This window comes from Toxotes jaculatrix, chromosome 2, assembly GCF_017976425.1.
Source record: "Toxotes jaculatrix isolate fToxJac2 chromosome 2, fToxJac2.pri, whole genome shotgun sequence".
NCBI classification, from domain to species: domain Eukaryota; kingdom Metazoa; phylum Chordata; class Actinopteri; family Toxotidae; genus Toxotes; species Toxotes jaculatrix.
In genome coordinates, this window is record NC_054395.1 from 20,792,796 (window position 1) to 20,936,974 (window position 144,179).

General features: G+C 42.0%; 4 protein-coding genes across 7 annotated transcripts; 2 read left to right on the plus strand and 2 right to left on the minus strand.

The window, feature by feature from the left end:
* Window positions 1–3,334: 3,334 nt before the first annotated feature.
* Window positions 3,335–40,170, minus strand: LOC121197968. 3 transcript variants are annotated; one of them, XM_041061780.1, is made up of 9 exons: window positions 39,861–40,170; window positions 17,147–17,340; window positions 13,917–13,971; window positions 13,650–13,737; window positions 13,129–13,535; window positions 11,999–12,187; window positions 11,058–11,219; window positions 8,625–8,759; window positions 3,335–5,383 (listed from the first exon to the last, which is right to left on the minus strand). In XM_041061780.1, the coding sequence occupies exons 2-9, from the start codon at window positions 17,272–17,274 to the stop codon at window positions 4,859–4,861; spliced, it is 1,689 nt and encodes a 562-aa protein (XP_040917714.1). In that variant the 5' UTR covers window positions 17,275–17,340; window positions 39,861–40,170; the 3' UTR covers window positions 3,335–4,858. The 3 variants fall into 3 exon arrangements, with proteins under 3 accessions (XP_040917714.1, XP_040917697.1, XP_040917706.1); XM_041061763.1 differs by having other exon boundaries at window positions 13,650–13,740; XM_041061772.1 differs by lacking the exon at window positions 39,861–40,170 and adding an exon at window positions 21,470–21,669 and having other exon boundaries at window positions 13,650–13,740.
* A 4,773-nt stretch (window positions 40,171–44,943) lies between these two features.
* On the plus strand, window positions 44,944–89,810 carry nkain4 (sodium/potassium transporting ATPase interacting 4). Its single transcript, XM_041061784.1, has 7 exons — window positions 44,944–45,233; window positions 62,529–62,666; window positions 63,919–63,999; window positions 69,380–69,580; window positions 78,390–78,450; window positions 86,270–86,354; window positions 87,266–89,810. Exons 1-7 carry the CDS (start codon window positions 45,180–45,182, stop codon window positions 87,273–87,275), a joined length of 630 nt encoding a protein of 209 aa, XP_040917718.1. The 5' UTR covers window positions 44,944–45,179; the 3' UTR covers window positions 87,276–89,810.
* A 225-nt stretch (window positions 89,811–90,035) lies between these two features.
* On the minus strand, window positions 90,036–93,665 carry birc7 (baculoviral IAP repeat containing 7). Its single transcript, XM_041060146.1, has 7 exons — window positions 92,960–93,665; window positions 92,286–92,385; window positions 92,020–92,101; window positions 91,843–91,888; window positions 90,850–91,059; window positions 90,369–90,434; window positions 90,036–90,235 (listed from the first exon to the last, which is right to left on the minus strand). The coding sequence occupies exons 1-7, from the start codon at window positions 93,495–93,497 to the stop codon at window positions 90,036–90,038; spliced, it is 1,242 nt and encodes a 413-aa protein (XP_040916080.1). The 5' UTR covers window positions 93,498–93,665.
* A 1,663-nt stretch (window positions 93,666–95,328) lies between these two features.
* LOC121195276 (YTH domain-containing family protein 1-like) lies at window positions 95,329–104,728 on the plus strand. 2 transcript variants are annotated; one of them, XR_005895455.1, is made up of 7 exons: window positions 95,329–95,733; window positions 96,576–96,600; window positions 98,886–98,965; window positions 99,279–100,931; window positions 101,136–101,180; window positions 101,460–103,896; window positions 104,600–104,728. XR_005895455.1 is itself a non-coding variant. In XM_041058635.1 (6 exons), the coding sequence occupies exons 1-6, from the start codon at window positions 95,707–95,709 to the stop codon at window positions 101,484–101,486; spliced, it is 1,857 nt and encodes a 618-aa protein (XP_040914569.1). In that variant the 5' UTR covers window positions 95,329–95,706; the 3' UTR covers window positions 101,487–104,518. The 2 variants fall into 2 exon arrangements, 1 of the variants encoding a protein (XP_040914569.1); XM_041058635.1 differs by lacking the exon at window positions 104,600–104,728 and having other exon boundaries at window positions 101,460–104,518.
* Window positions 104,729–144,179: the final 39,451 nt, after the last annotated feature.

Here is a 144,179-nt window from a genome sequence, read left to right on the forward strand (position 1 = left end):
GGGGGGAGGCGAGGGGGGGGGGCGGGGTGGCGGCAGAGGGAAAACAGCCAGCAGGCCTCAGCAGCAAACTGCGCATTTACGTTTTTTTTGCAAATCAGATCTTGATTTAGCGGATCATGTCTTGCCGGCATGAACCACACGTCATAAGCGTGTTATTATCGATGATGTGAAGCTGTTTGGTCAGATCGTTCATCCCACCACAAGTTTAAAAACCTAAGTTATTATTCTAAGCGTAAGCTGTTTATCTTTTAACCATAGTTATTATGTAAAACTTGCAGAATAGTGTCTGGAAACTATAACCAGTAGTGGAAGAAGCACTGAAAGTAGCAGTGTCATATAAAAATACTCCACTGCAAGTAAGAGTCACTTACTCAAGTATTAGCATCAATATTTATTTATAATATCAAAAGTATGAATACTCCTTATGCGAAATGGTCCTACTGGGGGAGTTACATGCATTCTATATAAATCTGACCACTCCCTCTACCCGGTCTCCCGGTTGCTGGCCGATCCGCCCCTGCACACACCTGCTCCCATGAACCTAAACGTCCCTCTGTACATATATCTCCCTGTTTCCACTCGCCAGTTGTCAGATCGTCTTCGTGCTCATTGCCAGACTCCCCAGACCTTAGTTTGCATACCTGCCTCTTTCCTGTTCCTGACTGCTTGACAACTATTCTGGCTGCCACCCCTTCATACCGTTGCCTGACTGATTTGTTTGCCTCCTTTTGAACATTTCACTAAAGACTCTCACTGACTCTTGCGATTTTGAATCTTGAATTTCTCAGAATATAATAATATTACTGGAATTTTATTAGTGATGCATTTACATGTTAGCAGCATTATAATACTGTCAAGGCAGAGCACATTTTGAGTACTTAACAGTAGTAGTTTACCTTATAAGATTGCATCCTATTTTTTAAACTGATCACATGGCTGATATGCAAAATCTTGAAATGAAAGATAACTAAGTACCTAAGGACAGTACTTGACCAAATGTACTTTGTTAGATTCCACTAGGCACAAGAACATGAATCCCTGTGCAAAATAATACACACCAACACAATAGCAGTGCAGAGGTTTTCTGCAGCATGGTTCAGTTTTATGACTGTCCCACAAATGAGCTTGATTTACATAGATGCCAATTTTGAGCTCCGGTTTGTGACATGATTGCATTATAAGGTGGACAAAATAACAGAGACACTTTGCTTTTGTATTGCATGGTATTGTTAGGGAAATTGCATTGCTTCACAAAAGCAATTTTTCACATTTCTCTATTTTTGTATGGTGTTCATATGTCCACTTCCTGTAGCTACACTGTGAAGAGTGTAGACACACTGCAAAATATTTGGCTGATTAAGCTGTTCCTGCCTCTCTATTTAGTAATATCTTTCTTCAACAACTTTCTTTATCTAGAATTAGTGACTGGCTGTAGCATGGAATTCATGAACATTATCAAACAACTGTTATTGTTAAAAGATGTAGTATCTTGGCATTTGTTTTCTTTTATTCCAGTGTTTGGAGACGTTCCAATGTCTCTTTATCTAACCTATTTCTAAAAGGCCTGCAGAGCCAATTCTGTTTTATTGGTTAATTTTACACAAATGCATTTTACTGCACACTGCATTTTTTTGCACGCTAGTTATTACTGCAAGGCTCCTACAGAGCTCTAACAACTGACACTGTAATGTTGTACCAAGCAATAAGACTACAGGCAAAAGACAAACACACCTTATAATGTGCCACTTTATTAGAAAAGTAAAAACTCACTTTAATATTTTATGAAGGTTAATATAAAACATTACAATCTTTTGCATATCTGCACTGTCACTATATTTTATTATATTTAATATTTTTAAACTAAACCCTGTGCTGTAAGAACATACAACATTGGCTACAGCTGTCACAGCAGTACTGGCCCATAGTTATATCTGAAGACAATTAACAAACAGCATCTGTATCTGCATGGAAAGCATGGAACATTTTGCATCCACAAAGTACAATGTGTCTGTGATAACCATCTTTTTTTTTCAACAAATATACTGTATACTGTATGTTACATTGGAACAACATCAGAACAGCAACAGAGTATTTTACACATTTACATCATCATACTGTATTTGTTTGTGCAAGGAACATCTGTCTCGATCAGTGTATTACAGTGTTCAACAAAATATATCAGATCAGTGCTTTCTCTCAGGGTAAAGAAAATGTGACACAAAAAGTGACAGCCAGAGAAAAGGATTAAGTGTGATAGCGATTTCCAGCCAGCATTGTCTAAAGGTAGCCTCAACAGAGCTTGTTAAGCATCTCAGCTGTTAGCCATTTCTCATATCAGACAGTAGTTGAGCCGTTGGTGCATCGCTGATATCAGACTAGGGTTGGCCTGACCCACAGCCTCTAACCCCCCCCCAACCCCCATATCACTCCCTGAGTCCCTCAGAACTGGACATCAAAGGCCCCTCCCCTGCACAGCGAGGGAGCAAGGTGAAGCAGAGAAAAGAGAGGTCTGTGTCGGTTACTGGAGGATGAACACAGCTGGGGGAGGGAGTGTGTGCAAGGGCTGACCAAGTGGAAGCAAAATGTGCTTCCTCCCCTAAACTGGAAACGCACATGGCTCAATGTTGCAGTGTGTGTGTGTGCCTGCCAGTGTGTGAGTGTGCACGCACACAAACATAAATCAGAAGGAGGAGGAGGGTCCTTTGGATCCATGTCCATTTGCAGTGATCCTCATCTAGCTTTATACTAGCTGTTCCTCGTCTCCCTCCCCCACCTCTATCACTCTTCCCTGCTCCCCCAGAAGGGAGGATAAACAACGCTCTGCCCTAAACTCTCAGTGGTTTCTCTCTCATCTTTCTGTTTCTCTAACTTCCTCCTCTAAGTTGCTTTGGAAAAACTGAATGCTGCTTTGCATCACATGGCAAAAAAGTACAACAGAAAAGATCAACAAACAAGAGATCAATTAAGTACCACAATATTTGTTTTCATCTCCATATATCAAAGCATGCACTTTTTTGATCAAGCAGGAAAAAACTGCACCAACAACATAAACATACTGTTTTCATGGCAGTGGCATGAGCTATTTAACCAATGGTATTGTCAGTAGGTAAGAAAAAATAAACAGTGCATTAAAATACAGAGTGCATTTATTTTTACATACTTTCTGACACAGTAGCATTTATGAACGTATGTCATTAACCTTTCTAAACCCGTTTTCTTTTTGCATGGTTGTCTCACAGTGAGCTCATTTTACTGCATCCTTCATTTCTCAGCCTGTGAGCAGTTTGTATCCCTCTTCAGCTCTTATCTTTATGCCCATTTATTAAGACTGTAATGTTTTGATTTCTTCTTCTGTTTTTTTTTTTTCTCTTTTTAATGTTCCCCAAAGCTACATGGGAAAGACATTGTTCATAATGGAAGAGAACTCTTCCACCAGTGGGGAGAGGGCAAGGGGCAACCTTCCAAAGGACACTTGCTAGTCATTTTTATGCCCAGCTCTTTGTTTTTCTTGGAGTCTTGTGTTGCTATTTCAACCACCAGACTTAGGTTTGGTGAGCTATGGGGAGCTCTGGCTTTAACTTGATACCAGAGAGCGAATCAGAACTGTGTTTGGAAATGCCCTTTACAGCATGTTAATGCGCAATTAAGCCAAGCAGCTGTCCAGCTGTCCAGTGCAAAATTACAGTGGTCATAAAATCTGATTTTTACAAAGCCCAAAAGTCATGACATATTAACTGCACAGGATGAAGCATCCTGTGTTATTCTGGACACTCTTTCACTTCCTTATTTTTCTGAAAATATTTTTCTCTCATCCCAGTAATACAGTAAAGGTCTCACATTGTGAAATCTGTCACCATATCAAATTCTTGCACAACCCTGCCCCTGACCTGATCACTTTAGCCTGCATGACTCTGCCAAGTATGTGTATATCTGCGTGGGGGTATGTTGGTTTGAGTCATCATGCCTCTGGCTGCAGATGTTTGTCAAATCTGAGCGTGAACTGTTAACTAATCTCATAATTTATGTGAAGGTAACGTTGTTGAGCAAAAGTTACTTTTTATAGTCATCGAGATGGCTGTTACTGGCAACTGCTAGTATGTTAAGGGTACATTGATGGGAATTTGTGAAACAGGGACCCTTCACATAGCCTTCACATACATCTGTGCTTACGAAGGCCTACAAATTATAGGCCTGCGTTTGAACAAAGCACAACAATGCGAACCTGTTTCAGATGTCTGCTTAGTGCAAGCTAAGCACCACAAATCTCTGTGACATCCATCTGGTTATATTACACAAGTCCCCCCAAGATGAGGCATATGTGTGAGTGTGTCTGTGTGTGGGTGACAATAGTGTGCCTCATAGCCTGCTTCCTTGCTACTAATGTCGATTTCCAGGTGTGAGTTTGAGTTTGCACAATGCATGCACATTTCTTTTGTTAGATATATATTAAAGTGTGTTTTTCTCAGGTTGTGAGTTACACCACATACTCTTTAAAGAGTACAGTGTTCATATAAAAATAAAGATATTATGGAAAATGATGCACAAACAGGTGAGTATGTTCAGTAACACAGTAGGTTGAAGATTTATATTCCGGTTTTCTTTTCTTAGTTTTTTTTTTCTTTGTTAAAATGTATTTGGTCCATTATGTGGGCTGGACTAGGCTTAGGCTGGTTCTGAAGTACAGACCAATCAAGGGAAATCTGAACCTGGATTAAGACCCTGTTTGTACCTGATGTCAACATAAAATGGATCCTCATGTTGTTTGTCTATGTACAGCATCTTGCTGGCCGGTGAACAGGAGGGTCCCTTTCATGACTCTGTATCAGAGGGTTCTGGTCCCTTTCTGCCTGTCCGCCAGCTACAGGCCGGTGACATACATTTCCATCCCATCATTGAAGGTGAAGATGGTGGTGGTGCTGGAGCTGTTGCCTCCTTGTTTCACATCACTGATGGTCTCATAGAAGTTTTCCCCACCAGGCAGGCCTCTAACAGGCAGGGCGGTGGGTCCTGAGCCCTGAGATGCTGCTGGTGGTGCCTGCTGTTGCTGCTGCGGCGGCGTTTGCTTCTTTCTCTTCAGAGTGGCATTACCCCCAGCTGTGCTGTTATTCGTTCCCCCCTGCTCACGTTTCCGGTGGGTGTCGATAGTAGCGTACGCAGGGTCAGACTCGGCCATTACACATGTGGGCCAGGACCTGTCTCCTACCGGCTCATAGCAGGGCTCCTCCTGAGAGCGTGCCTGGCCCTGGACTCCTCTGCCTCGGCCTCGGGAACCCGCATTTCCTCTCTCCCCACCAAAGGAGCGTGGGAGGGTCTTTGCTCCGTTGTTTTCCATAGGAGGTTTCTTCTTCTGGGTTTTACACACGATAGAGTAAGTGTCTGCAATCTGAGAACACACACAGGAGGAGAGCAGGGTATGGTGTCAGTTAAAGGCGCTGAACTACAGTACAAATCTATCCTACAGTCTATGGGTGACAGCACATGAAATAGTAGGTGACTCTGCTTCATTCATAGCCTTGTTTCTATAAGGGAATGTCTATAACCACAACTGATACAGGCCACACATGCTATTCTATGTTGGGATTTAAATTAACAGAGTATCATTATTTCCCATCTTTAAGTCTCATGTTTTTGAGTTAGGTATGAGTATGTGCAGACTTTCTACATTTATGTATGTGAGCTTTTCTGTCTGTATGTATGGCAGACATAAAGGCACTATATGTGAACATGAGAGTAAACATATGATGTTGCTAATTTGATGTGTGAGCATGGATTGTGTGGGTGTGCACAGTAGTTTGAGTATGTGTTGACAGAGCTTGCTCTATGCTGTAACCTGACCTATTTTGACGGGGTAGGATAAGACAGAGTAAACTGTGTTATCAGTCTGTTGAGGTCTAGGCAGAGTTAGCTTTGCAGTGGATGGACCTGTTAAAATTTCACCACAACTGCTTTGGCAACAGAACAGCAGGGTATGGTGTGAAAGATATGGATGACAGCCAACTCGCTGAAAAAAAAAAAAAAAACTGCTCAGTATTGTTCAGTCATGGACTTTGCTCACATCTCACTTGCTTTGAATGAGGCTTATGTACATGTTTTTTTTTGTGACTGCGTTTCCTGCAGTTTAGTGCATGTGTCTGTAAATACAGTATCTGAATGTGAAGCGTGTCCATTTTGATATCTAGGACTCCTAACCAAAAGGCATGTGTGCAGCCTTGTGGGGAATTTGGATAAACCAGTGCTGTGACCTCTAGCATTTCTGTGTCAAAATTCCACAAAGGGAGCATAAGAGCAGGGGATTGTGGGACATGGTCATGTTTACCTTCCATGTTCACACCCAGACCAGCAGCTCTGCTCTAGTGGCCCTGAGAAACACTGGCTATGCAAACTCTCTCTCCCTCCCACACATACACACACACTCACAGATTAAGCTTGTTTTTGTTCTGCTCCCAAAAAACTGAAACCTGAGAGCACACAGACAATGGACAAGACTATTTCTGTGTTTGTGTGCTCACCTTGCCTTTGCTTTCATGGTGCCTTTACATTATGTGTCTTATATAAGGAAAAGTATAACATTAGTCAAGCTGAGGAAATATGATTAAAGTTCAAACTACTGCTACTTTAATTGTGATTCTCTCTCTCTCTCTCTCTTTCTGTCTCTGACAAATCTCAAGCGACACAGATACCCTGCCCCCACAAATCTCTTGTGTGACCTTTTTGGATAAACAAAGACCCTGGTGTATGCTACAAGTGTGTGCACACAATGTGCAGTGTGTGTGTGTGTGTGTGTGTATGTGTGTGTGTGTGTGTGTGTGTGCATTTGTGCACACAGAATTTGCAGCTCTGTGCAGCAGAGGAAGGAAGTCACAAGATGATGGGGATTTCAAAACTGGGCTGCAGCTGTTGAGGAAGCCTGTGCATTGTATGTTTTCTTTTCTCCTCCCCTCAGCCTGTGCTTCTCTCTGTTATGTCTCTTCTGATACTGCTTTAGCTCTCTGCTCCGACCGAGGCTTTGAGAAGCCATATTTAATTTCTGCATACAGTGATTATCCATGGAAACACAACAGTATGCATGACTGATGCATCTGTGTGTGATCAGCTTTATGAATAGCAAATATGGCACAAGTTTCCAAACGGTCTGCTAGCAGTTGATATTCATCTGGTAAGACATGCTTTGCGCAACGTGATTGGTTGGGGAAGGCAGCGCCTCCTAATAGCCACAAAGGGAGTGGAGCAGAAGGAGAGAGCACCAGAGGAGAGGAGGAGATTTAGGTGGGAGTGGAAACTCAACACCTTTTGACGGCTGCAACTGACAGTCTCCAGAGGATACAAAGTATATGGGCATGTTAGGGCAACAACAAACTATCCAATGGAAAAACACAGCAACTAAGGGAGAGAAAAAGTTTGAAACATGACAGAAAGTTAGGTTAGTTAAATTGAGAGAGATTGCAGACTGCAGTCAAGGCCAGCTGCTCTGTGTACCGGTCTGATTTGCAGAGGAGGAGTTTAACTCTTGAGCCAAACAGCAGAGACTTAACCCCTTAATCTCCACATAATAGCAGCTTCCAAACTTTTTAGCTCACCACTGGCTTAGACAAGAAACTTACCAGCAGCTTAAAATTGATCATGGCTGCTTTTTACTTAACTCTCACATGCCTCCCCAAATACATAAAACTATCTATTCATTTTCCATTCATCTAGATTATCTTTTACGTGACTTAAAAATCACAAGTTATTTTTATGAAGTTATTTTTTCTGTGTCAAAATTCAAGCTCAGGGTTCAGCTGTAAATATACCAACAAGGTTACTGACATGAACTTCCCTGAGCTGATGAAAATAATAATGGAAAAGAAGAGCTAAGTCAACCACAAACTAATAATAGACAGCGGTCTATCTAGGGACACCCCTCCATCTACTCAGAATAACTCCCCCAGCACCCCAGGCATGACAAAAGTTCACAAACTGCTTGTAACTCTCTCAGTATGTTATCCTGTGTCCAGCAGAGAGTGAAGAAAGGGGGATTGAGAGTGATACTGAGCGGAGTTGCTGCATGTGGAAGAACATGTGGTGGGGTCTGTGACATGATTGGCGAGGGCAGACCTCCCCCTGTCACCACCAGACATACTCTACCATATATATACATTTGGGTCAGTTTGTAGGCCACATCCCAGTCTGGACTGATCACATTCTGTCTGCATGGGCTGATGAGACAAAACAGCTAACCTTTAACAAACATCTCTTTGAAAGCAAAGTGAGGATTAATTATTCAAATTATTTGGCAGCAGGTGATACGGATGTCCGCTCTGTCTGGTGAGTCACGCGTTGGAGATGGATAGATTGGGTGGTGGGGCTGGGAGATTGGGGTCAGGGTTCAGGCAGGGGGTCGGGTGTGCTGATCCATGATCCTGTAAGCAGAAACCTCGTATGACAGGCAGGTCACAGGGCAGCGGTGTTATGACGGTGTGCCCAATCAAATGGGCAAACCACTCAGTAAACACAGCAGTCACAAATCAGAGACCTGTCCGTTTATCCGTCTGCCTGTAGTCCTTCCGGTCTCCTGTGGAGTGGTCCTTCCCCAAACTACTACCACCCCACATAAACACACACACTCACACACACACATAAGCTACCTCCTTTGCAGTTGGGGGAGATGGGTGCCCCTGTCCATTCTCGCCACGGCGTGGAGGTGGGTGCAAGGTGATGATGTCATCATCCTCTGGGGGCTTCCAGATGTACTGCTCCCCGTTGCCCATGAACACCGCCTCCTGGTAAACAAAAGCAATTGAAGAGCTAAGGCAAGTATTGCAATTACAATCTGGAAGTATTTGTGCAATGGTGTAGAAAGGTTTAAAACATGTAATTACATGTAATAACATTGTGCAATGCTTGACTTTGTGTGTGTGGGGTTTTTTTTGTTTGTTTCTTAGTGTTTTTGTTTTTTTCAGTTTATGTTTGTCTGAAGACCTGCGAGTTACGGAAGTTTTCATTTGCCATGTTTGCTCAATGGGTAAACAGTGACCATGTTGCAGCATGGGCGGAGGACGGACTGTGCATGTGTGTGTGTGTGAAAGAGAGAGAGAGAGAGAGAAAGAGAGAGAGAGAGAGAGAGAGAGAGAGAGGGAGAGTGCATTTGCTTTGAAGGTCAGAGGTCATGACTGCATGAACGATGACACACTTGCACTGTGGGAATAATGTGGGCTGTTTTTATCAAATTTGGTCAGTACTGCTATAATCAAACTTATTGACCAAACAAGGTTATGCTCATAAAAGTGTCGCTTGTTGAGATTTTGATGATAGATGCCTCTACTTCTGTATTTACCAATATTAAATGATCTGTCTTTTTACTTCTTTTAAAGCTCTCCAAGGCTAGCTTTCATGTCAAGATCCAAACAAATCACAGAGTGGCAGTGTCAAAAAGAGAGTGGGCGTTGGAAATGGTCTCTTCAGCTGGCAGCGGCTCTGAAACCAGTTCCTAACTGTAATCAGATGCACCCACATCACCTATCCTTTGTTTTCACAGTTTTATGCTTCTGTTACTATTAAGTTCAGTGTTAGTGAACTCTGCATCTTTGTCAAAAAAACACCACAACAAATTACTAGATGGCTAATAATTCAATTATCAAGGAATGTCTGCTCAGTTGTTGAATTTTCATTAAGAGTTTATTGTTCCTCCTCACTCTGCTTAAATGTTTTTACACAAATCCATTCAGTGAAAGAACTCCTACAGACAGACAGGCAGACAGACAGACAGACAGACCCACAGCCAATGCTCCAAAAGCATAACTCCAATTTAACACTACTTGCAGAGGTAATTTTAGCAAGATTTTAGGGAAGATAATAGAATGAAGAGTTACAGTTTAATAAATTCTTTTTATTGTATCTGCATTTTCTATCTGCTTAATACTAGTTCTACGTGATCCTTTGCTGAGAAACTAAAGAAACCTGGCTGCCTAATACAATAATGAACTTAATAAAACAATAACCAAACAAGTAACTGCTCTTGTTAAATTTTTATCACTGCTGGTGATAAAAACCAATTAGAAACCAATTAGAAAGCATGTAGTGGTATGTGCACATGCGACCAAGGATGATTAAACTTTTATATGCTCCTCCTGTGCAGTGTGAGTGAGTAATAGAAGCCGGGGCAGAGTAAATGGCTTCAGTATGTGAACATTATTTATCCCAACACTGGCTGCTGGCTACCTGTTAGCTGTTTCTAGATAGACTTGCTGATAGATTCAACAGGAACACACACACACACACACACACACACACACACACACACACACACACACACACACACACACACACACACACAAGCAGCTTGGCAGCCTGCCAAGCTCTTACATAATCCATCCTTCCACTCTTTACTCCGGCCACTCTAATACTGTGCCGTGCAGCACAGTGCAAAAGGGTGGAAGAAACACACACGCGCAAACATGCACTTACACAGACACACTCTTTCAAGGATTTAACATACGCAGATTAAAAGAGCAGGTCAACAATGGGCCTGACATCGACAGCTAAAGTAAAATTGTTTAAACAACCATATCAGTCTCCTTAAATCATTAACACAAAAGACAAAGTCACCTGGTGTGCGCTCTGCCAAACACACACATACATGAAAAATAGATATAGTGTGCCAGCAAACCCACAGGAAAGACTGATCACCATCCGATCATTGTCCCTCCATTTCCCTCTCAGAACTGTGCTACACTGTGGCCTTGACTGTTTGTAAACACATCCCAGCTAATGAAAGCATTCAAATAAAAGACATCATAAAAGAGGAGTTATTAGAGTTGGTCAGTTAGCAAACTAAGAATATTTTCACATATACATACACTGACAATAAATGATAATAATAGAGTATATGTATGGTAAACTCTGATAAGAAGCGACTAAAATAATATTCTTTAAATCTGAACATTAAGAGCTGTTTCTTTGTGGACAGTGCCCTCTGGTGTTAAAGAGGTGGACTTGCAGTTTTGAAAGGTGGAAGGTTTGTTAACCCTGTACAAAGCCTTTGGTTGATAGGGAGCATACTTAACCAGAGATTCATGTACCTTTGGGAAGGAGTGCAGGTGAAACGGCTCCAGCGGCTTGCGTGGAAACTCCTGACTGCGATGTAGTGGAGGAGGGGCAGCAGAGGGTGAATCACTCACGCTCGACTGGCTGTCTGACTGGCTGTCGGCACCGTTATTTTCCTTCCTGTTTGTCTTGTCAGCCTTTAAGTATTGAGTCAGCGATGAAAACATAAAGCTTTCAGTCAAAGAACGCAGGAAAAGTCCACATAATCGAGTATTTTTGGATTCCTCATGCATGTCAGTATTTTAGTATTTTAGACCTATGTAGGAAACTGCAAGTTGGTACTACTGTATCAATAGAAGTTGACATTTTTTTAAATATTAATGTAATATAAATCAAGGGATCATTTCATTTTGGGTGTCTTTTTTAAGTTTCTGTGTGCTGTTTAAAAAGTATATACGAAATCCAATAGCATAATTACATTAGCTTTTAGTTTAGTGTGATGTCTCTACCTCCCTCTATCACTTTAAAAACTATGATGCAGTACCTGGTGCTTTAACCACCGCTGATAATATCATTCAGAACCCACTGTTCTTCTTGAGACTGATTACAATCACAGAAACCGGTCACATGGCATGGGCCATAAACATCACCTATCACAACTATCAGAAATATAAAAACTCCAGCTTGACAATGTCATGTGACTGTATACCTGCAGAGTACACCTCTGTGTCAGTATTAGAAAGATGGACTCACTGGAAATGCTACATTACTGTTGCAATGCTGCAACACAATTTTTCAGACTGTGTTGCAGAGGCATCACAAGGGTTTTCCAAGTTCAGTCTGGCTTTGTAGGAAAAATAGTAACATTTCGATAAAAATCAAACTACTAATTTAACAGAATCAACAAGGGGCGCATCACCTTATTCATTCTAAGTTACCACATAAATAACTGATGAAAATGTATGTTTAAAATTACCTTTCTGAATTTCCGTATGGAAGCGTACTCTGCTGCAGTTGGGTCTTGAATGGCCAGGGAGTTAACAGAAGACAGAGGGGACCTATTGACCCCACTCGCCCCATTACCTCTACCTGTCATCGAATTGTTAATGGTGCCATTCCCTCTTCCATTCCCCCTGCCATTGCCTCTGCCATTCCCTCTGCCACCCTGTGAGGGAAAAAAAACAACGAAACACAGGTTTTTTTTTATTACTGAAGATGTATATTACAAATTCCTGTTAACTAATATTCTCAAGTAAGGAAACAGAACCATTCATGCAATACACCCAAAACAAGGTCCAGCCAATTTCACCCAACCGCAGAGCTGCAGCTCCTACACTTTAGACCTATGTAAACAGCTTATGCATGCCATCTACAAGAAAATGCAAAAATACCCGTTATAGCTGTGACATTAATTTCATGCAAGTAATGTGTTAAGCTAATATTTTCCTTTTCTGTAGGCAGTACAGGTTAGCATATGTTGTCATAGTCAGGAAATAATGCCCAGTTATGTTTTGTCTTGTGTTCATGTTGTCTTGTGGGTTTTGCTTTTATTTTGAAATGTGATCTCCTCTTGTTTCAGGTTGCTTACCCTTCCTCTCGTTTCCCGCCAGTGTGATTGTTTTCCCCGCCCTAATTGTTTCCACCTGTCCCCCTTACCTGGTGTCTATATATTGTCTGTGTCTCCCTTTGTCTTGTGCCAGTTCGTCTTGTCCTACGTCAAGTGAACCAGCGTTCTTATCAAGTCCTTATATCTCATGTCAGGTTTTGTTATTCTTTTGCACTTTCACCGTTCTCGTTTTGATCAATAGTTTTGGCTTGTTGTTTTACATTTTTCCTCGTAAGAGTGATTTTTTGTTTCCTCGCAAGAGTGATTTTTCGTTTGTTGTATTCTTTTGTTTTCGTACCTTTTTCCCTGGTTGGGTGATCCTTGTTTTGTTACTTTGTTTATTAAAGACTTTGCTATTTGACCCTTCGTTTTGGAGTCGTGCATTTGGGTTCAGTCCTAGTTCAGTCGTGACAATATGTAACATGTGGCAATAATGTTCCATGGCGTGCACTGCATTTAAAAGCATAATGTAAGCTTTGGATCTGTGTGTGTATACATACGTTGCCGTGCCCGTTTCCATTGCGGGCTCCGTTGGTGTGAGCTGGGGGGCTCTGGGCAGCTCTGATCATAGCTGGAGTGTTGGCTGATGTGGGTGGTGGGGCAGAGGGTGCCTTGGGGCCCATATCACTTTCCCGGACACCTACACTTTCGTACAAGCCATCGTCCAGGCAGTGGGTGGGTGTGGGGTTGTTGCGCAGGCCCACCTCGGTGTACGTGTGGTCTCTGGCATCCCCTCCTCCTCCTCCCCCATCCCCTCCTGCTTCCCCTCCCTCCCCCTGGCCGGATCCCTGGGGACTGGTGGGAATCTGGGGAAGCTGGCGCCCATGGGAGGGCCTCAGGTCTGTCTGGGAGCATCGACTGTGGAGGAGCAGGAGGTCCATACTGGCTGGACGGCTCTTACTAACAGCTGCACAGAGAGGAGGAAGAGAAAGAAAGAGATGGAAATAGAGACTGAAATAGTGTAACAGCTCAGGGTTGTATATCATATATTGTCACATACAAAGTGTGAGTTATCACTTACAGTTTCCATTGCAGGGAAAACGATTGATCTCATGCAGCCTGGTGTCAGATTTGCTCATGGAGTTCAGTTTTGGATGCCGAAGTGTACCCTGCTGTCACACACATATGGACAGTTAATAGAGGAATAAAACAAATGCAAACACGTGTATGTGCATTTGTATACGCAATCAGCTATTGAGGGAGGAAGCTTATAGGGAAAAGAACAGAAGGAGATGGAGGGGGGGGAGGGAGGAGGGGAACAAGAAAGTAAAACAAAAGCATGTCTCACCATATTTACAGATGTCCCTTTCTCTCCAGCTGGGGGGTGCTTGCTCTTGCTTTTTCTGACACAACATCAAAGTGAGGAAGGTCAACAGGAGCCGGTGGACAGAGAGAGAACATACACACACTCAGAGCACATAGATACTATCAGCATCCAACTCTGGTTAGGGCATAAAAGTCCTTGGTTGATAACAAGAGCCCAGTCAAACATTGAGTGGAGCGTGACTCGGATATTTGCCAAAGCGGAGGATGTCCTTCACTGAGAAACTTTTCTTTTCTTCTTTTTTTTTCTAGTTATTTTCATGATAAGACCAAACAGACTCACAATTCCTTCTTTGTAGTTTCCTTCATGTTAATCCCCTCTGCCGTTTTACCTTACAATGTTCTGGTATTAGTCTTGTGCAACAAATGTATTTAGAGTAGTGTTGCACATCATTGTGGATCCCTAGAGGATACTGTAGCCATAGGGAACTGTTGATATGGTGAGAGAGTGACGAGATGAAGTAAGAAGACAAAAAACTCCTTGTTGCAGGTGTGAATGTGAGAACCGTTCTACCAAGGTCTCTTTTCTCTCACTTTGGAGGGTGAAGATCTGCAACACATTACATGTGAGATTTTACTGCTGCACTGCAAAACACAATGCTGCAATAAATAGCATTTTGGGTTTGCTAGCAGGTGCAAGGGTCATACAAATACTGTATCCTCTCATCATACATGCGTGTTGAATTATATCTGAACATGAAAAGTACCACGGTCAGTTGTGTGAGCTCCATGTTATTGCAGCTAGCTATTGTCTCCTCTACACTGAAAAAAACATTTTGTTGAATTTACTCAATTTTAATATTGAAAGTGGTTGCATGCAATGCACTCATCTAAATCTAGATTCCATTTTTAAGTTGACTGTACTTAATATTTCTGAGTAATTTCAAATTAATTATATAAGCAGTTTCAGCACAAAAATTCTTAGTAGTTGTTACTCTGATTTCCTTAGTAATTCTAACTGAACCCATGTTTAATTTACTCCTTATGTAATTCATATATTGTGGTTACCTAATTTTATTATACTTTAAATTAAAATAAATGGGCAGACCCCATGCACTAAAGCAAGGCACATTGTTTCTCAGGTAGATTTTATCAGAATGTTGATCCTGGTGTGAACTGCTGGTGGTGATGTGTGTGGTATGAACATTTGGAGGAGGGGGTGAAGGAGAGAAGACACACTGTGATTGTGTATTTGATTTATTGAATTTAAATTGTGTTCACCTGTCTCCTTTGTTGCACTTGTTCCTCTGTCAGACCAGGAACAGCCAAACCTGGGCTGGAGGAGTCCATTTGGTTAAATAGGGGGCTTCACAGGGGAAGAAACCAAGTGTGGTAGAGTGGGAGGGGTGTTTTGTCTTTTGGGGTGAAATGACCTCCTTAAGTATCTTGTTTAAAAAGAAATATGTGTTTTTAAAGTAAGTTTAACTGAACTTCTATTTAATAATATGTTATTTAATATTGGGATTATTGTAAGTGTGCTGGAAGAGATAATTGATATTGATTTCTTGAGAAGGTGCAGTCCACCAGTATAAAAGTGAGGAGGCTGTGGTGGCCGGAGGCTAAAGGAGAGAAGCACAGCTCCTGAACACAGCTCCAGATTGTAGCTCCTGCCATGGGCCCAAACTTTAAGGGTATAGCCAGAAAGGCAGTTTAGAGCAAATTCTTTTGTTGTGTATTATTTTGATTCTTCTTGAGAAGTGCTCTTGAGAATTTTTTTTCCCCCTTCTTTGCTTACTTTTGTCTTTCTGGTTGGCCCAATGTGCATTTTTTTACTGTGAAGTTTTTGAACAAGGCTCTAATTTTGTCAAATAAAATGGAATTGGGAATTTCTCCAGACTGCCACAACTCATTGTATACCGGGATTCTCCGCTACCCCTACATCTACATATGCATTATGATTGCTTTAAATAAAATTGTGAATTGAATTAACATATTTTACATATGTAGAATAAAACAATTTAATTTAAAACACAATAACAAATTAGGTAACCACAATATATGAATTACATAATGAATTTAAGTAAATTAAACATGGGTTTAGTTAGAATTACTAAGAAAATCAGAGTAACAACTACTCAGAATTTTTGTGCTGAAACTGTTTACATAATTTCTTTGAAATTACTCAAACATATTAAGTACAGTCAACTTAAAAAATATGCCTAGATTTAGATGAGTGTATTGCGTGCAACCACTTTCAACATTAAAATTGAGTAAATTCAACTAAACATTTTTTTCAGTGTAGTGAGCTAGAACTCCATCCCATTCTTATAAACATATGGCCATCATACCCCTGTGGGACCATGGGAAGGTGAAGAGAGCTTGCCTTGGAGATGTTAATAATAGCATGGCACAGTATAGGGTTTCAGGTAAGAGTGACATGAAGGCATGAAGACGTGTAAAGAAAAGGGCAACAATTATTTTGTGATTTTTAGAGTAAAATCTACCATGAGCCTTGGCTTCGAGAAGAAGGGCAGGGTTTATTTTAAATCAATAGTGGGAAATCAATAGTAGCGGGTCTCTCTTTCCAGAATCTATGGTATTTGTACATGACAAAGTGAATTTGAACTCAACATTACCGACATCCAGTGGGGAGCATATATTTCATTCTTTAGATCTTAACAATGGTGTGGTTTTATTTCCACGACATGAGCTGGTTTGACATTTCTCTGCATCCTTATCTGTGTATCCCATGGCAACAAAGCCACAGTGTAGCCTCTGATTGGTCCCTGAGGGTTGTGAAAAAAAAGAAAAAAGGCTGTTCCATTGCTCCTGCCTGGCTCAGAGTCTGATCCTCTTTAAACCGCAGGGTGTTCCACTGCTTTTGCCTGCTGAGGAGTCTGCTTGAGAGGGGTGACGTGAGGCTGCTCTGACTCTGGCCTGTCTCCTCAGTGTCCTGTAAACATCATTTCATCTGATCTGACACTCGTAGCCATTAATATTCATTACTGCCACTCTGCTCAGAGCGGGGGATAAAAGAGACGGAGAGGACGGACGGAGGGAAGAGAAAGAAGGGAGGAGAAGAGTTCAGAAGAAGTAAAGACACATAAAAGAAGGAGTGGTTGATGAGAGTGATCTGAGAGGGCACAGAGAGCTGGCAGCACAGACAAAATTCTGGCTGTTCTCTTTTTTAAAAATATATATTTCAGTCTGCCCCCTACTCTTTTCACATTTTGAGTCATGTGACCATCCTCTTACCTTTGGCAGCCAACGCAGACAAGGACAATAAGGATGGTGACCACAAAGGCAGATGCTGCTGCAATGGCTCCCAGGAGCAGCAAGTTCTGGTAGGGAGGGTCCTCGACATTTGCTTCGCTGTCATCCATGACACCCACTCACTCACTTCCACTTGGGCTAAAACTCTGCCACACAGACCGTCTGCTCAGGAAAACCTGCCCAGATAAGGGAAGAGGAAGAAAGAAAAGAAAAAAATACAACATATGAGTGACATGAGAGATAAGAACAAACTGCAGGAATACTGCAGAAAGCGAGGTGAGAAATGGTGTGTGTGTGTGTGTGTGTGCTTGGTTTGCCACTGGCTTTTTGTCACTGTCTCTTTCTGACATATCAGTTTCTATTTTTGACTCACTAGGAGAATAATGCACAGAAAATAGAACACCTTACAAGGCAGCCAGTATGAGCACACCAAAAAAGGTTTCATCACACCCTTTCTTTTTGTTATAAAAAGATCAAATGATACCGTAACATGCATTTGACTAGCCAAAGAGATTCATCTGTTAGTTTAACAGGAAAAAAATCAACTGAGCTCCCCAGAGTAGTCTCTCACTGATGGCAAGACCAGATCCACTGCTGTTACACTTCGTTTCCTGGCAGAACGCTTTCTTTTTTTCTCCAGTCAACAGTGGCTCAAACATTCACAACAAGATCTTTTAAACAGTGGTGCATATTGTAGTAACTGTAGTGCTACAAACAAGGCAGCACTTTCACCTCTCTTATATCTCAAGTCCTTCTACCTCTCTGACACACCAGGGCAAACAAACTCTCCACAGCTACCTACTACACACACACACACACACACATTCCATTTATGTCAGTCAAAATTATCTCTGAGGAGATTTCCACACAGTCCCTGCACTGCTGGATGAGTTTAGACAGATGTGTACACTACTTCAAAAGCACCTTCTAAAAATGCTTTCAAAGCATCGTGAGGGTAAAAACTTTGCAGTGTTCTACATAAACTGTGTAGGTGGTTAAGTTGAGTTAGTACAAAATGTATAAGCTCAAGTATCTTTACTTAAGCACTGTACTTAAACGTAAATATTGTACTTTTTGCTCCACTTGATTTAAATGATAGTTACAGGTAACATTCAGTATAATTTGCAGAATAAGGTTTTGTGTGCAAAACATAAAATGTGCTTGAATAATATAATGTGCTGCCACAGTTTAAAGGAAGAGTTTTGGGCAATAACCTTTTCGCTTTCTTCCTGAAAATGGGATTTGAAGTTGAACACCAACCTCATGTCTGCATATTAAGGAAGCAGGGAGAAGCAGCATGACTGGCTCTGTCCAAAAAATATTCCTACCAACACACCTAGTGTCTTAGTCATGCTTTTTTTTTCAAATTGGCTTCTTGAAAGTAACAATCTTTTCATCTCCTTCGTTCAAACACCTTGACTTATTGATTTAAACCAGCAGCATATGATCTTGTTACAGTTTAGAAGTAAAACATTATTTATTTCTTAAGGAATTTTCCTTTTGATATTTCAGTTCTGTATTGTACTGCTTAGTTCTACAGCTACAACTGGCACGCCCAGTTGTAGTAGTATGAAGTATTTGAAGCTTTCAAGACTTTGTCCACCTCTGTTAAATTATTATTGCTTATTGTGCAGCAGTTATTTGTAAACTTATTAGTAGGTTTGTGTGTAAATTTCTTCCAAGGTTCTCAGTAACTATAACCTACTGTAGTTTAAAACTAGTGATTTATTAATTCTGGTTGTAATACATCTGTGCACTATCCAAATCCAAGTCACTGCAGCATCACAAGCTGTCACAGAACTATTAAAAATAACAGTTTCAGGGGGGCAAATAATATATTAAACTTCATTAAACTGAGGTATACTGGGTTGATTCTGGGAAACAAAATCTAAATTCTTCCTATTTCATATGATCAATCTAAATGGTCATTTATTAGCAAGCAAACATTAGTTCTGCCAGCTGGTTCAGCTAGCTTCAGCAGTTACACTTGGCAGACGCTGGGTGTAAATATTTAGCAACAACTAATCTGTGCGTTACAACTAGTAGGTGTGGTGCAACCGGTTTTAATTTGGTGATGCGTGAATCTCCACTGAGTAAACATTTACACTAAAAGTAGGCTAAGTTTGAACTCACAAAGCTTACAAAAGTGGTGCAGCCAGCTCCTGGAGCACAGCCTCCAAAATGTTACTTGACCAGAAAATATGTTCACTTTCAGGTGCAAAGTTACTGATGTATCAGCACAAGACATTTGGAATTGGAGCAGTTGTGAATGCATGCCCTCACTAATCTGCACATTTCCCACAGGCACCGCAACAAATGTGCATACTCCACATACGCTGTGCATTCCTTTAGGAGCAGACACAATGGCAGCAATGTGGTTAAAATATTAGATTAGAGGAAAAAGCTGAACATCAGGGATCCAAACGACAAAGTAAGCAGAAAGAGGTCATGGCAAGCTACTGTATATATTGTGTGTGAGAGAGAGAGGAGATTCTGGAATATACCACCACAGGATCTGGCTCTGGCTTTCTGTTTCTTGGAGATAAAACTGCATCTTTTTTTTCCATGTCCTCTTTTCTTGGTCCCTCTCCCTCTCTCTTCCTCTAGATCTCGTCTCTTCTTCTCCTCCTCTCCTCCTCTCCCTCTATCTGTCTGCCTGACCCTGCAGATATGTGAGGCGATGCACAGCGAATGAATTAGCAGAGCAGAGGCCTCAGACAGCCCTTTATGGAACAGACAGACAGGCAGGCAGGCAGGCAGGAAGGCAGAGTACAACACCATGGAGAGAGAAAAAACAAGAGGGTGAATGAAAGGGAAGGGTAACACAGAGGTGATGAGATACAGGAGCAAATGAGTGGGATGAAAGGACAGACAAGTGGGAGAAGATGGAAGAAAACGGGGGAAGACAGAGAAAGAGGGGAACACACTTAAAACGCAAAAGGAGGAACAAGGAGGGGAGGGTGTTAACAGTGGGGGAGGGAAGAGAGAAAAAGAGAGTGATGAGACTAGGAAGATGAAGACACTGAGAGAAATAGCGGGGAAGCCTGGGAGAATGTGCGATGAGCGCCGAGGGGGGGGGCTGACAGAGAGAGAGAGGGGGAAAAAAAGGAGGAGGAGGCGATGAGAAGGAGGTCATCAGCGGTCTGTTTCTGCCTGCATTTTGTCAGCCCCCTTCTGAAATATTCAGAGGAGAAACACATACAAGGGGTGCGTTTCTGAACCGCCAGCAAACACAATGCAAGATGCGAGCACGTGTCTAGCTTCACACTTAACAGTATGTGAAGCTCGCAAGTGGTGAACAAGACTTTCTGCTTGACGCACAACACCCCTGCAGCACGCTCAACAATAATACACAGTCAGAGTGCAAGAATGTTTATTCCGGCATCTGTCTTCATTTCAGAACATTACCAGTAAAATGATGACAGTGATAATAACAGCATATTGAGAATGATGTCGATGGTGGTGATAGCCCTTTTGATGCCTGCTGCTGGTAATGATTATAATAAAGATGCAAGTGATGATGATGATGATGATGATGACGATGATGAAGGGAGCAGCTACTAAAACTGATGGTAATGATGGTGATAATGAGGTCAAACTGAGAGCTGCGAAGACGCGTCGAGGGGCGGATGCAGGCAGCTGAACTGGTAGAGCAGCAAGCAGGATGCAGCGGTGCAGCGCAACCACAGGGTGGAAGGTTTCCTCTGTGTGTCTCTTGAGATCACACACACTCACACACACACAGTACAGACCAAAACACACATACGCCAGCATAAAATCATACATTGTTGCGTTGAAAATCTAACGACAATCTTTGTAGTACACAATCAAAAGTCAAACCAATGTACTGTTTAACCCTCAGACGTACAATTGCAGGTCTAACAGACACTGCAACCTCTTTATTATGCAATAGCTGCTCAACAAAAGCTAATTATAGCCTCTACCTCCACTCACGAAATAGATTGTTGAAAAGAAAATCAACCAATTTTTCATGCGAACTAAAAGACTGTAAGTCTTAGTTTTCAGCCTTTGGCTTGAACAGACTCCAATCCATTTAATTTTTTTGTGTATTACAGTTTCTTTAAGGAGTATCTGTCATTCACAATTCTCCAACCTTGTCACATGTGGATCAAATTTTAAAAAAAGGGGCAACAGACCTTGATACCATGCTGGTGGCTTTCCTGTGCAGAAGGGTGAATATTAGAGTGTAATGTGTCATCTGTTTGATTAGCTTTTTCGAAACGAGTAATTAATTACCAAGAGGCTGTTCTATAAACAATACTTCTGACAATGAAAATATCTTACCGGGGTCTCTTGGATCGCAGCACTACTTCAAAAGTGGGACATTTTTTTTTAAGGTTTAAAAATAAGTTTAACCTGATTTTAGTCATGCTTCAGGGATGACATTTAAATTTACAGTTACATTTTGGATCACACCGTGTGTTGTTATCAATTGATAATGCTTTCAGTAGACAAGAGGTGGTGGTTCAGTTTCCTGTGTAGGATAGCTTTTACTCAACAGAGGTGACTTCAGCCCCAGCCGAGCCAAATGCTGTACAAAGCACAAACCATGCAGCTTTTGGGAGGCAGAGTGTTTATAAAATATGTTAAAAGAACTGGGAGGTTATCTGTCACCAGTACCTGACAACTAGAGACAACTAGAGATAGCATGCTTTAAGTATTCAAGCTACACATATACCTGCCACATTTGCAGCACATTTTCATTTAAGAAATTTAGCCCTCATCCACAGCGACTGAAAGAGGGGACTATTTCAATGAGAGTAAAGGTGAGTGCTTCAGCGGTGTGACCTTAAAATACCAAGCAACAAATACCATGGCCCAAGAGATCTATATCACGCAGTATGCACACATATTAAGATGTTTACTCCCTCACAATTTTACACAAAATTAGAACTCCTTACAACTCCAGAACTTCCCAAAGTATAATCATATTTTTACTTATCTTTCAATATCAAAGTGATCCAGTGATAGCCGTCTGTACATCCATGGGTTCACTGCAAACAGGAACTGCTGTTTGCTAATTCGGCATACTTTTAACTGCACTGCAACATTGTACTTCTTGTTTTCATTCCCCAAAGCCCCCAAATAATAGGAACTGTACAAAAAAAACTTAGAACATGATTATTCAAATTCAAATCAAAGACAAAAAAGAATAATAGAAGCTAAAAATCCATTCATATTGATATTAATTTTTCATGTTTCCCTGTCAGTATTTTTTGTGTCTCGTCACTGATATGTCAGCTGATTTTATACTGTACGTATGTTGGCCAATATGTGATAAGAAACAAAAAGGCCAAACTAGGTTAGAGGTAATTTACTATCAGTGTCACCATTACATAGTCTGACAATTTTATTTTTTAGCAGTAAAATGTCCTTCACAGCATGAACTGGAAAGGTTTGTGGTCACTGAATTTTTTTTTTTTGCAGTTTTTCACAACCTTGGGTGCCATGGCATTGACTTCCATTCATCTGCTTTGTATTAGTGAACTGAACTGCTGAAATTTCAGCGATCAATATCTCAAAACCTCAGCACATAAACACACACACACACACACACACACACACACACACACACACACACACACACACACACACACACACATATATATATATATTCCACTGTCAGTACGTGAAACATTTGACCTTGTGCTCGTCTTCACCTGAGAACAGCCCACTTTCTGTCCCCTCTATCTCCCACCCAAAGCCGTCGTTACTTATCACATAAAGTCTCCCCAAAAAAGCCTCTTTTCCATCTCCACATTGGATTAACAAATCCAGCATCCATGCAATTTTCCTAATTGTAGCCAGAGATTCACAAGGCCGATATGTCCCCGTCATGTTCCTGAGCGCAGCTTTCAGTCTCTGTCATCACATTAGGACAAATCCAACTAAGTGATTATTATCAAGGGCAACAATGGAGTAAAACCCTGAGATATGACAACTACTGCATTGTGGGTGTGTGTGTGTCTGTGTGTGTAGACGAGGGAGTGTATAGCACAACTCTTGCTCAATAAATGAATTAAATTAACTGAACATGTCCCATTTTACAAGCTTTAAACAACCAAGACATCAGTTACAGGCTACATCACCTCTTCAGGCCTGAGCTGTAACTGATATCAGCCTGTCTGTCATACGCTCCACCTCCAAATCAATCTATCCAAATCAATCAATTGCTCATCGATGCACACACATCCACTGTGATAGACAGAAAGAAATGGTGATAATAGAAAAAAAGAGGGTAGTGCAGAGGACAACATGTCTTCCAAACATTGCGAGGCAAGTTCATCAGGGGCCTGGACTACAGCGCATTACAGCTGAGAGCAGGCGAGAAATCACATCATGTCCATAGCAATCTCCAGCCCCGTGGGACACCGCTGCACTGTGCATAACAACACGGAGTGATGGGGCGACAGAAGAAAAAAGGGCGAGGGAGAGAGGCAGGGAGACGGTGGGAGGCAGCAGTGGGAGGGGAGGTTGCAGCTTAACCCTCTGACATTTTTGCCATCAGCTGCAATGCCTATCTCTAAGCTTCACACACACACACCCACTGAGGACTAAGACCTTGTACCGGCACTTGGAAATTCAGTTTGCAATTTAGTGCCTATCCCAAAGTGACCTGTTACAAGTGGTCACATAACAGATCAAGTGAACATAACCTGCTCAGCTATTTGTCCCAGACTAACATTCTAATCCCATAAGCAAAAACGAATATGATTTGGAGTCTGCTCAAAGCTTATGGCAACATCCTTCTCTTAATGAGTGAGTCTATTAAGTGACAAGTGTAAAGGGTTATCTCTAAATAAGATGTGATCATGGCTTTTGTTATATATATCTATCATATGTACCATTTTTAAAGGATAAGGCTGGTGATATTTTGTATTTTTTATTGTCAACAAATCCCATGAAAAGATTAAAGTCTGATAAAGCATCTCCCTCTTTGCCATTGTTATTCAGAAATTGACCAACTGTTGCACTGGATGACACGGTCCTCACTGTAGTTTGTTCTGACCTGATCCCACGTACAATGTCCTGCTTGCTGTAAAAACACACCAGAGAACATAATGTGTATTAATCTTTGACTGAAAATAGTCCACAGCAAATGTGCTATTTATTCCTGTTTTTGAGTAATGTTTGGTAAAAAAGTTACAGTGCCCAGTTTTTTTTTTTTTTTTAGGAAATAACTGAGAAAAAACAAGAAACATTCATTTTTTACCAGGGACAAATATAGAATGACATCACTCTTATCCTTTAAGAGCTGCTACGCTGACTGTAATACTACTAAATATCAATCACATTTTTTCTTTTTCAAATCAAAACGTATCACAAGACACAGTTTAGGATTTTTCACATTTGATTGCCCAAAATTAAGGCAACTTTTATCTATGCTACCTCGTCAAGAAGTATTATTTAATTACGTTATTTTATGCGTGTATATTCAATATTACTGCACTTGGACCTGCTATGTGAAGCTATATTTGCTGAGTGTCTCAGTATCATTAGGATGGGTAGGAAGAAAACAAATCTTGAGGGGGCTTGGTTAAAAATGTTAAATACATAAATATTTGTAAAATCCACTCTCTTCTATTCTCAGCAGAGGACAGTTGGCAGCTCCACTCCGGTTGCTGTTGGGTATAAAGAACTGTTTGTTTTATCTGTTCCACACCCGATCGTGTGCCTATGATGTCCTCGAATGGCAACCCTTGTGCTGTTTTATTTTTAGAGTTACACAGGATTTTGACATTTCACTCGTTTGCCTCATCCTGTGTCGCATGGCGAAATCTTTCCACCATAAAACAACAAAGACAATCCCAAAGGTTGCTCAACAGATTTCTTTGTTTCTCTGTGTCTCGGGTTGGATGTGTGAGTGTGTTTTAACTGCTGAGTGCAGGATGTGCAAATAACATCTACCGCAAATGGGAGTTAAATGATAAAGTGTGATAAATAAAACTCAGTTAGCGTACATACCCTGAAACCCAATGCTGAATGAGAGCGTTTACGCTCAGTGCGTATGTAAATTTCAAACCTGAGGGGAAATGTGCGTAAAAGAGGCAGCACGGGTCAAGCTAATAAAAATAGGAGAAATAGACTGGATACAGTTTGTTCTATCTCTGCTTTCTGAGTGCACAGAGGACAGTTCCAGTGAGAGACTTCATAAGCCGCAAATTCAGTATAGTGCTGATCCCACAGACTCAGGAAAGGCAAGACCCCATTTTCCTCTCACTTGACTCGACTTAATTAACCAGAATGAGTCAGAAGCAACATTCAGGATTTAAGATTTATTCTTATGGGATTGAGGATCTCTCTCTCTCTCTCCTTCTTTCCCGCTCTCTCTCTCTCTCTCTCTCTCTCTCTCTCTCTCTCTCTCTCTGTCTCTATGTTTATGGCTGACTTCAGTGCTAACTTCCTGCTCATTACTTTAATGATGGTGCTACTGTGTGCTTATGCTCACGAGTGCAGTTTGCTTTTTAACACTGCAGTTTGGGAATAGCAAGAAACGCACACACATGCGCACACACAAACTCGTGTGCATGCGGCGACAGAGAATCAAATGAAATCAAGATCCCACACATGCATTATGTATGTGTGTTGTGGCAAAAACAACTAGCAGCCTTGTCGAAAAACTTCAAAAATCCAATAATTTTTCACAGCATGTATCAGTGTGCAAGTTGCATGATACCCATACATTTATTGAAAAATAAAAGAGATAATGACAGAGAGAAAAGTAAATGGGGAGCTGGGTAAAGAGCAACAAACATATTTTTTCTCCTCTGAAGTATCAGCTTAACTCCCTACGTAACTGTAATACAGAGAAAGAGTCTGACAGACAGATATATCCAACCCCAGCTCTCTGCTTTAGCTTTAGATGCATTATTCATCTGTGTGCCAATTTGGAGGAACCCTCCCAATCCCCCAGCTAGCACCAAAAAGAGGAGAAGCGAGAGGGAGACAGGCAGACTAGAGAGAAAGAAGTCACAGCAAGAACATCAGAAAAACAGAAAGACAGAAAAAGGGAGAGGAGAGAGGAAAACACCAGAACAAAAGAATAAGAGAGACAGACGCGGAAAAGCGGGAGCAGGAACGGCTCAGTCTCTCAGCTGCAATGTAGTGAAACATCCAAACAGGATTTCAAATGAGCCAGGGACACTTCTCCCTACATGTTTTGATATTCCCAGCACTGCCTGACTTGTCTGCGCAGAGCAGATTAATGACGATTTCCACGCTAAAGACTCTTAACCCTGTCGAAAACACAGAGGGAGCAAAGACCCCTGGCCTGAAGCTCGCTTCATTTAGCCTGAAACCGAACTGCACACTGTTGCTGAATCTGAGTCACACACGCTGCACTAGAAATGCCAGTGCAAGCTTTCTGTCAAGCACAGGCAGTCACTTTCATAACTGCATGATGGTGCCGGGAACTACCATTTTTGTTCATAGCACGATCTACCATCATCTCTTACTATCTCAAGTGCCTTGATACTGTCAGGATCATCCCAGTATCCCTCCCAGCCAACCACATCCACGCCAGCAGCTGTTGAAGCTGTCCATTCTGGGACAGCCTGCCCCAGATTTAACCCCACACATTCAGCCTCCGTCTCATCCTCGCCCTCTTCCTAGGGTTTGTTACCTATTATGGCGGCAGGCTGTACAGAGCACATGTCTTTAACATCACAGCCTAGCAGAAGATAAAGTGGTCACTCATAGCAACACCTCTTCACTATGATGGATGTGTGTGTGTGTGTGTGTGTGTGTGTGTGTGTGTGTGTGTGTGTGTGTGTGTGTGTGTGTGTGTGTGTGTGTGTGTGTGTGTGTGTGTGTGTGTGTGTGTGTGTGTGAGGGGGAGAGGGAGTGGGGACGGCAAGTGTGTGGGCTGGATCAGTAGGATTGCTGTTTAATCTGCTGCTGTCTCCCCGTAACAGAGCTCTGAGCTTTTAGACCTAACAGCTGGTTGCATCTACCCCCCCAAGCACACGTTTCTGCACTACATCAAGGACTAACAGGCTACCTTTGGCTTTGGAAACCCACTAACCTCACTATTTAACCTCAGTTTACTCTAATAGTGCACAACAATATTTGTCTGCATCATTTCTGACATGGTGTTGTTGGGTTCATTATTTCACGCAGCCTTGCTGCTATGTGATCATTTCTACTGTAGTGTTACGAAATAGCATTAATGAATGATGCTGCGGTGAAGGGCGTTGGCTCGCGCTCCTCTGCTGAAGGATCTGTCAAACTGTGGAGCTGCTCTGAGGATTCGCCTGTCAGATTTGGCCTTATTTGTCAGTTTGCTGTGATTCTGCTCCCTCAGCTTTGTCGTGTCACCATTCAGATTGCTTCAGAGGGCTCCTTGGAGTCGCCCACATGGAAAGTGTACGGCAGGCCTCGTAGCTGATTTACATCAGGTCAGTCCTTTCTGAGACAGATGGAATGCTAAAGCTGTACCAGTAGTACTGGTTATGAGGATTTAAACAGCTACGATGATCTCCAGAGGGGCTGTCATAACAATCAAACAAGGTTGTAAAAATAGGTCTCATTCTTTATGTAGCATTGACAATTTATTTGAATCTCAGTAATACTAAAGTTGCACTACACATTTGCAGGAAAATTGTCAAGAATTGTTAAATATGAGAAACACCTTTCAGTAATGCAATACAGCTTCCCCTCAAGCTATGGCTACAAAAATGATAACAGTGTTGAATCAACACTACTTTAACACAATGTCCCCCCAAAAAAAATACGTTAGAGGCTTCACATAGGTAAGATTTATTGCAGGTCTGCTGTGTTGGACTGCATTAGATTGTACAGTTGTACCTCATAAACTAACTCAATATATAGACACACTCTCAGCGCTTCAGGCTGTGTGTTTGGTCATCAAAAAACAATATATTTCTTGTGCTCGAGACTGACTCAAAAGCATTCCAGAGTCACATGCTCCCTCAAATCATATATGGCTGCCTGCAGGGATCACAATAACAGCTCAACTCAATGAAGATGGCAAGATGACAGTGGGGACTCAGTCGGTGTCCTCTTATTTTTAATTCACAAATGCCTTGATTTTCCTGTTTGTGCTCATCAGATGACTTCAGGATTAGATTCCTTCTAAAATGTTTAAAAAATGCAAAATTCAGACAAGTATGAATGCAAACAGAAACACACACATACACGTGCAGACGCACATGGCAGCGCCAGTTCCCATGGTCTCGGGTGGCGAGTGATGTTTTCACACTTGTGTGGGGAGATTGCTATTTCTGCACGGAGCCAGATAACTCAATTATTCATCGCGGATGCTGGTGCACTCACTTTACCTCTATAAGGAAAGGGGAGGGTGTGTCTTGCTTCCACGTGTGCGCGTCTGTGTGTGCGTCTGAGCGCGCGCATGCGTGTGCGAGAAGACTTCCAACAGAAGATGAACTGCTGACATGCCACACCACACAGTGGGAGACGAAAGAGGCGAGAGGAGAAAACGAAAAGGAGCTGTCATAAACATGGCAATCAAAGAGATATGAAGCGGGAGGTGAGGATCAAAGAGCACAAGGAGAAGAGGGAAGGAATTAGTTCCCTTATCTACCCTCTAAGCCAACTGTGCACCTTCCAATCCTCTCTAGCTCAATAAACGGTTACAAAGAAAAAGACTTTCTGAATTACCAGCAAAACTGAAACTCAGCTACTGTGGCGTTCAACCTTTCTGCACACGAGGGCATGTTAAGCAGCTTGTGTAGTCTTGCTTATGTGGTCTGAAACTAAAACACGACATTTTGAGTCTGTTATTGATGTAATGGATGACAATTAACTTGTCATTTACCCCCTTCTCCCACCCCCACACCCTCCCCCACACACAAATCGCACAGTCATTGTTTTTAAAAAAAGCACAAAAGACAAGACTTAAAGGACAGGAGACAGAGAAGGCATGAATGAGACAGTGAATTGGGTGGATTCAAACCAACAACGTAGTGGGTGAGTATATTGTGCAGTTTGTGCGGGGTTTATGGGTAGGAAGAAGCCCACTTTGCCACAGACCTTTACACAGTAGATTGTAAAGGCCATGACTCAGTGTGCGCTGCTGCGAGTCCACAAACAGCTGCTGAGTGCTGCCCCTAGAGCATATTTATCACCCCTGACACTACATGGAGTCCTAGGAAGTCCTGAACAAGCACACTGCACACGCACTGCCTATAGACACAGACATTATGTACACATATGCACATGTAAACAAATACAAATCTTCACACACAAATGATTAGCTATGTTGCAAATTTAAACCCAGTTACATGCACATACACAGACGCGTGCATATATAAAACACACACAATTTCACAGCACACTAATCAAACATATTCCGAAGAATTTTTCTATATCTGCACATATGTTTCTTTTCCTGACATCAATCTTTGACTTAAAAGAAGGCGAAACACGCACATAACTCTTTGTCGGTGGCAGCCCATCACTGCTTGTGCTGCTGCCCTTATTTCCCTGAGGACGACTCTGGAGAGCCAATTGGAGCAGTTACACATGTCGACACTTTCATGCAACCATTCACCACACCACACCCACCCAGTGGCCCTTTTCATCAGCTTTACAGCTGGTAACACTCAAACAGACACACAGACAATATGCACATGAAAGAAACATAGGGCCACACACGCGCAGACTAACTTCGCTGTGTCATTTTGACAGATTACATACACGCACACACATGAATTCACACACACTTCTTTCTACTTCAACCTTTAGGGCAGCCAAACTATATGAGTGATTTATTTTAAACCATTCCCTGGGGGTTTTATGGGACTGAACCAGTACTCAATCTGATCATAGCATTCGTGTTCTATGTCAGCAATTTATAAATCCACCCCCTTAGCCTCAGTTTCTCTAGACGTGCATGTGTGTTTGCAAGCAAGCTAATGAGGGATAGAGAGAGAGGTAGGACGAGGAGATGTGGAGAGAGAGAGAGAGAGGGAGAGGGGGAGACACAGGAAGAATGAACTGGCACTGTGGTGAGTGAGTGTATACTGTAAGTTAGCATACTGTCTGTAGGCTACGCCCCCGTGGTTTTGGGTGAGTCACTCTCTGCACTTGCAAGCTTGCATCCAGTCTTACGTGCCTCAATATGCAACAGTTTCTGTAAGTTTGCGCTTGTGTGTGTATAAATTTTAGCAAACCCCCAAAGAAAGCACAACATGAACCTCAAATCATATGTAAAAGCTAAGCTCTGACACAACAAAGCCAAAGCGTGGCACACCCTGTCAACCGTCATGCTACCATCTCCCATTCACTGCGCAGTACTAAGTACCTTCCAGATGACTGTGTCTAATTTTCACTGGATATTCCATTTCCATTTGAAAGGTGGCTAGTGCCCATTGAGCAGTGTTATCGTGGCTGTGCAGACAGAGAGAGGCTGCCCTGCTCCTCCCAGTCTCAGACGGAGAAGCCATCGATTTTATTCAGTCTTAAAAGCCAGGTCAGCCTCAACAATGGCAGCTTATGGAAAAACCATTACCCCAGGTGAATTCTGAAATGTTAACCTACATGCATGTTTGCCATCACTCTCCCTCTCTCTCTGACTATCCTACACAGCAGCACAGATGGAGTGGAGACAGGAGAGAGAGCTCTGTGGGTTGCTTCTCAATGGAGTATGCAGGCTCCTCTCTAGGTGAGTCATGCTGCCTTTCTATACACTTCTTGTCCAAGGCCACCTACCTTACACCTCCACTCTGGCACAGCTAGTGCCAAGTTACTACTCCCGCTCATCCATTACACTACTCACAGCCTCTGACACTGTAGAAAAGTCAGATGACTAATATGATCCAGCTGAAAAGCCTGCTGCCACACTGAAAATGGTGTTTTAAACTGAAACCTATAACTTTTACATGTTAGAATATCATCGTCTTATATCATTTGCCTGGTTGAGAGATGTTAATTGTCAACAATGGCATATTTACTGTAGTTGGACTTGCGGTCTGCAGTATGTGATAAAATATCAAACTTAATATCAATCGTTATCATTTCCCACAGCCCGAGCTGATATCTTCAAATGTCTTGTTTCATCCTCATTTAAGTCATAATCTGTACAAAGTGCGTAGGTACAGTTAGTTGTGATGAAGCATGTAGTTATATATTGTAATGTAAATTTTCACAACAGTGCCTTGATATCAATAAGAAAAACAGAAAAGGAGAAAAAAATGACATTACATTAATATTTTACAGGCACTGCTGCTCAGTATGGAAGAAGCAAATGATATCAGTAGCGAGTTCACTTGGTGTTTGACCTGCTAACCTTGCATGTTTGATGCCAGTGAGATGTATGTGTGTGACAGTGTGAATCAGGTTAATATAGTGCAGGGGTTCTGCTAATTGGGTTAGTGCACAGTTTGGCTAATTGGGTTAGCAGAGATTTCATGACAGCGCCCATGCTGACAGAGCCAGCTTGCTATCGATCAGATGGGTGAATGAAAGGGACAAACACAGCAGGTGCTTTCATTAAACAAGTGCAAGCACATGCAAGCACACACACACACACACACACACACACACACACACACACACACACACGGTTGTATCAGATTACACTGGGATCAATTCTGACAGATAAAAGGTGGAAGTGTATAGATGCCATACAATATACAAAATATAATGTTGTACAAAAGTGGTGAAAGTAATGGTGGGTATTTACAAAAATGGTAGCTTCTGGCTAAATAAATATGGATTTGTGTGTGTGTGTTTGCATGAAAGAGAGAGAAAGTGTGTGAGGGAGAAAAAGACAGAGACCACTTGGGACCTCAGCTCTCTTTCATGTGGAGGTGAATACATAAATAATAAAATTAAATCATCAAAAACAGCCCAAAATAGCCCCAGCCCTTCTCTTGATAAGATACACACACACACACACAAAGTATCATACATTCCACCTTCTTCAAAGTTATATTAGTTGGTAACAGTCTTCAAATTTAATAATCTATGTATTAAAATGTCAAACGACGACAAAAATATCTTTTTTGCATCTGTTACACAAGGATTAAAATGGCCTGGATACGGAGATAACAGTCTTCCTGATAAAAAAAAAAGTCATTTTACAACAAAAAGTAAAAGAATAATTGTCAGCAACGTGGTTGTGTATCTTCAGGCTCTGATGTGCTGCTTGCCTCCGTAGCGATCCATTATCTGATGGAAGCTAGGTGCAATATGCAAGGTGTCGGGGGAGCAAAGTACTAAATAAAGATATTTTCAAGGTTTTCAGGCACCAAGGAATCTCAACTCCAGTTGCGTCAATTCACTTCCTCGCTTAACACAATCTGCTGCCTCCTAAAATAGCTCTATTTCTCTGAAGCCAGGCTCTTGACTTAACACCAAGATAGACAGATAGGGTGCATGCAGCAAAAAAGACAGACTGTCAATGCATAAACCACAACATCCACGCTGCGACAAGCACACAAAGCCACTGCAAGATCTGGAGATTAATTCTGTGTGATTCTGCAACGTGCTATGTGATGGGTACGCACATAGATTTGGCAGTTGTGAGGGGACTATGCTGGTAGGCATGAGGAGTTACAGGTAAAATTTGAAAAATAAATTTGCCAAAAAAAAAAAAAAACACCTCTCCAAAAACACATCTTTTTGCTTTATCCTGGCCAGATGACCCCGGAAGTGTAGCCATCACAGCTGTTTAGGTTTCACTGTAGGAAGATCATACACCCCTGATAGTGTCCTCAACATCTGGCCCTGTGTCAAATGTTTATGACCTTTTTTTTTCCATAAGCTGCCTGATTTCACTTTTGAAAACCTGAACAGTATAACTGACCTCACAGGGAAAGTGTCAAGCCACCGTGTTTGATGCCAGTCCTCGTGTAAAGAGATATTTCCATATTTGAAAGTTGCTAAATGCCAAAAACCATAATCTAAATGGATTGGCCCTTTCTTGCTTATGTTTTGATTCTGCTGTGAACTATTCTTTAAAGTCACAGGCAGCCTCTGGAGTGGAGTTCAGCTGATGTGATCTCTCTTTCCACAAGCCACTCGTATTAAGCAGCACCACTAAAAGCCTGAGGATTCTCTTACTAAACCAATCAATAGAGGATCTGCCTTGCCATGGTCCCCGGAGCCCTCGACTCCGCCCTTCATTCTTGCTTCAGCTTTCACTGTCCCTACAGTCTCACTCATTCATGGTAGATGCTGGGATGAGGTGGATGCTACTGCGTATGTATGTATGTGAGTGTGTATGTATTTGTGTGATCCTACACACCCAGGACAGATCTGATACCAAATGCACTGTTATCTCAAACCTCAGGAGGAGGAAACAGGTGAAAACAGTGAGGCAGAAGTGAGGAGCAAACCGCCTGTTAATGAATAAATAAACACAACAGTCAGCATGAATGCCCCGCCGTCCTCACTCTTTTTGAGTGCAGAGGCTGATCTTTCATCGCAAACACCTGTGTGACTGTCAGAGGAATCGATAAACAGCTACGGTTGCAAAGGTGAACTCGGCCAGCAGCGCACACCGTGGTTACACTTGCTGCCTGTGTCTCGAACAGGAAGAGACATTTATAAGCAGAGTGACACAGCTCATTTTCATGTTAATACCAAAACTGTGTTGCCAATTAGAACAAAACATACACATAAATGCATACTGTACATACGCAAATACAGACAGATGGCTTAGGAGGGTGTAGAAACTGACATACATACTTGCACACAGTTGAACACACTCATACACACTACATTACATCTTGTACTGTACCTCACTACTCAGTCCTAATAAATGACTGGCTTGAGAATCAGTTCACCACACAAAAAGACAAAACACGTGGACTGGAAAGATTAAACTGCATTAGAACTTTTATGAAAATAACCAATCACAGTTTGTACAATTATGCCCTTGTCACAGTTACTCCAGTATAAAAAGTTAGTTAAAGTACAGTCTTTTTTTGGGACTCTTTCTTGCTGAGATATTCACTCACAAGAGAGATTTCATATTATAATCTAACTGCGGCACATGATAACATCTTTAAATTATCTCCATCTGATGATGCAGTAGGCATTACTAACTGCAGCTGTGTTTGCTAGTTGATGGTGGGAGTTCTACTTCAACTGTGAGTATTAGCTGCTGGTTCGGCTTGATGCCTCTCTGCGTGTCTTGATGGAATCTGATATATGCTGGGTAGATTTTTTTTTTGAAGATACACACCTGTTGCCACCAAGCTGCTGATTTGACACTAAGCCCAAATCAGAGTTTGAGAGGTGGTTACGTAACCCCTCCCGGAAAGCAAGAGCAGGCGGTATTTTTTTATGTTAAAGTATGCCGATCTAAGAGCATAAAACACAAAGAAGAGCATCCCGTCCCTGCTAATGAGACCCAGATGATTCGCTCTGTTTGCGCAGATTAAACTATTGTTGGTATAAACACTTCTCCACCCACAAGAAGTGACAAACTCAAACTTTAAGAATGAAAAACAAACCTGTCTTCCTTCTTTTCAGCGTGGATACAGAGTACCCTGCTGTTGCTGCAGCTGTAAAGCTTTTTCGGTGTGTGGCAATGAGCCCTGAGTGGAACAGTCCAACAGGACTGAACAGCAGGAAACTGAGGTCACAGTGTGATGTATTCACAGAGCTGGAAAAGGTCATGGTAGGTCAACTTTGATTGATTTAACATTATTCAGAAAAGTGACGTTGTACACTCACAAATATCCCCATGCGCTTCTAGACTTTTGCTTTTTTATGAACATGGGATCCATGCTGAGTATTTTGGTTGCCTCAGCTTCACCAAATTTGATGTATCTCCCCTGGATGTTAAAAAGAAAGGGGCATAGTTGGCAGTGACCATGATGACAGCCATCCACACTAGCAGACAGCCTTTATACACCATTACCAAAACGGCAATAAATCAGAGAGTGCTGTAATACTAGATATGAGATGAATATTTTCTCAGTGGAGACTGTAATTTTAATCTCAGCCTTAATTGCTGCTAAAAAAAAAAAAAGGTAGCCAAAACACATGTACAGCACATGTAAGCAGCTACACGCTGTAGTATTCTATTACGGTGGGCTCCTTTCCTTTCCTTCACATCAGATCATTTGATAAGGACCTGTGGGTGTGTTATTTCAACAAATACTGCAGAACAACATTTGATGTAAATTTAAAGTTAATAGGGCACCAAAAGCTGGCATGAGGAGAGGGTTTTCTCTCCATTCACGTGGCTGGCTGCTAAATGGGATCAGAGGATGGAGTACATTGTCTACATGTAATAATGGAGCTGCAATGTTCACAATAAGCATATTATTTCATATTCTTGTACTATGATTGTATCACATTAGACATAATGGGGAGTTAACAGCATATCTATGGAAATCAGTGCTTTTTCTTTGCTGCTTTATTTATTGTGTTTGCTCTTGTATATAGTCTTGTTCAGGGGTATTATGCTGTAATGCTGCTCAGACATGAATCAATACTTATGAATTACAGTGCTCCTGCTCTAATGGCCAGCTACTGTAATACTGTGCCTAGCCTGAAATGTATTTAGTGCATAACTGAGATGACGGCTCCCAAACTACCCCGCACTCAACAATTAATGAGGTGGATTCTGTGACTGTATGTTAAATGTTAAATGCATGGACTGAAAAGTCAGGACATGTGACACGATAACAGGTAGGAGTTGAGATGCAGTGGGGTGTGAAAGAAAAAGATGAAGGTCTAGCATGTCCTTTTTTCTTTTTGAGTTTCTAAGAGGGGAGTAACTAAGAGTATCACCAGTGTGCTACACCATCACTTTCTTGGTCTCTGGTTGCTATGGTGATCTTTTTTGTTTAAACGTGGTATTATATGTATTCACTGTTAATGTTTAGTTTGCTACTGAATTACAGAGAAGCATAAAAGAAAACGATTTTAAAACTATTTCTTCCAGTATTCAATCCACTTCTCTCTGCTTGTTGTCGCTTAATGACTAATTTTCACCATTTCTTACTTTCTTTCTTTCTTTCTTTCTTTCTTCAGTGCCAATTTTCTTGTTTCCTTCCTTGGACTTGGCAGTGCTTCTTATTGCCCTATACTGTATTAATAATTGAGAGCATTTTATGCAGATAGTGGGTTTTGGTGCCCTGAGCCCTTTGGTCATGGATCCATGGCACTAATGCTGGGTGGCAGGCCAATTTGAGGCCCCACACTCCAAGTCCAGGCTAGAGCACATCTGTCTGGCTGACTGGCCAATCGCCCCCCCCCCCCCCCCCCCCCCCCCCCCCCAATCCCTGAACTATTACACACACAGCTGACATGCACACACATGAGCATGTGCATGCTTCAAAGATTCACAGACCATCACACTTAAGCACCTTTTATAAACAACCAAAGGCCACAGACAATGACTGACATTTTCAAAACCCTCAATGACTGTGAAGCACTGTGCTTGCTGTTCTCTCTCTCATAAACACTATAATTCTCACTCCACACCATCACACGCTCTGTATATAATGTGTATGAGATACAGTGTTTGTATGAGAAGGAAATACATTGTTTGTAAGAGAGAATAATGTTGTGTGTATGTGTGTGTGTGTGTGTGTGTGTGTGTGTGTGTGTGTGTGTGTGTGTGTGTGTGTGTGTAAGATGGAAAATGTGCCTGATAGACATTAAAGTGTATGCACACAATGTGTGATAGATTATAATGATGTGTGTGTGTGTGTATGAGAGTATGATAACCGATGACAACGAGGAGATGAATGTGTGAGAAAAAGAATGACTGTGCATGACTGGTGGGAAATATTAGTGCTCAAGGGAGCATTTATTTGAAAAAGTAAGGTTTCAGTGAAAAGGAAGGCAGCTCTCAGTCAAACTCAAATTCTGACTGGCTCACAGCCTTCTTAAAAACAAAGCCTGTACCTACACAGTGGCATTCCTAGCAATTTTCAGGCTTCAAGGAGAATTTAAATCAAGCAACAGAGCATTTAGGGACAACTTAAAATTCATCAAGTTTTGCTAGAACAATAGCAAGGTCACCGGCACCATGATTTGTCTGATTATTCACCTTCTCCTCTTCATGGTTTTAAGATCTGTAAGCCAACCATGAATCCAAAGTTCAGTGCTATTTACACTTCAATCAAACTCTCTCTCACACACTTAGCTATTCTAAGTAACACATACTGTAATTTTCTCTTATAGTCTACTATCATTCTGTTTTACACACACACTACTATTCTCAGTCACACACAGTGAACCATCATTTTCTCTTTCATTTCAGCCTTATAGTATGCCCGTTTTTTATTCACGATGATGTGTCTATTGTGTTTGCGCAGTGCCTATTTACTCACCCAAAACAGCCATTGAACTGTATTGTACATTTGCTCGCTTGCAATATACACATCAATCATGTGTTTGCGTCACAACTCAGACTCAGACTGGCCTCAAAACATACCAGAGACCTTATTTATGGAATTTTAAAACCATCTCTCAAAATAAAATGCAATCCAGTACAACATCATCACTATTTACAGAATGACCTCAGCACTGAAACATATCATTTAATTAACAGCTGTCAACAGAAACTGACCATTACAGGCATCATCAAAGAAGGCTTTATGGCAGAACAGTCATGTTAGATTGCATTAGATTGTACACATGCATCTATTAAAGTGGCCACTAAGTATATCTAAGTCAGAGAGAATAGTAGTGTATGTAGATTATAAATCATCATTGTGGATATACGACGGTACTCTGTCTGGGAAAGTACTGTGATGCTGTTTGCCAGCAGTTTTGACTGATGACCACTCATAAATATTACACTTTAGGCAAATGTCTGCTTGTGTGTTCATATAAGAGAGCGTACATGTTTCATATGTGCATGTGACAGAAACGAAAGGGAAGACGCTGTAGTGCAGGTGTGCAAGTGAACCTGTGAGAGTGTGGTTATTTCTACGAGATGAAGGTGGGAAGGGATGATGGGATGGAGGGTGGATGAGAGGGGAGGGAGGAGGAAGGAGTGCTCCAGTCCTGTCGCCTTGGGTGCATCAGCAGCAGGAATTGTTCTCTGCCCTGTGGGGGCCATCTGACTGTTCTGTCACCCTCCACAGAAGGCTGACTCTGCCTTAAAGTGCTCGGCCCCGCGCCTGCAGTTCGACATGCTTGATGTTTAATACATACACAGGGAGAATATTGAGAACGCCTCGGGAGAAATGAAGCACACAGGCTGTAAGGGAGAGAGTTTCGTTTTTTTTTTGTCAGTTTGTAGAACAACCAAGAATAGAGGAGCTCCTGTACAAAGTGTGCGTGGGCAGACTTTGAACATAATTGCCCGGGATTCGAACCAGAACTGGAGCTCCATCGCAAATTTGAAATATACGAGATCCAAGAGTGAAGCACCTCTCAACACAACGCACTTGTAGTTGAGTGGGGGACAGCCTCGTACTGGTGATTGTGTAATGCACTGGCACATCTGTGCCAAGAAGTATACATCACATTCATACATGATGCTTCAGTTCAAATAGCTGTCGTGAATCCGAAAAGCCTCTCCCAATGTGCTCCTGTACTTCTGCAATCAGAGTGAGTGTGGTGTAATTCAGAGCATCACTCCTCAATAAGGCAGGAGAACAGGCCTCGGGGGTGACCCTCCTGCTTAAGTCAACACAATGAGTGTAATGAGGTGAAATACACACACACATAAGCACACATGCACACACGCACACTGGAGATGGGAACCCTTGCTGCATAGTAAGTGGATTTCATTCATCTACATGCACTGAGCCTGCCGTAGAAGTTCTACTCACACCCACACCCACACATTTTAGCTGCACAGGGAGTGTTTCACTCCATGGCTTATTACAGGTGAGAAAATCATTGCAGACAGAATCACATAAATATGGCTGTGGCGAGAATGAATACTGCTTTCTGTTTCACTTGGCAACCACGTCACATTCAGGTAGACAGCTTTAATTAAAGCTAGTAATGTATCTTAAGAGACAGAATTTGTATTCTGCTTTAAAAAATAATAATAATTATTAGTAATAATAATTTCCTTGTCGCTAATCAATTGTGAAAATGAAACATTGAACTCATGATAAAAATCAGTGTTTCTGTTTGACCTGTCTCCTGTTTTGCACCTAACAGTCACCGAGTTCATCAGTTCTGAGTCCATAATTAATCAGCCCTGCTGTGTAAGTAGGACGGGTGCCTTTCTCTTATCATCACGTACAGCAAACCCACGCCCTCCGGGCCATCAGCGGATTAGTGATGAGTGCCTGTGATAGGAGAGCCCCCCGACAAAGGCTTCATTAATTAGCCTTACACTTGACACTGAGGCCGCACTGTGCAACACATGTTCACTCTAATCAAAACTTTAAAGGAACACGATCGACCTCCCGATCACCCACTGTAAAGCCACTGCACGATACTAAAACCTGGATGCGTGCATGCATTAAGTTACGTGTGTGTGTGCGTGCGTGCGTGCGTGCGAGGGGAAAGTGCACCATTTCCAAATGAACATGGCAACTTTCACACATCGCTGGCCAACCGGTTATGCTGCACTTTACTAAGAAGCCTATGAATGATTGATCAGACAGGTGGGATCGAGCAGGGCATAATTCTGAGGCGACATAGAGGGACAGGCACGCAGAACTACGCCCCCCCCCCCCCCCCAAAAAAAACTGTCCACATGTCACCAAAGTGGAACCGAAATGAGAGAGGCAGAGATCGGGTGTGTTGTACTCACTCGCCCCCCGGTGCGTTAGAGGAGCATCCCGGTGTCTCACGGCCAGCTCTTCAGATGAGTTCTCCTGGGACAGCGCGCATTGATCCTCACTATCATTCTTTGGAAAGCTCCAGCCTCTTCACAGCCTCCCTTTACTCTTCTTCTTTGGCATCACACGAAAAAAAACAGCTGCATGCCAAACGAAATTCGCCTTTAATTGTTGTTTCGGGGTTCCAGTCGTTCGTCTCTAAGCATGGAGAGCAGAAGTGACAGCAGTGGATTTCTATTTGAGGGGATGCTGACGCGCAACCGGAGGGGCTCGCCTCCTGCCTTTCTCATCTGGCTCCATCAGCTCTCGGTTTGGCAGGACCATGTGACTGAAACCACTGTCAAGACACACAGGAGCGATGTTGTTTCCGGTAAAGGCATTTAAAATAAAACGCTCTTCAACAAATGAAAGGCACAATGTCTGCACAACGTCTGAAAAACAAACAAACAAATAAATAAATTATTACAGCTGAATAACAGCAAACTAAGATTGGGTATAACCCAAAAGAGCAAATGAAGAAACACAGGGAAAAAATATCAGTGAAAGTTTATTAGAGCCTATTTCCTTATTTCTATCCACGCCAAAGTGCCCATTGCAAAACATAACATTGATTCTATAACAATTTGAAACATTTGCACATGCAGCTAAGAAAAAGAAAAATTTAAACTTTATTGGCATGATTTGTATAAAAGTCATTCATTGCAACTGCAAATACCAAACCTGGCAAAGACTAAACCTGATATGGATGAAATTAAAATTTGTTTAAAATCATTGTTGTAAATAATTGTTATGAAACTGATAAATTGCACAATATTTTTCTGTATATAATCACATAAAAGTAAGTGTTTGTACAGCGAACCACGGCTCAAATACCAGAGGAAATTGGACTTTCCTTCAGCATTTAACAAGACAGAATACTCTAAAGGCACAGATGTGTTGAGGCTTCAGCCACAACAATTTAGGGTTAAGCTAAATTCTAGTTCCCATCTACCATGCTGTAAGCTTATTGTAGTGTTCATATCCCCTCTAGTGGTATTAAAAAAATATCTGAATGTGCATGTAACCTCATTTTAGAAACAGCCTCTTTTACATGTTAGACCATGAGAGAGATGTTGACTATTGGTCTCATATTTTGCCAGTATACTTCATGATCAGACTGTCTTGCACAAAATATTGATCCAGTGATAGACACAGAGCCAAGCTTGAAATGAAAAAGAAAAACTGATATACTAAGCACATTTTTGGTGAGTCCCTTAGGCCACATAACAAGTGACAGACACAAGAATCTCATAACTCCCCCAGCCTCCCACCTCATTTAAATTAGATGTTTTTTGCCCTGCTTACGCTGCTCTTTTTCCTATCCAATTTATGCATCTAGATCACAGACTATACAGGCTGTATAAAATGCAATAAAGAAGAATGTATTTCACAAAACACAGCTTCACAGTTGCAGCACAGGCCATCTAAAGGGAGCGTCCACCTGATGGTATGCTTTTATTTTGAAGGAAACCTAACCGATTTCCTGCACGTCCCCGGCTTGTGTTTGGCTTGACTCACCCGTGAAGGCACCCATTCAATTAAAACTGATCTCACAGACGAGCGCCTTCAGGCGGCCAGCGTTAGAATAACACCAACTGCTCAGAAATGATTCCGGGGACCAGTATTTCTCCACCAAAGCATAATCCCATTATAAATTATTGACATGCTCCTCATAATAGCCTCTGTATTTATTCTTCATCCAGTCTGGAACTTTCTTCTTGGCAAAAAAAAAAAAAAAAAAAATGGAGAAAAATCCGATGAGACTCTGCTTCCAAGGGCACATGCATTATCTTAAACTTTTATGAGCCTTGGCCTAAATAAAGAAAGCATTCGTATGCTTGTCGGACAACCGGTGGTAGCTGTAATTTGCAGCTATGTGGGCTACTTTGTGTTGATGAATGTACTGTAGAGTGGAAGGGAGCAGCACATTTTGCTGATGATTTGAGGTTAGGTCATGATGTATTATTCGCCACAGTGGGTGTTGCACCAATGCAAAATACCCTGTAGTCTATTGTTTGTTACCCACAGCAGCTCTCCAGGTGACATTCCAGCCTGAATAATGCCATCATTTGTAAGCCTGTGGTATGAGCAAACTACTGTTGCGCCATAGTAATTTGGTGGAAATCAAATCGTTCGGGCTGCTGTAAGAACAAGAAAGGACGGAATCTGTTTTGCTCTCAGGTCTCCGTCAGCCTCAGGAATTATGAAATGGCTGTTAGATAATAGCGAAACAGCATGAGGAATTTTCACTGGTGTGTTTGAGCGCCAAAATGTGCGAGAAGAGAAACAGAGAAAGAAAGAAAGTGAGGAACTAGAAGCGACAGCCCAAGACGCTTTCAAAGAGAGAAAAGCCTTGTCCTTTTGAGGTCTTTTTCGCTATTGTCGTCCACTACAAGCCAGACTCTTGGGTCTCCTCCACAATGCAGGTCCCCTCAGAGCAGCACACCACTGGCTGTCCTGTCACTTCACATTAGTGTCTTTGTGGAGAACAGCAGCCCCTGAGGGCCTGGACACACTTGTCATGAAAGAAGTGTTCTGGACACACAAGCACATCCACATACACACACACACACACACAAAGTGAGTCGATAAGGAGGTGTTGGGCAAAATGGGCAAAATGGGAACACAAGGAGAACCTCCATCAAGGCTTCTAATAGAACTATAACAGTGACCTTATTTCAGCCTTAGCTCTACTCTCACAGTCTCACTCTCCCTCACTGCCACCCACCAGCATAAATACACACACATAGAGAAATTTTTATAGCACACATTCAAAAAACATGTTCTCATAAGAAATGCAGTTGTGAATGAGTGAGCTTCATGCATGCAAGACGTGCAGGACAGTCACTAATGTATTCTACTAGTAGCTCTTGCACTTAACTGGCTTGATGTGTAACAGTCACATGGCAGCTGCTACAAACAAATTGGTTAATACCACTCACTCCACACACACACACACACACACACACACACACACACACACACACACACACACACACACACACACACACACACACACACACACACACACACACACACACACCTACCTTTTATTTTAGGATTAAAATGTTTACAAAGATATTAAATATGTTACCTTGAATTTGTCTCTTGAAAAGATGTAAAACAGAACGCACAGAATCAGTTATTAAGCATGGAAATTGTGTCTTCACCTTAAAAATAGAAAATGTAAATGCATCACAAAGTCTTTCTTTTTTTTTTTTGTCTTTTTAGGTTTACAGATAGAAAGCTGACCTTGAGGAAAAGGGAGCACTCTCCATCAGTTGATGAAGATGGTGTGATATGATAAAAAAAAAATCCTGAAAAAGCTAGAAAGTGGATCTTAAATAGGGAAAAAACATAGCCCATATGTGGTACTGGTACATATGGCTAAACTATAGAATGATTCCCCAAACGGTAAACGATTTAAAGTCAAATTCACAGTCAAAGAGCTACCGTGTGGTACAAACACTCAGCAGGATGCACCACCTGACTGTGAACAGGTTACATAACACATGTGCCCAAGAAAGCCTGTCTGAGAAAAACATGACAAGAATAACATTAGAGAAGTGTGACAAACTATTAATCATCAATAGACGTAAACAGATGCAAGTGGGGGATATTTGCATGGGCTACAACTGTGGTGCTTCAAACTGATCTGTTTATGAGCCCTCACGATGAAAGAAATGTTTTTTTCCTTTTTCAAAAAAAAAAAAAAAAAAAAAAAAAAGGCCCAATTCGCGGCTGCTCGCCGGCTTCCATAAATACCCCGAGGTTATTTTTGGCGAAGGGGGGGGGGGGGGGGGGGGGGGGGGAGGTCCTCCTGGACCCGGCTGGACGCAGGTGGGCAGGGCGGCGTGGGATGGCGGAGAAGAGAGGAGAGGAGCGGTACACTTTAAAGGGGCAGAGCGGAGGAGTGTGTGATGAAATGAGATGTGAAGTGTTCCCTCAGTCAGCCCGGAGACGCGTAAAACATTTATCAAGCTGGTGAGGAGAGAGGTGGGACCTGCCTCCATACACTCCGATAGAAGAGGAGGAGGAGGAGGGTGACTGAGAGACTTGCTTTTAAGATCTTTTCTATTATAAATCATATCGAGCAGTGGCTACCCAGAAGGCAAATGGCGAACCAAACAAAAGGTCTGCTTTAAGAATGGGAGGCAGGGCAGGGAGGCTTTGGAGAGGGAGGGGGGGGGGGGGGCTGAAAGTTCTGTGTAAAGAAACTTGGCATGAAATAGTAATAAAAACATTTCATCCAGCAAAATGCCTCACTGAGATTCAACGTGTCTTTCACAGGAGTCAAGACAATAGGCACCTGTAGAATTTGAATTGCTTTGATTATTATTGTAGAAACTGTAAAAACAAAACAAACAAACAAACAAACAAACAAACACTCCAGCAAAATCTTGTTAAATTTGGGAGGAAACGTTGGGGGAAATCATGTTTACTAAAGCTTTGGCTTCCATTTTGAACAATGACCCTTTACAACAATGTGCCGTGCAGTGTTTTTTTTTTTTTTTTTTTTTGGAAACTTGTCCGAGTGTGTCCCTTCATATAGCCACGAGATGGCGCCTGTTCTCCACCACCACCACCACCACCAGCAGCCAGTGTAACCTCGTGCTCCTCCTCAGCACGCTCAGAAAAATCAGCATATCACAAAATGAGCCACTAATTGATAACAAACACTAGTATGACACTTTAAGCTCTCCCTAACAAATATTTGTTAAAAATTGGCTTTATTACTTAACATGTATATCTACTTGGCAAATTAATTTTAATTTGCTTAATAGAAATGTATTTGGTCACCATGACAATAAATTGAATGCCTCTGATAAAACATTTTCAATTAACAAGCGCGCTCTTTCTCGTCTGCCCACCACACCACAGACAGCTTCCAGGAACCAGTTGACGCCCTCAGTCAGGCCCATCCCAGCCCCCGGTTGACTACCCTACCACCACCACCGCCACCACCTCCCACCCCCCTCCTCCTTTTACACACCGGCTCGCAACCATCTACCCAGCCAGTCACCCCAAGTGCGACCGGCCGGCTGGAGCGCAGGCAAACAAACAAACCCAGACCAGCCATAGCGATCGTGCCGCGAGGTTTTGATTCAGCACAGAGACGCCGGAGCAGAGGAGGAGAATGGGACGCCGGTGCCTGGATCAGGACTGAGTCTGGTCGGCACACTGAGAGCTCCTCCGACCCGTTTCCAAGTCCTTTTCTCCCGGCTCAGAGTCACGTTTTCGCCGCTGACACAATGGGCTGCTGCAGCGGACGGTGCACTCTTATCTTCATTTGCACTTTACAGTTGGTGAGTTGACCCACACTTCTCTACTTGTTGTTGTGCAAGTTTTAACAGTGCGATAAAAGCCTTAGCGTTTCTACAATAAATTTAAGATGATTCTTTACAGTTAAATGTAAATTTTAATCGAGCAGTGGGCTGCACAATGTTCTCCAGGACGCTGAGAGTCACATGTTGAAAACTGATGACAAATGTTAGAGAAATAAAGTTCTATAACTCACTATAAGTACCAGACGCACACCACAAACACGAATCACAATGTTTTCTTATTTTCTGTTATACTAACCCTAACCCTACCCTCACTTTTGGTGACATTTGTTGAAATTGTGTTTGACTAGAAGTCATAACCAGTTATTCCATAATAGCAATGTTGTTTATTCCTTTGCCTGATCCATGAGGAAATTAAAGTTGTGACAGGAAACATATGGCGTTTATAAGTCAGCTCCTCTCATAACTAACAGCCTCAAGTAGTGGCACAGTGATGGACAGTATTGGGGTAACTATGCTGTGTGATGTGTGATGAAAGTGCATCAGTAAATTTCTGGATTTGCTCTTCTGAATATTGTAATGGTAGACTAATGGTGGACCTATTATGAAGTCAAATACAGCGTTTCACCTGAAGTCAACATCATGCAGTGAGACATCCAAGGCGCCTGCTAATACATACAGTTCTTCTCTGATCTTAACATTTGAGGAATTTGCTCATCAAGAACTGGAACCAGCTGTATCTTGGGAAGTGCTGGTCTACAAAAAAAAAACAAAAAACAAAAAAAAAACAGTGGACGCAGAGGCTGATAGCTCGTTGGAGGATTTCAGTTTCTGATCAGTGAAGTGTGTGCTGTGGCATTTTCCTCACGGTAACTGTACAGTCTCAGATGATGCTTCCCATTGACTCACAGGCCAGCTTGCCATTGCCACTATCCCTGAGTAGAGTTTACTTGACAGAGTGTGACGATGTTATTTATGATTGTATTAAAACTGAGCTTGCTCAACACCATAAGCTCCCCCGAGTAAATGTCACTTTTAACAGCTAAGGGACCAATAAAATCTTCTCCAGATAAAGAGTCAAATGTGACTTCTGATATACTGTAACATGCATGAGAGATTGCAAAAACAAAGAAAAATGGAACACACAACAAAAGGGGAGCATGTGATGGGAAGTGACAGTTGGTATCAGCCGTAACTGTCTTGAAAAAGAAACCAAAGTTTCATACCACTAACTAGGTAAAAACACCCAGCTCTTTTATTTCACAGTGTTGTGTTCCCTGTCAAGCCAACATTTCTACTCCACAGGTTTCTTGCTTCTGCTTGCGTAGGCACAGACTGTCTCAAGTTTATATGCTTAGAAATATAAGAAGCTGTTAATCTAGATTTGAAATGAACCAGAGCCTGAGTTGAAATGCTTTTTCAAAGGAATAAGATTAAGACAAATGTTTGTTGCAGTCCTTTCTTCCTGTCATTGAATGAATTCCTACCGCCTGCGGCCTTAGTTTCCCGCTGCTCTTTCCCCACTTCATCTTCAAAATTAATAGAGAGCTGGTGTGTATTTGTGTGTAACACTTGTGTATTTTTCAGGTTTCAGGTCTGCAAATGCATTAGAAAGTGAGGAATAGGGAAGTTGGGATATGGTTCGCAGTGGCCGTAGTGTTGCTCCCTTATTAAAATTATGACTTGCTTTCTAATGACAAACACACACACACACACACACACACACACACATAAACACAAACACAGAGGGCTATCAACCCACCTTGAGGGACACACCTGTTTTTCCTTCCCAGACTTCGGACCTTTTTGCCTCATTAGAGAGGAGGAGGTCGACCATTTGTTAAGAGGTTTATAAAGCTGTCAGCGGGCTGCCTAAAAACTCCCTGAAGACCCCTGGAAACAGCTTTATTTTCCCCTGGCACTATTTCTGGATGACCTGACACTTCCTGTCTGCTGAAACACACACTCACATACAAACCTGCAGACTTTTAACCTGCATTAAACCCTGGAAGACCTTTCGGAAAGGTCATCAGGTTGTAGCCATGTGTGTTGATGTGCGTGCGCATATATGTGTGCGCGTGTTCACATGAATATACATGTGCTTGTGTGTGTGGAGCAGCACAAGGAGCCCCAACCCTCCCCTGGCTGAAACCTATGCATTGACAATGAGCCAGGTTATTCCCAGTCCATTACAGGGTAAAACTACCATTAACAAAACAACATACTCTTCTCCTCAGATGTAAAAATAGCCCTTGTGAACCGCTGTGTGCGCTAATTAGCCAGGCAGAGTGCTTTGATCAAACCTCTTTTGGCATCTCGGCCATCCCCTAATTGAATTGTGGTGCGCTTTCCTCATCAACAGGCCGAGCGGTGGGACTCATCTCTCTGGGACAGAAGGCAACAGATAATGAGCCTGTATTGATCGAAACGCCTCTGTTCCCTCTTCCCTCTGCAGCCTAACTATTCCAGACAGTAGGGCTGAATGGTTGTCAGAACCCCGATCAGCCCCAGAGAATGGCGAACGTTGGCAGGAAGCCCTGTCTGTCTAATGATTTGTTTGTACTTGGGGACACAAGCAAGCTCGTTTTTTTGTCTCAGTGGGTTGGTTGTGTGAGGTGTTGACCTAAAGCTGACCTGGCGTGGAAGCGTTTCAATTGGTCAGATATGGGGACCCAGTCCAGACATATTGTGAATGTCAGTGACTGGCCATGAGGAAGAGACGTGGTCCTGAATGGAGCTGATGGTTAATGTGGCTTTGTGGACAGTAGTTGATTGATGCAGGAGGCCTCTTCATTGGTCATGGTGGTTTTCCGGGAAAGGGCAGACGGGCAGACACACTCACACACACACATAATCACACTGAGCAAGGGTAATGAGCTCAGAACTGAACATTGACCCTGAAAATGCCTGGCCATAACTGCACTGGCAGCTCTGACGGATGCAACCTCACAGAGACACAGACGCTATTTCATGTGTCCCTCCTCACTCACACACAGTTTCTCATTCTGTGAGTTATAGATTAGTAGGTATAGTGTTGGGTAAAGATTATACCCTTTGGAGGAAGTTCAGCTTTGTGGGCCTCTGGCGAGATGAGAGAAATGAAGGAAGGGATAGGAAGGTTTTTTTTTAGCTCACAGGCAAAGAGAGGAAAAAGGTGTCCATTTTGTTGCAGTGAATGGCTCAGTTTGTGCCCATGTGGAACAAATGGCTGTCAGCTTGGTGACCCCTGGTACAGAGACAGCAGAGATCTGCAAGTTTTACCTCATCTTCTCCCTCAAAGCCAACAGACTACCCACAAGCCCTACTTGAGTGTGTATGTGTGTAATATCTTGCATCACACTGCCCACTTTTCCTCTACTCTCTTGATGACATAGCTAGAGAATATACTAACTTTGTAGTGTAGGCATCAGAGACGAAGACTGGGTTCAACCAAAGTGCTTCCAAGAAAGTTTTAGCGGATAAGCAGAGTGCCTCATCCTGAGGAGTGTTATCTCTGAAGGCGCGACATTATCCCTTGGCAGGCATCACGTCATCTCCCACACATTACAAAGGATTTAGGCTGTTTTTTCTTCACTGCTTCAACTGCTAACTCATTTGCCTTATGGAAGCGCTAACATTCAAATTTCCTGTTGAATATTCATAAGCTTAGAGATGCTGGATGTCTATCAGCATCCTGTCTCTCCCATCTCACCAGTCTATGTGTGTGTGCATGCTGACAGACACACACACGCCTACACGCGTGCATACACACGAGGTCTTGGCCCGCAGCTTTGGTATTAATACGTCACACAGCTGTAATTAAGAATAATTACTGCGACTAGGGCAAATTGCATGGCAATAAAACATTGTATGCTCTCAGGCCAACAGACATGGGCGTGAGAGTTACTGCTACTGCATAATCCTGTTGTGTCTTGCCAGTTCCAGAGGTTGTGTATCAAAACCCGGTAACTAGTGAAATATGAAAGCTGTTCTTGGCAAGAGCTAGAAGATTTCAATTTTACCAGTTACAGATGCTATAGACATCTGTTTAGGGTAACTTGTTTGGTGGGTGCTTTGCTGAGTGTATGTGTGTAACTTCTTTAGAGTGTCTGTGTGAGCGTGGAGTGTAGTGTGATCAATGGTAATGAACTGTATTTCCTTGGCACTGCCAGGTTGATGGAGGAGATCGGCCAGCGGGAATAGAGTGGATGGTCACAGCTCTTTTATCTCTGTTTCTTTCCCTTCGTCTTCGCCTCTGTGGGCCTGCTATTAAGTTTTCATAAAGCCTTTCTGGACTGTGATTCATATTATTGTGAGCAGAAACACATCTTTTTTTCACTATTTGCTTTGGCTTGCACAGATGGCGGAAGAATAAGATAGCATCACTATCTGAATTATCCATGTAGAAACAAAATGTGGTGTCTGTGTGTGTTAGACACGGCTTGCTGTACATAGATGGGCTCCCCACAAACTAGGTGTATTAACCAAATGCCAGTTGATACCAACAGCAGTGTATTTTTTGCATTCTTATTTGGGAGTGCAGATTTAAATGGAGCTCTACCAGTATGTGCTTAGGGTTCTGAAGACAGTTATCACTATTAACATACAGGTTATATATACACCGATGACCTTATTCACCAGATGTTGACTGAGAGTAGGGTTTCTACATTTATTAAGCCTCAGGCGACTCATTGTCAATTATCTGGAAGCCAATGATTAGCTCTATGAAGCCAAATTTTAGATTTGACTAGCCTTGTAAGCATTTTTAATTTAAATATAATGCAAGAGCAATCAAAGCAAGAAAGTCGATGACTTTTTTTTTTACAAAGCATGTTCTTATTTTGTAGAATTTAGCAGCACAAACATCATTACTAAGCAATGCTAGCGCCACCAAAGCCCACATTAACTGCAGTAGGCATATAAATACACAACCTAGTCTAAATGAGGTTTTAATGGAAAATAAAGCAATAAAATCTATGCTGAGTTGATATTAGACCTCCTATGCCCTAGATTGGAAGCCACATATATTACTCCAGGTCCCCAAGGCACTGTCTCGCCAGTCTGCACAACCTTGTTGGTAAGCCTGCTAAAGCATGCTAGCTGAAATGGTTCAGCAGCTTAGAACATGCAACAGCACAATTATTGATAGAAATTATGTTTGTCATCAGGACATGGTTAGATTTGTTCATAACAAATTGCTGTTCAGGCAATTAAAACTACATGAACACTGATTAAAAGCTGTTCAGACAGTGGCAAAAACCAGTCAACCACTGCTAAAAAGGTTTGTCTGCAAGACTCAGCTCTTTAGGGCAACATATAAAATCAGCTACTTTCTTTTAAGGGCATAAACATTTTAGTCGGTTGTGCCCTTAGAGGAGGGTTCACGTGGTGACCTATTTGTTTTCTTTCCAGAGATGTTGTAAAAGTGAGAGATGGAGGGCAGAAGGTTCTAACAGTATGTGATCATGGTCCACAGAAGCTCCAGTAGTTCATGTGATTTCAGAAATGAAGGTCTTGACCCCATCTCACATTGTCTGTGGCCCTTATTCTTTTCTTTTTGAAGGTCATGCAGGTCACCATGATTAGGTATAGTATGTGTGTGTGTGTGTGTGTGTGTGTGTGTGTGTGTGAGTGCTTGTGCTTGTGCTGTCAAATGGACCCCCGGTGTTCAATGCTGATTGTGGTCTTGACCCAGACTGTGTTGATTGCCATGCCTGAACAGTCCTCATCCACAGAAGAGTGGACCCTGACAGGTTCTGCCTGCAAGTACCCACCCCAACAAAAACAAAAAGACAATTAAACAACAGCCTACAGTGTTTGAGAAAGAGTGTGTGTGTGTGTGTGTGTGTGTGTGTGTGTGTGTGTGTGTGTGTGTGTGTGTGTGTGTGTGTGTGTGTGTGTGTGTGTGTGTGTTGTGTGTGTGTGTGTGTGTGTGTGTGTGTGTGTGTGTGTTGTAGGACACCAGCAAGGTGACTGCATAATAAATTCACACTGAAAGCTCAGAGTTTTGGATCTTCCCCCAGTGTGTCATCATCTCACCTGAGAGCTTAATGCAACCTGGGTACTCAGGGATGAGAAGCACTGCTTGAATGTGTAATGAATGTTCATGCTCCTCCCTTAACGTGTATCCTTTGTTAAAACACAACAGTGCTTTGTGTTATCTCGCTTTCCCGTTTTCTTTTACCCCCCAATTTTCTCCCCCTTCTGGGATCCTAGGTTGGAATATGTTTGAATTATTGATTACCATCTGATTCATCAGCAAGACCAGAGCCACGGGAGATTTGGGGGAGATGCAGATAGAAAGGTGGAGAGAAATAGACAGAAAAAAAGGGGGATGGGTGACGGGTCGACCTCTCACTCTGGGCCAATTATGAGCATGACCCTGGAGACCTGAGATCTCTATGTTTAGCTTTTCTGTTTCCCTCTCTTTCGTTTTCTTTCCATCTCCCTCCCTCTTTCTGGTGCACTGTTACCACGGAAACCTTTACGTACACAGGAAGATGCTGAAGAGCCTGCAGGAAACAAAAACCAACCTGTCAAAAGGAAACTTGGGAATGTATGATGCAAATCCGAGTTAGCGTGCTGAGAGAGACAAGTGCTGGTAGACAACCTCAGGGGGTTGGGCTGCATAAAACACGGGGCTCAGTACACATCCTGCTCTCAGGACAACTGTCACTCTAAAGATAGCTCTACTTACATATATAGCCTTTAACCTCACCACAGAAACGACCCACCCAAAATGCTACATAACAGCCAGTGGTTTACTTGGGACCAACTTTACTTAAAATCTGTTTATTTTTCTCTTTTGTCTGAGGTCATTTGTTAAACAGAGATGAAAGCAGCCAGGTTTTATGTTAATTGAGAAGAGGTGGTGACCTTCCTGTTGTTTCTCGACCTTCCCTGGAGTTTGGAGTCACTGCCCTTGCTGTGTGCATGTTGGTTTATAATAATATGTGTGTTCTTGGAAAAACCATCTCCTCTTTGCCCCTGGTGGCCTTTTTTTTTTTTTTTTACAACTATTCACCATTTTAATGTCTTCAATTTAACAGACCATTAATTATGTGGTTATAGTGAAAACCTTGGGCTGGCAAATCTGAGTGTGTGTGCATGTACTCACCCATGCAGAGGCTTGTGAGAGTGTGTCTGTGTGTTCCACATCAATGACACTGCAATATTAAGCTATAATGGAGATAAAACTAGAACTATTTGCAAGCCCATTTCTCTCTTTCCATTCCAATGGTTCCAGCGGTGTCATTTGTTATAGTGTGGCATCGAATAAATTGCTTAGGGAGCACCACAGCTGGGATGACTATCTTGACAGATCGCACTCAGTTGAATGGCTGCAAAGCATATTCATCTCACTCAAATCCCTCCTGCTGTTTTTTGGCATTCAGTCCTTGTTTTACAAGCGGCTGATGACTTCACGGATGTTTTTGCTCTAATTGTGTTGTGTGATCAAACGGTTGGACAGCAGGGATGCACACAGCGTAACTTACGCTACTGGTGGATGAAAGATTAAGAGTGATGGTATTATGATGAAAAGAGCAACATCACTGACTCAATTATGGAAAGTAGAGCTGGAGGGTACAAACTGCTGACAGCTGTTTGCCGTTCTTGACTGCGTATTCTTGATGAGAATTTCCTCTTTCTCATAAATTGCCTACTTGTTAATTGGGGCGAAACCTAAACAGCTTTTTGTTAGATGTGGGACATGGTGAGACAGAAAGGGAGAGAGGATTGGCTGGTTTAAGCTGCTCTCATTTCGTCACTTTTCTCCCATCTTATCCATTGTTGGTGCGCTTGGGTTTTATCCATCTCTCTATTCTTGTCCTGCTTTTCTTCTGTCAGCTCCTCTGAGAAATCAAAGTATCTGTGTGTATGTGTGTGTTCTTTTGTGCCTCTGTATTTGGAGATGAACATTTGCTAATGTTACCTGATATACTTTGTTTACAAGTATGTGTGCATGATGCAGTCTGCTGTCTCATCTGTCATTTTCCATATGACACCCACACAACAAACAGCGGGTTAGGAGCCACAAGAAAAGGAGACAAAACCTCACAAGTGACATTAATCTCTCGGGCTGAGGCTGAAATCATAACATCCAGTGCTGCTGCATTCCTCTTCAAGTAGATGCAGCACAGTCTAAATTAGCCTCTAATAATCCAAACACTGCTGCCACCTTTGCAGATAAACTTAAAAGAAATGTTTGGCTAACGGCAAAGTGGAGGAAGAGAGATAAAGCGAGGAAGAGAGACCAGGCGAAATAAGCGTTTTACACGAGATACCAGCCGTGTGAGGAAGGATGTTTGCTGTCACAGTGTACGAAATTTGGGTCATATCTCAGTGAACCTTGCTACATCATCAAGTCAGCTTGTTGGTTTTTGTGCTGAAATCCTCTGAATGCTTCCTGGTCAGTTTTGTGCAGGTTCTCGTAACTCAGAAAACAGCGGTCAGACAGGGGCAGATGTGGGACAGATTAATGTGGCTTAAAGTATGTCTGTATAATATTGAGTTTCCATGGCTAAAAATGAAACAACTCAAGTAAAAGAAGAAAAAAAGAACAGTGTGTCATTCATTGAAATTTAGATAGATGATGACATAGATGACAAAATGATGACAAAATTTGATCAGATACGATTGACAGTATTCAATATTCCTAAATCCTGATTGGTGTCCCATCATCATCAAACCAGTGAGAAGAGCACAGAGCGAAAAAAACAAAGAAATCTTACTTGGGATATAATGAAAACTGTTCAAACTTTGGCAGAAAGTGGAGTGGGTTTATGTAGGCCCTAAACACTTGTAGTAAGAAGCTGAATGTACACTTTCAGGGAATTTGTGAAATGCTCTTTTATACATGTAGTCATTATTCTCTCTGATCTTTATCCTCTGTTTAACACTTGTTAAAATGGGCAAGTCTTACATGAGCAGGCGGAAACATGGCTCAGCTGTTGCAAACTTAGTGATCTACTTAACAAGCAGTGGCAATCATTCACTTAATACACATCCCAATGAATGTGTCTGAACACATGTAGATGTATGATTTCACCAGGGGGATGACATAATGTGCTGACTGAAAATAGAAAGCCTTTTTCTTCTGCGCTTTCTTTACTACGTTCTGCTGTTTTTGTTTGCTTTTCACCCAGTATTTTGGTGCTCAGTAGACCTTTTCCACCGCGGACATTTGAACTTATTATAGCACGATGGGAAAGAAGTTGCTAATAACATTGTGTCTCAGTAAGCCATGACAGTGAGACAGTAATGGGAAGAAGGCCTGTGGCTTTTTTTAGTGATACTATAAAAGTAGTATCAGTATTGAACTGAAAATGAAAATGAGTGTGGACCCAAGTACAGAATATGTTTATAGCTTAATCTTGAAGTGAGTAACAGAGTAGGGTGAACATTACAACACAGGACAGACCACAGAAGGGAAAAGTTTTAAATTGCCAGCGTCCAGAGGGAGACTCGGTTCAAAGCACTGGCTTTTATCGTGTTTCTTTCACTGGGACGGATTTCTGTGTTGTGTGTTCCCAATAGCACTGAGAGATTAGCATGTTATTAACACTAAGAGCACTGGAAGTTTAACATATTTCATCTTAAATAAAGAGCTCTTTGATAAGCTTTTCAGTAGTCACAAAAAAACAGAGCTACAGTGTGAGCACTTCACTCAGTGTCTGTTTAGCACCACTACCTAAAACAAGTGGTACTTAGTGAAGTACAAAGGGACTAGCCGCTGTGTGTTTCACTGTGCAGACCATATTTCAAACAGTGAAGAAGAAAGTGGCTTATGAAGGCACCCTACCTCTTAATCCCCATCTCAGCTCTGGTAGACCAGGCACCACCAAAGGCTATCTATCTATCCAACTCTCCATGTACCCAATGAAAGCCACACACACACACACACACACACACACACACACACACACACACTGAGATTGGCACCATTAGTTACACAAGGACCAGGCAGGCACCGGAGTATAATGACTTTACCCAGGCGAGAGGTGAAAAATTGGATTGGAGAAAGTTTTTGAGAAGTACTTTACTGCCTGCTGGGAGTCACAGAGTAAAGACAAGCCAGGGCAAAGCATGGCACATTAAAAAAAAACCCCAGCCAGCCTCTGATTCATAGCTTGTCTCTGTTACTGTCTTTCTCTTTATTTAGACTTGGAATCAAACAGGTTTTTGACTCCAGTTCTATGAATATTTTTGTAGCCCTCAAACTGCTTTCTGTTGTTTGATCCAGGGCTCATGTTGTGGTGGCATGCTCTATAAACGAGGCCTTCTGTCCCCATTGAGTATAAGTAGAGCAGTGGTTCCCAAACTATTTGGCTGGTGACTCCTTAAAAGCAATGCTATGTGTACTTGCGACCCCTCAACAGAGACTGCATATATCTTAGAGATCTTCACAGATCCAAAATTTTGTAATGTAATGTTTAAAATAGTCACCTCATTCACCATCAGTAAAACGCTCTGTTGCCAATTGGTCACTACATCGACAGAAGACCCACAGCAGTGAAATGAAACCCTACCCAACCTGATTAAACTTAGTTTAATTTGTATTGTGTCTGACTTGTTCCTCACAGCAGAGTGAATCTGTGAAAACCTCCTATTATATATATTTTTACAAATCTGCACTGCTCCATGCAAATGTTGATTCTCTCCTTCTATGTTCCTTCTATATTTGTTTTATCTTAATGGTTTTAGAGCCCTGTAGAGGTGAAACTATCGAGTAATGCACAAGAGCAAAGAGGAAAGTCAACAAAAACAAACTAGATTTTGTGTACCAGAAATGTTTTTCTGACTTTCTATCCTGTTAACCATCTCCCAACCCCTCAGACTTGTGTTGCCTTCCCCTGGAGGGGATTTCAACACCCAAATTGGGAACCACTGATTTACAAAGCTATGCAAGCACACATAGAGCTGGAGTTACTACTAGGTAATTTCCATATTCGGGAAGGAGATCAAAACAACAGTTCTATGTCAAAACTACAAGAGGAGAAAGACGGTAAGAAAGACAAACCATGAATCAGAGACTGGCTGGCTTTTTATAATGTGCCATGCATTGCCCTGGCTTGTCTTTACGCCTTGTGACTCCTGACAGAGAGTGAAGTCTCTCTTTGTCAGTTAGAGGTTGAAACCCGTATGAAACAGAAGTAGTAATTTGGCTATTGCATACAAATTGCCCCTCCGAATTTTATCGTTTTGTCAGGCTTGATCTCGTTGGATAATATGTTTGTTCGTCTAAATTAAAACAAAGCATTAGTGAAGCCATTGAGATAAAAAAAAAAATTAGGAGATAACAAGGTAGTAGGAATTTTCTGTAATTCACCCTTCACATCTTTTGGCACTCTTCAATGTCGTCCTGATGCTCAAATGTGTGAGTCAGAATTATATGCTTGAACATAGAGGAGACTGACTCACACAGCCTAAAGTCATACAGAATGGACACACACACACACACACACACACACACACACACACAAGCACATGCACACAAACATAGACCTCCTTTTCAAAGCCACAGATCCTGATGACACATTCAGTAACATGTTATCAGAGAGGTCATTTCACAGAGGACACGCACAGAAAGAGAAACACTAATGTGATTTATAGTATCTGGAGGCTAAGGTGGAGAGCTGTGGAAATGAGAGGGGTCACCAGTCACCTCGCTCTGGGGGAGCGTCGTGAGGTCCCCTCTCACTTTCACACCTAACACCTCTTCATAAGTGTGTCCTACTGCTGCTGCATATCATGTGACAACACAGTTGAGCTATTAATCACATACAACTGTCAAGCCAGCCTGCCACATGTTTGGGTCTCTGTTTGAAATCCCAGTCGGATGCTTAGGGAAAGCAAACTGTTAGTCATGTATTTCAGCCACTTATCTTGAGCACACACGCACATCTTAATTAGCTCTCAAACGATGCGGATCATTCACTCTCAGACACGTTCACTCTGATCCTCTCATCACTCTTTTATCTGGAGCGTACTTCCCTATCTTCTTCATAGCATGTTAAAGAAGGTGGTGATGACTGAAATCTTTATTGGGCTATGATATTCTCGATTTGGGGAATTAAGGAAGGGAGGGATTATAGTTAAAGTCTGTGTCCACTTACGCGTTCTCTCTTGCTCTGTTTGTGTTTGCTTGTTGATCCACACGTCTAGGAACTGAGTGAATATACACCAGCTAATATCACCTAACAGAAGCAGCAGGATTGAGGTCTACGATCCTTGTTAATAATCTGCTCTCACATGGCTGAAGGAGAGAGTAATTGGTGGTTTCTGAGAGCTTGGAAAAGAGATTAAAAAAAAAAAAAAACAACCTAAACACCAGTATTGAGAGAAAACGATGGAGCTGACAAATTATGTGCCGTAGTAGAGGTGCAAGAGGGGCTTGTTGCATCCTGCTGTCGTACCTACCCCCTAATTGCTTAGTATTTATGGTGGGCGGAGTGGTATGTGTGGGCAACATGCTTCTCCACACATACACACCCAAAACCAAAATACACACTAAGAGATTCCGTCACCCCAGTGGGAGTCATTTGTGCTGGCAGGAGGTCGGTGGGAGGCTTTTACAGGCCGTTATGTAGCCGGCTCACTATTCCTGGAAGAGCATTGGTATCTTTTGATCAAATTCTACCCCACTCTCCAGTAACCTGCTTCCTATGAATTGTGGACTAATTGTGCCATATGGGTTTATGTGATTGCATGCGTGTGTGTGTGCTTGCTTGTGTGTCTGGGTGGGCAGAGGCCTTTCTATCCTTGATTGATTGTTGTCATCTTGGTGGATTATTGAGTTAGCAGCGAACGTGATAGGCTTGCTACAGCATCTCAGAGGAAAGAATACACACACCCTCGCGCACGTACACACACATGCACACGTGTCCCTCATGCCTATACACTTCTTTAATTCAATGCCTGGTGGAAATATTTCAGGGAGAGGGTCCATGGCCATGTGTAATGTACACATCAAGGGATCTAAAGGATGAATGAGGGTTCATGCTCATTAACATGACTGTTGGTCCTTTCTGGGGCAGTAGTCCATGTAGGATTGCTTGCAGAGCATATAGAGTGCGAATACTTGAATAAAGGTGAGCACAGTTTAGGGATGGAGATAAATGATAGTACCAAAGATTTTGATCTCATTGCAATAAGAAGTAACAAATCCAACTCACAGTCATACTAAAGATATTTACAGTTATTCTAAATATCTTAATGCGGTGGTATTTGGCTGGTTAGATATCTCACAAAATGTCTTTATAATGAAAAAAATTTACCAAGTACACCCTCATAAGACCCACAAGCTATTTGCCTTTATCCAGCCAAATAGAATAAAAGCTGTTTAACAGATTTTGCGGAGCCTTTGGATCTTTTTTTTCCCACTAGGATTACCAGAGGACATTCTGAGCTCCCAGCTCCACAATCTGTTTCTTTCAACACAAGAATATAAACGCCATCCTGGAGGTAGCCACACACCTTGACTTGACAAATGGACATAAGACAATAGATATACAGTGTGATGTGTGTTCATTTTGCCTAACTATGAAGGCGTTGTTCACGGTTTGCAAGCTTGCTGTTTTTAATTGCCGTAAGCAGAGGCAGACTGTGGGTGAACACATGTTGATGCACGTTTATCTTTACAGTCAGAGCTTGTATCAGATATCTCAAATTTGCGCATCTGAATTGATGATCAGATTTTATCTATATGAAAAAATATTGTACTGTACTAAATGCAGCACAATGAAGGCTTGTGCATATGTTTACCTGTACATCCATTACCACACAGGGGTTATCTGTCTTTGGCTACTGTGAGACCAAAAAATTAATAATATGATAAACTTAAAGTATTTCACAACACTGTATATACACCAACTAAGCACTTTATTAGGAACACCTTACTGTCACTGTGTAGGGTTCCCTTTGTTTTCAAAACAGCTTCAGTTCAGTGTGGCATGGATTTTCCAAAATGTCAGAAACATTCCTTTGAGATTCCACTCCATGTTGACATGATTGCATCGTATCATTTCTAAAGATTTGTCAGCTGCACATTCATGCTACAAATCTCCTGCTCTGCCACCTTTCAAAGGTGTTTTGTTAGATTCAGATCTGGTGACTGGAGAGGCAACTAAGCTCATTGTTATGTTCATGAGACCAGTTGGAGACTTTTGCATTGTGTCATGGTGCATTATCATGCTGGACATAAACATCAGAAGATGCTAAATTGTGGCCATAAAGGGATGCACATGGTCAGCAACAATACTCAGACTGGCTTTGGCTTTCAAAGTTTTATTGACTGGTATTAAGGTGCCTGAAGTGTTCCAGGAAGGACATTCCCCACACCATAACACCACCACCACCAGGAGCCTGTTCTGTTGACACAAGGTAGGTTGGGTCCATGGATTCATGTTATCGATGCCAAATTCTGACTCTACCTACTATACTTGCTATAGCAGAAATCCAGATTCATTAGACCAGACAATGTTTTCCCAGTGAGCCTGTGCCCACTGCAGTCTCACATTTCTGTTCTTGGTTGACAGGTGTGACAGAAATACTCGAACCAGCCTGTATGGCACCAGCAATCATAACACGATCAAAGCCACTGACATAACTTTTTTTTCCCCATTCCCTGAAGCTCCTCACCTGTTTGCATGATTTAATGTATTGAACTGCAGCCACATGATTGTCTGATTGGATAATTGCACGATTAAGCAGGTGTGCAGGTGTTCCTGATAAAGTGCCCAGATGTTTGCAGTACATATATAAAACATTAGCAAACACAACATTAAAATACAATAGAAGAGGGTGGAATTATATATAGAAACAGAGTTGGATGAAAAGTATTTTAAAAAAAATGCATACAGACAGAATACTGACATAATAAAAGCGAGATTAAAAAGATGAGTCTTAGGATGTTAAAAGAATTTACAGAAATAGCATGCCGCATGTTTTATTCGAGGACTGTTCCACAATTTCGGCTTATAGTAAGAGGGGGCTACCTCTCCAAACACTCTTGTTATTGTTAATGCTGTAGTGCTTGATGGCCTAAGGCAGCAACTGACAGTATAGAGTTTGAGACAGTTGGCCAAGTATGGCGGTGCTAAGCCATTTGGAGGCTTATACACCAGTGATGAATTTTAAAATCAACCCTAAAAGAGACAGGGAACTGATGTAAAGATACTAAAATAGGTATAATGTGTTCTCTTTTACACGTTTTTGTTGAAAACAAAATTGCCAGTGGTATTTTGTTCAAGCTGAAGTTTATTCACTGATTTTTTTTTTTAATTTGTTGATAATCCAGAGAAGTACAGCAGTCCACATGAGAAAAGACCAATGCATAAATCAGTTTCTTTGCATCGTGAAGTAAGGTGTCGTTTGGATCTGTTAATGTAAATGTCTGCCTCTAATCAAGCGAAGAAAATACTTCATTAATATTATTGATCAGGTGTAAAATGACCTTTTTAGGCTTTTTGTAACTAGTTGGATATGTGACATATTCTCATTAACATTATGTCATATGTCTTCATAAAATGCTTCACAAAAAAAGGATTTAACTCATTAAGTTAAGGATGTTTGTCCAGGTATGTATCTAAGAAGTGATAGCTTATTCACAAATGTTGTCAGTTTTAAAGGGTCAATCCTGTAAGTGCCCCGACCACTTTAACTGCCGTCTAGCTGTACGCCATCTTGGCTGACATCCTCCTGCATGAATTTTATCGAGCTCTCTAACCACGACCCAAAGCTGACTTGAAGATGTATGACTCTTTTGACTTTATTCATTTCCTTCGGCCCCTTCTCTATCCAGGGGATAGACAGAGGTTATTAAGAGGGAGGGAGCTCAGTCGTTCTACGTTAACATACGTCATTTGTGATTTTCTCTGCATTTTCTCTCATCTCTCCATTTACATTTTTTTTGTGCCATCTTTTTTCATAATATTCTCCCCGTCCATCTCAGTTTTGTGTCCCAGAAATTATTCAATCTCTTTTTTTTCCTCCTCCCTTTACCAGAGTGAAAGACTGTCTCTTTGGATTGCTTAGTTATTCCTTGACTGGTGCAGGTTGCAGTTCACTCACCTTGCCCTCTGTCACTTTAGACCCTGTCTGGAGTTATTGCCCTCTATGCGAAGGAGTGTTCATTTTTTAATTATCACTCAGCATTTGATCATCTCCCTCCCCTGCCTGTCACAATGTCTCGTCGGGTTGCCGGTAACATTTCCATTACATTTGGAAGAGCAGCAGTGGCTGTGTATTGGGTGTGTGTGTGTGTTTGCGTGAATGTGTTCATTGGTGCGTTCCTATCGTTGCAGCAGAGACGAGATTCCTCCGTCCCTCATCCATCTTCAAGCGCTTGGCTGGAAATGACATGTCGACTCACAACAAAACACATCGTTGGTTGAGAGACACACACGTGCGCGTGCACACACACAGACAGACACTGGGAATAGAATGGAATTGGATTGGCAATGGAATTTTAATTAAATGGTTTACACCCTCTCCCTGTATTTTGCCCCAAATGGCATGCTAATTGAGTTGATGCAAATAGGGACTCACAGTCTTAAAGGTTCAAACTGCTGTTTTTTTTTTTTGTTTTTTTGCTGTTTCACAAAATGTTGCTCAGTTTGAGGGAAAGGAGATAGAGAATTATTAGAATTATTCTGTGGATGACAATTATTAAATAAATACAAGGACACCATGAATTAATCATTCTTCTTTATGTAAAAAGAACTGGCCTGAAACCACAGTTTATGTAGGAGTAACAGAGATGAGCCCATATTGGGAAAACAGTGGAATTTCTCTTTTCATTGTTCAGGGTTTAAATTTGCTTGTACATGGGCATGTACGCATACATATTTTAATAAGCTCGTGGCATTATTAAAGAAGGCCCTCACCTCCCATAAAGTTCTCAGAGCATTCTTTCTCCTGGAGCTCAGGAAGTTTGGATGTAGTGAGCTCCCCTTTAGCTCAGCAGGGGATAAATTCGATAAATCTGTCTTTGTTTATTTTATAAAACTTTTGGTCTTCACCCCTGGGCTCTCCCAGCGTCAGAGGCTAAAACACTCAAGCTGTTCATGTCGACTCGCTCAGTGTAGGGATTGTTGGCCAGATTCTGTGAGGTGAACGGATATTGTCTTCAATAAACTATTAACAGTACGTGGCCATGTTGCCAGCGTGTGTGTATGCTGTAATTTTTCCTTTGTTTCATGGTCTGTGTAGCTTTGGCAACTTCACAGCGTTCCTCACAGTGCACTGTCACAGCAGGAGAGGCAGTTTTTAGTTCAGAACATGTGAACCTGTTAACATTTGTCTTTCCTTTTTTTCCCCCTCTCTCTCACCCTCTAGGTGTTGGCTTTAGAAAGACAAGTCTTTGACTTCCTGGGTTACCAGTGGGCCCCCATCCTTGCCAACTTTTTCCACATCATCATTGTCATCCTTGGCCTCTTTGGCACCATCCAGTACCGGCCACGCTACATCGTAGTGGTGAGTACACGTAGACTAGTAGACTAGTAGTTCATGTGAAACCTTGTGCAGTCTGTTGCATAATCCTATTCCTCACGGTTTTTATTAAGCAGTGCCACATCACTTTGCATTAGTCTTCTGCCTGTGCATGTGATGTAGACTGGACATGTTGTTGCCTTTCCTCTCTAATTGCAAAGTGTGCTGCAATCTCTTGTGCATTTTGCGACACTCTTAAATCACTCTAATCCCATGGTAATTAGGGCTAATTAAAAGGGGGGGGTTGGGTGTCGGGCAGGGGGGCTAAGGAGCTCATCAGATTTATACTCGGCTTGGAGTTTCTGGACAGAGAAGGTCATTCTTTGAAACACGGTGCAAGGCATGTGCTGCCTGTTGTCTCGCTGCTTTTGTTAGAAAGCGCCATTGTTAAGCTTCATAAATGTGCATTTACGCACTTCAGTTTTTATTTGACAATATAACGTTCATCTGAGGCATTAAAAGCCTATTTTGAGCAGCATTAGTGGAAGCGCAGATGGTGATGTTAATGACAGGAAAAGATCGGGGGCGCGAGAAAGAGACACAGAGGAAAAGAGAGTGAATCTGAAAGACAGGCGAGATGCAGAAGAATGAATAGGAGCCACACAGGATAACATGAAGAAACAGAGGAAGCAGGAGTTGAAGGGAGGAGAGGAAGGAGGAAAAGTAGAGCTATTGTCTCGTGTCAAGTGGAAAATGGGAGAGAGCAAGCTAAGGGGTTTTCATGATTCAACATGTATGCTTTTTTACGAAGGTGCTGTTTTGCCCTCTGCTGTTCCTCTGACACCTCTGACATTTTAAACACGCAATTCATCATGAGTCAGAGGATTTCACAACCTTCACACTGATGACTCTCTCTCTCTCTGTCAATGAGTACCACTCTGTACCACTCTGTGTCTGTCAACAGTTGACTGTCTGACTGTACAATTTTGCAAATGGTTGAGTCGTGAACTTCATTCAGCCTCAGCCATTTACAAACCTGCAGCTCCCTCGGGGCCCGAATAGACATGTTGAACTTACCAGCACCTTTAAAAACAGTGAAGGTTTTACATACATACTTATATGTGTTTAGGGTGTTAGTATGTGCATAGAGCATGTGGGTGTGTATTAATTCACACCCACATGCTCATTCACAAGCTCATTCATTCAACCTGCCATATTTTCAATAGTTGTCATATCCTTTTCTGTTCAGTTCATCTAGTTTCCATGGAGTTAATCTGTCTGTGTCTTTGCCCTCCAGTATACCGTATGGGCCGCTCTGTGGGTAGCCTGGAATGTCTTCATCATCTGTTTCTACCTGGACGTAGGAGGCCTGTCCAAGGTGAGACTTTCAAAAGTACAGCTGGCCTTTTTCTCACAATCTTCCATCATGCGTCTGTCAGGCGGTGGCTTTGTCTGTACTGTGATGAATGGTCTTTTCTTCCTAAGGTCATGGCTGCAGCTACGGTTGCAGGCTGGTGGAGGAACGAAGCCTGATTTATATTCCTGTGTCCAAGCACTCTGCAACCTACTCTGTAGATGTGTTTTTGTGGCATTGACAACCCTTTCATAACCGATGTACACTTATACCTTGGCCACAGAAAATATTTGTTTCTCAATACCTGCCATGTGTCCACTGAAGTCACGTAATGCACTTCAAACATAGTTCTGGTCAACAGTTTAACCTCTGGCGTAGATCTATGTGCAAGAAATATTAAACGTTACATCTACAAACATCTATAAACATTATATTCTGCAGTTGGTACCACGTTGCTAACCAGGTGTAAAACTGACTTCAAACCAACTTTATAAAATAGGTGATGATTTGAACACAGCTTATTATTTTGCCCTCGGTAATGGACCACGGTATAAATGAAATAATAGACACAGAGATGTCCTGATGTGGAAAATACTCTACCTGCTCAGCATGCACGGGTTTGCAATGTCTCAGTCTGGCTGCGTTAATAAGTCGACATGGAGTAGGCAGAAGAAGCCTGAGGGTCGGATAACGCTAGAAAAGAACTAGTTTGTAAGGCGTGTTGTCTGTCCATGTTGGACGGCAAATGTGTTTATAGTTGTTTCAAATGGCCACATTCAAATGAAGAGTTAAAAGCTGGCATCTCATATAGAGAGAGAGACGAGATGTGATAATCATTTAAATGTGTCAATATTAACACCCATTTTCAGCCAGTTTCTCCTGGAAGGCATTCATAATATTCCTGCCTTTTTTCACACAAAAAGTCATAGAAATGATTGTGTGAAGACTGAAAAAAGAGAGCCTGGGAGAGAAGTTTAAAATCTTCTTACTTTCTTGCCTCTGCACATTTGCCCAGTAGCTGTGCAGCTGTTAAATTGTTGGTATGAACCATCTCCTCAATAGTTACTGCTCACAGAGTGAATAGAACAGGGACAGGTGAGGGCAAAACACAACCACATCACTCTTGTCTTTGCCAGGAAAAGCCTTAAGTCAGAGTTGTTGTTTTTTCCTGAAAATTATTCATCCTTAAATCTGACCTTGTGCCATTTTTTTTTTTATTAGACCAGGAATAGCTGCTCCAAGAAGATTTGCTGTTGTAAAATATAAAAGCATAATTGAGCATTCTTGAGCTTTACCAGTCCTGAAATATATTTTTAGTTTTTATTTTAATTAGATATGATGCACTGCCACCAGGTGCTTTCAGCCTGCGTCAAGCCTGAAAGCCCCCGGTGTGTAAGTGCAAGGAAATACGATTACTTAGAGTATATAATTAACATGTGACACAGCCATCTACTATGAGTTTTAGTAATCTGCAGCAACACGCTGCAACATCTCAACCAGAGATTTATAATTTTGCCTTGAAGAATGTTTGTGTTCCTTAAAAATGTTTGTGCGATGCATTTCTGCCAACCTGTGGGGGATGTTGGGAGGGAGCAGTTACCTCCCTGTTGAGTTTCAAGTGGAAGCTTACAAGTTAATAGGTAAATGATCAGCAAAAAATCCCCCTCCCAAACCACCGCACACGCACACGCAGTTTTAACAGTTTTAAACCTTTAGGGCCCCCCTGTGGTTCTTGAGTCCAGATTAGATGTGTATTTATCCAGACAAAGAGAAGTGTTTGGGTTGTCACCTCTCAACCTGTAAATTTATCCCCCCCCGCTCCTCCCCCAGTTTTTTTCACTCTGCTCGCTGCTCCTTTGATGTTTTTTTTATTTATTCTGCATATTTCGCAAGTTCCATATCTTGCCTTTTTCATGTCAGCGTACTCCTCTCTTCTCTCCTGCTTCCCTTCCCCACCCCCCAGCTATTGATGTGTGTCCTGCCCAGTTGCCTGCCTGACCATTGAGAATAATGAATTCATGTAGGCAACAGTCACTTGACGCCACCTCAGACAGCCAAAATGAATTTCAGAAACACCTTCCCCAGCTCTGATGACTTTGTCATTGTGTGATAGACCTTGGCTCCATCAAGTGTGTCTGTCTCTCACTGCATATGTCTGTGTGTCTACACAAACATAGTGTGTCCACTATGTGTGTGTAGTTGTGTGCTCCTGCATGGTTCCTTCTGGAATAATGAGGCTTGTAGGGGCCAGCTGCTTGGGGCTGAGACTGGGCATTAACCCGACAGATGGAGCCAGCCTGGGCTCCCAGCTCTGCATATGGTGGCCAGGAGGAGAGCTGGCTAATGGAGTGCACACACACACACCCCATGCACACATGCACGACCAAACTTGACGCACAGCTTACTGAGAGGACCGCAGCACATTTTATCATAAACCAGAGTCAGCTAATTCTGTCTGCCTTGCCTTGACCGATGTTGACAGGACAGTACTGGAGGGTGTGTTTTTATTTATATATGTGTGAGCGGTGTGTGTGTGTATGGGTAACAAGGCCCTCGAAGTGAGGGGGCAGGTTGTCAGAGTCACATGCCACATGCTCTGTCACCTCCTATTGATCCCTTATCCCCTCCCCCACAGTGCAAGGCAGACTGACAGACAGACCCCTGCTACTCTACTCACACCTCTGTTGTAAACTGGCCCAAGTTGGTCTCATGCTTCTCTTTATATTCATTCGCTCTCGCTGTCTGAAGTTGAAATGGCTCTTTTCCCTCGCCATTTTGGCATTTTAAAAAAATGTCCTCTAATAAATCTATCAATTTTCTGCTGCTTATCTGGGGTTGGGGCAAGTCCAACTGGGAGAAGGCCCAGACCATGCTGGAGAGATTATATATCTTATCTGGCCTGGGAACGCCTTGGGATCCCCCAAGAGGAGCTGGGGAGAGAGGAGTACCTTGTCTATCTTGCTTAACCTGCTGCCACTACAACACGACCCCTCCGGAAAGCAAAAATCCACAAATTTGTTAAGCTCTGATTCTAACAAATCTGAAAATAATTGAAATCTTTTTCTTCTCTCTTTTGGTATTAGCAAGGAACAGTGTACAAAACACTGCACACATAGTCACACAAATCTGCAGGTTTTGCCGGTTTACCAGGTAGCATTTATATGCCCCTATTCAAACCACATACTTTTATACTTAATAGATTTTCTGACAACAGGCTATTTTGGGGATTTTCAAAAATAACCAGAGAGCGATAATATGGACAAATGTCATTATCACATGAAGAAATTAAGTTTTCTCTCTCTCTCACTGCTCACACACAGTGACCACAAACTTTGTTTTAGAGATGATAGCACAATCGCCATGAACACAGTCTCTCCAGCTCGTGAATCAATATGCGGCTACCGTGCATGCGCACCTTTATGAAATCTAAGTACTGTAAATATGAGCCTCTCAACAGAGTCACAAGAGTCTACAACATCCAGTCAGCCACTCAGATTTTCTCCCCAATGTGATCACACGAACATAAACTTTTTTCTCTGTATTTCGTAAACAATAAATCATAGAAGTAAGATTCTAATCATTTGATGCTTAGCTTTATAGAATGCATCGTGTCTCAAGTGATTCCAGTAATAGGATTGTCTCCAAATATGTATTGACTTTTGTTAAGGAAAATGGTTTGACCAATATCAGTAGACTAACCTTGAATCTATGATATGGGGGGATTGATTTGTGCTTTGGGGTGCATGGATGCATAACAATAACACTCCTGACAGTAAGTTGCCAAAAACCTCTTCATAATCGACTGCTGACGTACTGCAGTCATGAGTGCGGCCACAGCTTGGATAGAGATGGTTTCCCTAGCTCGCAGGCTCAATCAATGGCATCTGTCAAGTCATTAGTCTTCACAATCCTACCTATTGCCCTTCAGCCGCCCTTGTTTTTGTGACTGTGTGAGAGAACGACAGAATGACGGAGAAGGAAAATGGAGACAGAGAGTGATGATGAGTTATCAACAATGAGAGAGACAGATTATATTCAGTAGCATTATTTTAATACTGCTCACGACTCATGTTGCATTTTCTCCCCTGACTGCTCAGATCTGTTGTTGAAGTTGTTTCCTCTAGTGTTATTTTGTATATGTTGTTAATGTGTCCGTGTATGTGTGAGTAGGGGTTGATAGGAATCAGAGATATTTCCTGACAGCACTTGGCTTTGTTAATAATGCATGTCTTGTCACTGAGGGGCAGATGCGGGGTTAGATTGCTGTATTGGGGTATTGATTGGTGTGAGTGTCTGTATCTCTGCATATGTGTGCAAATTGCACATCACCAGGGTGCACAGGAGTTACGTGTATCAAATGCTGGCTCTAAACGTTGTGGTACCTTTAAAAATAAAAAATAAAAAAATATATATAGCAGCAACATTTCTTTCCTGAAACAATGTCCCTGTTACTCTGGTTGAACCACAAAACACACTGTCAACAGTTTTCTTAGGGATTTGAATTATTTATTCACTAGAAAGAAATTCCAAAGAAAACTCTTGACTGTGAGGTCTGTGGATTATCCTGTGGAACAGACACATGGTTTCTGGAAAGACACATTGCTGTTTTGAATTAAATGTAATTTTTCAATCCTTGAAGCACCACAAACTCAGTTCACCTCAGTTGAATTGCAGTGACAGCTGAAATCTTAAACAAGGGTATCTCAAAACATGAGCAAATAAAATCAATGCCAAAACTATCACATGAATAGATATGTTTATAGCCACACTAGTGGCACAGCTTTAGGGATGACAAGTTTGGTTCAGACTGAAATATCTCGCCAACCATTGGATGAATTGCAATGACAGAATTTGTACAGACATTCACGGTTCCCAAAGGATGACTTCTAATGACTTTGGGGATCCCCTGACTTTCCCTCTAGCACCACTGTGAGGTTGACATTTGAGGTTTTTAGTGAAATGTCTTGGAATTTGGCCCAGACATTCATATCCCCCACAGGATAAATTAGAATCACTTTGGTGATCCCTTAACTTTTGCTCTAATGCCACCATAAGGTCAAATTTCCAGTTTGAACATAGTAAACATGATACCTACTTAGCACTGTCATTGTTAGCAGGCTGATCTTAGTATTTAGCTCAAAGAAGGACTATGTCTGTATACAGCCTCACTGAGCTGCTAGCATGACTGTAAACTCTCAGTCTTATTTGTAATTTCACAAAAGGAAACAGCCATATAAAGCATCTTGCATATACCATAATCGTCTAGAGGTAAGCTCCCTGCTTCTTGGACGACCTGACTTGTGATTCAGCCTTGGTGCCCTCATAAAGAATGAATGAATGTACATCATAAGGAATGAATAGAGTACAAACAAAGAAGTTGATGTGTTTTTTTTTCTCCTTCCAGGACAGTGACCTGCTGACATTTAACATCTCAGCCCACCACTCCTGGTGGAGCGAACACGGGCCGGGCTGTGTGAGGAGTGAGATGCCGCAGGCTCCAGGGGTCCGCACCACAGAGAGCCACTCCTACATCACTGTCATGGGCTGCCTCATGGACTACCAGTACATCGAGGTCATGCATAGCAGCACACAGATTCTTGTTGCTGTGAGTACAAGTTAGCAATGCACATTCGACTCTAGCACTTTCGTCGTCACACGCTGACACATGCATGTGTGAACATGTGACAGGAGCTCATCATATTACATGCTTAACACCAGCAGCAACCTCACTCAGCGTGAGATTCATGTATGTGAAAGGTGAACATGGCAGAAAGGGAGGTGATGTTTTTGTTTCCCTTCAGGCACTTTTCTCCGTATAATTCCACGGCAGTCTGTTATTTTGTCTATCTATCCCGTCCTCTGCCCCCGGTCACTGAATGAAAAATTGATCTGTTGTTTTGTCTGGCCGAGGCTCAAACCTGCCAGCTGCTAACAGGTTACTCAAACACTGAAAGGACTGTTATTGTCCTCTTTATACAGCTCAGTATGAATACCCCAGAAACTCACCTCCTGCCAGCATTCACATTTGCACACACTCATGTATGACTGACTAACCTCATATTGGACGAGGCCCAGGACACTTGTAGTTGCCAGCACAGCAGGCACTTGGCTTCAGATATGCACATTGCACACTTTAACTCACAGTAACATTCACTTACACATACTTTGACTCCATTGTGGTGCTCATACACACACTCGTACCCATTTCCACAGTCATTGTCATTTTAATACACATGGAGTGGATTTAATACTGGCAGTAGATGACCAAGAGAAAGAGACAGCTAATACACAGCAGCTTCATCAGCATTCAACTATAGTTTATCAGTGGGGTTCAGATTCCTGTTGGTTTTCTTTCTTTCTGTTTAATCTTGGACTAATCCTCACCTGGAAAGGCACTGTGAATGCAGTTGCCTACATGGCAGATTAGAAAACTGGCAGAGGGACCCAGTGTTGAGAACCACTGGACTGTACCATTCATCCCATCACCCCCATGGAGAAAGGTAATAAAATGGCTGACCTCACTTTACAGCCCCCAACTCTCTCATTGGACTTTAGCCCCTGCACTGTAGGCAGTGAGTTGGTTCATTCCTTGCCTCACCTGGACTTTTACTCCTCCATATGAAATGGCAACACCCGTATGCCCTGCATTTTTACATGGCATTGTCCAACCAAGCATTCAGTGGCATTTCTGTGGGAATAGCTCCCTGGGGGAGCGGGGCATTTGGTACTGAAATCCCAGTGTCACAAATGGCATCTTTTCCCTTGTATCCCCACTTCCTCTCAGGCTAAAAGCAGGATGCTGCCTAAGAAAACAGACTCCTTTTGAGATGTCCAGTCTTGCGTTGGTTTGTCTTTTTCCCTCTCTGGTTGAAGAAAGGGCCAGGCAGAAAGAGAGGGTTGAAGGGGTGAATGAAAGAAAAGGAAGAAAGTGGGGTGTCCCTTTGTCTTTGTTAGAGGGGTTTCAAGGTTGCAGTGAGAGGCCATTAAATATTTAGTTTGGGCTCCAAGGAGCATGTTTCATTAAAATGAAAAATGTGGATCCGTTGTCCAGTAATGGTGGCATCACTGTCATTTATCTGCTCAGATTTGTCATGGGCGAGAAGGAAACCATTCACAAGTGAATCTTCAGATTTGGGAAAGTCATCCCAGTGTTGTTGCTTATTGATGCTTCAGGCAAAATTCAGCCAGAAGTAACTTCAAGGTTTAAAGGATGAGCCTGAAGTGGAGGCAACCTTTTCAAACTGGGCTGATGTTTTATTCATTTATCACTGAGGGGAATATTTTGCTCCATGTCTGCGGTTATATTCTTTGTTGCTTTCACTGAAGCCCGTCTTGCCCATCCATCCTATAATACATATTGATACTGAATAGCTTTGGTTTTCCTATTACAGTCATAATAATGAATGATTTCCCCGTTAATGTAGTCAGCAGAAAATCCAATGTTTTTTTTCTACCTCCCTCTGTCTTTCCTCTTTCCTGTCTTCTTCTAGCTCCTGTGCACCGCCTTCACTGTTAAATAAAACAGTTGAGACTGAGAAAACATCTCCGGTGAGATGGGGGGTAGTTAGGAAGAAAGGTATGAGAGGGAAGAAGAAAAATGGTGTAAGGTGTGAGATTCAGTTTACATCTGTAGACATTACTCTTACATGCTAAAGGGAGTAGTGAGACATGTCAAAGTGTTGTCAGAGCTGCTGAGCTCTGGCAAAGCACACGTATCATTTAGTGTCGGTTATTGCTGCCACAGGCAATGCTTTCTTCTGTTGCCTCTCTATTCTCTACATTGGGAGGATTGTGTGGAAGTTAATAATGGGGGGAACAGCAGTCTGCGTCATTCCATTACTCATTTCCTCTTTTTTTTTATCTATTTTTCCCCGACCTCAATCTCTCAGCTCTGTCTGTCTTCCTGTCTCCTTTCCCTGCCCAGATCTCACACTGTTTGACCTTCACGTCCATCAAATTTCCACCAACTTAAATGACAAAAAATGACAACACACTTTTCTCTCTCCCTGCATTTCTTGCTCACTGTCACTTTTCCCCCTTCTTTCGCTTTCTCTAGAGCTCAGGGGCTCTGTCATGTCAGTCTATTGTCTGTGTTAAACTGTGGCTTATTTTACGCCAGGGCCAGGTTAGAGTGTGTGTGTGTGGGGGGGGGGGGGGGGGGGTGGGCATATAACAGCCCCTGGTTGATTTGAGGGGTCCCCTCAGTAGGCGTGGTGTGGGCAGGCCCTTGTGGTTACCACTCTGGGCTGTGCTTGTCTATAAAGCCAGTTGTGTGTTTTGTGGTTGTTCAGGTTCACGGAGTTCAGCAGCATGAAAACAACATGGCCACCCCACCCACCCCCTCACTCATCCGAAAGGTCAGGGTGCTCTCTTTGATAAGTCCATTAGTCCATGTTGTGTTTTCAAACTCTCATACTGAGCAGCCATCACCACTGGGGTGAATATGGTTTGTTTTGGGTTTTTTTTTTTTTTTTTTATGTGTGTATATACTGCATGGAGAGCCAACTGGAGGGGATCTTTGATGTGCCTCTGTTTGAAGTCCAGTAATTTGTCCACAATCAGTAAATGGCCATGGATCGTCTAGTTTAATAATAGCAGAAAGTACATCTGCAATATGTCAGGGCTGACACTGTATTGTAACTGCGCTGTAAGTTTTACAGCATCTGCTTCAAAGGATTATAAAGATCCCAGGATTAAAAGACTTATGATGCAGTAGTGAGCAGTTATTAGGTCGGCTGGCTGCTGCCAAAAAACAGGGAGGAGAAGAGAAAGACCTCAAGACCAGAGGAGAGAATTCGTCTCCAGCTGGCCACTGAATATTGTGTTAGGCTACTCGCAGAACATCATAAAAGTATGACTGCTCGCCATTATTCTTCAAAGGCTGTCTCTGCCAAGAGCTTTAATTGTTAATCTGTTTTGCGGGGAAATGGATTTTCCTCAGATTAATTTTACTCTAATATTTGGTCTTTTTAAACTTCTGAGAGTAGGCAAAAAGGAGAGGGAACAGAAAAGAACTGTAAAACAAGCAACATTAAAGCAGTAAACCTCTGGCTGCGTGCTTGCTTATCTTTTTGCTTGTTGAGTGTGTACTGCTTGTTTTATTTAACCACCCGTTCAGCCTTCTCTCCATTTGTTTCTCGGTCCAGAAAGCCCCATTTTTCTCCCTTCCCCGCAGTTAGACCTCATCTTAAATTTTTATTTGCATGTTAACAATAAACTGTGTTCCCTTCTTCATACCGCCTTTTGTTTCTGCACGAGTGGATGAGTCTTTTGTGTCTATGTGTTGTGTTTTAGGACATTAACCTGCTGTTATTTGCAATTACTTGATGCAGAACATGCGAATCAGTACCACAGACCCTTAATAACCTCTTGCAGTCATATGTAAGCCGTATAGATCTTTGTCTGTGCGTGTGTGTGGGTGTGGGAGTGGGAGTGGGTGTGGGCGTGGGTGTTAGTGTGTATGTGTGTGTGTGTGTGTGTGTTCATTTTGAGAGGGGGGCTGGTAGAGGAGAACAGGTGGATGTGGTCTCTGCAGTCCATATCTCATCATGTTTTGTCATTAAACATGCAGCTGCCCACACACAAACACACATGTCTAATTTTCTGCAGAGAAGCGTGTTCCTTATTGTCAGGCAGAAAGTCCTGTGTAATTAACCTGAAAGACATCTGCACCAGCTCTCTCCCTCTCTGTTCTTCCTCTCCCCCATTTGATATATTTTACCTATGAATTCCTTTCATTATAGTACACTCAGTGAGTTTTCTCCTGACAGTTAGCCACAATCAATAGTGTGTTAATTAGCTTGTAGATCGACTCAGATATCCATCATTGCACACGCACGTGCACAGGCCAGTCAGCTGTGGACAGGAGGCATCTCTAAATGTGGATGAAAAACAGAAAAATACAGGGCTGAAACTGGCAATTATTGCCGTAAGGGATTAAACTGTCAGCTATTTTTTTCAACAAGCTGATTAATGACCAATAAAATTTCATAAAATAGTGGAAAATGGCCATCAAAATTTCCCACAGCACCAAGACGGTTTCTTCAAATGGTTTATTTTGTCCAATCAGCAGTCCACAGCCTAAAGATGTTCAGTTTACCAAACTGAGAAATGTAAGGGGGGGGGGGTGTAACTTTATTAGTTCTTTATTAACTCTATTAATAAATAATTAATAGATGATCAGAAATGTTGATTAATTTTCAGTCTTTCCATTTCATCATGAAATGGAAAGACTGAAAAGGACTATCCTGTAGGATGTACCTGTTTAGACCATCGTGTTGAAGCAGAATTATAATAGAATTTTTAGTTTGTGAAATGTTTTGATAGACACGTTTAAATGATTGACTGTACCCCTGATTTATTTTAGTTATCTAGAATAACTGAGAAGAATGAAAGCTTCCAATCATGAAGTAGTGTCTCGCACGGTGGACTGATGTTTATGAGTGAGATTGCGTTGTCAGAGGTGGTTATGTGTCTTTCTGAACTGGCACATTCACTATAAACCTGACCTTCATTAGCCTATGCAAATACAAGTAACCTTCTTTTCTAGCTCAGCAGCTGGCGTTCTTCTCACGCACACGCACAAATGATTGCCTGAGCCTTCAACTCCTCTTTACCCTCCTTCCCTGAGAGAAGAAACATAGGTAATGCTGAACTATCACATTCTTTAGTGTCCTCTGCAACACAGTAAATAGTAAATGAAGGCCCAGTGGAAGATAGCTTGGCTTTTGATGTTTTCTCACATCCAAGGCTGAACTTTCTTCCCTTCCTGCTTTCATGCTTCTTTCTGTCAGTCGTCCAGGTCTCTGACCAACAACCTGGCAGAGGAGGAGAGAGGAAGGTGGCACTTGCGATTTAGAAAGACAATGAAACGAGGACTCCTAAAGAGGAGGAGAGACAAGGTGACACAGGAGTTTTACAGATTGTGATGTGGAGACGTGTGTTAAGAAAATGACTGTACAGAGTGCAAGGAGGGGAAAAAGCCAAATGATTGGCAGCTGAAAGAGTTGGATTTAGTGTGGCACGTCCACACAGACGGACTGAGATCGAGTCTCAGAGGACATGCGGGGGCTTTATGATGATTAATTAATATGACATTAATTTCTAAAATGATCCCTGAACTGACAGGGGAGAATCAGACATGACAGACAAGGAGTATGTGTGTGTGTGTGTGTGTGTGTGTGTGTGTGTGTGTGTGTGTGTTTTGTGTGCATTCATGTCTTTCTAATGGAGGACAAATTTGTTTTGAAACCATCCTTGTGAGGACATTTTGGCTGGTCTTCACTTAAAATTTACGGGGTTGTTTGAGGGCTAAGATTTGGTTTTAGGGTTCAGGTTACAGTTAGGAGGTTTAGGGTGAGGGTTGGGCTTATGTGTTTAGTTGTGAGGGTTAAAGTTGTGGTAAGGGGCTAGGGAATGAATTGTGTCAATGGGTGTCCTCAAAAAGATAGAACTACAAATTGTGTGGATGAATAAAAATTCATGAGTGTGATTTAAGGCCATTTAATATGCAAGGAGATATAAGTGGAATTGTCACTTGTTATTGAGGACACTGACCTATATTAGCTAAGGACAGCAATGCCTCCAGCAAAAAAACCCCACCAAGTGGTCACTTCTCAGATCTTATTAGCTTCCTTTACATCACACTAAATGTCCCACAGCCTTAGAAAAGAGAACTGGAAGACAAAGAGGTTTAAGATCAGCCTGCAGAGGGACTTTCTTGAAATGAAAGGCAGACGTGTAGAGATATTACTTCTTGCAATCTGTCTTTATAGTCTGTCTTGATTCAGTGTCCAGACTTAATAGCAGTTATCAGTGGAGCTGTGAGAGATGGCAGTGATTTCCCATTACTGAGCAGTGACAGGCACTCTCACGTGGTTTGGCGTTTACTGATTAAAGGTATTCACTTTCAGGGCGTTGGATTTGTCTGTTCACAGCTGCTATTTATAAGTGTGCACTGAAGCTAAAATTAGCCACTGTATGTCAGTCATGTTGTGTGTTATTATTATTATTATTACTATTATTATTTAATCCTCAGGGCGATAACACGGCTTATTATATTTAAAACTGGCTTCATATTGTTTCTGTCATCATCATCTCAACCTCTTTGTGTTTTCCCAGACGACATTTTTTTGGAGACCACATTTCTCTGATACACTCTTTCCTCCTCTCCTGTCTCTGTTTCTTTCTCGCACACCCATTCATAGGTAGAGACAGGTGACAAATGAAAGGACAATCCACAATAAATGGAACACGAGGAAAGCAGATGCCTCCACACAGGGCACCTAGGGTCACTGAATGGTCTGATGAGTAGGAAAAATGATCACATACTATGCTACCATATGAACACCTGTTGTAGACTTTGGATCACTGTGTTGCAAAGTGTTCAGAAACAGCACAAAAAATATCACGAGGAGCTGTGGTGGTGTGGGCTTGTGGTTTCAGGTAAGATGGTAAAATACAATCCAGGGCAGGAGCCTTTGTCACCAAATTTGCAAGCTGGGATTTGCAACAATAGGTCATTTCCTTTGACTTAAATTGTGACAAGTTTCTCTCATGAAAACCAACTCATTCTTTTCTTGTGGAGCCATGCGTGAGCACATGAGAGTCCGCAAACTTTTTCTCCTATTTCACGAGTGAAAGTCATTCTGTGAAATGTGACATTGCCGCCATTTTCAATCTGTCAGTGCTTGCAAATTGCTTTTGTGATTTTGTGTGGATTAACTAATACATCCCTGATATTGAAGAGTGATCAGACACCAAAACACTGCATGGCATTTTCTAGTACCATGAAACAGGATTTCACAAAGTGAAAGTGGAAAGTTATCATGGCTGCAGTTATTTTATCCTCTGTCTTAATAATGGCCAGGTAAATGAGGGGACCTGCGTTTTTCCACACAGTGTTATTGTCGGTCTGAACCACCCGCATCAAAACACTGAATAAGGGAATATATTTTTGAAGGATGGTGTTCCATTAGCAGATATTTGTAGAATCTATTCCAGGGAGCATTAAAGCTGTCCTGGTGGCTTGTGATGGTCCAAACCTTACTAATACACTTAATGCAGGGTTTTCCTTTAATTTGTCACCCATCTGTGCATATGCCGCACAAGCACTTTGTTCTTTTCTCAGCATCAAACCTCCTCTGCTGTGACATGTTGGCTGCACTATGTTTGATTCAGTCTCAGACCACAAGAGCAACCAGAGCCCTTTATGAAAATTAAACAAACGTGCACTCATGCGTAGATATTAACTCACACGAGCACACACACTTTTACAGGAAAAGCACACATGGACACACACACACAGACACAATGCAGTTGGAAAAACAGGGTGTGCCCCCTGCTGTTAACACCATCTTGTGCTTGACACTGGCTTTATACATATGCTAATTCACCTCCATTTCACCGCCACTGTAATGGATGGGGTGAGACCAGCAATTAGATACAAGAGAGAAAAGAACAGGTGAGAGAGAAGCAGAGAGAGGAGTTGTGTATCTTATCAAGCCCACACAGAGACAGACCCGTTCCCTTTTCTACTAGACACCACACCTGCGTTTCATTCATAAATAAAACATTTAATCTGCATCTGGATGAACTCCAGTAAAGGCCAGATATAGTGTACGCATGAAAAAAAAATGGAATAAAACTCAAATTGAAGACCTGCAAACTGTTCCTCTCATAATTACACAGGCCAAGCTAAGTTATAGGTTGAATGAATGTTATAAAAATAGCCACCATCACACACAGTCATTCCCCCCTTGGGTTCTGTGTTTGTGTACCCAGTGTTCGAGGAGGGCAGCGTGCCCGACGCTGTTTTAATTGGCATGGCGGAGTGCCAAATGATGGATGGATGGCTGGGTGGAGAGAGACTGTCTCTCAGTGTCTGTCTCTCACTGTGTCTGTTTCTGAGTCGATGACAGCCATCTGCCAGTTCCACAGGCTATTCTCAGCGCTGTGTGTTTGCCCACACTTGTGTTGCCGTACAGGCATTGGGGTGCTCGCGCTGTTGCTTTCTGGTGCATTTGTGCACACAAACAGCTACTGTATGTACACCGTAGAAACCCTGTCAACTTTGAAAGTGTTACCAACAGAGATATTTCAGTAAAACTCTGTAGAGCTGTGAACATAATGCTGACATATTACTGTCTTTTAAGTTGATATATTAATCAGCAAATCATTTCAGCTGTAGTGCTGTTCTTTGCACACTGTTGCATCAGCCGCCCACTGGAGGACCCCTGAGAACACACAGCCACCGTCGCTCAAATCGAGTCTGTAGCCCCACAAGGCTTGCTCTTTTCCAGATGTTCTTTCTGTATTATCTGTTTGTCCATCAAAGCAAACACGCTGTTGTTTATCAGCTGTACACCGCCAGCTCTGTGGAGTCTAACCTCTCTTGTTTGCTTGTGTGTTCACAGCTCCTGGGCTTCGTGTACGCCTGTTATGTTGTCAGCGCTATCACTGAGGAGGAGGACAGCTGTGAGTAGCTTAACCTCACCCTTACACACACACACACGCACACACATACACAAAATCATTCTTGAAACAGAGCCCTGCAACAGTGAATGAATCACACCCTGACCCACTCACACAGATGAGATAGAAAACTCCCGGGTTGAGGAGAAAAGGGCTGCATCTTTCTTCATCTCCCTCTCTTCCCATCCCATCTCACCCCACCCTACCCCGCTCCATCGTTGCTGCACCTTTCTCCCTCCTCTCTCCTCCCCCACGCCAGCTGGGCCCTCTCTCTCCCTCCAGAACCAAAGGAGCCATGTGTTCCCTCTCCACACCTCCTTCAGCCCATTCTTTCCTTTCTCTTTCACATGTGTACTCATCGCCTCATCTCTCCTCCACATCATTCTGTGTGGTCCTCACTGTTGTTGTAAACCTGTTATTCGCCTCCTTTAATGTACGCTGGCTTTCACTTTTCTTACTTTCTTCTCTCCGTGTGCCCCTTGTTTGTCGCTCCAGCTGTCTGTTGCTTGGGTAGGGTGGGTGTTTTTATACTGAAGGAGTGCACCTCCCCCACGCTCTTGTTCGCAAGCACACACACACACACACACACACACTCCTTCCCTCCTCACGTCTGTCTCTCTCACAACTATTCAAACATGTACATCCTTCCTGTGAAGTGGCTCCTCACTGTGTTATCTCAGCTCCTGTCTGTATCGTTACATTTTATTCTGTGTTAAACCTTCAATATGGAGCCAGATGAGCTCAGGAGTTAAACTTGACACACATAAAAAGGGCAGAGAGTGAGAAAAGGTTGTGGGAAAAGATAGCGGGGGACCATGAAATGAGTCATAAGAGAAGAAGGAGAAACCAAAAACAGACACTTGTGATAAATGACCCAGCTGCTGTGACCTCATAGGCAGCAGGTCAGAGGTCCTACGGGAGGTTAGCCAATCAGAGGACAGGAAACATTTGATCTAAGGGTCAGTGGGAGTCATAAATATCTGATTAGCACCGCAGGACTCTCCAGGACACATAGCTGTGTCCACATGCATGAGAAACTGCTTTTACAAATATATTTAGCTAGTGCTTTGAAACCAAATGCAGAAAGGTGTAGGTGTCAGATAGTTGGATCTGTAATGGCTGAAAGAACAAGCTCTCTCTGTGAGGATTAGCAAAGGAGTTTCTCGACTACACGCTCACACATTTGTATGTACTTGTTAGAATACTAATTATGAAGATTGAGGAGCTTGGCTGTAATCATGTCTGTGCCTTTTGTAGATACCAAAACTCTAATTTGATTTGAAAACGACATAATGAACAAAGCACTAAAAGCATCTTAAATGGCAATCTTGTAATTTGGGTGAATTCTGATGTGGTTTCTGTGTGTGTTCCTGTGGACCAGTGGTACACAAGTCCAAGCAGCTCTTTGGTGGTCACATACCAGAGATTCACTGGCTGTGAGTGGTTAACATCATCCAAATGATTTACCCTCCCAGCTCTGGGCAGTACCACTTAATCACCAGTCACCCCCAAGTAATCCGTGCAGGGTAATACCATTTCATCAGAAGTCAAGTGAACTAAAGAAAAGGCTTTTCCCCTCAGTGGCTTCCCTTTTGTTGCTGGTGACCTTTGAGCTCCTATCATTCCCTGTGTGGACAGTTGGCACAGAGTGTGTTTGTTTGAAATCATTGCAGACAGTCATCCGCACTCAAAAACAGATAAAAATAACAAGCGAGCAATAAGGAAAGGTTGCTTGGGGTGAAAACAGAACATGATGTGATTTTTATTGGTTTTAATTGTCTGGTAGCTGTTCTCTGATCCAGGCTGGGCTGGAGTGAAATGCTGCTACATCGCTTCCAACTACTAGCTCTTTGTTATTGTAATCAGCCCTCAGCCTGCACGCACATACACATGCATTTGTCCACGCAGGCACAGGTGTGCAGACACGCACACCAACGCAGAAACCAGCTAAGGTACTTTGCCGCTCTCATTTTCTCCTCTCATTTGTTGTGTAGATTAAAGCAGGTTTCTGCATTAAGCTCCCTGGCTGCATCAGCATCTCTCCTCCTACTCAGAACTTTTCCTTCTCTTCACATCTCCCTTGTATGCTTTATGGTTTCTTCACAGGTAGATGGAATAATCATGTCTCAGAATCCAATTTTAGTGTGTTAAAGTAATCTTGACTCGCTCCCTATCTCTGTCTCTTCTCCTGCCTCTGGTTTTCGAGCTTTAATGAGGTGTGCTTGTAAAAAGTTAGAGGTCTCTGGTCACTCGTTGTATCAGCCTCATTAAGCGCCTTACCGGTCAATAACTTCACAGTTGATTGCGCCTCGCCAAAAGAAGAAAGGTAGGAAGAATCCTCAGGAGAGAGAGAAAGAGAGGAAAAAGAAAGGGAAAGACAGAAAGAGGAGTACGTGAAGGGAGCAGAGGGAGGTGTTCGTCAGGAGCAAGCCAAGGAGGGAAAAAGGAGACGGGGCAATATGCAGGAACAAACAACACGAGACAAGATGAGCTTTTCATGAATAAGGAGATAAGACAGGAAATTCTCTTACAACGAGCATGCCTTCACTCTCCAGGGAAAGGGGTGAGTTAAATTTGAGTGCTCAGGCTTGCGTAAAGAATAGCGGAATGAAACACACTCACACATCCACACACACACACATTTGCACACTTGCAAGAAGCCAAGAAGACACAATGGGCAGAATAACAAGCATCATATACCATCAGCTCAGGGTTTGACATGGCTTTCAGGCTTTATTGCTGGTGTGTGTGTGTGTGTGTGTGTGTGTGTGTGTGTGTGTGTGTGTGTGTGTGTGAGAGAGAGAGAGAGAGAGAGAGAGAGAGAGAGAGAGAGAGAGAGAGAGAGAGAGAGAGAGAGAGAGAGAGAGAGAGGGGGGGAGAGAGAGGGTGAGAGAGAGAGATCTCCCTCTTATTATTAAGTGCACGTGCCTATGTATGCGCACTGACACATATCTATATGCTGCATTTATTTGTGTGTTTGTGTTTAGCTGACTGTGTGTGACTTTTTGAGTGCAGGTGTTTGTGTGTATGAATTTGTTACACAGTTATCTGTGGTGAGCAGACACACCGGCAGAGTGAGTGGTGGGGAAAATCCTCTTTGTAAAGTAGGTCATGGAGTTAGCCGCCTAGCGCTGGGATAAGCTCACTTTAGCATGTCGGCTAATTATGCTGCCGCCCTGTGTGCTGAGTCACATCCCCAGAAAATCCTTCACTGCAGACAGAGCAACTGGAGGGTTGGATGAACATGTTGGTGGCAGCGTATGAGTGAAGAGGTCAAAACATCAAAAAGGCTCATCCTGTTCTTGCTCATCCTGTTTTTATGTCATCGCCTCAAAATGTGACTGAAAATGATGCCGAACAAAGGAAGAACAAAGATTGTGAACTGACCTTTTTCACAGAAGACTTTTTAATATGTCACAGTAGATAAAGCACAGGTGTTAATAGCAAAATGAATGTTGACTGAATTCCACTTAGCTGGTTCGGTTTCAGGATCCTGGTGTTGTGCGTGCTGGCTCACTCTCACACTGTCCTGGCTTACAGGGACACTTGGATAGAACATAGCCTTCATTAATAATCATCATTACAGTAATTATTATTCATAATTATAGTAACACCTGTGCTTTTCCTGTTGTGACCTGTCAAAATGTCTGCTGTCCAAAAGGCCTATGTTCACACAACTCAAAAAATGCACACAAAAGTCGTTTTGGTGTTTTGTCTCTTATTTAGTCTTAAAAATAGATTTCTTTCATGAGAAAATGTGCTAGTTGAGGGTGATTCATGTTTCCGATGTATGTTTCTAATGTAAGTCCACGTTTCCAGAAATAGACCAACTAAAGCAAATTTCACTCAAATACAGAAAATGACATTTTCCTGAAGTAATATATATAGTAGGATATACAGTAATGTGCAAATGTTCTAACCGCTAAAAGTATAGTGAGGAGGCTTTCACAAATAACTTCAGACAGAGTGGAGGACAGAAAAAAACTTAATCAAATCAGTATTTGGTCTGAGCGCCCTTTGGATGTTTTAGGACATTGTCATGCTGAAGAATTAAATTGGGACTGATCAGATGCCTCCCTGATTGTATTGCATGGTGGATAAGGATCTAAACATCTAAAATGCCTAAAGCATTTGCACAGTAATGTATATGTGGAAAATTATATTTTTGCTGTCACAATGTCAGAATCCAAAAGTCCATGCACATGGGCATTTTCACTTATGTTGTCTGATTCGAGTTCTTCTCAGAACCATGTGGGTGTGCACAGACAGGGCCTGATTGACCTTGTTACATCTGTAAGGGCAGGACAATTTACAGCTTTTTCATTGTTATTAGAAAATATCCACATTGCGTTTACCATATATAAACTCAATGTGCATATAGTAGTCTTTCACTAAATCACATAATCAGCAGGACTATTTAATTGTTTTATATTGTTTTTAAATGTTTATAGCATTTGCACATTGGGTGTTGCTACATTTGACCTGTATATACTGTCTTGTTTTCATTACCTTGTCTGATTAATTTTGCTATTTACTTATTTTTTTCCATTTATACTTTCTGGAGATATGTTCATTTATAAGGAGACACAGACAGTTAACGCATTTCCAGCATTGTTTCTCTATAATAAAACTTCAGTTGTAGGGATAATGGACATTATGACTGGGCCAGTGTATGCATGAATAAATGACTAGGGTAGAATAAAGACAGTGCTGGACATTGAATGACAAATTGGAGATTGCCAGTTGCAGTGACCAGGAAACAAATAACGATGGTTTAACACAGACATCAGAGCAGTAGGCTATTTTCTGTATTTGTCACATAAACATCATCACTTGTCCATTTTTATTTAAGCATTGTCAAACAGGCAAACTTTAAAGAAGCTCTCCTGTCTCTGCTTGGAAACTTTCTCCTCTTTGCATGGATGATTAAGTTTAAATACACTCTCAATCAAACACACCTGACGTTTTCATATGCAAAATAACTAAGCATAAAAACACTAAACCAGTCTTTAAAGTGAATGAGTAGCCTGTATAGCAATCATGGCTGCGTAATGGTGTGTGAGGACAGAGGTGCAGTATAGCAGAATTGAGCTCCCTTAAATACAGTGTGTGTGTGTGTGTGAGGCAGAGAGAAAGAGAGACCATAACTGTGTCTTGTATCTCATCTTTTAGAGACTGTTACAGATCGGCTCTGAAGTCTGGAGCTATCTGTCTGCCCTTTATCTCTCTATCTCTGTCTTTGTCGCTGCCTTGTCTCTCCTCGATTTTCTCAATCTTCTCACCAACCCTGTTTTTCCCTCCTGGTCTTTTTCCCTTTATCTCTGTGCCTGTGTTTCATTTCACTGTCAGCTCGCCAACTCTTTACACACAAATACACACACACACGCACACATACACACACATAGTGGCAGATGAGGAAGTAAACTGTAGATTGACTGTCTGTGATTCTCCTGGTTCAGTACAGGTCTTCTAATTTCAACCAGTGTCCACTCAAACTGACATGTAATCGTCTTACATTGTTCCCTGCTTGTTTAGGGGCACCATGTAGATGCCTTAACTATTGACCTACATACCTTTCATTTCTTGCATGTGTTCACAAAAGTAAAAATCATCTCGCTCTCTCTGCCTGGAAGAAACTGAGCTTGTCCCTTTCACTATTGGAAGATCAAATGCACTGGTCAACTGCCAATATCTGTTTCCCAGGTCACAGTCCACACTAGAGAGGACAAATTTAATACTGGGTTTCATGCTGAAAGTTTTCCATTATCCCTGGTGTTTACATATCTTTTTGTAAAAAGGTCTGCCATCCACACAAGCCACTTGAGCTTGCAGCTTTCCACCATTTCATCTAAGCAGATTTTCACATTCATTTTCAGTGTTGATGGCTGTTTACAGAACAAGCATAAAGAACAGACCGCTTCAGCAAGTCTCAAATGTTCCCAGAAAAGTGGAGCACATTACAAAGAGATATCGCCCAACGTACAGCATGTTAGTGTTTTCAAAAAGCTGTTTTCTTGGGTTTTTTTTTTTTTTTTTTTTTACTGCTGTAAACATTCTCTGATTTCTCAACCATCAGTGTTTAGTGAGCTGCATGGAAAATCCATCTCAAACTTAGGATCAGACCAAAGTGTGTAATAATTAATGGAAAAAAGTTTCAGTGAGGGACAAGCAATTAACTGGCTGGCATACACTATACAGTATGTAGAAGGGATGGAGATCAGAGTTATAAATGAAGCGTTTAATAAGGCTAACTAGAGTTTTGACATGGAGGGTAGTGTAGATGGTGTATAGGCAGAGACATTGCTTTGCTAATTGTGAAAGTATTAAATTGCTGTCCATGTAGTACAAGACACATGACAGGAATTTGACCTGTTTGTGGTACTAGATGAGAAGTCAGGTGATAACCAAAGTCATTGAATGTCTCTGCCAGCTTTCACAACAATCCATCAAGTAGTTGTTGTGATGTTTCACTCTGAACCAAAGTGTTGGACTGACAGATGGACCGACTGACCGACCAATGTTCCCATCCCCGGAGCTGCTAGTGTGTCTAAAAATGGCAACCATCATTATCATCTAACTGTATTCCTCAGCACAGTTTATCATGGCAGGGGATGGATCCCCACCTGCTTATAATGAGAAAATCACTGGTACAGAAAAGAGCAGGGAAGAGGTCTTTGTGTGTGTGTTTGTGTATGTGGGTGGTGTGTGTCTGTGTGTGTATGTTGGGTGTGCAGATGAAATGGAGAATCTTAGGAAACCAGGGCAGGGTCAGAGGAAAGGGACAGTCCACCCACCACAGCACCCTGTGGCTCTTGGCGCTCATCCTGTCCTGCCTATCAGTACTCCGCAGACCACCCCTGCCTCCTCTTATCAGGATGGAACTGATTTGGTCATACAATAGTTTCCATGGCTGGCGTGTGTCTGTTTTTCTCCCCATAGTTGTTGTAGATCTGTAACAGACAGTAACAGACCTTTATTTTTCTGTCCTCTTGAACTAGGATCCACTTGTTGGTTGGTATTTGTTTCCACTGTATCAGGTTCAATCTCAGTGTGTCCTTTTCCTCCCCTCGTGGTGTTTACAGGAGTTTCACAGCCCCTGGACATGCTGGCCTCTTTTACATGCACTCCTTCAACCTAATCTCTTTGGCCCCCTGTCAGTCAGACCAACAAGCGTGACGTGTCCCGTCTTCCCCTCTCTTTCTCCCCTCTATCCCATTCAGCCTTTGTGTCTCCTCAAGAGCCGCAAGCATTTTCCTTCATCTCAAAAATATCTCTCTGCATCTGTGAAAAATGCGCAGCACTTTGGTACCAGCATGTCCTTCCCTTTCTCGCATGGCACAACACTCGTTCGCTCATCTGCCCCTCGCCTAGAGTCTGAACTCTTAAGTGAGAAAATAAACAGAAAAGGTTGAGCATTTGGTCGGTGGCTGAAGGTCACCTCTGTTTCTGAGCGATAAAAAGGCTTAGGCTGTTTTGACAGCTGGCCAGCTTTCACCTGTTCCCAAGCTTTCCCCCTGACTCGAGGCAGATGCACAGATGAAAAAAAGTTTAAGCTGAGATTTTTTTTTTTTGAGGACTTATATTTGTCAAACTTTAAATGTAAAAAGACTTAAAGCGTTCACTGTTCTTGGCAAGCTGCCTACCTTTCAGCATCCCTGTATTACTTCTGTTTTCTCTGTCGTTTGTTTCCATTTCATTTCTCATTCATTTTGTGGTGTTATTGTATTTTGATCATCGTGTCTTTTTAGTTGAGTGTCTTATTCAGTTATTGTCTGTCTTTTGATTTACTCCATAATTTCTTTGTTTAATCCTTTGTTTTCAGTTGATTTTATTGGTGGATTTGACCCATTCCCACTCTACCATGTCAATGAGAAACCATCTCATCTCCTCTTAAAGCCCATGTATCTGTAAGTATGACTGTACTGTCATCCCATTATATGTGCACATGTCCCTGTGTGTTTTAACTGTGACTGTAAGAACAGGTGCGTGTGAATATGCACATTACCGTTGCCTTTTGTGGTCTTGTACATTTCGGGATGTACTTATTTAATTGTCTGCATGTAGCTGTTTCCTCTTCAAGGCTACCTTTACAGATTTTCCCTGAAACCATTAATTATTCAAAACAAGTATTAGTATTTTTTTAGTGGACTTGAGGTCCACTCGCATGTTTGCTCCAAAGCTGTTTATTACTTGATTAGGACCCAGTAGGTCAGTATACAACACTGACTAGAAGAGCTTGTGCAGATGGTTGTTTGCTCAATATATGGAGATTTGAGTCATGTACGGGGAGTAAAGTACTCTGTGAAACATGCAACATCCTCTCCAAGGGCACTGGGGAATATGAAGGTCTTTAATGGTACTCTTGTATGTTTGTGCACAATGTGCGTGTGTGTCCTTATTCCACAGGCGGTTACTGATACAAGCACATGAGGAAAAACATATGAAAATCTGTCTAAAATTGGATTAATCAATTAGGTTGCACAGAGAACTTAATAACAATAAGCCTGAGAAGTCATGTAATAAGTCTCTGCCAACATGAAATGAATATTTTATTAGCTTCTTGACAGTTTAATCAGCTCCGTCTCTAATGGGAGGGAGGAAGTTTTCGTCTTCCCAATCTGCTGGGAGTTATATCCTGGATAAATTCATCCAGGGAAGTGTGTATGTGTGTGTGTGTTTGTGTGTGTGTGTGTGTTTGTGTGTGTGTGTGTATGTGTATGTGAGAGTGTCTGTTTATAAATGTGTATGTGTCTGTGTGTGAGCTGCACAACAACAGCTAACCCTCTGCCCTTTTTTCCCATGTTTCCGTCCTCTCCAGGTCTACGTAAATAGGACATCGTCCAGCAGGGAGGTGACACAGCAAATTCCCATGGAGACAAAATGGCTGTTTTGACACAAACGTCCCAGTGCACTGGGACACGCCAGACATTCCTCCCCTTCTTGATTTCAGTACTTTAAACATGTCATTTACTGGTGTGCTGCCCAGAAAAATCAACACTTCTCAGTTAGGGTCCATTGTTTTCCAGGGAGGGATGACGGGTTCTGGGAATGGGGGGATTACAGTGCAACAAAGCCTCATATTGTGCATTTAGGGAAGTATCAATCATTTTCTTTGTGTTGAGTTCTCAGCTGAGGTCCCATTGCTGTGACCTGCGCATAATGGTCTAATACTCTCCAAGAACATGACTGTATAGAACATGTACAGCGTATAAATACATTGTGTATGTAATCAGGGACTGCCCAGCATTCCCAGTCTGTGGTGCTGTGTCTTAGAGGACTCAGTGATTTAGCATGTTATTGCCGGTTTGGCTCAGATCTTGGCCGGAGGGCTGAATTACAGTGGAGCCTGTGGAATGAGCTATTGTGTGCTGCCTGTTTACTTTAGGCCAGGATCTGTGTGCATAAATACACAAGTGGAGCAGGAAGAGGCAGGGGAGTGGAGAGGTAGAGGGAGGGGAAGGAAGAAAAGCACCAAATCTACAGTGGCATCCGTCAAAAATAGAAAATGTAAATAATGAACTGGGGGTAGGTGAGGGTGGTGGGGGGGGAGGGGGGGGGTGAACTATCAAGAATGCAAGAGAGCATGTGAGAGGTGTTCAAACACAAAAAATGGCACGTGAGTCTTACTTTTATTTCTGGAGTCTTATTATTGTGACTATTTTCACCAACAGACGAGTCAGTGATTCTGAAGTGTCAGGTGCGTCAGATGATGTGCTGAAAGCTTTGTTTTCACTTCAGTTCTTCTCTAACTTGCATCAGGCTGCTGTCAGGGGTGATCATTACACTCTCTCAAGCAAAGGTTACACAGCATATTTTTAACTTCAAGAAAACAATAGAAATTGCTTTTCATATTGCACACAACAGTGTTGAGTGGTATGGGTATGGTCTTCAGTGTAGAGGTAGCATGGCTATATGTGAGTGGGTCAGAGCATTGTCTCCGGTCAGTTCAACAGTTTAGATTGTCATTGGTGATAGTCTCAGTTGTGATTGTTTTATAGCATGTTTTTTACAGGGTTTGTATTGTAATTATGTGTATAACATACTAAGTCATGACAAAGTAGCAAAACTGATGTCTTCAACTGGCTTTACAGTATATGAGCTGGTTAAACTGTAACTGAAAGTGTGTGCTGAGTAGTTTCTTACTCAGATTACCCAGCAACATTAGAACTTGATTTAGGCAGAGATGCACATACCTGGGTCATAGCTCCTAAACTGATTGGTGGCACTTTTTTTCCTCAATGGTTGATACATCAGGACTTAAATCAGATCCCTTCTTGCCTCCCTGTTTGTGTGAATCACTACTGCCCTCTGGTGTTCACAGTGTGCATGTACAAGTCACAAGGCTACTGAGTTTCTGCTACATGCCTGCTCTTCCACAAATCAAGGTTCTATCTTAAACTCATTTTTTGTTTGCAAATAACAGCAAATCCTAAAATAGTAAGTCAGTAATTGTCATGTAAGTGGGGACAGCAAGTTTCCCTATTTGTTTCGATGTTACATTCAGTCGTTGTCTTTATTCTTTAGGCTAAGATCTTTTGTTAGCAACTGAATTTAAATCCAGAATATTTGCAGTGTGTCATTTGTTTGTTTGCAGGATTTCAATTGGTGCAAATAATTGAAATTGACTGCATAGCTATTTTTGCATCTTTATTTTTTCTATAATCAAAAAAACTTGTGAACAAAAAAGTTGCCTTTTGTTCATTTTTTTTCCAGTCCATTATCTATTGTTATCGTCCAAAAATATCCTTTCCGGTGTCATTTTCCTCAGTGATATTAGATTTACCTCACTGTCAGATCAGACAGTCGACAAACTGTTATGATTCTGAAAATAATCCGACCACTTTCTGCCAGCTACTTTCAGAATGATGAGAGTGATCTATTTTGATTTGATCGGTCACCTCTGTATTGGAAAGATGCAATAATAATTTATGTCATTATTTGTCTTTATAATTTAAAGTTTACACACTCCTGGTAGGCTAACTGGTGTGTGAGTTAGTAAAAACACAAAGCACCTCATATTGTAACATAATCAGTATTAGTAGTGAAATGCTACTAAAATCGTTATGTAAAAATTAGTCTTCCTCTCAGTGCAATACAGACTCTTCCTAAAACCCTGTGACTGGAATTAGTTGACACCTGTTATGGTTGTCTGTGTGTTAGCCTCCACTGAAAAAAGATACCACCTCTTTGTAGATAATTCTTTTTCTTTGCATATAAAGTGGAAAAGATTTTTTTGTATTATTCTCTTCTGTTTTGTGTTTTGTGCTGCCCCGTCCCCATGTGACCTGGTTGTGTAATCCTATTTATCCAGAACTGTGCTTTGTGTTCATGTAAATAGGTGTTTGTTAATAAAGAATGTGCTCTTTTAATGATCTTGTGTGACATTTAGTAGATATTTTGTTTGTGAAATGAAATGAGAGAAAAAAAGAAAAAAAATGAAACTGAACAGCTTAAAATGTTTATTATAGAAAATAATCTATAAACTCTCACACTCTTGATTTTTATCTGTACAAGAGGAAAATGAGCACAGAGGAAAACCCAAGGCCACTCATGCAACACCTGTATAGCAGTGGCTTCTCACTACAGCTTTAAGACATGAAAGCACGAACACTGCCTCTGATGACAGCTCTGCAGATGGGGCAGTGACGCAGGCTGGTGGCACAATCACCACACACCACCAGGTGACCACAGGGGATGAAGACGATGGACACCAGCTTGTCCATGCACACCTTACAGGTCCTCTCCTCCTGCAGCTGCCTCAGCAGCTCTTCTGGGCTGGGGTCCGTCACTGTTTAACAAACCACGTACAGAAAAGAAAAACAGATGAACACACAGTTCAATGGCGTAAATCATTCTGAAAAGTATTACAAGCACAAAAGTGTCTCTTTTTCTTGCTAGCCATATAAATGTTGACCTCTGACCTTTCTCTCTGATGGGGGTTTGTGTCCTCACGTTTCCAGCACTGGAGCCCTGCCTCATCTCAGGCTCTGAAGCATGCAAACATAAAATAAAAAAGGCAGTCAAACACATTATGAATTTAGACATCCATTGTAACATATTAACATAGTAACAAATGAAGTCACACCCCTTGAAGTCAAACGACTGAGTATACTTAAAGTATCAAAAATAAAAGTCCTGGTTCTCCAGCAAAAAAATCTGGAGAATCTGAAATGTGACAAGGGGTTCCAGCCAGCCAGACATTGTAATTGTATATTGTATTTTATAAGTTTGCTATATATAATCTTGAATTTCAAATATTAATCTGACAGGATGTTACAGACAACTGGCAAATAATTGTGGAGTAAACAGGGTTGCCTCCAAATTGAAGATACAAGGAGCAGAAAATGGAAATACTAAAGTAAACTGCACTTAAAAACAGTGCTTTCCACTACTGTCTGTTACCTCTGCTCTGTGGTCCCCTCTGTCTGTCCTCCTCTTCTGCCTGCAGTACATCAGTGACCAGATCAGATACAGAAGTGTAGTGCTGGCCTGTCAAAAGATACTTGGTCTGGACCAGACTCTCCACCAGGCTGGCCTCAAAGCCCATCTGAAGCACAGTCTGAACCACAGGAGAAAGCATGGCCGAGGAAGCTCCCAGACTTCCGACCATATCTGGGAGATGAGATGAAGGATAAAGTGAGGAAGACCTGAGAAGCAGTCTAGTGACCAGCCACTGGGTGTTAGGCTCAGAATTACACTGGGCCATGTGTCACATACTATACAAAGTATATGGTAAGTGGGATAATAAGTGGCAAATTGCACTGCTTACCCTTGTCTGATAGAATATTAATATTTCAAACCACAGACCTCTTCTGTCTATCTGCTGAAATTGATTATAATTGTGATTCCTTCATTGTATGGAATAATTGCCCTCTCATGACTGCCCTGCAACCATGAGCAACAGTCAATTGTTTTCCTTAATGCTTCCTAATTACTGCAATCCTAGAGCAAACATTAGCTCAGGTAATAGAACATCTAGTTATTTCATTTTCAGCAGCCTCACAAAACAAGTAATGAACCTGCTTTCCTCCAAACAGAGTCTGTTCAGAGTCTCATTTGGAATTTTAAGCAGTGCCGGTGCAAGGTATGCTTTTATCCTTCAAATCCACGTTTCAACCAAGGTGGAACTCCCAAGATGATCTAAGAATAATTCAATCAACCAGCAGAAGCCTTTCTTTTCTCCATTTGCGCAACCTGCAGTGCAACTCAAAATGTTTGCTCTACCTCTCCTCTTTTGTGTGAACAAGCAAGAGTGGATGTTGACACTTTGATGATTTGCATCAAAGCATGAGGCTGCTGTCTTGTTATCCTGGGCTACATGGTAGAAATGATTTTTTTGATGTTTTTGGAGCATATCCTTCATTCACTGCCTTTTTAAAATTTTACATGACTTACCATTTCTGGAGCCAATATCTCTGCCTGTGGAGGTCTGTGATCCACCCTTGAAAAGTAATCATATGTTTCGAATTTACAATGCAAGTCTTGGATGATTTAAATGCAGGAATGACAAACTGTCATTTATTGATGTGGAATCATTATTATGTCTGCAGTAAGAGGGATAAAGGTTCTCACCACAGTCTCACCCAGATGGAAATGGGCATCCTGTATGTTGCTTATATACTCCTGCCCTCTCGACTGGATTAAAAACTCACACCTGGGAAATATAAAGATGCTATTTTACAATCTGCTGAAACATGAATGCAGAGCAAAAACAAAAACATCATACTGTTTATTAAAAAAAAACAGTTTCGTTGGCCAGTGCAAAAAAAAAAAAAACAGGCAAAATTATGTTTTCAACAGATGTCTTTATATGTGCCAGTGATATGTCCTGCTGTTACCGTGGAAACCACTTGGCATGTTCCTGCCAGGGGTCATCTCCCGGTTCCCAATTTCTCAGCCCCCCATCACAGTAGAAGCATTTGACATTGTCACCGTGACCTGTCAGGATGAACACAATACCACTGTGAGAAGAAGCTAGTGACACAGACTGGACACAGAAAACCTTTTTACACTTAACACTTTCCTAAATGAACAAAACAAAACAAAAAAAATCTCTATATATGTCTGATTTTACAGGGAATAGATCTCATGTCAAAACTACAACAAAGGAGAATTGACCCTTTACTGACAAAGTTTCAACATCACCAACATTATTAGCTTCACAGAAACACTACTTATTGTAGGGTTACTTTATCTGATTGCATTGCATGCTTTGTATAGGTTTTCATGATATTGTGTGCACGCCCTGTGTATTGCCTGAAGCTGTGGAACCCTACTTCTTTAGCAGCCCCAGCTTTGTCCAGGTTGTTCTGTCCACAACATCATGACTCAGCAGGACAATTGTACCATGAACTCTCTCACAAAGAGAGGTCACTCTGGCAGTGACTGGATCAGTGCTGAATATGTAGCTGAAGTATACTCATGGATACTCAAACGTTGCCCATAAAATATTAAAGAAAGCAGTTGCTTAGGATATAAATGTAATTAGGTTTTGCAGTGAGGCAGTGAGCACCTGTGTAGAAAAATCCTGCTCTAGCGAGAACATCTGGCTGGACTGAGGCCTCGGTGGGCCAGTTGTGGAAAGTGGTGAGCCGGGAATCCTCTGCCTCCATTTCAGGGTATACTGCTTGTCCAGTTGTCCCCTGATCATCCATAGTCATCCTCTGGAGTTGACTCAACAACTGGCCGTCCACAGAGTCCGAGGATCCAACCTGGAGAGGAATATTTCCCACAGCTCGACCCAGTATGAAACTGCAAGTGGGGAAATGCCTCTTGTGCTCTGCGGCTGGGCTGTCCCCGTGCACCCAACATCTTAAAATCCCTCCACAGCAGAAACACTGGACTTTATCCCCGGAACCTAGAAAGAAGAAGCCCGCTTTGGCCAGCTCTCCAGATGTGACAGGTGCATCTGCTGGCCAGTTCTGAAAAGTTCGAAGTCTCTCCCCTTCTCTTCGCATCTGACGCTCCTCAAGAATGTGCAGCATAGTACTGTCATCCGTCATTCTGTGGCATGTAGGTTTTCCTTTCTCTTTCTGTCCTGTGCCAGTCATTCCTTTTGCGGTCCATAGTGGAGCGCGCACTGAAGGTGAGTGCAGCACACCGACTGAAATAATATGATCAGCTGTGGGGGCCTGCACATTGGCCTACAGGAGACTGCTTTCCAGAAAAACCACTAAATGCCAGAATGTATGCTCATTGATGCTTGAATGAATGACAGCCTGAACATGACATGTCACTCTGCCTCCTAGGGAAAAAGACCCACTATGTAAATAAGCATACCATAGCCTAACAACTACTATGACTCTTAACAGGACATTACAGGGTTCTTAAAATATAGAAGCAAGAACAGAATGAGCTCACAACTGAATAACAGAAAACAGGGACATTTAACCTATGAGTCCTTACAGGACTACAGTGAACACCGTGATGCTTTTCCATCACTGGTTTGCTGGATTTCAACAAATGCTCACAGTCTTCATCTTATGTGGAAAAGAAAATTTGACCTTTCAAAGAATTAGAAGCGCAAAAGTGGCTTTTCCTCCTTATCTGAGATGTGCTGACACTGACCTTTCTCTCTGCTGGGTGTTTATGTCTTCAAGGGCCTACAGGATTTCTCTTCTCTCTACACTTGAACTAGTAAGGTTAACGGTGAAGATGTGTGACTTAATAAACACATAAAATGACAAACAAGTCCTACTCTTTCCTTGGAAACATAATGCAGTATAATAATGCAGAGGTTCAGGCTGTGGGTCAGTGAGGGGCAATAAGATTACAGGCAGTAACATGTATTAAAGAATGCAAAGGCAAAACAATCAACAGAAGATGGGAAATAAAAATTGTCTGCTTTTATGGTTTCAGTGTCATAGGTAATAATTCATCTTGACATGGATAAGATCATTAAACATGTCACCAAGAATATAGAAGCTTTGTCCAGGTTGTTCTGTCCACAACATCATGACTCAGCAGGACAATTGTACCATGAACTCTCTCACAAAGAGAGGTCACTCTAGCAAGAATATAGCTTTTAAAGTTCACTAAAATACAATATATGAAGCTTGATGCAATTTTGACCTTTGGCAGAGTTTAGGGGATTGTGGGGGCATTCTTAGTACCTCCTGGTGGTGATAGAAAGTAATAACTGCTGTAATTTATTGCTGGCCAGAACCTAACCAGTACATTGCTAGTGGTACTCAAATTACTTTGACATCAGAGTTATTCTGCAGCTGTAAGTTTCAGCTTGCTATATACCACATGCAGACATGTATGGTAGTGAGAAATTCACACCCTGACCACAGACAGTTGTCATAACAGATTTTCAAAGCCTATACGGAGTAACCTACATTTCTATCTGTAATTTCCTGCCTATCTCAATGGGATCACCTGCCAAAAAGACAAGATTCAGGGTGGACTGTAACTGCATGAGGGATTTGACTGACGCCTTAGACATCAAACTTTGCAATGCTTAAGTTTACTTTGGCCTTATTATGCCTAATGTAATTTTTACAATCCAGTAAGTCTCACATGAGCACTGTGCTGAACTAAACTGTATCAGATCTCAGCGGCCCTGCAGAAAACCACACAGTCTGCTGATAGCCCCCTGGCACTCTGTCTTCCCACAGAGATTCCAGAAAATTGCACCAGTGCCAGGAAACGTAACCTTCTTAGGTTTAAACGCTCATGACTAGGGTGCATTCGTTATTCGTTGTATTTGTTGTATTATCTAAATCACAGACGTAAGCTATAGTTTTTTTGTTTTTTTTTTAAATATATGTATATAAATGGAAAGGATGCTTCAAACTTTTGTCCCCCACCCCCGCCCCACGGGGATCGACGTGAACTGCAGCGGAGGCTCAAAGCCCGGATGGAGCAGCCATTGGGGAAGTGTACAGAGCTTTAACGTATCTGAGGGCTCTCTCTCTCTCTCTGGAATAAAAAAGACAAAGTAAAAGGCGAGTGGGGATAGAAATATAATCAAGATCCGAAAGGTCCACACGGCGAAACGTAACATTAACTTGAAGATCTGTACCGGGACCTGGCAGCTTTCGGACTCAGTATCCGAGGCGACAGACTTGAACTGTGGAAGTTGGGATACGTGCACACAGCGGAAAATATACAGCTGAGCTAGCTACACGCTAAGCGGCACGACTAGCCACATAGCTAACTGCAACTGAGCTGTGAACTTGCTTTTGAAATCACGGGGCTCGAGATCCAGTCACAAGCTCAGGCTCTGTGAGAATCCAGGGACTTGCTTAATGAATTATGTCTGCCACAAGCATTGACCCTCAGGTAGGAAGGACGATGTACCTCGCCTGTAGAGAGATTGCAAGCTAGCTACCTGCTAACGTTAACGATTTACTGGGCTATGGCTATTCCTCGGAAGTGCTAGCTAGCCACTGGCCCTGGCCGGTGCATGTAGCTAGCAAGTTAGCAACATTCCGTGAAATGGTTAAATATTTTAATGGACATTTAAGAAAAATGACACCAACACGTTAGCCCGCAAACTGGTGTCAGACGCATCTTTGTGTGAAACTGTATGTTGGTGATTCCAACGTAGCTGAAAAAAAAAAACCAAACTCCTCTTCTATGGATGAATATGTGAAATCTAAAGCTAACGATACAAGATTTGCACAGAAGCTGAAGCTAACTTGCTCTGTGAATCAGAACTTTTAATGAAAGGTATCACAAATACCCGCATGAAGTCTAAACTGGTACATGTTTGCAGGCTGTTGTTGTACACGATATTCCAAGCTGCGTTAACGCCGCTGGCGTTTAGAAAGCCATTTTAATGGGGGCTATGTTAGTTAGCAAAGTTGTGCGTGAATGAACGCTAGTGTTAGCTGGTTGATTAACTAACAATAAGTTTTACATCAGATTGTGTAACACACTAAATAAATGGCAGTACCTTCTGTATCTAACTGTTATATACAGTTTTCTCTGTTGTGTAATGTTAGGTAAATGTTTTGTATTGCCTCTCTTCGGGAAGTAGTCTTACACGTTGAGCTCCTGAGCAATAAATAGACAATATTTTAAGCTGTGTTCAGTCCAAACCTTTGTAAGAGACCTCGAATCGATCGAAAATAACCATGTCGTCCTCCTTTTTTTCTTTTCATGATCCGACTTGGATGCAGAGATCAAAGGGACAAGCATCTAAAGGTGAGTTACGGGATCACAGAAGACTGAATCACGATAATTTGTTTGGATATCTAGTCTGGGCCTACTGTTTCCAACTAATTACACCAGCCTTTCATGGACTCATATTCTGGCTCTGAGACATTGTTATGAGACTGCACAACATTTTGTACATTGTGTTTTGTATCTTGGTGTATAATATACTGTGATCAAAAGGTACACAATCTTGCAATGAGTCTTGGGTTGACAAGTTAATTTTCTTTTGTCACATATAACAAGGTAGATTTGGAAGTGTAATTTTCATAAATAATTTGGTTGACTGTATCGTGAATATATTCTTCTCTGCCTTCTCTGCCTCTGAATACAAAGCACAAACAATATTGAGCTGGGCCACCAGCAGTAAAAATGTGTGCAGACATGTATTGAAGTAGACATCCACCATGTCATTTAAAGGGCGGGTGAATTTCAGAAACCTCTAGTCATTGTGGGTAACACTGAATAACGTTTTCAGCACTGTGGCTTGTGGGGAGCATACTTTTTTCTGTTGCTTTGTTAATTGATAGTATCCATTATGAGAAGTACATCATTTGCTTGATACTTCTGCAAGTGTTCCCTGCACAATGGTGGTGGAGTCTCTAATGGATTGGGTTTTGTTTTGTAATGATATTCCATCCAAATCTGGCTTTTGAGTATAACGCACAAAGACACATGTAGCCTTGAAAGGTGTGTTTAAAGTGTGCAAAAATCTCACAGAGAATGGAGGTTGTGGTCAGCTTGGATTCCACTCAAGTCCTCAAATCACACTTAAAGTTTAATCCACTTTGCTACTGAAGATCCACATCCAGGATGCTCCAGTCATATTTCAAAATGCTTCCACCCTATATGTTGGTACAGGGTGGATATTGGTTTCTGCACATTAGATATAAACACATCCTGATCCGATATTAGTCAAAGTGCTCAGTAAACTGGGAAAGAGGACTTCTCTTTACCATGGCAGGGAGATGCTCCAGAGTCCTCAAGTCATATTTTCCAAAAAATAAAATGATGAAAAAATGATGTGAGGACACAGTCCACAGTATATTTTATTTATGTGTTTTGGCAAAGATATGACTGTGTGAAACATACATAAGTTTTTAAGTAGGTTGAGAAGCTTCAGTTAATTGTTTATGCTTTGGTCCCCACAATGAATGAATCTTATATCTGTAGTAGGGCTGCAGCTGACAGTTATTTTCATTATCAATTAATATGCCGATTACCTTAAGCAGTAAGTTGTCAGAAATTGGCAAGAAAATTCCTGTCACAGTTTCCCAGGTCCCAAGTTGGTGCCTTCAAATGTCTTTTTTTTTTTTTTTTTTTTTTTTTTTTAATCCAATCAACTGTCCAAACCCCCAAAATATTCAATTAGCAATTTTATGAAATGGAGGAAAAACTGAAAATCCTTACACTGGAGGAGTGAGAATAAGCAATTTTGTGGAATTTTAGCTTTATAAATGAATCAAGCAAGTAACTGACTATCAAAAGTTGCTGATTAATTTTCTGTCAATCAGCTAATCGTTTCACTTTTAAACTGCTGTGAATCCAAGCTGATCACAGCCTCCTCTCTTTGTGAAGATGTAAACTGCAAAAGTTTTATAGCCACCATTAATGTCTACGGGTCTTCAATGCTTCATACTCAAAAGAACAGCAGCTTAGGCTTTAAGGGGGTCGTTCCGATCTCACTCTTCTCTAAGTCACCACTAACCCCAGTTGTACAGTATGATTTACTGGTTATTTATTGTTGTCAGTTCCTCACTACCATTAGCACTGGCAACAGTGTTGTTATAGCCTTGTAATTGTATTTTTTATGATGTTCTAGTCGTCTTTGATTTACTGTAGTTTCTGGAGAAGGTGGAGTGACTGGCAGGTCTTGACTCACTCTGTACCTGCAGATCTGGCTGGCAGCAGGCCACAGGCTGCTTCACCTCCAGAATAGGGCTGTCTCATGGGCCATGAAGCTGTCTAATATGGCTCACTGATTTCTGATTGTTGTTTTTTTTTTTTTGGAAGAGTGCATGCAATATGAACAGACAGATTTAAGTATTAAAATTCTTGAGTTGATTTATATCATGTGTTATAATATTATTTCTTTATATACCACTGATATGACATTGGAACCAAACAAATTAATCACAGCATGAATTATTGTGATTGTGTAAATATTTTAATGGTATTAGGTATTTACAGGTTTATCTTTATATCCATTGCACACTGTACTGTGAAACTCTGGCACCCCTACATTTTTTTATTAATGTAATTTTGCTTTGTTATAGTGCAAAATGGTTCACTGCATCAGAAGGAGACTGTCCATGACAATGACTTTGAGCCATACCTCACTGGTCAATCAACTCAGGTAAAACTTAATCTCTTCATCTCAGTCTTCTGAAACTTGTTGGAAAAATTGCAAATGATCAACTAATACTAATATAAATGAACCAGGATATGGTCCTGTGTGGTTAAAATCAACACTACATTATTTGCGAGGATATTTTTTGTGATTGGTGTCTGACATATGGAAAATGTGTGCATCGTTGCCTAAAAAATAATGAAACTGATATTCTAATCACTGAAATGTGTTTGACTGTTGAGCATTACATGAGGAAAAAGTTTTCAGTCAAACTATAAGTCAGTTGCTAATGTTGTGGCTCTGACTTTCATTCCCCCAGAACAACAGCTACCAGTCCATGACCGACCCCTACTTGTCCAGCTACTACGCCCCCTCCATTGGATTTCCGTACCCCCTCAGTGAGGCTCCTTGGTCCACAGGTGGGGACCCCCCTATTCCATACCTCACCCCCTATGGACCCTTGAGTAATGGAGACCATCACTTCATACAGGACACAGTGTTTGGCCAGCCGGGGGGTCTGGGAAGCAGCATCTACCCGCACAGGTTTAACTTTTTCCCTGAAAATCCTGCCTTCTCTGCTTGGGGCACAAGTGGCTCCCAGGGCCAGCAAACTCAAAGTTCAGCCTATGGTGGCAGCTACAGCTATCCTCCCAGCTCCCTGGGGGGCACCCTGGTGCCTGATGGTCAGACGGGCTTTCACAGTGACACCCTCAACAAAGCCCCCGGTATGAACAGCCTGGAGCAGGGTATGGTTGGCTTGAAGATCGGAGGGGATGTCACTGGTCAGGGGTCAGGTGTCAAGGCTGTGGGATCTGTCATTGGTGGCCCAGCAGTGGCAGCCACAGGAAATGGAGCCACACCTATTGGCATGCCCCCACCCAAACCCACTTCGTGGGCAGCCATTGCCAGCAAGCCCGCCAAGCTGCAGCAACTTAAAGCTAAGGTAAAGCCAGGGATGCCCAATCCAGGGGGAGCTCTGCCCCCACCACCCATCAAACACAACATGAACATTGGGACCTGGGACAAGGGCCCAGTGACTAAAGTAGCCACAGCTCCACTGCAGCAACAGCAGCAGCCTCTTGGCCTGCCTCATGCCATGCCACCTCAAGCGCCCATGCAGCAAGGACCCATGCAGCCCCCCCCTCCCCAGTCTTTGGTGCAGCCCCAGATGCAACCTATGGCCTTACAGCCCCAGCCCCCCCATCACCAGCACCATCAACCACCGCCTCAGCCCTACCAAAACCACACCCAGCCCCCACAACCCCAGACCCGTTGGGTTGCCCCACGCAACCGTAACCAAGTCTATGGGCAGGGTGGCCCTGGCCAGGATGGTTGTGGTGTGATGGGTGTGGTTGGCAGTGGGAACAGCGGCCCTCAAACTTCTGCCAGCCAGGGACCTGGTGGAGAGTCCCACCCAGTGCTGGAGAAGCTGCGTGCCTCCCACAGCTATAATCCCAAGGACTTTGAATGGAACCTGAAGAACGGTCGTGTTTTCATCATTAAGAGCTACTCTGAGGACGATATCCATCGTTCCATCAAGTACTCGATCTGGTGCAGCACCGAGCACGGCAACAAGCGGCTGGACTCAGCCTTCCGGGCCATGAATGGCAAAGGTCCTGTGTACCTACTGTTCAGTGTCAATGGCAGTGGTCATTTCTGCGGCGTGGCAGAGATGCGTTCACCAGTGGACTATGGCACCAGTGCTGGTGTTTGGGCACAGGACAAGTGGAAGGGCAAATTTGACGTGGACTGGTTGTTTGTTAAGGACGTGCCTAATAGCCAGCTGCGCCACATCCGCCTGGAGAACAACGACAACAAGCCAGTGACCAACTCCCGCGACACCCAGGAGGTTCCTCTGGAGAAGGCCAAGCAGGTGCTCAAGATCATCGCCACCTACAAACACACCACCTCCATCTTTGATGACTTTTCCCATTACGAGAAGAGGCAGGAAGAAGAGGAGGAGGTTCGCAAGGTGGGTACAGCCATTTCGCTGTGTTACTTTAAGTACACTAAAAATATGTCTTTGGCGCCTTTGATTAGAATAAAAGCGCATTCATGCCCTTTCTTTCTAGATTCTTTTTTCTTTTGAGTCTTCTTCTTTCTCTCTTGTGCTTCATTTGTAAGAAACTAATTCTGCTTTTTTTGTCTGTTTTCTTTTACTTGCTTCTTTTGACAGACTTTTGAACCCGCTCAGATACAGAACCGTTCTCGGTTGGATCAGGTAAAGAACTGTCATACTTTCTTGTTGGTGTCATTGACTACCCCAGGAGTATTAAGTTTTTTTTTCCCCGATCGTCACTGATGATTGCTTTTGATTGTGTTCTTCACGTTGCAAAGATAGAATTTGAGATTATCAAATATTTGACCACTGCTTTAAATAGATAAACGCAGACCTCTGTTCATCAAAATTTCTTGCAGTTTACTGTGCTGTTATATAATATATGTATATCTGATGATATTTTTTGTTCTCCCCCCCCCACCCCCCCCCCCCCCCCAACAGGAGCGCCAAAACAGGAATAAACAATAGAGGACATTTATCCTTGGCTTGATCAACAGTTACACTAGGACTTTTGATTTAAGAGACAGAAGAATATGAAAATGCAACCAAGCCCTTCAGTTTTTTTTTCTATTTAATCCTGGTGAATCTCTGCCATTGTCGAGACTTGTGCTTTTTTTGCCCCATATACCACCCACTTCTTGTGCAGGGATAACAAGCTGATTTAATGTATTACCCAGCCACCACCACACTCTTTAGTTCAGGTTTTTTTTTTTTTTTTTTTTTTTTTTTTAATATTTTTCTTCCCGTTCCATCTCGTTCTCTTCTCTCACCAGACTGGTTTTCTCTCTCTTGCCCCTGCCCCCTCCTCTTTCCAATTGAATCAGGGTTTGACTGCACCACAGAGAAAAAAATCTGCCACTTTATATTTCAGTACAATCAGGAAGGGATGTGTCCTGCCCCTATTTGTCCATTTGGGGGCAACATTGCCATGCTTCAGAGTTTTAACTGTGCCAACAGGGTTGGAGGATCCCAAAGGCAATGTCGGACTTGGAACTGTGCGATAATAAAACTTCAATGGTTTATCTATTTTTCATTCAGATTGACAAAATCTCTATTTTTTGGCTTACTACTGACAATTTTCATTTCAGAAACCTGTTTTCTGGAGCCTTAACTTTTTTTTTTCTAATTATTGGTGACTTCTCAAAAGAACTGCTCAAACAGTGACACTGCTGGAGAAATCAGGGATAGTGTGAAGTCACACGGGACTCGAGACATTTCAGAGGAGGAATTGCAAAGGCCTCTGGGAAAGAAATAACGGATGTGTCCTCCACAACCAGAACTCTCACCATTTAAATCAAAAATTGTACTATTGACATCCTTCACGCCCCTCTGCTTTGCTTTTTTTTGATGTTTGTCTTGAAGGGGTCTTTTGTATGTTTCATCAGGAGATTCTGCTTGTGTACGCAACCCAGTCTGAGAGAACTGTCGCATCCACCATTTTAAATTGTTTTATAATCAGTTCAGAATGAATTGTTGCTTTTGCATTTTTGTTCCCCAAAATGGGGGGAGGGTTCACATATTTGTCCATTCACCATCATTCTGTCTTAATCCTCTGTTTTTGTTTTTTTTTTCCTTGAATTTGGTTTTGCTAAGTCTATCATGTTGGTCGTAATGCTAAGCTTTAACGTAGGAGCCTATATATTCATGGAGAAAGCCTAAAAATGTATAACCTAAAAATAATGTAACTGATTTACTATCGAGTAAGAAAAAAATAAGAATGAAATGTGGTTTCTGTGTGTTTTTTGATTGTTGTTGCAAAAAAAAATAGTTTGTTCTAGACTGAATCCATTGACTATGATGCCGTAAATTACTTTCAGGTATGTTGATGGGAGAAAATGATTGATATTGAAGTTTAATGATTGGATATTAAAATAACAAAGTCACTAATAGATGTGTGTGCCATGCATGGCAAGCTGCAATGTAGTAAGTCTGCTGGAAATGTTGAAACTGTTACCCATCCTGCAGCTTCTCTGTGAGGTGAGAGTGGTGATGTTGTTTAGTCCTCTAAAGGACAGTGCCCCCCGCCCTTCTCGTGTCCGTCATTTCAAGGCATTCAAAGCCAGAATGCAGTTTGTTAATGAGCGTTTTTAGATCAGCAGATTCTCTCTTGATTAGTTTGAGATTGTTACTTCAGTGTTTTGTGGATTGCAAGGTTACCATGTTGCAGAGAGGAATGCTGCTAATAGACATGGCTGTCTCTTTCATATTAAGGGATCTTTTCTTGTTTTGACATTTTTGTTTTATTTGTGTGCAAGTTTAAATCTGATGTAGCTTCATGGTAACCAAATCAAATATTCAGATCTCAATTCACGATATTCTGTTTGAAATGATTTGAATTGAAACAGATAATACTGACAGTTGGACCTGTTCAGAAACGTGGCCTGGACCCATTCACATTAAGTTGTTTGGTCTTTTCAGATTATGTTAGACAGCGTATGTGCTATGTGATCTATCCTGATTCTGTCAGGACCTTACCCGTTTATTATGTTCAGATGGCAGAAGTACTGCACTTTGCTGAGGTCTCTTGAGTGTTAGTATGAAGCGAATGCTTCACAACCCTTTTTCGAGATGTGTGAAGCTGCTTTGTAATTTTTACCTTGCCAGTGTATCCCCCATCTAGAGAATAGACCTCTAACCAGATCCTTTTTTCTCCATCTCTTCTCCTTTTTGCCTACACTAATAAATAGCTAGGTTGATCCAAGCAATACGGTGAACGCCCTTCACATGTTTGCCTTCACCAACACCGCTGTCTCCATCCAGCGTAGAGTCAGGGGGAGGTGAGAAGCTAAAGGATGCCACCAATGTCGCAGCCGCAGCCGTCTTTGCCTCAGGAAGCATGAGCTGGTTGTGAAGTACAGGGCGTACATGCACGTTAACGGTAACTGTCAGAAGATGTTTGCTGCAATAGACGGATGTTAGGCTAGCCATCAAAGTATATGTATCAACACTATGAAAGGATTAATGACATGAAATATTAAACATTGATTATCTTTATAGACCACAGTTGTAGTGGGAATAATAACTTGTTCAAAAGAGCTATCTTGGTTTTTCTTTATAGAAGAAATCAAGCCTTAATAAACTGTCCATTCAGAAATTACTCTGTCTTGATCTCGTGAATTCTCCAGAAAGTAAATAGCCACCTGTAGTGACCTTATACAAAGAGAGGAGGCTCTGCAGGGCAGCCCCAGTGCTTAAATGTCACTGGAAGGTTTTCCAAGCTGGATTTGTTTCTTTCTGTTGTCTTATTTCATCATGCTCTTACAGCTGGCTATAGAGTAAATACCTTTTTTGAAAGTAGGCCTCTTTTACCACAGACTCAAGTGGTATACAGCAAAAACTGAGTGCACAAATGGGAGCGCTGCAGCCTGGGATAAAAGTTCAGCGTATTTGACATTTTAGCAGCTAATTTAACTGTGAAAATTTAAAGACAGAAGCTTAAGGCTTTAGGTCCATGTTAATGTTTCCCCAAAACAAGTCTTTTGATAGTCCAGTCCTTTAGCCTGAGATGACATGTACAGGTTTATAATAAAATAAATTTCTTCCTTGGTTGTCAAAAAGATTTTCTTTTCTTTCCTTGACAGGAGCTCTCCATGGTGCTGATTTCCTGATCTGGAGGTGGGACAGTCGAGTCACATAATCAAGTGAAGAACGCTATCTTGAGTGAAAACATTGTAAGTGATCTCATATGAAATGATGGTGGAGGTTTTCTTGTGTTTTTAGATACATATGATTGGAAAAGGTAATAACATTTTATGCTGCACAAGGATTTTTGCGCTTGCGAAAGAATCTACCTCAGATCAGCAGAGCAGCTCTCTGGTACAAATGTACCTCACAAGACTGAAATGTCATGTAAAGAAAAACTTCTAAATTCTGCATTAAAAAAAAAAATTCTGATCAGATGTACCTCTGTAAAATGCTGCTTGCACAGTGAAAAATACTGGCATGCCTGCGATGTACAATTCCTCATAAAATAATCACAAGAACCAGCAGAATAACTCAGTGCAGCTCAGGCTTTATTTGTTGTCACATCATTACAAAGTATGCATCCAACTGAGACACAAAATGGACAAATAATATCACATTCAGGCTCTCTGCTCTATAGACCCAAAGTACCAATCTGGAACTCGGTGTAGCGGACTGTGTGCAGCCTTATTAGAAAATATTACTGACACAAAGATCCACAATGAGATTATTCATTTGGCCTCATGCTCAAATTATTGATTGAACAGAGACATATATTCAGGTTATTTTTTATCTATGCAGCAGTCGTTTGGAATAGAGAACCATATCATTCAAATATGGGAACACAAGTTTACAATAGCCTGAGTGTGACATGAAAGTTACCAGTACTGAACCTGTGATGTGCAGTATAAGAAAAGAAAAAACCTTTTGACAAATGTTCCTGTTTGTGGTTAATTTGATCCTATTTGTTTCATTCACTAGTTCATTCTAAATGAAATGTTTGTTCAAAAATATGTGTTGAAGACCTTGTCATTTAAACCAGATTCTTCTGAGGTGAATTTAAATTAGCTGTAAGAATATATCCAGTGCGGTTAAAACCGAATAGACTATGTAGTAATCAGGTACAGCTTCTGCTTTGATGATGGCTGACATGTTTAAAACTAATGTAGAGAGAAAGCTTGTGTTGCTGGCCTATGGAGTAACTATTTGTTTTTATTTACGTTTATCTTAGTCTTGTTTTTAGTATTAAGTCCTACGGCCTTTAGGGGTTTTACAGCTTGAACGATGCATTATCGGGAGGACGCCTGTAGGTGGCATTGAATCTCTTATATTTCTATATGTTGACTCCATCCGACTAAACTCTGCAGCCATTGTCAGTTTATATCCCTTCAGAGGTCTTCAGCCTCTGCTGTGGGCCCCGAGGTTGGAGCCACACAGTGAAGGTGCTGTGGACCAGACCTACGGGCCTACTGTTGTTTGTTTATGAAATTATGTATAAGACAATTTTCAGCTGAAGCTGAGATTGTGGCTTTGATGGCGTTTTTTTTAATATGTCAGACTGTCACATAGGAGGGTGGTAGACTATAGTCTGCCGCACAACCACCTAAAGATAAGGATTTAGCATGAACGCACTAAGACTGGTGGATGTCTCCATTAACACACACCGTTTGGCTGTTTAATTTGTACGCAGGCTTTGTGGCCGGTGCGTCAGATGTGTTCGCCTATGTTTTAAATCGTGCCTGGGTTTACAGTGTATTTTAAATCTAAATATTGATTATTTTCATATTTTGTATTTAGGTCAACTCTCTCGCTTTTAAACGTACCGACCTTGTGCCTGACGATAAACTGATTTTCACTCCGAATAGATAAAAATGGCGCACTTGAAAATGAAGCAAACCTTTCGCCAGGTCTTAAATTAAAAAAAAAATAATGAAGTTGAGATGTGGTAATGAATATCATAAATCTGAATGTTTCCCGAATCTGTTTTTGTCAAAGCCAGAGGTTGGCCATTGACCTCACTTGGCCAAAGTCCAACTGTTTTCGTAAACCTGCGTCGTTTTCTGCGTGATGCGACTTACAGTTTTGGGACAGCTCAGACATCACAGACATTTAAAACCCATGTTTTTGACTAAAGACGTGACACAAAAGTTAACTGTCCGTAACCTAATTTCACGCTGTAATAGCCCATTAAAGTACGCATTGCGCCCACCCAGTCAAAGCAACACACATACACATACACACAGGCACGGATCCACACGCTTGCGCTTGAGCACGCGCACAATCGCGCGCAGCTGAGTGACAGTACAGCAGTCAGCTTTATCCTGCTGCCGTGGTTGGGCAGCCAGGCCCTGTTTCTGTAACGTTAAGGGTCAAAGTAAAGCCTGCGGCCTGATGAAATAACGAAGAGGTAAAATGTGAAGCATGACGCTGTGTAGATTCCTCTCTTGGCATTCACCGCGTGCCTTAATTGTATGGACATTAAATCAAGGTCCGCTGTGAACACGCAGAGTGACAACCCTTCAAGAAGTCGCCTTCTCACCCTGCTGACGGGGGCAGAATGAAGCCAAGCCAGCAGCCTCTAACCCTGTCTGACTTCCACACGCTTAAACCTCCAGCATCTGCCGCCAAGGAGGATGCAAGACTGCATGACTGCAATTTAAGTAGCTACAGTTCCCGTTTCCGTGCGCGCGCTCGGGCACCCATACATGCACGCACGCACACACACACACGTACGTACACAAATCTAAAGCCGATTTTGCAACACAAACACGCGCGCACACGCGCGCATGTAGGCACTCATAACTAAAGCCGATGTATAGCCTACACCAGCAATAATGCGCGCGGCCACATTCTTTCTCCTGCGCCTTTTTGGATTCCACGCAAAGAAATATTGATATCACTGCGCCACAGCTCGGTATTAAACCCCATCAGCATACAGCCCACAATGAAAGGATGTAAAGCCAAGATTGCAGCTGAATACTCGTGTTATTAGCGCAGCATCTATAAACACTTCTATCCTCAGATTCTGTGGATGTGCGTCTTTACGCATCTCTTGGCAGGTTACCTCGCACAGAATGACAGCTGAAGCTACACAGGCTCTCTCTTTGTCCTTCCGCAAAACCACTCAAATTACAACATTCTCCTGACACAAAGACAAGAGTGAAAAAGAGAAGAAAACAGCGATGGCAGCATATCACGAGGCTATTTGTTTGAAGTCATACATCCCACTGCGAAGAGTACTGTATGTTCCATTTAACTTGGCTTGAATGCAGTTCCCCGACTTGTCCACGATCAACGCCCTCGGACAAAACGCGCGATGCCTCCTCTTTCCTCTCATGCAGCTGACAAACTATAGAAGGCTAGTTTTACATTGGACTACTGTGTAGAAAACAGCAAGTCGTTCTTCTATGCGCCACACAGCACTCTAGCATATCCCTAAAGCTGGTGTTGTCGGGAGGCTGAATTTCACGTGTTCGAGGTGGGAAAAAAATGGCTTCTTCGTCTTCAGAAAGGTCCTCTCTCCACCAAGAGTCAGTCGGTTCCCTTTGGTTCGTGTCTTTTTAATCTGACCCATTTCAGGCACAATCCAGCCCTGGGTGCATGCCCCCTCTCTCGCTCTTCTCTCTCTCTTTCGGGCTGTGTGATCCACTGTCTCCCGGATTAGAGCGCCCCTCTCTTCCCATCCTAGACAATTGCGAGTCTCTGCTGATTGGGCTTCAGCGCAAGAGGATTACATGGGCGCACAATGACGTCATGGCCCGGGGCCCAAGTCCCCCCCACCGCCACCCTCTCCTCCCCCCCCATTAAAACCAAATCCTCATCAGCCCCAAATGTCCTTGAAACCACCGGCCTGACTTTCTGCAGCGCGTCGTGCATGCATGCATCGGGGCAGACTGAAGATAATAGTAGTAGCTGACGGTTGGTATTTACTAACAAATCCTATATAGCCTGCACGCAGAGGAAGCCTAACTAACACGACAGCTCCCCTGTCGCCTGTGTGCACTTGAATACCAACACCTCGAAGGTTTGACCCAGACAGGTGCATGTCCAGCGGCTAATTGCTGCTTTAAACAAATGTTGATGTAAGGCTCCACTATGACCTGCACTTTATGTTCACTGTGAGAATAACCCAATTTCCAAAATGCACCACACGAAGTTTCTCTCACGTACAAAATCCAACGCACAGCTTGTTGGCCTCTACACTTAAATTATACAAGACGTAATGGTGGCCAAACGGTGGATGAATTCTACTCTGCAAATTAAACGGTGGTTTTCTGATTAGCTTGTAGAAAATGTATTAACCCCTCACCACATTGCTGGTTGTGACAGGCCCATATCAGCATGACCATTCCCACCCCTTGTGGGACTACACGTTTTATGCAACATCCATATAGAACTGAATCCTTGCCAAATCTGCAACAGAGAGCTGTGGCCTGTCATCCCAGATGGTCAGGACTAATATCACATGCTACTGCAGTGTGCATCACTTTATATTTTGCATAAAAGACAAAACAGAAAAATATTTAAAAAAATTAAAATAAATTCTACTGTATCATAAATTGATATGTAGACATTCTGCATCAGATGGCACGCGCCACTGGCCACATTTCCTATAGCCTATCTATGTGTTAAATTATCGTAAGTGTAGTAGTCCCGTCGTGGGTTCTGACTTTGGACTCAAACGATCATTTTGTTAGTTTTAGACATGTTGACTTCATTGGTTGTCTGCCATTTTGGTGCTGTGACCCACATTGGGCCTAAATATTTGTATATTTGTCAGCTCCTCTAAATGCGTTCCTGTGGTTTTCTTTCGGAAATTTGCAAAGCAGATATGTTGCATGTAGCTTCCATTTTAGGGTATTTATTTATTTATTTATGAATTGCAAGTTGACCCAAAAGTGTGGTTCCGAAGTCTGCAATTCAGCATCATTTAGTATAAATCAAACTATATTTTTCAATTGTTTTTTTTTCTTGATCCAATAAGTCCTGTTTGCATTGCCACAAATCTACCTGTATTCATATAATGCGTTTAAACACCGTTCCGATAAAAATCCTGCGGGAATATATTGATTTTTGTCCCGGAAGAAAATGTCATTGGATTTTCAAATGTTTCTCCCTCCTTCCGCAGCTTGTGTCTACCTCCCACTGTTGGCTGAACAAAGAGATAGAGAGGAGGAACCGTCAGCGGTGTTTAGGATGAAACAGCTGCCCTTTACTCGCATAACGGAGCCTATAGAATCGCAAATACGGCCCCTTTTTTCAAACAAATTCAATTATTAACTATTTTAACAGGCATGCCTGTTGTTTCATCTCAGCCTCCGTCGCAATCTACATCTCAAAACGAACCTCCTGCATTTACATTAATGTAAGTCAATTCACTAATGCAAGTCATTTGTTAGGCCTATTGGTCTATTGGTTCCCCACTGCCAAAAATGAGAAAATGTAGGCTAATAACCCAGCCTGCACAGCGGCCACCTGCTACAGGAGAAGCGTCCTCTGTCCAAATATAGCCTATACTGATAAATCCATGACGACCTGGACTCACAATCCTTTGTTCAGTGTCTTACTCTCGTCGTTGCGGCTACCCTCCTGCTATGCTCCACACTGTGGCTCCATCATATCTTCTCTCCATTTTGTGCAACCGCAGGCCTTCATCTGTGCAGGAAACGCATGCCGGCGCAGCAGCATTAACGCCTAACTTTAGTGAAAATAGCCTCCGCGTCTGTCCACATGCACGATGAAGCAAAGAGAGAGCGAGATTGTGAGTTGAATTGCAGTTGCTTTTTCTCCCCACATCTCTCCCTTAGCCGAGCTGAGCGGCCTCCGCATCTTAAGCTGAATGAAGGGGGAGTTGTCCCCGTGCATTACAATGACATTCAGGCCCCATTCATTCAGCCACTGTCTAACGGTCTTTGGACAGCAAATGCAACCCCATCGGGGGGTCGCAGCCCCCTCATTACACCCCCAATCCCAACACGCAGCCCCCCACAATAGCCCCAACAAAAGAGAGAGGAGAGTCGGCCCCAGTTGTGCGAGCTGCTTTTGAGGTACGCTGGGAAAATATTCCTGTGCATTTGAATTCATTAAGGAACGTGCCGCGGTGGAGTTTAATGTTGCGTTGTCACCAAAAGCATTTCAAAATAAATGTGTATGCTGCTTTTAATTTCTCCCTGCTTGTCTCTGTGAGCTCCGGACCCTCTCTGCAGCAGGTGAAGCTTGTTAGGCCATTTAAAGTAAAGCTTTAAATCAGTTATAGTGTAGAGAAGTAAAACTTATTTTCTTATTTTATTGCAGTGTGCATGCCAAGGCAATGCGCCTCCACAGTCTTATGAACTGCAAGGTTGGCGCAAACGACTGCGTTAAATAAGCGAGAGAGTGCACATAGAGACGTAAGCTGCAGGACACAAAGCGAGAATATGCACAATTACACATAATCCTGGTAAGTTAGGTAGTTTATCCTCTCTGCACAAAATCACACCGTAAGGATAAAGTCACATTTAATTTATAGCAGTGCATTTGTAAACATTGCGGAATAATTGCTTTTAAAATAGAAATTCACATAAAACCTTGAAGTAATATGCAAATAAAGCTTAAATAACACAAAGACGCATTCATAAAACGTGTTATTAATTTATTTTTATTTTTTTTAACTTAGACCTGTAACCTTAATGTTGCTCAACCTGTAAACATCATGGAAGCAAACAAACAAACAGCTTCTTTCAACTCTTGAATTCGCGCTTGTCTCTATACGCTCATTCACCTCTGAGAAATAATTTCTGAATTTATCTAAAATATTGATCACCTTGAATCCTATTCTAAACAACAACAACAATAATAATAATAATATTATAATAATGATAATAATAATGATAAATAATAGAGACTTAAATATCGATGCCAGGATGAAATAGTGGACATTGTTGGAGAAACTGTCCCGGTGTGGAGAGCCAACTTTCCCAGGGAAATCATACCGATTTCCGAAATGCTGTTGAAGGCCCGAATAGGCACAGCTGGGCATCTGCTTATGGGCCTATTCATCAGGAGGAGGGAGAGGTCAGCGCTGCGGCCCGGTGGGCAGCTCCGCACTAAGCTCGTTATGCAGATACATAGTTTATAGTTTATAACTGGCCTCTGCTCTAAGAGACACCCTGAGTCTAAAGAAATCACCTTCACCAGGTGATCAGAAACATTTTAGGGATTTATGGCGTTAATTTGTCACGTTTTGAAGATAGTTATCTATGTTAGTTTGACGTCTTCTACTCATTTTCATGCAAGTTCTGTTATTTTTATTGGTTGTCTTTTCCTGTGACCATTTGTGTAAAATATTTTTGTGTTACCTTTGCATTTCTTTTCTTTCATTTTTAAAATTTTTTTATTTAGCATTCCTTAAAGCTTAGAGCTTAGTGAAGGTCTCCAGGACAAAAAACAAACAAACAAAAAAAAAGGTGATGGTAAGCTATTCTTAAACGCAGGAAATTTCCTTTAAAACAGTGACTGAAGTTTATCAAAGAGAAAAGAAACGAATCTCCGGTGCATTTTTCTCCTAAACCTCCCACACTTTTATACTGGCACTGCTACTTGTTTTGAGAGGCATATAAAGAGGTGTAATTTTGCAAACATTTCTTAAGTGCAGAGAGCCAGAAGGACCCTCTAGTATTGTCCAGGGAGAGAAAGAGAAACACGTTGACAAAGGAATCCATTGTTCCTGGTGAACAATTCAAGGGGCCTAGTAAGCTGTCCTCTGCGATCAGGCAGCCGGCCGCTGATTTGAATGCAAGGGGCCCCTCCAAGGAGAAATGGTAATATATGGCAAGATATAACAAACACTAGCCTATATCAAACCGTGCAAGTCGGCTATTACCAAGTCCTGTACACACACACACACACACACACACACACTGTAGGCAGGCAGAGAGAGAGAGAGAGAAAGCGAGAGAGAGAGAGAAAAGTTGGAAGCTGGGAGTTTGAGGAAAACTTTTACTGTACTTTGGATATAATGTGTTACACCTGCTCTCAAGATGAACCATACTTTATTTTTCAGAGGCACAGTAAAGCTAGTGTGGTCGTCATGGTCACAGGTAAGCTTATGTTAATACAGAAATACTACCTAAAATTCTGTTTTTAAAATTCTACAATACATTTTGCTTGAGCTTAAGTATAGTTTGAAACAATATATATTCTGGCCTGAAATGTGATGATACCTGATAAAGTTAAGGCTCAGTTTACACTGTACATTAGCTATAAGATCACTGTTATATCAGGGTTGTTTGAATATTACTTATATGAAAATAGATTTATTCCACTAACAACAATTTTGGTGCAGTTAGAATTTCTGGTTTTATTTTATTTTATTTTGTACTCACACATATCAGTGAAGATGTATGCACACCCTATTTGATAAAATGAAAAAAAAAAAAAAGAAAGATTACCTGTTACCTGTTGTATTGAAACTCATTTTTGTGTGTTGACGAGGACTCTTTGGCTGCACAAAGCAGAGAGACCAAAAAAATCCCAGATGTCACTGTTCATCATTTCACAATGAGAAAAATTGCACTGCACATTTGTTGAGAGATGGACTGTCACTTGTGTCTCGGAACAATGGCTCGTACACACACACACACACACACACACATATTGGCAGGTTGTAAACATAAAAGCACACTTCCTTTAATTATTATTTGATACACACTGCCTTTACCAACTCCTCATTTGGATCTTTTATAGATGAATGAATTACATTTGTCCTTTGCTTTGTGCACTCCATATCAATAAAGTTGAGCTGACCAGCGAGGTGAGCATCAGTAGTAAAGTGGAGGTCCTTGACTTTATCTGATAAATGTCATGAGCTGTTTGCATTGATCTGTTTGTGACACATCCAGTGGAAAAGGGTCATTATCCTGTCTGTTTCTGTAGGTTTATTGTACGTTTGAAAGGCTGCTGAATATCAGATCTCCTGTGAACTCTCTCTAAATGCGTAAGTGTGTGTGTTTCTATAACACACCAATGTCTGTATCAGATCACATATGTGTGTGTGCATTAACTGACAAGATAGTGAAGGCTTGAAGTGATATTTACTAGAATTAATGACTGTATACAGCTTCAGATTGGACCGGTGCGGTGGTGCTGATGGCACGTAACACCCTGCACAGATTGATATATAAGTGATGCAAAATTCACCTGAGTGTATATGTATGTATATCTGTCTAGTCTTTGGTACATGCATTCTCTCAGTTCATACTTGTTATCATTAGCTTGTACATTATTGAGGCTTCTCCTCAGTCATGTACTCCAGCCTCTGCAGTCAGGAGGCTGGAGAGGAAATAGACTCCTGAACAGGACACACTGAGTAGCCAGGGGTGTTAACAGCATAGATATTCATTACTAGCTATTGTAAAACAAGTCAAATTCCGATGAGCATAATGCTGTGGCAGCAAAGACAGTTTTTTTTTTTTTTATTCCACAGAGACAGAGAGCAGAGGTGACACCACTGCTGAGGTGAGTTTTACACAAATCCTGCACGTCAGCCGTTCACATGAAAACAAAGGCACACGTTTAACCTCCCTTCAAAGCGTTGCTCTTACTGATGCTCATTCATGCCCAGCTGATGCTGTTTTATAAGTGCATGTGGTGCAGCACAAAGATGCTCAAGTCTTTCATTTTTCTCTTTCTGGCCCTGTCACACACAAATACACACACACACAGAATGCAAACCTGCAACAATTCAATAAAGTTACGCACAGCGTTTCCAGCATCCACACACTGCACTGTGACTAAACCTCGCTTTCGTCTCATATTCACAGCACACTGCTCCTCTACACTGTCAGTTAACCCTGCAATTAACCCGCACCTCAGCCAAACATCATTAGGGAGGGAGAGGAGGAGAGAGAGGAAAATTGAGAAAGGTGAGAGACAGATAAATGGAGGCAGCGAGAAATGGTGATCTTGTCACGCATAAATGGGAAATTTAAACATGAAAAACTGCAAATAGCCAAAGAAAGTTTTATAATTTCATTTGTAATTTTGCCTCATTCATATTATTCGCATACACAATTTTTTTTCTGTTGATTTTTTTTTTTTAAATTAGGTGCTATGTGAATGTTTTTCTCTGCCTGACATGTACTTTGTGTTTTGCTGGATGTATGACATTATATATATGTCTTTTGAAAATATGGATTGTGAATGGTTAAACTACACTAACCATATAGCATCACCTCTGTGACCTCTCCCATCCCCCACACTTTTTTTTTTTGCAGATCGAGTTGGCCCCAGTCAAGAGGTTTGGGCGTTGGAGCATCAGAGAGATTTTGCATACAGCTGTATTCACGTCTCGGGCAACTCTCCTGACAGGCTGATGGAGTGTTTAGAAAATACTGAAAAATGTGAACAGATCCAAAATTATCTATCATTAAGTACATCAATTTTATTTATTTATTTATTTGTGTGTGTGTGTGTGTGTGTGTGTGTGTGTGTGTGTGTGTGTGTGTATTCAGGTTTTATGGTCAAAATAACAGGAATGTTAGAATTGCTGTAACACTGAAAATCAAAAGGGTGGTCCTGAGTGAGATGGTGGAAGCTAAATGCTAAAAGATGAGGGTGCTGACCTTTAATCATCTCTGTTGTGTGCCGCAGGAGCTGCTTCCAGACAAACAGAAGAATGGAGTCCAGGAGATGAAGGTGTTTCTTTATATCATTCTTCATTAATGTAACCCAGGGCAAAGAATGTGGAGACATACACAAAACGTAGTGAAGGATTTTATCCCAACACACTTCTGCTCTATCCTGAAAACATACTGAAAGGTAATCAGTGGTTTTCCAAGTCTGCTATACACAATACAAAATTTCCTAGGTATTTTAGCAGTATTTATAGTTTAAATGCATTGCCTATTTGATATGCTTGGAACGTTTTCATTTGTAAAAAAAAAAAAAAAAAATCACTTTACAGGTGCATAAAACAACTCATATTAAGTCTTTTTTTTAAAAATTAAATAAATAAATGTTACAATAAATACCATAAACTTTGCTTAGTTTCATATCCTAAAGAGCTTTTGTGTTTAGATGATAATAATGCAGCTGCAGATAAGGTTGATGAGGTCGCACATTGAGGTTATTTTACAGCCATTGTTTTCCTCTCTGTTGGGACAGTCCTTATATTGGTACAGTGTGGTACACATTGTGTCTAGTGGGCATTGTGGAGTATCTGGGGGAACTGTTTAGTCCCCCATAAGAAGATTAGAGATGATTGGTTTTATTGACCGGCCTGTGCTGCGGTTATCAGGGCGGCTCTCAGAGCACCGAGCCACGCTTTTGTCTGGCCCTCATTGTTCTTCCCAGCCCGAGACCCTGCGCTGATATGAATTTGATATGACAGTAAAGTGCCAATTATGTACATACATGCAAGGCCCTGCTCCCTTTCAGCTCTATGTGGAATGAAAAGACAGGGACGGGAGGAGAGATAAGGTGAGGAAATATCTTGAAGGGTTAGCGAGTGGGTCTTGAGGATAATTTGCTGCAAGAATCTGGAGTCTGTTATTTTCCTGATCCTTATATTGTCAATAAAAAGCTGCCACTGAGAAACTGATGAGCGATAAGGAGGTTACGTGGGTGTGTTTATTCTACCAGCTAGCCTGTCATATCTTATCAGCATCAGCTGCATCTGTGATGGACTGATTATTTTCATCAATTCAAGGATTACTAGATTAAAGAAAACATAAATGTCACACTGGTTTCATTTTAATGCAGCACTGATCAGGTGATTTTATTTTACTTTGTTAGATTTACTCATTATTCACTGCACTGTACCTCGAATATTGCACTCAACCATGACAATACCTTCATCTGATAACAGTATATAAACTTACTTTAGATATGTCTGGGCAGAAATAAAAATACCGTAAATTAGGTATATTTGATTTACCATGCATTGCATGGGTTATACAGCATAATAAAATATACAACTACTTGCTGTGCACTAATGTGTGAGTGTGTGTTTACATCTGCATTTGTGTGTGTGTGTTTGTCTGTGTCCCACTTCGTGTGTGGACTTGTCTCAGGGTAACATTTGAAATCAAAGTCGGAAACGGTGTGTAAGTCCATTTCTAATTCCCTTTTATTCCTCTCTTCCTTTTCTCCCTCTTTTATGTACTCGTCTTGGAAAAAGGTGTTAAATCATCTAAATCATTCCCTGGCTATTATATCCAATTAATGCCTCCTCATGGTGTTTTATTGTGTTATAAACTGCTATTGCTTGTGGTTCAGTAGACAAACACAATGTGTTTCTGTGCCGCCTGCCACCGGGGCTGGCTGTGGCTGTGCTGGGGAGGGACAGAGGGGGACTTGGCCACTGCCCATGGGGGCCCTGGCCACTCTAAATCAGTTAGTTTTGGAGGAGATCCTAGTCGGCTTTTTAAGAGGGTCCATTATAGGCTTGTTAATGCCTCAGCCGAGGGGGAAACACTACTAACTGCACTCAATTCTCTATGCACTCAGTCTCCTTCTCACTCACACAAGCACACACACCTACAAACACGCACACACACTCACCCATTTTCTTCTGCCTCTTGCTCTCCCTGTGCTTTGTGTTTCTCTTGAGATGTGTGCGCGACTGTGCGCTGTCTTCCCTGTGTATCCAGTGTGTTTTCCGTGCACACGACACACCCATCTCTGCTTCTGTCTCCTCTTCATGCATTTCATGGGTTTAGCCTTCACTGAAAGTAACACGATATCGCAAAGTCTGCCCATTTCTTGCATTGATCTGTGTGCTCTGGGTCTGAATGTGTTCTTTTGTGCAAATGTGTGCAGCTATGGCCATGTGTGACTGTGTGTATGTGTATATGTGTGTGTGGGCAGTGTGTAAAATGTGTTAAGCAGATTGAGAGTTTCTTTGAAGATGTATTTTGGAGCCTTGAGGGGGATTCACGAGTGTGTTATTGCATATTTAGGACAGTGTGTGAGGGTCTTTTCAGAGAGTATGTGTGTGTGAAATTTTAATTCACACTATAAGTGTGAAGCAGCTTAGTTCATTTATCACTGAGAAGAGATACCCAGAGAGCTGTTTTAACTCTCAGTAGGTCCTCTGTCACACCAAACTCTGGAAGATCCTAACTAGCTGCAAAAACCAAAAACTACAAAGTTCATTGAGGTACAATTGCTTGTTGGTGGTATCAGTTTGTCTGCTGTTTCATCCATATGTATGCTCTGCTGTCATTTTTATTCAGCTGTATTTTGCCGCTGCTTTGTATCAAACTCTGTGTTTTTCTTCTCCACCAAAGTGTGGTCACGGTTGCTTTGTTCTGCTTGTGGTCGAGCTATAGGCACCAATATTGCCACACCTGAGGTGCAAGCTAATGTCCTCCATCTCCGCATTCTGAACCGTCGTCAAGGAAAGGTGCCTCTTGGTCGCCCTGGAAACCATGCCTCCCAGCATGCTTTGTGTGAGTGACAGGCGGAAGGTGTGACAGAGTGAGCGCTTTGTGTGAATGGACATCTTGCGAGCTGGACAAGCTTTAAAGCTTTTTCTGTTCATCAACAGGGGCTAAATGTACCACTGTTTCCCTCACATCTTTTCACATTCTGAAAACAATATTATTATTATTATTATTAACCATAGTTTATGCTGTCAATTCTGCACAGTCGCTCTGTCCAAACTGACTGGAAAGACTTAAAGATATGCTGTAATTACCTTGTTCTTCTCATGCTCAAATTCTTATTCTCAAGGAAAAGACGTGCAAATTTTCTGCGACTGTAGCTGCAACATAATTTTGCTGTTGAGGGGAATGAGCAGGATAAGTGGCTGCCATGATTGGTTACAGCAGTGGCAGCCTGTGTTCATTTCGTTCCCCTCTGTGCTTGCTCATGCGAGACGCTCCAAGAGTGTGTCCTCCTTGGAGAAGACATGCATGTCCCTGTGTACGTGTCCTCAGAGTCTGCTTTCTCTGCTGGATAAGTGCAGAACTTGAAAGTGGCATTGTGTCATACTGTGTGTTTGTGCGTTTTGTGTACATTTTATGTGTGTGCATGTGTGTAAATCTGGTCAGAAGGTGTAAAAGGTAAAGTTGAGAGAACTTGACTTTATGAAAGGACAGTTTGCACAATTGTTTGCAGTTTGTAATTAGTACATGCATTTGTTCATGTGCTGGACTGATGTGTCTGTGCTGACGTCAATGCAATCAACTCCAAAATTTTGAATCGTTTGTGTGGATGTGTGGATGCGTGTGTCTGTGCAGGGTTCAATCTCAGAAGCCTGATAAAGTGTGAATCCAATAACTGATAAAGTATCAGACAGCAGGCAGTGCTGTTCAGTGGTGAACCTGGAAACGGACCTTTTCCTGAACACTGACCAGATAAGCAAAATCAGAAATAACTGACTCTGGGGAGCACCTGTCAGGTCTTACTGATATATAGTTTAACTCTCAGTGCAGTTTCACTTTGTATGGAGCTTTTTTTGTGTATGTGTATTTTTCTTAGTAGAAATAATTATAACTTTAATTACTGTGTGTTCATACAAAGAGGAAGCTCAGACCACGGTACACCACATTCATCAGTGGAGACAAGGTGACACAAAAATGATGTGAACAACAGTTATACCCACTTATACACACAATTAATGACATTATAAACCAATAAAACAGTGATACCAAAATTGAAGAGGGGATAAGGTCCAAGGTCTCTGCAGATCCATTATTCATCATTCCTGTCTGAACATCAATCTGCAGGCCTCTTGTGGTTGCATCGTTATAGTCTCACCTGTATTTCTCCATCCATCCCTTCCAGTCTTTCATAGCTGTTGATTGCACTTGACTGAAAACTTTAACACCAAACAGACCCCGATTTCTCACTTCCTCTAAAACCACATTTGAGATTTTTTTTCTTTTTTCTTTTTTTTTTTTTTCTCCCTCTAAATGCCTCATCACACAGAACCGTTGATGGGACTGTGAAATCCCCCGATCCCCACACCCACACATTTTCCTTCCCCATTATCATTATCACCATGTTATCACCACATTGTCATTAGCCGCATCTAAATGTGATGGTGCCAGTGTTGTTTTCTTGTCTTCTTCAGTCTGTGTTGTGCCTTTAAATATTTTCTATCAGGTCTTGATCTCCGTGGCTCCCTCTTCAGATGCAGTGCTGCTGTGTGAAACAGACATAACATACATTTCATGAGATACATTTGATGCAGTGCTTGTTGTTGTTCTGATGGGAAGAATAATCTGTGAGTGATCCCTGACTGAATCTTTCAGTGACAATATGTCCCTGAACAGTGTTATTGTCATCTTTTCTCCTAATTTTGGTTCACATCAATTCACTTGACAAGCCAGTGTTTTTCCCTCACAGAGCTTAAGCCTGTCTTTCTGACCTCCTACCTCTTCTTCCTCATCCCTCCTTTTTTAGTCTTCTCTTATCATTCTGTCTTTTTCACTCATTAGCCTACTTTATCCTCCTCTCTTCTCCTCTCCTCTCCTCTCCTCTCCTCTCTTCTCCTCTCCTCTCCTCTCCTCTCCTCTCCATCCTGCATGCCTCAGCAGCCTCCCCTTCCTGTCTGTCTGTGTTGGCATGAGCCCCCCTGGCTCTGCCCCCGCCTGCCCGCACTTTATGCTGATTGGACCAGCTGTTCCACTTAAATTCACCATGGCAACCACAACCTGTCGCCTAGCAACCCTGCTCTTCTCCCTGATTCCTGCCAGTGTTCTCCACAGGCAGAGGGAGAGAGAAAGGGAGAAGAAGAGATTGAAAATTCCCTCAGATTTTTTTTTTTTTTGCGTGTTTGTGTGTGTGTGTGTGTGTGCGCGCGGACATGAGTATGTTTGGTTCTTCTTCTGTGAGTCAGAAGGAAATGTGTTGAGTGTGCTGATGAGATGGTTAAATGCAGACTGTGTTTGCATGTAGGCCAGAGGGACCTTCAGTTAACTCAGAGGAGGTTGGCAGGCATAGATGTATGTGCCAAATGATGGTTTGTGTGTGTGTGTGTGTGTGTGTCCTTGTCTCCCGTTGACTGGATTTGTCCTCTCAGGCGTGATGAGAGCAAGGGTACATGCAAGCTCATGCTAAAGAATTCATGGCGCTGCTGCTCTCAGAGGCCCCACTGTCAGTGTAGCCTCATGGCCCAAGCATACTAATCAGAAACACTGGATAGATGGACACACACACACACACACACACACACACACACACACACACACACAAACTATAGCCCTATAGCCTGAGAACCAGTCCCATGGTCAGGTAATCCCACAGCTCATCCCCAGCAGATGAACTCTTATCCTGGGGAGAGCAGCAGGAGGCTCCCCTCTACCTCTCATAATTGGATCTCTTACAAGTCCAAAGTTGTTGTCGGGTTTGCTCTCACTTCAGAAAGATTAAATACCTTTACCAAGCCTCTGGTGTGCTGTTTCTGCACAAGACATACAGTAGAACAAATAGTGTATACATTCTGGGCAATGCCAGTGTGTATTTTTGGTGGTGACATACACATAATTAATTATGTGTTTATTTAAATGTGTGTTCAGCTGCCTTCATCACCTCTATGGAGGATTCAGACTGACTTGCTAATTAATGTTAGCAACTGAAACCTACTAACAATAAATGATGAGCCAGAAAAGCTACTTAAATTCTGCATTCATAATCACTGTATTGTGTAATGTGCTTGAACTCCCTTACAGAATTGTAATTATATAGAACTGGTCAGCAATGAAAGGAAAATCCAAGTGTCTTTTTACGATGTTGGGCCACTATAAACCCCCACAGCAGCTGCAGTGCTCCTTCATATGGATACTCCAAGTCTCTGGAGCTCTATCAGAGGGATAAAACACAACTCTTCCACGTTATTCCCTTGTTTGGTGTTTTAGTGACATTGACGGAGACTGCTGTCTAACATGTTGCACCAAATCCTCCCATAGATTCATTTGGTTTGAAATCTGGTGACTGTGAAGGCCAAAGCATATGATTCACATAATTTTAATACTCATTTACTGTTTATTTTCAGCCGTGTTCCAGGGACGGAGATGTCTGTTGGTCGGTCAGTCAACCAACATGCTATGAAATTTCATATAGTTATGTATATACCACACCAGGGATAGCGTAATAGTGGAAGTGGAGGTTTCCATCTAGCTGTTTGCAACCCTTTTGCTGCAGTGGAGGCAGCTTGCCATAATTTTCTCAGAGACATGTTTAAGTTCAAGTCACAGTCTCCGTTTAATAACATTACTCGTGGGGAGCAGGGTAAGAGAGCAATCCAACAACTTTAGAGATCATTTTACAACCTGCTCCCATAAATATGTAACAAGGGGGGGCATTGCCACATTATTTGCAGGAAAGTCCCTAAATGGTTTAACTGGCAAAGATTACATTTTGTAGACACTGCAAACCTCATCAAGGATCTTCTCCTTGGGGTTAAGTAAAGTTGATGAACAAACTTGAAATGTAAGGAAATCTTCAAGACCTGCAAAACTAATGACATTCCCATCAGCCCCAATTCTAATTAGCAAATGTTAGAATACACTTAACTGAAGTAGTGAACGTGATAATCATTATACCTGTTAAATGTTGGCATGTTAGCGTTATCAGTGTGATCATGTGTTTGTATGTTGTCGTTAGCATTAGCATTAGTACAGTCTCACAGAGCTGCTGTTATGGTTTTGGTTTTAGGTTCCTGGTGTTTTGCTTGCTCCCTCTCTTTCACACTGTCATGTGTTACTGAGACACTTGCACAGAACAAAGCCATCATTAATGTTATTAACACCTGTAACACCTGTAAAAAAAGGCCTATGTGTCATTGTGCTTTTTATAGTACAAGGCTCTTTAATCTTGTGCTGGGTGTTGTGTTATGTGTTAGCTCCTCTCTCTCAAAACACAGAGGTGAGCTATGTTTTCAACAGTAGAATCTTCATCGGTTTTTAACGTGTTTCACCTTTAGTCCAGAAACAAAAGTAAAAGACTTTGTTACTATTCCCATTTATATAAGCATTTATCAGAAGGAAGAATATGATGAAACAAGAGTGGACATGGTGGAAAAATCTGAGCATGGCCACACTCACTGTATTCCTATCTCAGACTATCTGACAAACACAGGCACACAAATATCAGCAAGCACTCCTCAAATTATGATTTGAAGTACAACTTTTTCTCCTCTCTGCTCTTTTGACTGACTTTGTATTACTCACGCACCCTCCTGCCTCCAAGCTCTTCTTCTGTCTTGCTGCTGTCGTTCTCTCTGGGTCTCCCCGCCCCGCCTCAGAAGAAAAAGCAGATATGACTTGTGTCTGATCTCCAGCTTCTAATGCATGCTTTGGTTGGTTCATAGATATCCCTCCTGTTCATGTAATGTCAACACAGACTGCCTCTGCAATTATGTGTTTTTCAGCTCTTTGTTTTGATCGACTTTCCCTAAACAGTACAGTCACAGGGTCAGAAATGCGTCATGGATAACAACTGTTATCTTTTATAGCTAATCCGACACACCAAGATACACTGGTGCATATACGGAGATGGAAAAATACACCAAGTAAACACTTTGACAGACAACACCACCATAAGGAAAGGACCTTGCTATAAGTCATTTGCATGAAGTGCTACATGCATAGCCCATTAAAGAATAGGATGAAGGGAAACAAGCCAAGGCTCTTATGGTAATTGAAATACATTTCCTGAGAGGCTGCCAGTTGGCCCACCAGGATTTTGCAAGCAACCCTGGCCCCCTCGTGTCAAATGAGGCCCCTACACCAATCTGTCTGATTGGAAAACCTAAGTTTAAAACATGGAGGAACAGCCCTTGCACACAGGGAGGTGGGATCTGAGAGGTCAGACCTTGACCTGCACAGTGTGCCGGTCCCCTTCAGCTCCACCTTACCCTTCCTTGCAAGCACCGCAGGCCTTGCTACACATTCACAAAGATGAATTTTTATCTCTGTAAAGTCACTGAAAACCTGTTTTTTTCAATCAAACTCCAATGACCATCTTGGGCCTGTTTTCTTGTTTTTCTTTGTTGCCAGCACTCTCAATCAAATCCCCTGATAAAGCAGATTAGCTGAGTTTTTGAGTGTTAAACTTTTGATAAATAATAACCAAGGTTGTTTTCTGTGGATATTTAAATTTGAATGTTGCTTGTTTAGTCAAGAATCTTTAAGGTTATAAAGAGAAAGGGGATTTGAGCTTCTTTCGACAACACAGAACACTCCCGAAAATTATTAATCTGATTCTCTGTACCCTATATTACTGTGTTAAGAACTGATTTGCAAGGCCATTGGACTGCATGCCGAGGCAGCTTCCACACCAGAGGAACACAGAGATTACACAGGGATTAAGTGGTGTAATCTCACATGTTGCTCTGCAGTGCTGTCCAAAAAAAGGGACAAGTGAAGCTTGTTTTTCTTCAGTTTTACACTTCAGACACAAAGAAAGAATTTTGCACAGTGATGCACATACATCATATACATACTTGACTGTATGCTGCTGATACAATTTCCTTGAAAAGACAAGCATTTTCAAATTAAAACTGATTACTCCAACTGCAACTGAGACACCCAGAAATCTGCAAATATAGAGTCTGGCAGTACTTTATCTTCCTGTTTTCTTTTCAGAGCAAAAATATATAAAAACGAAGTTTTTTCGAGATTTCTCCATTGATCTCTTCTTTCGTCCATCCTTCTTTATCTACTGTTGACAGATCGTTGACCTTCCTCATCTTTCCTTTTTTTTTCTTTCTTCTGAGGGAGAGATAAAGGAAAAGATGGGGCTCTTGGAGGGTCTGCAGTAGTTGGGAGGATTGAGGATGATTATTTTTGAGGATGGGGGAAGGTTGCTGGATGAAAACAGAGGTCCTGGCTTTTCTTTAAGATAGCCTTAAGTGATGCTTTGATTGCTGTGACAGTTTATCTTTATTATAAAATTCCATAATGGAAAATCGACCCTGTCTACTAAGCCCAGGACCTTATCTGTGGGAGTCTGTACTGGATGGAAGTGTGAGAACACATGATTGTGTGTGCGTGTGTCTGCGAGTGTGTGGGTCTCTGGGGTTATTCAAGAGACAAGAAGGGCAAAGACAAGTGTTGAAATCAGGGACAAGAAATCAAACCGGACAAAACTGAGTCTAACTTTTTGAACTTTGTTTTATTGATAAATATATCATAACACCTTGGATTTGAGTTTGCTGCAAGAGATTTACTACATGCCTAATTTCCTTAGTCTGTTTGGGTGAGTTTGTGTGGTGAACAATGCTGTTGTTAGCCAGACTGCATCACTCCAGCAGGCCCTTATGATAAGGGGCCCTACATTCACCCACAAGCCTGAAGGACAATAGCAGGCTGGGGCCTTGTTGCCGTCTCGGCGGCCTGGCTCTCCTTTGTCTGCGTGGACGTGTGAAGCTCCAGTGACAGATGGCAGGGACATACTGCCATATCTGTTACCTTTCCGAGTGACGTGCAATATGTACTCTTTCCTACAGACAACCGCGGAGAGACGGCAGCTGTCCATGCCTCTCCCCACGCTGCCCTGCAAGGGCACAAACACACAGTTCACCAACAGCCCAATCCAAATGTGGCTGAAAATGGAGAATAATCAGGCTATAATACTAACAATTAATGTCGTGAGCCAAAAATATAGTACTATCATTTCTTGCTCTGGCTGGAGCAAAAAAAAAAAAAAAAAAAAAAAAATCATTTTATGGTGAAAAAGGCAATTTGAACATATTTCTGATAAATGAGAGTATTCTATTTGTAGCCAGTGTTATTTTTGGTTTCTGTTGAACTCATTGTTTGTTGTTTAAGAAAAAAGTGATGCTGTATGCTTTCATAGTTACATCAAATCAGTCCCCTGGGCTGCACTGCGCAGAATAATAATCTGAAATTGCATAACCTATTGTCATCTTTTATTCTGAAAGTATCTCCTCTCCCCTCCTTTGCTCTTTTCTCCTCTCCACGCCTCTCTTCTCCTGCAACATGGGTACAAGTAATGTTAATTTCTTTGAGCCACTAGACAGAATCAGAAGCTATCTGTAATAAGCAACCATGATGAAAATATGTATGATTCACAAAGGGAAAGCCTGAGAGATTTAATTCTTTTAGTTTATATGACTCACTGTGAAACACCACCAATAAAAGTATCTGTATACTCTCTCCCTGTATCTGTATGTATGCGTGTGTGTGTGTGTGTGTGTGTGCTCTCCTCCTCTTCCCCCTCCTCTACGTGATTTATAATGGCATAGTCCAAGCGAGGGCCTTCGGAGGCAGATCGAGGGGAATTGGTCTAATTTGTGCGAACTGCTGTAGATTTATTGCCCAGCCAGAGGTTAATGATGGCGTCGCTCATTGCCGCTTGTTCTTTCCACTGTAATGTCGTTATAAGGAGGCAGTGCCAAGACCCTGCGGCATTGTATCCATCGTTCCTTTCCTCCCAGTGACCCCACTCTCCTCCCCTCTTTTCCACTCACCTCTAGCACCTCAGCTCACCTCACCTATACCGTGCAGTTCCACCACTGACTCACTGGAGATGTACTGGAGAGCTTGATCATCTTTATGAAGAGGCTGTTTTGGACAAATGCTTTGACTTGAGTGCTGTGTGGAGTTTGGTTACTAACACAGTGTTGACACTGAAGCTGCGAGAACATAAAAGAGTTCGTATTGGAGAAGAAAATCAGATCCTTTACTTAACCCCAGTATTCACTCAGTTGCCAGTTTGTTAAGTGCATCTTGCTAAAAGTGATGTAGTCTAATGCAACAGCTCTGTGATCTGCAGTTCTGAGATCTGTTTGACATTAAAGGGTCTTTGATGTCATTAAACTAAACATTTCCCAAAATACTTACCCCACTTAACTGTATTCACGTTTAAACTCATATTCATTACATAGCCTAGATAAATTGAATAGGTAAATCACAAGATCAGGAACCTGTAATTATGAGATCCAGACCTTGCAATCTTGCAGTTCTGAGATATTTTTTGTAATTCTAAGATACAGAATTCTTAATTATGAGAAAGTTTTTTTTTATTTGTTTGTTGTTGTTTTTTTTGTCTCTTTTTTTTTCTCAATTCTGAGATACAGAATTCCTAATTATGAGATAAGTTTTTTTTATTTGTTTGTTTAGCTGCTTGTTTACATGGTCAGAAGTCGAGAAGCAACATTATCATTGATTTGGAATCATATTTCTGGCCACTTGCTGAATGTAAGTCCTATATTTACTCCATTTTAACTCTGTTTTTGGTCTCTACCACCTGTCTGGCTCTTCAACTGTTAATTTCTGCTCAACTGTTAAGCAGAAATGCTAACTGTGTCTGTCTGTGTGTCAAAACAGGTGCCTGCTGCTGCGCTGATGCTATGAGGGAGATGAGACTGAACCAAAACAGTAAATCTGCGGGGTCTGACAACTAAACAATGAGCTGAAACTCACTGTAAAACTCTTTCACACTGTCATTTGATAGACTGTTATAAAAGTAACTGCAATAATGGAATAAATTTCCATTGCTATGCGGATGACACTCAGCTATATTTATCTATGAAGCCAGATGAAACAGATCAGTTAGCCATACTTTAGGCATGTCTTAAAGACATAAAGGCCTGGATGACCTGTAACTTTCTTCTTCTGAATTCAGACAAAACTGAGGTTATTTTGTTCGGTCCCAAACACCTCAGAAACAGTTTATCTAATCATATAGTTACTCTGGATGGCATTAATTTAGCCTCCAGTACGACTGTGAGGAACCTTGGAGTTATTTTTGATCAGGATTTGTCCTTTAACTCACATATAAAACAAGTCTCTAGGACCGCCTTCTTTCACCTGCGCAATATCAGTAAGATTAGGAACATTCTGTCGCAGAGTGATGCTGAAAAATTAGTCCATGCTTTTGTTACTTCTAGGCTGGACTACTGTAATTCCCTATTATCAGGATGTCCAGTTAACTCTCTAAAAAGCCTCCAGCTGATCCAAAATGCTGCAGCGAGAGTACTGACTGGAATTAGCGAGAGAGATCATATTGCTCCTGTACTTTCTCTTCATTGGCTTCCTGTAAAATCCAGAATTGATTTTAAAATCCTTCTCCTTACATATAAGGCCCTCAATGGCCAGGCTCCTTCATATCTCAAAGAGCTGATAGTACCATATCATCCTAACAGATTGCTTCGTTCCCAGAATGCAGGTTTGCTTATGGTTCCCAAAATCTCTAAAAGTAGAATGGGAGGCCGAGCCTTTATCTATCAGGCCCCTCTCCTGTGGAACCAACTGCCAGTTTGGGTTCGGGAAGCAGACACCCTCTCTAATTTTAAAATTAAGCTTAAAACCTCTTTCTCTCCTCAGACCCACTCTCAAATTTATTAGCCTTTATTACATGTCATTAACTCTGTGTCCTCTCTGTCCCGTAGTCCTGTGTTTGTTTCTCTCTGGTCTCTCTGTCTCTGTACCTTTCTGCAGGTACCTCTGCCTCCGGAGCTGCATGTTCTGTGGTCCTGGCTCCACCCACCTGCTGCTGTTTATTGTTTACAATGATCCATTTCTAACACGTTTAATGTTCCATTCTGCTACAGATAAATATTGGATTAATATTCTTTGCAGACTGTAATGTAAATAATTGCCAGTCATGACAGCTTTTTGCCTCTGTGCTCTGTTTCCTATCATAACTGTAATCTGCTGAGCACACATTATCACTAACTGTAATGTAAATGCTGACCCTCTAACATTGTCCATTGTCTGTATTATGCTGCATGTCCTTCTCCCCCTCTCCTCCATTCCTAGCTGTCCTATCTTCCTCCTTTTCCTCCTTTCACCCAGCCCGGCCATCGGCAGGAGGGTCCCCCATCTGAGCCAGGTTCTGCTCAAGGTTTCTTCCTGTTAAAAGTGAGTTTTCCTTTCCACTGTCGTCTTAAGTGCTTGCTCTGGGGTCAGGCTCTGGGTCTCTGTAAAGCGCTTTGAGACAATTTTGATTGTGGAAGGCGCTATATAAATAAAATTCAATTCAATTCAATAATAACAACAACAATAATAATAATAATAATAATAATTGTTGTTGTTATTATTATTATTATTATTATTATTATTATTATTATTATTATTATTATTATTATTATTATTATTATTATTATTACTTTATTTTAAAAATTAAGTTAAAACATCACAAATTGTTTTACACAAGAATACAGCCACCACTGGCAAGAGCACACTACAGAGCAAGTAAACACACACACACACACACTCACTCTTCATGACGTTGATGCAAACACTCTGTGGTTGCAGTGACGGTTCCAGACAGAGCCCATTTGTGCGTATCAGGAAATGTTGGTAGCATCAGCCCAGGAGAGGCTGTGTCTGTCTGGGCATGGACGCTGCCCTGTCACCCACCCCGCTGCTCCCACCCTAAGCCTACCTTTGCCTCCCTGAACAGCAGAGGCAGCAGCACGGCATGAGAAACACTGAGACAAAGTCTGCATACAGACGAGTGAAAGAGGCTGGAAGCCGAAATCACATCCAGTGAGATGTTTGCAAGTTCACACGCCTGCTTGTTTTCACACCAACTCCATCTCCATGCTGTGTACTTTTATTGCTTCATACACTGATCAATCCGGCCTTCATTAAACAATGTGAAATTCATCCACCCACATTAAACCCTGGAAATGATTTCTGCTTGACCTTTGAGAAAGGGTGCTTTGGTCTGTTTGTCACAAGAACAGCACTGTGACAGGAGGCAGCCATAGTCTAATGTTGGGGGAGGAAAATATCCAAAGTATTTACAAAACACCCGTGACACGTGTCAAATCAGTGTTGCTATGCTGTTTGTAGTCAGCTCTTGATGGTACCAAAGCGTTGCCAAAGAGAATTCTGTAGCGCCGTGGCTCGTCAGCTGGGTATTGCATTTTCTGCTTTTATGAAATGAAATCTACATGCGCGTCTTTCCCAAGAAACACTCATGAATTCCAAACTACTTTGACAGATTTTCAGAGGCGTGAACGGGTCTCTCTTGCACGCTCCCTTCTCATCGCCTTCGTTCCCTTTTTGTCATTTCAATCACATTTTCAATGAATCCACAAAGTTTGAAGAGATAACTTTGAAGCCCAATCTGTTCTGGATTACCAAAGAAATGTGATCCTAAGGGAATTTTATGTTTGTTCCTCGCTTTGTTGATTTGTTGATTTTTATCTATCTATCTATCTATCTATCTATCTATCTATCTATCCATCTATCTATCTATCTATCTATCTATCTATCTATCTATCTATCTATCTATCTATCTATCTATCTATCTATCTATCTATCTATCTATCTATCTATCCATCCATCCATCCATCCATCCATCCATCCATCCATCCATCCATCCATCCATCCATCCATCCATCCATCCATCCATCCATCCATCCATCCATCCATCCATCCATCCATCCATCCTCATTCCTTTCATAATCTCTCTCCACAGCTCTATGTGAGAAATTATCTGAAAATGTCAAACCTCTTATGGAGTCATATCTACAAGCCTAGTTAGGACAGTTATTAAATATCACTGAAAAAGCACAGCAAAGGATCAGGCAATATCATTATCCCTGTCATTACACATTGAGCTGCAGCATCCATGACACTGACAGCAAGGGCGGATATTTCAGTTCACTGCTGGCAGGGGTACCAAAAAAGGGGACACCAAAGGTGCCACCAAAAGCACTGTCGAGGAAACCCATATTACTGCTATATACACTGGTTAATTGAGAGGTATATAACTGGAAGTAAACTTACCTGTGCCTCTGTCTGACTGTCCCTGCCTTTCTGTGCCCAGCTCTGTTCTCTGCGTTGCCTTTGTCTAATGACACCATGACACCATTAGGAAACATTTCCATAAGCACTTTGTTCTTTTCTCATGAAGATTTTTATCAAATTGCCTTTGATATTACTGAGGTCTTTCTACTTTCTTGGCTGAAAAATGATCAGATATCTGTTTTTCTTTTCATTGCCTCTTTAACTGATCTGGCTGGCTGACAAACATTTCATGAAAAATTCAGCTGTTTTGCAAGTCATTAAAAAATTTAAAAAAACTTGGAACCTATTTATGTAAGGTAAGTTAATCTTAAATATTACTGTTGCCACAACATAAAATCTTTTGGTATGAGCACCAAGTATCCTGTATCCTAAATACACGTGGAATTTGTAACAAACCAAAGTTTTTGAAAATCGGTGGGGGCATCTTTCAGAACTTAAAACTCATTGTTTTGCATCCATGATCTTCACAAGTGCTTTCAGTTTATATTATTGTATTATTTGAAATGTGTTTATAATGATAGATTGAATTGGGGAATCTCTGTTTTTTCCCCAGGAAGGGGCAGGGTCCAGACCGTCCTGCCCACCTGACTGATTTCCAACTAACAGGTTCGTATCTTTCAGATATGTTCATTGTGGATGTATATATGTCTTCTGAAGGAAGCACTTAAAGTGGATTTCCGATTATTAATTGCACTTGGGAAATATTTCTGTCAGGTGTGCATCGAAATTGGACTGGTGTTTTGTGCAGAAAGAAAGACATGGTAAATAAAAGCTTCACATAATTAACCACCAAGGCCTAAAAGTCCTTTTTCTCATCTAAGTCATTCAGAATAAACAGATGTGATACTTTCTTTCATTATCATGATACAAAACTGTATGTTGCATATATTATATAATACTAAATCCAGCAAATTATGTTTGTTTGGGTCTTTTTAGTCAGAGCTTTCTCTCTGTTGTAGGACAAGCAGGAAGATGATGATACTAAAAATCTGAAAATGAGAAGAGGAACACGGTAGATTGGAAGGTGCTGTGTGGTTGGCCGATAGCAGTTGGCATGATGCACCACAGAGCGATAAGGTACTTCTGCCAGACCACGCACACTCACGCACACACACATACACACACACACACACACACACACACACTCGCACACACACACCATCTGTTACACAGGCAGTGCAGGGGCCAGACATTTACTTCACATGACTCAGAGATAGAAACACATCGGGACCATATGTAGTTAATATGCATGGCAGAGCTACATGTGATAGACATGAAATAAATCTACTTTTGAATTAAAGGGCAAGACTTTATCTATTTTCATGATTAGACATCACTGATATTAGATTCTCAAATACATAAACTAAAACAGTGTTGGACTGAATTATGTGAAGTATTAGCTATTTTTAGCTTTCATTCTTTTGTCATTTTATTAAAAGATTTACATCCCTTTTTTAAAAGGACAAGAATTGATTGCAAGCTGTTGCTAATCTCATATAAATATTCTCATATAAAATGTAAATAATTCAGATATGGTCCAAGTCCTAAAAAAGGCATTTAAGATCGTCAGTGCCGCCACACATATGTCCTTTAAGCTAATGGTGATTTTACTTTGTATATAGACTGCATAAATGTACTTGCTCGCTTTCACTTTCTGACGCCGTGTCTTTGTGGTGATGGACATTGACGGCCAGCCACAGACTGAACACGTGTGTTTTTATTTTCTGTACTGGGATTGTTTTTTTTTATTTCTATGAATGAATGAAAGAATTGTTTGTGTGTTTTTGTGTTCGCAAACTTGCTTGCATCACATGAGGGAGGTATGAAGTCTTTTGTATTTATTTGCATCTTTAGTGTGATTTCTACAACCTCAGCAGACAATTGTGCAGTCATTTTCTTAATCTGAAGTGACAGACAGGCTAAAATGTCTCATTTCAGCCCGTAAATAATGAGCAAACTGAACTTGTTAGCATAATAACGATGCCTTCACTTGCATATGTATGTTATTTGATGGTATTGATTTTCTGCTGCTTTGATGGATGAGTGCGGCGTTTCTCCTGCTTCATTGTCTAAAAGCGTGTGCGTGTGTCGACAGGGCAGGTTGTGTTTGGCTTCAGATAGAGTTTGGGTCGGGACCTGAGGGTTGGAGGTCAGAGTTTAACGCTGGCCTCAGGCTCCGCTGTGTCATCTGTCTTTGTTGCGTAAATCAGTTGCCTTCTGCCAGGGTCAAGGTTTGGTTAAGGTCAAAGGTTCCCAACAACAGTGGGTGTCTTATGAGACAAGGTGCTGCGTCTGTTACGTCTGCTGCGTCACACAGACACAAAGACACACACATTTGCGCAGACACACGCACACACAAAGCTTTGCTGGCCTTATCTGGCAGGTGTAAGCCGACATAACAGCCGGACGTCTCCCCCTGATGTAATGCTCATGTTTAAACTGCTGCTTATTCTGTCTGATCTCCATATCTAATTGACACCCACCAACACGCACACACTTTGGCCTCTGCCCCCACTACACATAGACACACATTACCCTCACATTATCAGATTTTCTTCCCTACCTCCTTCCCAATCTCTCTCTCTTCCTCCATATTTTTTTTTGTTACAGTTCTCTTCTGCTGCTCCATCTTTAGAAAAAAAAAACCAAAGCAATGAGAAAAAAAGACTGCCTACTAAATGGTCTTCTCAGCACCTGCCCTCCCCCCCGTCTATCCATCCATCCATCCATTGCTCCATCTCTCTGCTCCTCCCTCCGCCTCCCTCAGCCACCAGCTGAGCCTGCTGACGACGGCGGCTGTGTGGGGGTTGAGGTCTGTTTGTGGGTGAGGGGAAGGAGCAGAGGGATTTTGGGGTTGCTGGGGATGAATGAGGTCGTCTGAATGTGCGACACGTGCCGGGGCGGCTGCTGCTGCTGATTCACACTATCACCCCCCCCCCCCCTGACCCCCCCCCCCCCTGACCCCCCACCCCCACCCCCCTCTTTTAAAAACACAAGCTGGCACACTCTTGCACATATGCACAAATGTACACACAATCAAACCTCACAGCGTCCCCCTTTATCTGCCTTAATCCATCCATTAGTGCGTATGTGCTTGAGACAAACAGTCTTGACAAACATGGCGGCCTGCATGTAAAGACACAAATATGCACAACATATACACACATACATGCATGGCTCATCCCTGATTGGCTGAGCGTGGCGCAGGCAGGCAGGCAGGGGGGGAATTAAGGTCACATGGTGCGTGCTGCTGTAATCCTTTACTGCACCCAAGGACAAGTTGGCCTCCACCAGCAGCAGCAGCAGCAGAAGCAGCAGCAGTAACACCCAACAGGAAGGGGAAAGGGGAAGGGTGGCAGTTCATGATCATGTTTTAATAAGAAGATCACACGTGTTTTACACACAATGACACACTGGTGTCGTAGCCCCCGTCTGCCCTGAGCTACAGTACATGAGACGACATGGAGGATGGTGCATGTGTGAGCTGGAGTGTGTGAGGAGAGAAAAATAAATCAGTGTATTCCTGTAAATTCGAGCGATAGATGCAAAAAGAGAAAGCGAGAGGAGAGAGTACAGTAGTACAGTATTATGTGTTGTTTCTCTGGGGAGGCTGAGGTGACAGACCGGTACGCCTCTCACTCCAGTGATTTTGCCTGCCGCCTGCTGCCTCATATACCCACAGCTCTACGGTCAGTTGCCATGGAAACAAGAGGATAGGGTGTATATTTTTTGGTGAAATGTACATTGGCGTGTTGAGGAGGATGGGGCCGGCGGGGGCGGGGTGGAGTAGCTCTCATTTGTTTAACTTGTTCATTTGTCTGTGCGTACATGCATGCACAGAAATATGTGTGTGTGTGAGTGTATACGAGTGGGTTTCATGTTGTCAGGCTTCCACTTGATGTCAAGTACTCCTTTTTCCGTCTGTTCACCTGAGGGATGGAGGATTAGGCGATTAGTGGGAGATTATCGGGAGGTGAATCCCCTGGTTCTGTTAACGACTCAACAGAGGTTCACACTCAAACACACACACACACACACCAAAGAATCCTGCTCTCATTTCCCAGCCCCATCAGCACCCCTTGTTCTATCACACTCTTGAGTGAACTGGGAGGCCTGGTTGAGCTTCAATGTTGCAAAAGTGTCAGCATGAATGCGTGTGCATGTGCTGTCTCACAGGCATATTCATATCCATATTGATGCATGTGGGATGATGTGTGCATTTATTAGCTGAATTCCTGCACATCACTGTTGGTGTGTCATTTCCCCTGAATCAGCAGACTCCGGGTAAACAGAAGCACGACTAGTTTTAATTACAATGTTAATTGATAGGAAACAAAAGGGGCTTAATTAGGTGCAATGAGGCAATGGGCACAGTGGCACTGTGGACTTAATGATTCAATGCACTCAGCCTGCCGATACAGACATTCATCTGTACAAGCATTCACACACACACAAACATGCCCAGAAAATAGAGGGCATACTGAGTGAGACAGAAAACGCACGGGGGGAAACCCCGAGCAGGCAGAGAACAAGGCAGCGAGGCAGAAATTTTAAGTTGTCGTCGTCAGTTATTCACTGTGCCTGTTCTCGTTAACAATTTACTGATGTGCTGTTGTTCCACATACTAATGTTGTGGTATCGCCAGAGAGCAGAGGAGGAGCGAAGAGAGAGAACAGAAAAAGAAATCAGTAGGGCTGCAGTGGAACATGTTGCACAATCCAATCAATATTTTCTAGTCACAGCCGGCATCAGTCTCAGAAATAAACCAAGCTTGATAAACCACATGGAAAATCACAGCCAAACTCTGACAGATACCTCTGAAAATTCCTCTCAGTGACAGGAGGATGGGAAGTTTGTTTGGTGTCAAGGTAATAGGGTGTCGCTCTATTTGCTTATGTGAGCATGCATGTTTGATGACTTTGATAACTGAGCTTTTGTTTGGGACCTCCCTCCTCCTTCCTGCTGCCTCCTGCTCCTCCCCCCACCTCCCTCTGCTTCCCTCCTCTCATACCTGGTGCTGTTATTGCTGTGATATTTTTCTCTCCTCCATCCCAGAAGTAATTTGGCTTGTGAAATTGCACCTTTTTCCTCGACCCCCCCCCCCCCCCCCCCCCCCCCCCACCCCTCTTGGAGTGCTCCTCTTCGATTTCCTGTCTGGGTGGCTGCAATCACTCTTGCCTTGTCCTTGGTCCACAACCTTGGCGGCCAACACCCCCTCCGATCCATCGTCATGGAGATGACCCCACATCTATCACCATGGAGACAACCTTTGCACGGCAGTGCGCCACACCCACCTAAGGACTCAGTAGAGTAACTGGCGCCTACACATATTAAAACACACCAAGCTGCTCACGTGCACTGCAAACATTTGGGAAGATGTTGCTTGTTTTCATTGTTTGGTATTCTTGTGAGCTGAAGAGCTGAGAAGTCTGAAAGTCAGGCGAGAGCAAATTCATGGAATTCAAACAGAACTTTCTCACAAAGTGAACGGCACGCAAACAGATCTCTTAGATGTATCAGTCACATTGATATGCTATGATTAAAGAAGGGCGAGATAAGGCGAATGAAAGAGATGGGGATAGGAGAAATGTAGAACGAGATAGGCACATGAAAGGACAGAGCAGTGGCCCTTCAGGCTGCTTGATTAACTTCTCTGAATGCAGCACTACTCGATCTATTTTCAGATATTAACGTCAACAAAAAAGCCAAAACAGAAATAAGCATTATCATGACTCTCCTCCTCTTCCTCACCTTCATCAGCACCGCCGTCCTTGTTAAATGTATCATTGCCCTCATCGACACAATAGTTGTCATCCCCCTTCTTCAAATGTCAGACTTTTATTAAACATCCTCCTCCTTTTACTCATCCTCATCACAGTCATTATCTTTAGCAAGGCCATTATTCTGAAATGATCCAGTGATTGCTGCTAGAATACTTTCAAAATAATCACAGTAGTGATGAATTAAATTAAAAAACAATTATTTCTCCCCACTCACACATACACATAAAACCTCAAAGACAGAGTATCTGACCATTCAGCATCAGTTCTACTACACAGGGAGGTATATGTCACTTGTAACTGGCCTGACTCTTAGATGCCACCATTGTCTTGCATGCCTTTAATAGCTCTGCCAAATAGACTTCCTCCATCTCTATTGCTGAAAGCCCAGTCGGTCTCATGGCATGTGTGCATCTTTCATTACTTCCAATTCAACACTAAACCCCAGAGAAAAGAGGAGTTGGCAGTCAGAGAGGAGAACAGGGGAGAGGGAGAACAGGATGAAAAGAAGGAGAAAAGCGGGAGAACCAAAAATAACCCCCCCCCCCCCCCCCCGCATTTTCAATGCCACCCTCAACCCCACCCTCTCACAGAAAGGGAGGGAAAAATCTGCGGACCCCTGTTGGAATTGCCAGCACCACTCAAGCGTACTCTTATGCAAATTTTGCTGTGTCCGTGTCAACGGTTGCCGTGTTAACAGGGGGAGCTGTGGTACGCAGGCCCTCCTCACTGCCACATCATTTGTTTAAGTCATCCAAACAAAAGCCAGGGGAGAGAGCCACATGATTGGTGAAATATGCTTGTGTGGGACCACTGCAGTGGAATAATGATTGCGGCATTACTCCTGCGTGTGCCAGGGGCTGTGTGGCCATTTCATGCCAGCACTGACTGAATGTAAGGAATGTTTATTCATGAGGGAGACACAGAGAGAGAGAGAAAGAGTAAGAAAAAGAGGGGTAATAAAGGATGGCGGGGAGGTGGGAGACACTGATATTAGTCCTGTGTGAGCTGCCCGTGTCTGTAGGTGCTGAGGCGTTAGTCCAGCAGAGTAAGGAAGTGCAGGATGAGACACAGAAAAGGTCTGCAGGTGCAAAAACAGTATCATCCTCGTGTATGTCATTCAAATGGAAAACATTTTCTCAAATGGAGGTCAAGAGAATTATGGGTTAGTGAAAACATAAAATGTCTGCACTGGGTGCTCCTTTTTATTCATTGCTCTCAGAGGCCTTGAGACTTTTTTTTTTTTTTTTAAATCTGTGACCTTTATTTGGATATAGGTAAACAACCAAAGAAAGCTTCTTTTAAATGCCTTTGATTTGAAATCAGCATTTTCCACCAACAGTTTTTTCATCTAAAGCAGTTCGATGCATGTCTCTCTGTTGCATGGCCAGTCAGCACAGTGGTCATTCTGTGAGGATGTTGTGATGTGCTTTATTTGTTTATACATTTGAAGACAGAAATACTTCACAAAAAGGGTTACTGTAGTTACATTGAAGTGTTCATTTCCACTTGAGATGAAAAACAGATTTATCATTTTTGCAGAGGCTTTCAAGAATATGAAACAAAAGCCATCGAAGACAGAACATATCACTGTGCCTCTAATTGCAGCGTAAGCCTTGATAGACGCTTAGTTCTGCAGACTATTGATAGTTTAGGGTGAAAGTTACGTTCTCTCTACGAACTGATCATCTTTTGGGTTCGCTGCTTGATCTCAGTTGCCTCTTGTGTTTAACACCAAGCTAATTAGAACATAGAGAGAACAGTCTCACTCAGATGATCAAAGACTGAGTTCTGTGTGTGTGTGTTCAGTGCTTCAGCAGGGGAATGTAACACTGCAAGGAAACACATATACACACAATGAGCACTTATGATTGGCAGCAGTGCTCAATTAGAAGACTGCCTCGCACACGCGCATCAAGAATAGCTTTCACAGAAAGCTATCAGTCATCCACACGATGACATGCATATTTTAGGCTTTCCTTCCTGCACTCCACCTCTCCTCACTCTTCTTCCTCCACTCCTCCTCTTCCATGTTTTCTTCGCTCACATTTCCCCCTCATTATCAGTGCGAGAAATGACATGTTATCTGCCTGTTCGGTAAATATTCCTCAACCCAGAACTCATTTGCAAAACGGGTCACTGCCACCTGCGTTGAAGTGTCCTTTGAAATATAGATAGAACACCGCATAGGGGCAAAATCTCCCATGTTCGCCACACATTTGCAATTATTGATGTGTGCGGCTGCATGCAGAGGAATGCAAAACGTTTTAAAAGCCCCCCATTTTGCTCCCCGCTGTTATTGCATACAGCTACAGTATATGGAGGGACTATTGGCCCAATCACAGCATAAAGCAACATAACATAATCTAACAAGTATGACAGTAAGATAAACAAACCAGTGTGCTTGTGTGTGTGACAGAGAGACATTGCAGATATTAGTCACAACAGGAGGTAGTGTTTGTGTAGCCTGCTTTTAACACACGGTCTCCACAAAAGGAGAAAGGTATTTGTTTATAGAAATGAGCTTGACAATGGGCTACTTATTTCAAAGATATATTTTTTTCTGAAGAATTTTTACTATGGTTTGCAATACAAGAACTTGAAAGGGCAAAGGTCAGCCTGGTAAGTGCACATGTACGTTGGTGCATATGTGTTCGTGCGCTGCCTCATTGTCATTCACCCCTCAGCAGACATATCCAGGCCCAGTGGCACATTTAACCAGCCAGGTGTGAAACACGCAGAAAGCCAGATGAGGAGAAAGCTACATTCAAGTGGAGCAGAAATAACGCTGCGTAGCTTATTTGCATGGTTCTTCTGTGCAACAACCCGCTGGCGTCCCTCAGAACCACAGTTAGTATTTTGCAGTTTGCTATTTCTGTTGTTCTGTGTCTTTGATGTTGAAAGGCTTTGTGTGGCTCTTCTCCACACGGAGAACAAAAGCCACTGCTGACGACGCAAAGCTTGAATGCATATTCAAGTTGCCGCTGCAGAGTAATCCGGTAATCGCTATCTGTTCAACACAAGAGTTTGCAGGATGAGTGTGTATGTGTGTGCCTGTGTGAATAATTGCACATAAGGGTGTGCCTTTAAATGTGTGTGCATGTATGTATTTTTTTGTGCGTGTGTGTTTGGACTTGAATGTACGCCTGTGTGTGTGTTGGTGTGAATATGTGTCAAGGCCTAAACGGCATGCTAATTCAGATGAGAGGTCACACTAGTTATCGGTATTGAACACGCGCCACTGTCAGTGCGTGAGCCTTTGTTTGGGGGCTGTGCTGTTCAGTAATGAGTGGGACTCTGTCGCCTCCGTGTGAGCTGTGGAGGGAGAGGAGAAAGACGCAGGAGCAACACACACACACACACACACACACACACACACACACACACACACACACACACATACACACACACCAACCCCCATCTCTTTCCAATCATGGACTGTGCTTCCTTAACCAACCTCAACGGTACATAAATTGTCAGGGACAGTTGTAGAGCAGTGCTCTTTTCAAGAGCTAACATCAATATATCTTTACTTCTCCACATTTCCCCTCTGTGCAGTTTTCTCTGTGGTTTTCCCTTTGTTTCATGGTGAAATAATGATATCTCATTTTAAAACGTGTATAATTTTGGGGGAACACTTTACCCCCTGCCCCGTGTTTAGCATTTATACGTAGTACACAATAAATTGTTTATAATGTAGTAGTGTTCAGCTATAAGGCCATTTTTAAGTGTTTATTAATGTATAAATCCTGTACATTAATAAGCTTTTCTAGACAGACACACACATCACAGTTTTACTACAAAGTAATTTATCATCTATTTATACTGCAGATTCCACATGAGAAATTATAGCTACTGACAAATACATTAGTAAACATATCTGCTTATGTGCTTAAAAATGCATTACATGGTGTTATAACAATTTATAAAGTGTTTATATACTGGTTATACATATTAAATAGGGAGATGTAAAGTGTTACCCATTTTTGGTAGCTAGAGAAATAGAATGAGCCATTACAGCTCTGCTTGCAGATTAAACATTTGCCTTGAAGTCTCTTGTGCTTGTAGGACATACTATTACAGATGATGTGAAATTGCAACCCCCCCACCCCACCCATCCCTCTCTTCAGGGTTCATTTTTTACTCTCTACCATGGACATGGGCATTCTCACAGTGGACAGGTTTATTATCAAAGTCACCATTATATACGCATGTCCCTATGATGAATAGGTTTGTGAAAATCACATTGCTGACAACATTGATACCTTGGACTGTGGGGTCAGGGAAAGTAGAGAGGAGAGGAAAGGAAATGGGGGCTGAGACCTGTTGTGAAGGGGGGGTGGAAAAGGAGGAGGACCGAGGGAAGAGTGAGCAGCACCCAACTTTGAGCCATGTACACCAGCCATTCAGAGCCGACCTTGTAATCAAAGAGAGTTGAAAAGCAATTAACTGGGACAATTATAGCAGCCAGAGGAGGCTGAATGGTTGGCTAAGTAAAGCAGTGTGTCATTGAATGGAGATTAATTGATGAGGGGAATATTTCAAGGTCTCTATTTGGCCTCTAGAAGTTTAAGTCGAACATGTTTTGTCACTGTCAAAGCACAGAAGCCTATTCAGGGATTTCCCCATCCTCATTATCTGGTTGAGGTATCAAAACATTGGAGGTCATAAAACGTTATCATCATTCTAATATGGTACTATAGAGTACAAAGTCCATTATTCAATATGAAGTTGTTGTTTTTTTTTTAATGGCTATTATCATCAACAATACAGGGCTTAAAGGCATGTCTAATTTGTCACATTAAAGATCACCTATATAATATCATTTGTAAAGAAAAGATTTTTAAAGAGGTGTTGCAGTTCAGGTAAGAAGAAAGACCCCACTGGCTCTGGTCACCTTGAGTTAGGAGAAGTCAAATACCTTGACAAATAGAAAGCTCAGATGCCAAAATCTTCTCTGAAAAAAAATCCCAGTGTTGGAAAGAAGCCAATCGGATCTTAAAAAAAAAAAAAAAAAAGCTTTTCACCAGGACCAACTAATTTAGGATTCAGGAAAAAATAAGAAATGAATGAAGAGATGATTATAGTGTACTCAGAGAGTTTATACAGGGGGCAAATACTGTGTGTAACTGATCGAGCAAAGGGGAAAGGGTCAGAAAGGCAATGTGTAATGGTAAGTAGAGGATGAGCATTCACACAGTGGTTCAAACAGGGTAGAATAATGAATGTCTTCTGACTAACTACCTCATCTACGTCAGTTATTTTCATTTTTTTCTGTCTTTTCTCTTTTCTTTCCTGTTTTTTTCTTTTTTTTGCCGGAGCATTGTGTACTTGGACAACAAGATACCAGCTGGCTTGTCTGGCACATACAGGTTCTCTACAGTCACCATGGAGCTCAGAACTCAGTAGTCCTGCTCACTCTGTTACAAGAATCCACACAGCATGCATCACACATGAATAATCAAATTTTATCACTACATTCAAACACACTCCAGCCCGGTGCTCCTTCCCCATTTCATTTTCTAGCGCAGTTTGCTCTGTCCATCAATAATTCAACAAGCGACAAGATGGAGGAGAATGATTGAGCTTGTTTTCTCTTTATGGTTGGACGACAGTCAGTCCAATTAAAAGTGGAGACAGTGTTTTTTCGATTTCCCTTCCGTTTTTGGATTAATTAACGCGTATGTGTGCATGCGTGCGTGTGTTTTGAATAGAAGCACAGAGCACAGGACTCTGCCTGTGCCTAGTTATCAGCGAGGGCCAGCCATGCTGCCGTCTCACTCGGCCTCACACTCAGTCAACGGTGAACAAAATAGCAGAGTGAACTCTGTCATTCACACACATGCACACGTATGCACGTACAGTATGCACAAAAGCACATGTACACAGAAATATACCCTAATAGGAACAGACATAAGATGGATATGATGTCAGAAAAATCAAGTACAGCACACTCAAGTCAAATCAAGGCAATTTTATTTATATAGCGCCAAATCAAAAAAAGTTTATCTTAAGGCATTTTTCATATAGTGAAGATCTAGACTATAATCTTTACAATATTATTTACAGAGACGCAACATTCCCCCATGAGCTGGGACAGTGGCGAGGTAAAATTCCCTTCTAACAGGAAGAAACCTCAAGCAGAACCTCTGGGTGGGCGGCCATCTGCCTCAAGAGAGAGCAGGAGGAAAGAGAACAAAGCACAATACAAGTAGAGATGTATACTACTAGAGTACTACTACAGTGATGAGAAAGCACAAAACTACAGGAGAGAGAAGATGCTGAGTTAGTAACTTCCATTAAGAGGATATGAATGCACTGGAGAGTGAGAGGAGGAGCTCGGGTATCTGCTATAGGTCTTGCAATCTAGCCCTATAGCAGTATAACTAGGGGATGGTTCAGGCAAGCTTGGGCCAGCCCTAACTATAAAATTTATCCAAAAAAAAGTTTAAATACTACTCTAAAATGTGGAGAGGGCATCTGGCTCCTGGGCCCTAATGGGAAGATGGTTCTACAGGAGAGGAGCCTGACAGCTGAAGGCTTTGCCTCCCCTTCTACTTTTGGGGACTCCGAGAACCATAAGTAAGCCTGCAGTCTGGGAGCGCAGTGTTCTAGTGGGGTCATAGGGTACTATGAGTTCTTTAAGATATGGTGGTGTCTGACCATTAAGGGCTTTGTAGGCGATGCAAGGATTTAAATTTTTATTCTGGATTTTTGTGCTACAACTCTCAGTCAGCCTGGCTACAGCGCTGAAAAGAAACCTAGGGTTATTTTTAATGTCCTCTATTAATGATGAGTAATAGGCTCTGGCATTACAGAGGGCCTTCCTATATGTTTTAAGACTATCTTGCAAGACAAAGCAGGATTCTTCCACTTTTTTCCCTTCAAGTTTGTGTGATGTTTGCTTTAATTGTCTGGCTTGGGGTGGCCTTTCTGGTGACCAGAAATCGTGTCTCTGGTCAGCTCATGAAGGTACATCCAATTTCTTAGCTCTGTTTTTAGTGTCCACCAGCCTATGAGGGAATATCTGCCTCTTCAGCTTCTAAATGCTCCACTATGTTCACCAGCTAGTCATGTTGTCAGTCTAGAGAGTGTATGTCTGGTGGTGATCAGGTAGTGCACAGCTTTTATGCTAAAAAAAAAAGCTGTGTATGTGGATGTCTCTACAAGTGACATCTTTTATATTACATGTGTCTTTGATCTCTTTCCTTGAGTTCCTCAGCCATGCTGCCAGCTCTGTGAAGCTGTATTAGCTTTCCTTGAGCTAAATGTTGATGTCGGCATGCTGACATGCTCATAATGGCAGCATTAACATGCTTATCCTTAGCAGATATAGTGTTTACCATGTTCTCCAGTTTAGTGTGTTAGCATGCTAATATTGGCTATTTAGCAGTACAGCCAAAAGTACAGGTGAGGCTGATGGGAATGTCATTAGTGCTGGGCAAATTAAAATTCTGATCTGCTGATGGTGCTGAAGGGAATGTCTGAATGGCATCCCAATGCCATGGCAAATGCCGCGGTGAGTACAAAGTTATTGTTACTAATAAAAAAAAAAAATTGACAACAATGAGACCTATAATAAACCATAATTATCCTTTAAGCTGTGGGACCTGAGCTTTGACCTGGACCTGTTTTTCTTTGCTACTTCTCCAGGAATATTTACAGTAAAGAGGTTGAGTGAATTAATCTGACACCTCTGTCAAAGCAAGAGGAGATACATTCTCTTCATTCTTTATTATTGCTCAATATTTGCATGGAAAATGCCTCAGAAACCCACATATGCCGTGACATTGAGTCGTCGCCCCAATGATCTCTATTAGGCTAATTAAGCCAATTAACCTACTGAAACAATTCAGCGAGTCCGCTGCACCACCTCGCCAACACTGAACTAAACCCTGAAGGTACATCTCACAGAGGCATGTGTGTGACTGATCCCTTCCCAGATACACCAAAAGGACAAGCACTGTTTCATATCATTAGCATAAACAAATTAGGGCATCGCTCCCTCGTTAGGCCAAATATGTCTCATTAGTGCCACAGCTGAACAAACCTCCTGATTAGGCCTCACTGTCTCCCTTTGAAGCCCACAAAAGGAGAGTCTATTTTTTAATTAAGCTCATTTGCATTTACAAATGAGAAGCTAATTAATGAGACTCGTTTTCTGGGATTTTTCTAGTTTAGCAGAAACAGAGGAACATGTG

What these genes read in the sequence shown, in the direction of transcription:
- nkain4 (XM_041061784.1), top strand. Translation starts at nt 45,180, where the DNA reads ATGGGCTGCTGCAGCGGACGGTGCACTCTTATCTTCATTTGCACTTTA. An exon ending in GGCCACGCTACATCGTAGTG is followed by an intron (nt 62,667 to 63,918) that starts GTGAGTACACGT and finishes TTTGCCCTCCAG; the next exon opens with TATACCGTATGGGCCGCTCT. An exon ending in ACGTAGGAGGCCTGTCCAAG is followed by an intron (nt 64,000 to 69,379) that starts GTGAGACTTTCA and finishes TTCTCCTTCCAG; the next exon opens with GACAGTGACCTGCTGACATT.
- birc7 (XM_041060146.1), bottom strand. Translation starts at nt 93,497, where the DNA reads ATGACTGGCACAGGACAGAAAGAGAAAGGAAAACCTACATGCCACAGA. An exon ending in AGCAGGATTTTTCTACACAG is followed by an intron (nt 92,386 to 92,959) that starts GTGCTCACTGCC and finishes TCATCCTGACAG; the next exon opens with GTCACGGTGACAATGTCAAA. An exon ending in GAGGGGACCACAGAGCAGAG is followed by an intron (nt 90,435 to 90,849) that starts GTAACAGACAGT and finishes TGCATGCTTCAG; the next exon opens with AGCCTGAGATGAGGCAGGGC.
- LOC121197968 (XM_041061763.1), bottom strand. Translation starts at nt 17,274, where the DNA reads ATGGATGACAGCGAAGCAAATGTCGAGGACCCTCCCTACCAGAACTTG. An exon ending in GTCTGCGTTGGCTGCCAAAG is followed by an intron (nt 13,972 to 17,146) that starts GTAAGAGGATGG and finishes ATGTTGTGTCAG; the next exon opens with AAAAAGCAAGAGCAAGCACC. An exon ending in TTTTCCCTGCAATGGAAACT is followed by an intron (nt 13,536 to 13,649) that starts GTAAGTGATAAC and finishes CTCTCTGTGCAG; the next exon opens with CTGTTAGTAAGAGCCGTCCA.
- LOC121195276 (XM_041058635.1), top strand. Translation starts at nt 95,707, where the DNA reads ATGTCTGCCACAAGCATTGACCCTCAG. An exon ending in AAAGGGACAAGCATCTAAAG is followed by an intron (nt 96,601 to 98,885) that starts GTGAGTTACGGG and finishes GCTTTGTTATAG; the next exon opens with TGCAAAATGGTTCACTGCAT. An exon ending in ACCGTTCTCGGTTGGATCAG is followed by an intron (nt 101,181 to 101,459) that starts GTAAAGAACTGT and finishes CCCCCCCAACAG; the next exon opens with GAGCGCCAAAACAGGAATAA.